Source organism: Spea bombifrons, chromosome 3 (genome assembly GCF_027358695.1).
Source record: "Spea bombifrons isolate aSpeBom1 chromosome 3, aSpeBom1.2.pri, whole genome shotgun sequence".
In the NCBI taxonomy this organism is placed as follows: domain Eukaryota; kingdom Metazoa; phylum Chordata; class Amphibia; order Anura; family Pelobatidae; genus Spea; species Spea bombifrons.
The window spans coordinates 120856769-120974892 of record NC_071089.1 but is presented as its reverse complement, the minus strand read 5'-3'; the positions used below and the strand labels follow the sequence as shown (position 1 = coordinate 120974892).

Below are 118124 nucleotides of genomic sequence, written 5' to 3'. Positions count from 1 at the left end.
GTAATACACCCTAACTCCCTCTAGACTGTAAGCTCCTGTGTGCCGGGCCCTCCTCACCTGTTGTCTCTGTTAGTCAGTTTGTTATGTTACACACTACTTGTTATGTGCTGTCCACCCATCGTACAGCTCTACGGAATATGATGCCGCTGTATAAAACAATAAATAATAACTACTGAGGTGTAAGCTTGTGCTAAGTAAAACTTTGGACTCCCAACATCCTTTAAATTTTGGTGTACCGGGGGGAGGGGCTTGCGGTCTGCCCCGGTTGCTACACCGGCATAAACCTCCAGCCTTGAGATGGTGGCATCCAGTCCTGCTGCTGTGTCGCAGACTCGCAGGTCTCTGTGCCGACGCTACGGAGTGGAGTGAGCTAAGACCCCTGGGTAACACTCCGAGCGCTTAGCGTGGCCTTCAGGTGAACTTCTAGCTTACTGGGGAACAAGTAACCAGGGAGAAGAAATACTGGGAAAAAGCGGGAAAAACACATTTTTTGGTGGGTGTTTTTACATTAGTGGCTCTTATTCCCCGGAGTCTAACGCCTGACCAAGTAACCGTGCACAGCCTGAGCACTGAGTGTTGGAAGTTACCTTTTCTGGTGGCAAGACAGGTCCTTCCACAGCTGGAGCAGCAGCATCTCGTTCCTTTGGGGCACTGGCTGTCGGATTTACACTTATCGGATACGCCCGTGGGGCAATAAGAAGATGTAAGCGCGGGGCAGATGTCTTGGGCGTTTAAATCTACAGACAAAATTTTATGTGATAAGTGACAGCAGTCAGAACGTCTCAGCTCACAAACTAAACAAGGGAAGGGGCTTTTTACGACTTGGAGAAACTACAATATAGTTTAGAATTTCGGACAATTTTGACGTATTCAACAAAATAAAGTGTTAGGCGGATTAGGAGTTCATCCAATTAAACTCGTACCTGAAGAAGGCCTCACGCATTCCTGAACCTCCTGGTTGGAGCAGCACATTTGGTTAGGTGGACACTCCTCATCACTGTTGCACCTCACTGAAGGACACTCCAGGTTTCCAATTCTTATGATTGTACTTTTGGGGCAAACTCCTTGGACCTCTGCGGAGACAGGGATGCCAAGCACAGCTGTCACTCTCCCCAATCCCCTCCCCCCTATACATTATACGATGTTCCTATTTTGATATAATGCTAAAAGGTATCTTTAGGTAGGACCTGGTACAGGATCGGCGCACTTCTTTCCGCAGGAATCACAACACTTCTGACTCATCGGACAGTCGTTGTCGCTCGGACATCTCGGCGGTGCCGGGAACAGTAACTGGCATTTTGTTAATGGCGGGCATCGTCCAGGTTTTACTGGGAAAAAAAACCCAATAAATTCATGTTTAGCCAATGGTGATGGCTGAAACTTTGGTTGCCACAAGGGTCATGAATAGTTAAGCCCCATAAGCAGCTTCTTGCTGATCCTTGAGACTCTCGTGGGATGCAGTCACACCTATAATAACATTACAATTCTTCTTTAAATTTATTCCAAAAAAACATTTTTGGATTATTGTTAGAGATGGACCTTCCTAAAGCTTCCCACCGGGAGCCAGTGATGGACATGCTTGGTCACCATCGCTGTTACCATGAAAAGTTGTGTGAGTAGATGGTGGCTCTTCGCACTTCATCTCCATGGTCGTATAGGTTATGTGTTGTGGCTTCATGAATATGGTGGCTTATAAACAGAGAAACACAGAACTCGGCCCCATTCGGCCCCCCTCTATTCTGTCTGTTTTTTTCCTGCTGTAAAGACTCAGAACCTTAATCGGTCCTTGGTCTTGTCTTAGGAACCCCATAACTTAGAGATACGCGCGAGGTCTGGGCATTGTCCATTACCTTTCAAGGGAAAGACGCATTTCCTCCCGCATTTGGTGCAGCAGCACTTCTTGATGCTCGGACAGGAGACGTCATTCAGGCACTGATCGCGCATGGGCTCGTATGTTAGACATGTTGTACTATTGATGTCAGGGCAGACTAGTCTTGTAGCTAAAATGAAATAAATAACAGCATTTTAGAAGGAAATTGGCTGCTTCGTTTCACCTGTACAAATGCAATACGGTTGCGTCACCATCCAATCCAGGTTTGGTGACATTAGTCCTCCAGCAAACACGTCCATTGTTTTTTAGATCATATTTTATTTTTTTGTGGCACTGGGTTTTGTTTTTCGGTTGCTTGCGGTGGCTCCTTTCCATGGGCTGAAGATAAAAGATCGATTAGGTTGCCAGACAGCTCCAGGAGAATATTGTGCTGCATGTAAGGCCTTTTGTTTATAGGTTACTTGGACCTTGTTGAGGTTCTACCAAGACTTTTTTGGTAACTTTGTGACCTATTGATGTGCCCTGTAGTGTGGCTGCAGGCAGGAGAGATGGGGCAGAGGGGAAGAGCCAGTGCCAGGGAGGAGACCACTCACTCACCTTACCTGAAGAGGTTCTTCAAGGTGCGTCACAAGGAGGGCAAGTGGGACCTGTGATGGAGGTCTGCGCTGCAGACCTTCATTGATTCTACAGCTCCCTGGAACCATCAGATGGGATAAGAGGATCAGCACATGACAACTATGAGGGACAGAGCCCAAAAATCAGGACTGTACTGCAGATCACTTTGGAAGTATTTTATTCTGGGAACCACTAAACGTGCTTCTCAGTTCCATCATGTGAAAAACTTTGGTTGGGTGCTCCAAGGTCATAGGGCCACAGAGGAAACCAGGTCCCCAGTCTTCCCCGAGGGATGATATTCAGCCCTTTTCTCGTAGGCTGTAGACTCCTGTGATACCCTCAAACCAAGCATTCTGAGCTCCCAGAAAGGAGGGACAACAGGGGGAGGAGAGAGAGGCATTGGGAGAGAGGAAGAGGAGAAAAGAAGTGCATGGGGATTTAGGAACCAAAGAATGACTGCCCAAATATAACAGGGACACATGGGAGGTATATAACAAACACCCCTCTCACTAACCTGCCATTGTGACCTGTCCATTGGCCACTCTGTGCAGGACAATCCCCAGCAGCAGGCTGATGGTGACTGGATTCATACTGGTCTCCTGAGCCGGGTCTGAACGGCAGATCGCTCACAGACTGGGATTTATATGAAAGGGACGGACAGGGAGGGACAACAACCCAAAAACAATGCGAAAAAAACTACAGAAACCTGCGCAGCATCTACAAGCCATCTGTATTAACCCTGTAACTGCCAGAAACCTGTGCGGCACCCATAAGCCATCAATATTAACCCCACAACTGCCAGCAACCTGTGCGTCACCTATAAGCCATCAGTTTCAACCCCATAACTGCCAGCAACCTGTGCAGCAGCCATAAGCCATCAATATTAACCCCATAACTGCCAGCAACCTGTGCAGCAGCCATAAGCCATCAATATTAACCCCATAACTGCCAGCAACCTGTGCAGCAGCCAGAAGCCATCAATATTAACCCCATAACTGCCAGCAACCTGTGCGGCAGCCATAAGCCAACAGGTTTAACCCCATAACTGCCAGCAACCTGTGTGGCATTCATTAGCAATCAGTATTAACCCCATAACTACCAGAAACCTATGCCGTACCCATAAGCCATCAGTATTAACCCCATAACTACCAGAAACCTATGCCGCACCCATAAGCCATAAGTATTAACCCAATAACTACCAGAAACCTGTGCAATATCTACAAGACATCCGTATTAACTACATAACTTCCAGAAAGCTCCAATGCATCCACAAGCTATCAGTATTAACCTCATAATTTCTTAAAACCTGTGAGGTGGGGGCATCTTTAAGCTCCCAATACTACCAAAAACCAAAAGCATTAATTCCATTGCTGCCATATAATGATTAATAGGATCTCCAAGTTATTAACATTAACCCCATAACTACAAAATGTAGAATTTGACAGCAGATAAGAACAGTTTGGCCCAGCTGGTCTGATCGTTCTTTCCACAAACCTCAAGCCTTACTCAAGTGACGTTACATTTTCCAGCTAAAGGACAGGCATTAAAATTATATATATATCACTATAGTTGTTTTTTGGCTCTTGGCCAATGGTAGGTGGTGGGAGGGGATCGTAGCCCCTGTGCTAAATGAGTTGGGTCACTCTGCCTACTGGACAGGGAGCCACCCTGGGATACCCATGCTACAAGTTCTCTTTCAGTTCATCGAGGAGTTACACCAGAGAGGTCTCTGCCTAGTGGTTGCAAGGCCCTGTAGAACTCCTTCCCCCAGAGCACTGGGATATGGTATGACATCATACTGTCACACTCAGCACTGACAATGTGTGTGGCAAAGCAGAGAAGCCCCTGCTAGAGGTAGCAGGGTTCAGCCCTAGGACAGATCCACAAAAGACCGAGAATCTTTTTGTTCCCTAGACAAGCCACGAATTTCTCCTCTCCACCAATAAGTGTAAATTGGATGATATCCAGGTTAAACACTGGTTGGGCAGCTTGAATGGGCTTCTCTCCAGTGACCCGTTATCAGCAGGTCAGGGTCACCCTTCAGAGTAAGCAAAAAATATTTATTTAATATTGTAAATCTTTGGAACTACAGGATGTTGTCTAGCCAGCATCTCCTGTTTTGCACAGCGCAGTCCCGCTTTTCAAGCCAAGTCGGAAGGAAGGGCCGGCAGGAGAGAGCCTTTGGTATCCCCAAGATGGGCCCAGAAGGTGAAATGTTAATGGACATCTGTGCACACACTAACATGACAAGGTGGCTATTTGAGTAAGGTGGGTAGGTGGCCACACCTCCCATCCTGCCCTCTTCTGGGTCAGCCACACCCTTCCCCACCTCTAACCACACCCCAAATACAAGTGTCCCTATTCGCCCATGTGAAATGTTGGTAAATAGTGAGGTACTTGGTTATAGGTTCTAGAGTTTGTGAAATTCACACAAATAACTCATCACAGCCATGCATCAAGTGGATTTGATCTGTAAGGTGATGCTGGGTTTTGAGATGAGATGAGGCCAAGGGATGCACAGGTTATCTTTCAACCCGCCCTAATGCCATTTGCATAAAATGACCTGTAATTATTTGGTAGGTACAGACGGGGCAGTCTTTAATTGTTTTGGGCTTCCCTGCTTTCCTTCTCAGAAACAATTGCTGCCAAATCACTCTCTTCTGACAGCACCGGTCTCCCAAAGCTACCATTGGATTTTTATATCCCAAGTGCATTATTTTACATTTATCAACATTAAACTGCAGCCGCCGCACTCTGGACCATTCTTCATTGGCTTATTCAACCGGGAATGTCTACCTTGCTGTGGACCTTCGTATCATCTGAGATACCTTACAGTATTGAATTTTTTTGGATGGCCCTTTTCCCTAAACCAAGAATGAGGAGTTAAGGACATTGCAGATTAGAGGACTGCATTGGGAGGCGGGTCCCACGGGTCCCACGGGACCCGCCAAAAAACTTGCGGGCGCGGGCGGTCTTGCTGGGGCTGCGGACGGGAGCGGGCGGTCAGGCACTGTACCTGCGGGTCCCGGTAATCCCCCGCAGTCCCGCAAGGCTGCCTTCTCGCTGCTCCCTTACAGTGTCTCCTATCTTGCTCTGCCCAGGAACAAAACGGAGTCACGTAATGTGACGTCGCTTCCTGTGACTCCGCCTTGTTCCTGGGCGGAGCAAGAGAAGAGACGCTGTGAGGGAACAGCTCGAGGGCAGCCTTGCGGGACTGCGCGGGAAATCAGGTAAGGAGGCGGGCGTGATTGGCCACAAATGTGGCGGGAGCGGGCGGGATTGGCCACAAATGTGGCGGGAGCAGAACACCCCCATTGCGGGAGCGGGATTAAAAACAGCGGGTGCGGGATTAAAAAAAGCCATCCCGCGCAGGGCTCTATTGCAGATCATCACTCAATGGGGCCTAAAATGGTAAGGAATTACCCTCTGCGCGCCGTTGATTCCCAAGGGAGAGAGCAATGATTCTCACACAGAAACAAAACATTTTGATGGCAGATAAGCACATTATGTCTGCTGTAAAGGTTCAAACCTTAATCTTACTTGGTGTCATCTTATATTGAAAACAGCCAAATGCCTATTCCAAGCACTAAAACCGACATCCTTCAAGCCGGAACCGAACCAGCAACCTAAGGATCACTGCATCAGCACTACAGCCCTCTGCTCTGCTAGCTGAGCTATCGAAGGGCTTGCTGCACATGGCCCATCCACCCCATCCACGCCATCCACCCGCTTTAACAACATACAAGCGGGGTTAGTTTGGGGCTTTTTAATTTTTTCTGACCAATATCCATTTTATTGTAATTACTATGTGCTTTATCCCACAGGGGCAACAATGGAGTATGGGGGAGAGGCATCGGATGGAGACAGTTCTTCTCCAAAGGGCTTTTTAAAATGTCCCAATATCTAGATAGATAGATAGATAGATAGATAGATAGATAGATACCATTGAAGGAGAGTTAATTTATTTTAACCCCATCAGAAACAGAATGGGGATGAGGCGGGTATACTTATGGACCATACCCCCTCCAAACCACACATGGGACTGATGAAAAGGGGGAGGTCACTTCCTCCCGCACTGGTAAATAGGGGTCAACTTTTCGGTTTGTAAAATGTTAGTTTTTTTTTTATGTCTGTCTGGTGGACGGTGTTGGACTCTCAAGTCACCTGGATACAGAGAAAGAGGGTACTAGGATACAGGAGGCCAAGGCTATCACAGGCCTGCGCGACATCACAAAATAAAATGATCACGAAAGACAAACAGGTGTTTGTAAGTAAGTTTGTGAAAGCCTCAAATTATATTCATGTATTAATTAAAACAACCGGCTTAGACTTCAAACAATACCAAAGGAAATCCCCGATACTGACAGATAGAAGAGGGAACAAAAGATCTTCTGACCTGGACACATGGCAACCAATCGGGTTTAAAAGATATTTACTTAAAAAGAACATTCCAGCCATGCATTGATGCGCTTGGCGGAACGCATCTCCTGACACATGATATACTGACCCTTGTTAGTTGCAGCACTGTTTTGGCAAAGATCTCAGGAAGGGGGAGTTAATGAGACCCCTCATGTGCATGCACGGAAATGGCTCCTATTGATTTAAAAGAGAGCATTTTCCTGCCATTCATTGGTTTCATGCAGCCAATCGGTGACACGCATCATCGCCCCTATAGGAGGTGTTCTGCTGCAGCTTCCCCACAAGGTAAGTATTTTTACAATTCCGTCTCCTATTATTATTTGTGCCCCCTCCTCCCTGTGTAGTCTCATCCTAAGAAGGTTAATTCTATCAGTATCCTGATTTCAACATCATTTACAGCTGGACGTGGGGGGCATGCTGGGAAATGTAGATCTATTGCAGTAAGGCATGCTGGGAAATGTCTTCTAGTAGTAAATACTGTATCCAGTGATTTGTCTCAAGGCAAGCATCGCAGCGTTGGTGGTATAGTGGTGAGCATAGCTGCCTTCCAAGCAGTTGACCCGGGTTCGATTCCCGGCCAACGCATGGTTTTAAATTTTTTTTTGCCTTTTATTTAATTTAAGAAACATTTTAATATGATGATTCTTCTCACTATTTTATAACAAACAACAGAATTACAGCAATCAAAATCATAATCAAGCAATCCAATTTTTTTAAAATTACTTTTTCTTTTCTCCTTTTTTCATTTATTGGGCAACAAACTGGAAGACAAGGCTTAAGTAGATTTTTTTTTGTAGTTGTTCCTTACAGCCCTTACACCTAAAATTGATTTAACATCCTTTTCTCATACAGTTAAGAGGTCCGTCTTTGTCCTAGTGAGGCTTCCGTATTTCGGTCCCTCTGTCCTCCGCTTCCTGCTCGCTCAGTTTTGTTCCATCTCCGGATGAGAATACGCAGTTCGATGAGGAACCATTATTTTTGTTTTATATAGTCTGGGATTTTTTTTTTTAATTGTTACTATATGACCTTGGTGAAGACCTATAACAAATGATAGGTTGAAATATACATTGGTGTGTATATTAATTTATATGGCGCCAGCAGAATCCATAGCGCAATTACAATCAGAGTCAGTGAAATAATTTAAAATCACACAACAAACTGGTACATAAGGAGAAGAGGGCCTGACTCCTGGGAGCTTACAATCTAGTCGGTGGGTGAGGGGGAGGTGAGACATTGGGAGAGGATGTCTTGGATGGGGAAGAGTTGGTCGAGGCAGGATGATCTGTGGAGGTTGTTGGTTTGTTCAGATGGCTGGATTAGGATGCTTGCTGAGAGTGATACAACACTGCCCCTCTCTCCTGTAAAGGCATTGATCAGGGGCTTGGTATGTTAACCATAAGCATACCTGGGAACTTCTGGGCTCCGGCTACCCGGAGCCTTCCCTTGCGGGACGCGGCCATGATGGCACACTGATGTCGGTGGGAGGTTCCGCTGACGTCAATGGGCAGTCCCGCTCCCGCGACCCGGAGGATTTGGGTCTTGACCGGGAGAACCAGAGAAGCAGTGATCACCCGGCCATCTCCAGGTCAAACCCAGAGAGTTCCCAGGTATGATTATATGATGAGTATTCACTCAGTGTGATAAATACACATTGTCAAACAAAAGGGAGTATCATTTAAATAATTGAATTGTACTGTCCCAGATAAAAGCATATAGTGAATAACGAATTACATCAAAGTCCGGTTGTTAAATCAAATAAAAAACACACACAAAATGTAAAAAAAAAACTGTTTCTGCCCGGTTTCGAACCGGGGACCTTTCGCGTGTTAGGCGAACGTGATAACCACTACACTACAGAAACCAACACATCCCTGTGACTCGTCTCTGGTCAATGTACTGTACGGTTTCACCGCTAGGTGGAGACAAACTAACTTTAGTATCGGGTGACATTACATTTCTCTTTTAGAGAGCACCCAGAATCCTTAGCGCTAAGCAGATTCCCAATTGAATCCCTTGTTAATGCACAGACTCTGGCTAAATTAATGCACCCCCTGCCTTTTAGCTTCTCCCCTTCTATCGTTATTGACAACAACGAAGAAGGCGTCAATATCCTACGATTTCCATATCAAGTAGCGCAAGGGGTATGCTGGGAAATGTAGTTCTCAAGCAGGAAGCATGCTGGGAAATGCAGTTCTCGTAGTAGTAATTAAAAACTACTTTGCGGTTTCACCGCTAAGTGGGGAAAAACTAACTTTATTATAGGATGACATTACATTTCTCTTATAGAGAGCACCCAGAATCCTTAGCGCTAAAAAGTTTCCCAATTGAGTCCCTTTCTAATGCACCCCCTGCCTTTTAGCTTCTCACCTTCTGGACAACAACGAAGAAGGCGTCAATATTCTATGATTTGCATATCAAGTAGAGCAAGGGGGTATGCTGGGAAATGTAGTTCTCGCACGTGGAAGAATGATGGGAGATTTCATCATCATTGACTACAGTCATTCAGCAGCCGTTTGTACCCGAGCGTTGGTGGTATAGTGGTGAGCATAGCTGCCTTCCAAGCAGTTGACCCGGGTTCGATTCCCGGCCAACGCAAGAGCTTTTAATTTTCAATTGTTAAAGATTATTTTTAGTTTTAATATTTTGTAAGGAAAGAAAATTACACAAATTAAAATAGTAATCATCTATAAGGATATTTGAGCCATACTACAATATTACACATATTTAATTAAAAAAAAGCAGGAAAATTTAGATGCTGTTGACAAATCATTCTATTATTTATTTAGATTCTGTGATAATCAGAATAATGTGGTCCAGGGAATTAGTGTACACTCACTGAATGGACACTCCAGCTATTATATACACATTAGGAATACATAAGAAGGGGTTAAATCACATAAAAATTAGGGGAGGGCACCAGTGACATTTTTGTTTTCATGGTTTTTTAAAAAAAAAATTTCAGGACAGATTATTTACCTGTTAATCCAGATTAAATAGTAAAAGTAACTAAAACTAAATAATTTTCTTAAAAGAAGAAAAAAAATGATGCTTGCAGGCAGAGCTCACAAATTGCAATATATCAAAATTAGAAAAAGTACAAAACAACTTTTATTCAGGGTCCGTGGACTCCTTAAAACATCCATATAAAGCATGACAGAAAAAAACAGTGCAGAAAGCACAGAAGTCTCCTTCAGCAAGGCTAACGCTCGCCAAAAGCTGAGCACTTTCTTCAAAGTATCCAACGCTAATGCGATGTAGGGGGTTGTAGGCAGCCCATATAAGTCACAGTACGCAATACAGCCGCATATAATGAAACCAACACCTACAAATGCTACAAGTCTACAAATATATCAAACTTTTTGAACCCCTGATTCAACGGCTTTTTTGAGGTGGCCAGCTAGCTCTTTAACAGTTTGGATGGCATCGCTGGTTGCCATGTTAGCAAGCAACCACATTTGCGACCTGCTCCATGGACTCAGCTGTTGCCCTAAAGGAAGATATCAGATTCGAGGTTAAGGGTAAACATGGCGTATCTGACTTAACTGTTAGTTTCTCTCTGGGGGGAAACAAGGGGTTACACGTAAAATTATTGTGCTTTAGTGTTATCCTAAAATACGTCATCACACTTTTCTTAAATAATACTTCATCATTAATTAAGTAACAGGATGATTAATGATATTAAGAATGCAATTTAGAAAAAAAATCCTTCGATCCGGAAGCAAACAAGCGACCTAATGATTGCTGAGTCCCTGCTGCAGGCTTCCGCTCTACCAGCTGAGCGATCGAAGGATACGTAGACAAGTTCCAAATTATTTAAGAAGAAAAACATATATAGCTGTGTTATGGCGTTTTTAGCTTTCTAGAACCTTCCACAGCTCAGCTGTAGTAGACAATCAAGAATCCTTCGCCTGTTGGTTTGATTCCAGCTCAAAGAGGATATGTGTGATATCTGTAAGACACAATGTCATCTCTTTTTATTTTTGAAAAATATATATTGGGCAAGGTGGTGGGAATACAAATACCAAAGACTGGTACCAACCGCTCATGTGAGGAGTGCGCTGCAGGGAAAACGATGATGCAATAATAAAAAAAATAATCTTCTCGATGAGGTCAGCACCTTCCTACAAATAATTGAGGTAGTCTGCATGTCGTCTCTGTGGCGCAATCGGTTAGCGCGTTCGGCTGTTAACCGAAAGGTTGGTGGTTCAAGCCCACCCAGGGACGTGCCTTTTCTTTTTGCGTTTTGGTTTTTACCATAGTTCCCACGGTTTCCTTTTCTAAATGTTACTGGAAAGTTTACTGTAAACTTTCTGCTACCTTTACTAAAACAAATTCTTAAAAACAAGTGTTTTTTAAAGTTCTAGAAGATAATGTGGGTAAATTTCCTTGATGTTAAGATAAAAGTTCCATACTAAGTCATGTGGACCAATAAAAGTGATTTCTTTGGTTATGTAAATGAATTCATAAGCGTCCTTCCAGTTTAAAATAGCATTTAGAGGTGAGGGCAGTGTACTTATCCCTTTATAGAATTTTGGAATGGAGTGTTTAGGAGAATATTGCATATAGAAAGAAGTAGAACCAAATCTGATGGCTGATCTGAGATTTGAAGGGATGCTCGCTTAGACCCAGGTGTATGCCCTCCAAAATGGATGAGCATGCTTCAGGATCAGATGGAGGGGATTATGCTTCACAGCTTTCAACAGGGACTTTATGGGCACCAGGAGGGAGACAAACGCAGCTTCCTTCAAGACTAAGTCTCAACGTGATGGCGGCCCAGGGCACCTATGTCAGAGCAGAGGGTCCTTCAGGGAAGGCCAAACTAAGAGCAAGGCGGCAGTTGATTCTTGATGACTGCAGGAAAAGGAACGGGACTGAAGTGGCAGTCTGGAGAATGGTGAGAGGGAGGTAATTGGCTTCCGCATCCCCCTCTGGTAGGTGGCGCACCAGGAGCAGATGGGGACGTCCTGTTGGTTGGGGGCTTAAGTGCATGCTTAAAGCAGGATATCTGAAGCACATGGTCCCTGTTTGTCTGATGATGAAGGGGAGCCTGGAGGTCAATGAATGCATGCAGACGTAGCAGGGTTATGTCATCATCAAGGGTTAATACGTTTGTTGCAATACTTGCTTCATATTGCAATTCATAGGGCAATTATGTGACACCGACAAAAAGAAAATAGACAACAAAAAGGGTGTTCTCTGTTTAATGATGCAAATTCCTGCACAAAAAATGTAATTTTCACACTTACAATTTTGATATATAAGTGGCAGATGAGATTCGATATAGATAAGTGTAAGGTTATGCACTTTGGCACCAAAAATAAGCTCGCAGCTTACACTCTAAAGGGCATTGCATTGGGAATAGCAGAAAATGAGAAGGATTTGGGTATAATTGTAGACCAGAGACTTAACAACAAAGTGCAGATTATTATTATTATTATTATTATTTATTGTTTTATATAGCGCCATCAAATTCCATAGCGCTGCACAATGGGTAGACAGGACATAACAAGTATGATGTAACATAACAATTTGACTTACAGAGACAACAGGCGAGGAGGGCCCGGCGCGCAGGAGCTTACAATCTAGAGCATAAAGAGGAGTATTAAATCACGCGATGAAAATATAATTTTAGCTCTTTATACAGCAATGGTGAGCCCTCACCTTGAATAATCTGTTTTTAAGAAGGATGTTATAGAGCTGCAGAAAGTGCAGAGGCGGCTACAACGTTAATGAAAGGAATGGAGAATTCCTTAGTTATGAAGAAACACTAGAAAAAGTGAACTTGTTTTCACTCGAAAAGAGACGTCTAAGAGGCGATCACACTGTACAAATACATACAAGGTCAGTATAAACATCTCTCTAGTGATCTATTCACCAAAAGGTCTCTACAAAAGACACGGGGAAAGGAGATTTCAGCATCAGCAGAGGAAAGGGTTCTTCACGGTAAGAATGGAATTCTCTGGGTGTTGTATTATGTAACTCTGTGGATGTTTTAGGAAAGGTCCTGGTTAAGCATAACATAAAGGGCTACAACTGTTAAAAGGACAGTAGTATTAGCAAGTCGATCCAACAAGTAATCTGATTGCCACTATGGAATCAATCATATTTTTTCCTGTTGTGGCATAATTGGTAATTGCCCCAAGTAGGGTTTTTTTTTGCCTTCTTTTGGATCAACTTTAGAACTAAGTACGTGTGAAAGGTTAAACTCGATGGACTGAAGTATTTTTTTCAACCTACTATATACTGCCACTACACTAAAACACTTCTCTATAGGGGTTACAATACATTTTCCATTTGATTTACCGTATTTATCGGCGTATAACACGCACTGGTGTATATCACGCACCCCCATTTTAACAAGAAAATTTGAGTAAGAAAAAATAAATTTAAACTTGGAAGCTATGAACTTAATGTTGGAATAATGTTTATAACATTATAACATTTATTATAATGTAATAAAAGAAATAAAGAATAAAGAAAAAGCACAAAAAAACTTCATGAGAATCACTGCTATCTGGGAAACCACACACACTCAGACACACACACACTGAGACACACACACACTGAGACACACACACAGTAAGACAAACTCAGACACACACACACTAAGACACACACACACACACTAAGACACACACACACGAAGACACACACACACACGAAGACACACACACGAAGACACACATGCAGCCAGACACACACTTAGACACACACACACAAACACACTCAGAGACACACACACACACTCAGAGACACACAAACACACTCAGACACACACACACTCAGACACACACACACATTAAATTTATATATTACTCCATACCGTTTGGGAGATCTGGTATGGGTCCTCTTTATCTTCCAGCATTTTACTTTTTGTGCTGATGCCGGGGCTGGAGTGATGTCATCACCCGGCTCCCGGCATCAGAGAGGGTGCGCGAGAGAGCTGTGCAGGGGAAGATTGTGCAGCTCTAGGATTTATCAGCGTATAACACGCAGGTAGGGTTTCAACTTCATATTTTAGTTAAAAAAAGTGCGTGTTATACGCCGATAAATACGGTAACAGTCATGAACTGTGGGATTGCGCTCTGTGCCCTTAGGTTGGCGGTTTAAGCCCCCCGTTCATTGGGCTTGGGATGTCTTCTTTTTCAAAATTTTAGACATGTTGTGCCGTTTGTGGATAGGTTATAGCTGAAAGAAAAGCTTTCCAATCCCTGCTTTTGATTCGTGGGGTATTCATAATTAGATATCAAGACAGTCGGAACCAGGTGATCGCGTTAATTTATTAACCATGAACGGGCAGGAATCAGTGACCAGAAGCAAATCAGTTCTTGAATAAAAAGGAATAATTATAGATTAATAACCAAAAACCCCATACCTAGAAATTCCCAGATACGCCGACCCAGATGGGAGAAAGAAGAGGTTTGAGGTGGTTGGAGAGGGACGCACATCTGACTGCGGGTAGATCAATTATTTTAGAAAGGGGTTTAAAAAAGAGAAACATAATAATCACTGTATGTTTTCTGTCCCTTGTTCATGGTCAAATAAACAAACATATAAAACAATGAAATACTTTATGTAAAAGATGCAGCCCCAGCTATTCTATTTTCGTATCCCATTCCCCTCGATGACTTCCCCTCAAACACTTTATAACTTTGCTTTTTCATATTATGTTTAGTTTTAGTAAGATTGATATAATATTTTATACCTAGATTTTTCTGTTTATTATTTTATATAGGAGAATACTATATTGTATCTTGTCTATCATTTATAGAATTGTCTTTTGTCTGGCATGTACTCTGGATCCGATAATAAGAGTATTTTTAAGGGAGAGAAAACTCCATTCTGGTTACAGGATTCTTGTTAAGGCAATTAAACTGATTTAATCTCCAATATATAAATTAGTAGATTCCTGGACACTAGATGAGTTCTGTTTAATCATTGCTTAGACGAGAGCTCCCCCTAGTGGTAAATAATGGAAAAAAATTTGAAACCAAACAAATCAGTTGTAATTATAATAACGAAAACCTATTAATCCGATTGGCAAATTTTAATCAATAGGAGAGCTTAATGCTAATACATTTTATGTTAACCCCTTAAGGACAATGGCGGTCCCAAAAACCCATTGAAAACAATGCATTTTGAGCCCGTACATGTACTGGCTTTGTCATTAAGGGGTTAAGAGAAAGAGAGGGTCTTTGGCCATGAAATTATCCTTAAGTTCTCTCTCTCGCTTTCATGTTGTCGTGGTTACCCACATTATGCAGGTGTGATCTGTGTAAGGCCAGTATTGGTTTAGGCAGCACCACGATGCAACCCTTCGATAGCTCAGCTGGTAGAGCGGAGGACTGTAGGTGATTCCCAGACATCCTTAGGTCGCTGGTTCGATTCCGGCTCGAAGGACTTTTTTTTTATCATTTCATAAAAAACAAAAAATAAACCATGTGGAATGTGGGTCTCTTCAAAGACTAAAGGACAGCAGTAAAGCACCCAATAAGCTTTACAAATTTTCAGACCACAAAGGAAGAGGGCAACGGCAGGGCTACAGCTTCTAGCTCAAATACGTTTTTTACAAATTTTATTTTTTTATTTTTTTATTTAGTTTGGGCGTCAGCGACATTAAACTGTCCCTTTAAGGGCAGACTTCGCATAGCTGTTTTATATGTGCCAATTACTGTTAAGGACCTTTACTGCCTTAAAGGAGAACACCTTTTATTATTCATTAGTAAAATGGCTGGGCTCATCTCTGTCCCTCTAAAATGCAAATTACCAGACAAGGTTAAGGATCCCAACATGTATAGTATGGAGGGAAGATAAGACATTATATCTGTAGATATTATGAAAGGCGTTATATCTGTGTTATGGTATGATTACACAGTGAAGACACTGAAATACATGGACCATAATAAGGAGGGAGGATTAATAAAAAGAATAAAAGTAAATTTAAAGAGAGGACAAAGTGGGGGTAATCCAATCAAGTAGCCGAGAATGATTTCCAATCACCAACCTTTGGGTTATGGACCAAGCACGCTTCAGCTACACCGCTCTGCGGCTCAAGCCATCACATGAGTCATTTCACCATCTCCCCTGTACAGTTCTGCTTTAAGATGTCCACATTATTCACGTGTGACCCGTGTTAGATCAGTAAGCGTTGACTCTGCACTGCCTTAGCGTTAAACATCATCCTTCGGTACCTTGGCTGATAGAGCAGAGGACTGTAGATGATTCCTGGAAATCCTTAGGATGTTGGTTTGATTTGGGCGCGAAGGGCTTGTTTTTGCGTATTATCTCCCTCTGTTATTGGAGCCCAATCTACTGGAAACATTTCAATCCATGAAGAACCGGAGGGAATAGTTTTCTGTAAAGTGGCTAGCGGTACATGTGGTTGTGGCTACTTTTATTATATTATGTGTATTATATGTATTCATGTAAAATGATCAAACATTTCATGCTGAAATATTATCATATTTATCTGAAGAAAATCAGATATTACCAGAAGATGCATGCACTGATACCACTACCTCCCGCATGCTACATGAGCGCTTCACCAGGTGAGCTAACGCCCCTTTACAATGTCATGAATCTCACGTCCAACAAACACAATTTTTAACTAATAAGACACAGTACAAAAAATCTGACTTCTTGCAAAATTACTAGAACTCCTCTCAATTACTGCCTCTAAAAAGAAACTGGAGAAATGGGCTATCGATCCCGCTACCTCTCACAACAAAAACCTACTCAACGCTAAGTGAGCCTTTTGTTTTCTTTTTCAATACTCTTTGGGTTAGTGTGTTCTCGTAGCCACCTACATATTAGAAAAGAAAAGCTCTTTATAGTTGCGAATGCAATCAATGAGAAAAGACTGAAAAACATTTCTTGTCCACTAGTCCACCAATTGTTTAACTTGTGGAGAGAATGTAGTGCAAAATAGGTTCTCTCCTAAAGTTTCTAAATACACAGTTTAATAGAAATTAAAATACTGACTTGCGGAGAACGCGGGTATCGATCCCGCTACCTCTCACATGCAAAGCGAGCCCTCTACCACTTGAGCTAATGCCCCTACATGATGAGTGCCTCATCCAACAAAAACAATTTGTAACAGATAAAATTGCAAAAATATGCGCAGTACAATGAATCTGACCTTGCAAACATACGAGAACTCCTCCCAATTACAGCCTCTAAGAAGTACCTGGAGACAGTGGCGTCGGCAGGGGGGGGGCAGAGGGGGCCATGGCCCCCCCTACATTATGCTGTGCCCCCCAGTGTGCCCCCCCCAATTGACCCGGCTCACTGCCGGGAAACCGGGACATTTCCCGGTGTGCCGGCACATTCAGTTGAAATTGCAGCCGATGCGGCTGACAGTTTCAAAGCGGCTGTAAAACCGAAGCGGTTTTACAGCCGCTTTGAAACTGTCAGCCGCCGGCCGCCTAATGGCGTGCCGGCATGCCAATCATTGAGGCTCGTTGTCCCGCCCCTTTGAAGATGCTCAAGGGGACGGGCACTTACGGAACAGATGCTGTGACAGAGAGCACGCGGTAGAAGAGCAAGAGAGCAGCGGAAAAACGAAGACCTTCAAAAAAGTAATTATTTAATTAAAAAAAATATTTGATAAGCAGAAGGGTCTTCAAATGTAATGTGTTATTAGAAGTAATGCACTAGAGTAAGTACACCAGATCTCACTGGAGGAGGCACATTAACAAGGGGGGGGGCTGCCTTGGGAAAATTAAATACAAAAAGATGGTGGCTGGCAGGCTGGGGACATAATTACACATCAGGGGGGGTTAATACACATTTGTATGGGGGCCATTATAATAACCATTACAAGGGGTTGGTGCATCAATACACAAGGGAGGGGGCAGGCTGGGGGCATCAAATAAATCAATACACGAGGAAGGGGGGCTGGCTGGGGGCATCAAATAAATCAATACACAAGGGAGGGAGGCTGGCTGGGGGCATCAAATAAATCAATACACAAGGGAGGGGGGCTGGCTGGGGGCATCAAATAAATCAATACACAAGGGAGGTGGCTGGCTGGGGGCATCAAATAAATCAATACACAAGGGTGTATTGCAAAAATGCACAAAGGGGGGTGGCTGGGGGGCACAAATACACAAGGGGCAATACACACAAACAGCAAAGCAATGTGGAAGGCATTTTATATGGTTATCCCATCCTGATGTGGGGGTCCATGTGGCAGCAGAGCCTGCCCTGGGGTGTGTATTTGGGTGTCAGTGTGGCATAGCCTGTCCTGATATGTGTTTGGTCATCTGTTTCCTGGCACTTTACTTGCTGTAGAGGGTTAAACAGAACTTTGTAATTTTTATTTATCCAGATTTTGTGGTCACTTCAGAGGACAAAACTTTCTAGGCCTAGAAATCAGAGGAAAAGTAAAGGTTTTGTGTTATTTACTCTTATTTCAATCTGAATATATTATTAAAAGGAAACTTAGATGTTGGTTCAGAATTTGTGAAACTCAGTTCTTGATTTCATTATACAGGACGCTATTCCCCTTTGGTTTCACAGACCAAGTGGTACTCAGCTTAGTTATATGCAGCTGCATGCATTGTGTTATCTGTGATGAGGCGTTCATTTGGTGACGCAGCGCTAAGATGGTTGTGCATTAATGGCTAAAAGTTTTGTTGAAGTTTCCATTATGTCTAATCTCCTTAATTTATTTGGGCCTTTTAACTTTTTTGATTTCTGGGATTTTAATAATGTGATAAAAAAGAATGATTTATAGTTGTTTGGATGTCAAATAGTGTGTATAATTCTGTTGATCTGTATCTGCTATGTTTCCATACATTATTTATGTATACCTGCAAATACAGGTTTTTTTCATCTCATTCAGTTGCGTGTGCTGTTTCCATGTGTTGTTTATTTGATCTATACCTGAACTACAGGGTGTAAGTAAAAGAGCGGTATGGTTTAGTGAATGAGGGGACAAAGGGACTCTGGGGATGATTACAGGGGAGAGGACCTCTCAATGTCACGGTGCAGTCAGAAGGAGGGAACACTGCACTGACTCTCACTGTCTTCCCCTGATCTGTAGTCAGTGTGGCAAATATATTGGCAGCAGGGTTTAATATTAATATATATTGGCTGCAGGGGCTAATATTAATATATATCGGAAGCTGGGACTAATATTTATATATATCGGCAGCAGGGGCTAATATAAATATATATTGGCTGCAGGTCCTATTATCAATTATATATTATACTCTTTGAAGTAAAGACTGTGATTGAAATATGATTTCAAAATAACAGCTAAAGTGACAGTTATTTTTCATTCTTTAATATTAGCCCCTGCTGACAATATATATAAATACTAGACCCTGCTGCAGATATATAGAAATATTACACCCTGCTTCCGATATACCGTATTGGCTCGGATATAGGCCGCCCCCGTATATAGGCCGCACCCTAAAAGTTTGGTGCTTTTTTAAAGAAAAAGTTTTTTTTCTTTAAAAAAGCACCAAAAAAAACATGCTGCCACTCTGTCCTCCCTCCCCGAGATACGCTGCCGCTGTCCTCCCTCCCCGAGATACGCTGCCGCTGTCCTCCCTCCCCGAGATACGCTACCGCTGTCCTCCCTCCCCGCGATACGCTGCCGCTGTCCTCCCTCCCCGAGATACGCTGCCGCTGTCCTCCCTCCCCGCGATACGCTGCCGCTGTCCTCCCTCCCCGCGATACGCTGCCGCTGTCCTCCCTCCCCGCGATACGCTGCCGCTGTCCTCCTCTGCCCCCCCTCCTCGACTTACCGGAGCAGACTCCCGGGTGTCTTGCGGGGCCGGCGAGGGACATCTACGCAATACGCGTATGCAACTTCCGGTACCGGTACCGGAAGTTGCATACGCGTATTGCGTAGATGTCTCCCGCCGGCCCCGCAAGACACCCGGGAGTCTGCTCCGGTAAGTCGGGGGTGGGCAGAGGTAAAACGCTTAGATAACCTCCCGTGCCGGCACCCCCCCCCGTGGGAAGTGCTGGCAGGGGAGGCTGTCTGAGCGTATCGGGGAGAAGGATGCAGGTCCCCTGCACCGCTGCGGGGGATCTGTATCTTAACCCTGCTGCCTGCCCGGCGCCCGGGACTGCATGTCCCGGGCGTCGGGCGCTAGACCCCGAATATAGGCCGCACCCCCACTTTAAAAACTTAAAGTGGGGGAAAAAAGTGCGGCCTATATTCGAGCCAATACGGTATATTAATATTAACCCCTGCTGCGGATATATATTGATATTAGCCCCTGCTGCGGATACATACTTATATTATACCCTGCTGCCGATATACATAGAAATTATACCCTGCTGCCAACATATATTAATATTAGCCCATACTGCCGATATATTATTAGTCCCTGCAGCCAATATTAATATATGTTGGCAGCAGGGTATAATTTCTATGTATATCGGCAGCAGGGTATAATATAAGTATGTATCCGCAGCAGGGGCTAATATCAATATATATCCGCAGCAGGGGTTAATATTAATATATATCGGAAGCAGGGTGTAATATTTCTATATATCTGCAGCAGGGTCTAGTATTTATATATATTGTCAGCAGGGGCTAATATTAAAGAATGAAAAATAACTGTCACTTTAGCTGTTATTTTGAAATCATATTTCAATCACAGTCTTTACTTCAAAGAGATAATTACATATTATGTAGTTAAAAATGTACGTCTAACGTGTGTGTGTATATATACATAGTGTATATGTACCGTTTTATAATTGGCCCCCCATGTGCCCCCCCTAAATAGGAAAGCTGGAGACGCCACTGCCTGGAGAATGCGGGTATCGATCCCGCTGCCTCTCACATGCGAAGCGAGCGCTCTACCACTTGAGCTAATCCCCCACACACTGTTAATTGTTAGAAGTCAACTTTTTTTTTCTTTTTAAAGTCCTAAAGAAAAGAAACTAGTGAGACCATCTTCATTTCCAATAAAGGCTCTTTTTATTTTGTTCCTAGCACCCTGTCAGTTGAGAAAAAGTGTCACTAATGGAAACTTGTCTTAGAAAAAGGCTTGAAACAATGAAAGGGAGGATTAAAGCAACAAAAACCTACTCAACGCTAAGTGAGCCTTTTGTTTTCTTTTTCAATACTCTTTGTGTTAGTGTGTTTTCTTAGCCACCTACATATTAGAAAAGAAAAGCTCTTTATAGTTGCGAATGCAATCAATGAGAAAAGACTCAAAAACATTTCTTGTCCACTAGTCCACCAAAATGCTAGTATTTTAACCCTTTCCAAGCACTAATTCTACCATCAGCCTTTGTCAAACTTTATGGTAGTAATTTTTTTTGCATTTGTTTTTCCACACACATTTTACTTCAGGTATGAATTAAAATGTTCTCGTTTATGTCACCATCATAAAACACCCAAATATGTGTTCAGCAACATCTCCTCGGTACAGCGATACCTCACATGAATGATTTTGCCTGGCTGTTTGGGGGCAAAAGGGCCACATTTGGGGCATGCACATTTTTCAATGTTGAACTTTGGCATTTGGGGATCCACTGCCCGTGCCCTATTTGGTACATCTTTGAGCCGGGCCATTTCAGTGTGCCCAATAAACCCATATATTTTTAAAAACTAGACACCCCAGGGTATTTTAAATGCTGGTATTTTAACTCTTTGCATGCACATATTTTACCACCAGAATTCTTTCAAAGTTTGCAGTAGTATTTTTGTGTGTGTATTTTTCCCACACACACCTACTTTATGTATGAATTTATATATTGGTATATGCCGCTGTCACACGACACCCCATAATGTGTTCAGCAACATCTCCTGAGCGCAGTGATACCCCACATGCATGGGTGTGTCATTTTTGGGGGGAACTAAAAGGCCACATTTGGTACGTGTGCATTTTTCTAATTGGAAATTGGAATGTGGCCATCCTTCCCCCCGTGTTATTTGGGACATTGTTAAACCCAGCCACTTCAATTTACCCCATCAAATCATCCATTTTTTAAAAGTAGACACCCCATGGGCATTTAATATGCCAGTATTTTAACTCGTTCCATGCGAGAATTGTTTTAAGCTAATATGCTAATTTTAGGACTTGATCACAAAAATATATTTTTTATATATATATTTTATTTTTTTTGCCTTTTTTTACATTTTTTTTAACATTTTTTTTCAGCTTGAAGGTTCCGCTGATAGTAACATCAGTGGTAGATGATTTTTACATTTTACTGTTTTTTTTACTATTGTTTTCTAATTATTATTAATTTTATTTAATTTTTTAATTTATTTTTACTAATCACACTGTGTTTAGAAAGCTGGGCTCCAGTGACTTGCATGGTTCAATGCAGTACCTGTATTCAACCTGCAAGTGGAGCCAGAGTTCTCTAGAGGGTCTGGAGACCGTCTAGCGAACTTTTTCTTCTTTATTGTTTTTTTCCCGGGCTGCCGCCATCTCCAGAGCCTCTCCGGAGCAGTCACAGTCCATCCTGGGGTAAGTGTTTGGTGTTGCTGGATGCCTCCTGATCGAGGCATTCTATTGACACCATTTAAGTTTAGGAGGTGATCGTTGATCGCCTCCTAAACGCTTTTAAAACGGGCGTCCGCCGCCATACAATGTATGGCGGATGTTGACGCCCCGGGGAGGGGCCAGAGATGGCCCCTAGTGCCGATCGTGGCGTTGCTGAATGCCTCGAGATCGAGGCATTACAGCAACGACGTTTGGGTGCACAAAGCGAAAGTAGATCGCATTCTGCACCCGTTTAAAGACATGCTGGTCCTGGCACGTCAATTGTCGTAAACGGCTTGTTTTTCCGTGACGTGCCCGGACCGGCAATTGTCATCAAGGGGTTAAAAGCCTACCTCTCCCTATGCGTTGGTGGTATAGTGGTGAGCATAGCTGCCTTCCAAGCAGTTGACCCGGGTTCGATTCCCGGCCAACGCAGCGTTTATTTTTTTTTTTACACATCCGAGTCTATTCAGTAAGTTTCAAGCCGTTTGCAATGTTAACCCTTCAACTTGCTGTAGCTTGTAACACAATGCATACCATGTTGGTGAGGGAGGGGCTGCTCCAGGTACAGTCAGCATGGACAGCGCGCCAAATCATGACCTTCGATAGCTCAGCTGGTAGAGCGGAGGACTGTAGAAAACAATCAGACATCCTTAGGTCGCTGGTTCGATTCCGGCTCGAAGGAATGCTCTTTGTTTTTGTGAGACGGGAAAAAAAATGGTAGGTTGATCCTACAGAGTGAAGAGTGGACTTTAGGTGCGAATTCCGTGGTCAGCAAAAGGACCACTTTATCTGGGAAGATCCAAAGAAACTATAACTCTGACGCATCTCACAAAGATCATTGGAACAGGAACTCATCAACTGCAGCCGCGGACTGACAGGCATTACAACTGTATTTTAAAATAAAAAGGTTCACCTCCTATAGGATCTGTGGATGCTCCGTCACATACACAATCCCATGTGGTGTGCGCAGGGGTGTAGACATGTTTCCCATGTGGTCTAGCGGTTAGGATTCCTGGTTTTCACCCAGGCGGCCCGGGTTCGACTCCCGGTATGGGAAGCTAGTTTTTATTGGAACCCCATGTTGCTATCCATTTGCTAGTTGGTCAAATCAAATAGCATTAATCATATTCCCCAACATCTAAAGCGCTCACCTTACCTGAATATCCACCTCAAAATACTGGGCAGGATTCCTTACCTCTTTGGGCTGGTCAAGGAACATCAGAAAGGGGAGAAATAGATAAGAGAGATTATATAAAATGCAACAGGAGGAAAGATAATGAAAATGGAGAGATTAAAGAAAAGGAGGATAGATTAAAGAAAATGGGAGAGGAAGTGACAAAAGGTAGCGGTAAAGAAAAAGTGGACAAACAGGGAGAGGTAAAGAGAAAGGGTTGGGAGATAAAGAGAACAAAGATAGATGAAGAGGAAAAGGGAGACATAATGCCAATGTCTGTCTAGGGAGATGGTCGACTATGTGCTTGATTTTATACACCTGTTAGCAATGGATGTGGCTGAAATACCTAAACTCAATAATTAGGAGGGGTGTCCACATCCTTTCATAAAGTGTATATGTTTTATATGTAATATGTATAATTTATCCCTTCAGAAAATTCTATTTATGTAAAAGAAACCGTCACTGCGGGAAAAGTGAATAACACAGGACAAACTTATGGTAAAACCTGATCATACTGCTCTTGTTCTCAGGGCAGCCCCATCACCATGAGATGGGCATAAAGGGATCAAGTATTATATCTTCTATATCTGATGATTGCTGGAGGCAGGGTGGGATTCCTGAAACTGCCAGTGCTGCTTAGTTATCCCCAGTCTGGCCACCGACAACTTACAGGTAACTATCCGTACGAATCACAAAACAGCTGTAATTATAACAACATTACATTATATGTATAGATTTGATAGCACCACAATATACTGACCAGGTATTTCATTTTATAGTTAGAGTGAGTTCTGCATCAGGTTCAAACATATCATGGAAAAATCATCTCAACATCCAAATTGCAAACAAGAAAAACAAAGGAATACACTAAAGCAACAAAGCAAAAAGTATGTGAAGCACCAGTCATTTACCTGAAAGAAAGACATCAGTAGATTGACCACCATTTTCTTCACTAGGCCAAGACCTAGGGCAACAGCACCACCTTCTGGTACAAAACTGAGGAGCAGATTGCCCTCTTTGGTGATGAAGTCATCGGTTCTGTATGTTAAATGGGAATAATGAAAAGAAGCGTTTCTACCCAGTTTCGAACCGGGGACCTTTCTCACGTGAGGCAAACGCTCTAACCGCTACGCTAAAGAAGCTTAAGTGTCGAAGAAGCCAGGCCAGAGCACAGGATCTGACCAAGGCAGAAGATGACAATTTTTAACATTTCCTGAAATTCGGCCAGATTTCTAAATGTTCTGATGAAACATTCCATATTCCACATAAAAATAAATTCTGCTAAAGGCTGCAAAATGACACAATAACATCTACATATGCAGAACTCCTAAAACCACCCATGTAGCAGATCTATCGGGCTCTGTGAAAACTGGTTCCACACTTCTTTTACCTTCGTTGTATATCAGACTGGATCTAACTCACATTATCTTAAAACTCAAGGGTCTCAAAACCCAGCCTTTCCCAGGACATCATCAGCAGGGTTCATTTTTATGAAATTAAAGAAAACGTTACGCAACCTCCATAGAGAGTGAGCATCCTCTGAGTGCTGCTGAGTCTGAGCGCCGGGATATGACATCATTTCCCACAAACAAAAAATGGCTTTGGAAAAAAACGGGAGGAAAATGGTTTTTTTTCTCATGTTTTTTGGGGGGTTTTTTTTCGTTTTTTTTTTTCCGCAGACCTTCCCATCTCTGGTTTAAAGTCTATCTCTCTGTCCAGCGTTGGTGGTATAGTGGTGAGCATAGCTGCCTTTCAAGCAGTTGACTCGGGTTCGATTCCCGGCCAACGCAGCGTTTATTTTTTTTTTTACACATCCGAGTCTATTCAGTAAGTTTCAAGCCGTTTGCAATGTTAACCCTTCAACTTGCTGTAGCTTGTAACACAATGCATACCATGTTGGTGAGGGAGGGGCTGCTCCAGGTACAGTCAGCATGGACAGCGCACCAAATCATGACCTTCGATAGCTCAGCTGGTAGAGCGGAGGACTGTAGAAAACAATCAGACATCCTTAGGTCGCTGGTTCGATTCCGGCTCGAAGGAATACTCTCTATTTTTGTGAGACGGGAAAAAAAATGGTAGGTTGATCCTACAGAGTGAAGAGTGGACTTTAGGTGCGAATTCCGTGGTCAGCAAAAGGACCACTTTATCTGGGAAGATCCAAAGAAACTATAACTCTGACGCATCTCACAAAGATCATTGGAACAGGAACTCATCAACTGCAGCCGCGGACTGACAGGCATTACAACTGTATTTTAAAATAAAAAGGTTCACCTCCTATAGGATCTGTGGATGCTCCGTCACATACACAATCCCATGTGGTGTGCGCAGGGGTGTAGACATGTATCCCATATGGTCTAGCGGTTAGGATTCCTGGTTTTCACCCAGGCGGCCCGGGTTCGACTCCCGGTATGGGAAGCTAGTTTTTATTGGAACCCCATGTTGCTATCCATTTGCTAGTTGGTCAAATCAAATAGCATTAATCATATTCCCCAACATCTAAAGCGCTCACCTTACCTGAATATCCACCTCAAAATACTGGGCCAGATTCCTTACCTCTTTGGGCTGGTCAAGGAACATCAGAAAGGGGAGAAATAGATAAGAGAGATTATATAAAATGCAACAGGAGGAAAGATAATGAAAATGGAGAGATTAAAGAAAAGGAGGATAGATTAAAGAAAATGGGAGAGGAAGTGACAAAAGGTAGCGCTAAAGAAAAAGTGGACAAACAGGGAGAGGTAAAGAGAAAGGGTTGGGAGATAAAGAGAACAAAGATAGATGAAGAGGAAAAGGGAGACATAATGCCAATGTCTGTCTAGGGAGATGGTCGACTATGTGCTTGATTTTATACACCTGTTAGCAATGGATGTGGCTGAAATACCTAAACTCAATAATTAGGAGGGGTGTCCACATCCTTTCATAAAGTGTATATGTTTTATATGTAATATGTATAATTTATCCCTTCAGAAAATTCTATTTATGTAAAAGAAACCGTCACTGCGGGAAAAGTGAATAACACAGGACAAACTTATGATAAAACCTGATCATACTGCTCTTGTTCTCAGGGCAGCCCCATCACCATGAGATGGGCATAAAGGGATCAAGTATTATATCTTCTATATCTGATGATTGCTGGAGGCAGGGTGGAATTCCTGAAACTGCCAGTGCTGCTTAGTTATCCCCAGTCTGGCCACCGACAACTTACAGGTAACTATCCGTACGAATCACAAAACAGCTGTAATTATAACAACATTACATTATATGTATAGATTTGATAGCACCACAATATACTGACCAGGTATTTCATTTTATAGTTAGAGTGAGTTCTGCATCAGGTTCAAACATATCATGGAAAAATCATCTCAACATCCAAATTGCAAACAAGAAAAACAAAGGAATACACTAAAGCAACAAAGCAAAAAGTATGTGAAGCACCAGTCATTTACCTGAAAGAAAGACATCAGTAGATTGACCACCATTTTCTTGACTAGGCCAAGACCTAGGGCAACAGCACCACCTTCTGGTACAAAACTGAGGAGCAGATTGCCCTCTTTGGTGATGAAGTCATCGGTTCTGTATGTTAAATGGGAATAATGAAAAGAAGCGTTTCTACCCAGTTTCGAACCGGGGACCTTTCTCACGTGAGGCAAACGCTCTAACCGCTACGCTAAAGAAGCTTAAGTGTCGAAAGAAGCCAGGCCAGAGCACAGGATCTGACCAAGGCAGAAGATGACAATTTTTAACATTTCCTGAAATTCGGCCAGATTTCTAAATGTTCTGATGAAACATTCCATATTCCACATAAAAATAAATTCTGCTAAGGGCTGCAAACTGACACAATAACATCTACATATGCAGAACTCCTAAAACCACCCATGTAGCAGATCTATCGGGCTCTGTGAAAACTGGTTCCACACTTCTTTTACCTTCGTTGTATATCAGACTGGATCTAACTCACATTATCTTAAAACTCAAGGGTCTCAAAACCCAGCCTTTCCCAGGACATCATCAGCAGGGTTCATTTTTATGAAATTAAAGAAAACGTTACGCAACCTCCATAGAGAGTGAGCATCCTCTGAGTGCTGCTGAGTCTGAGCGCCGGGATATGACATCATTTCCCACAAACAAAAAATGGCTTTGGAAAAAAACGGGAGGAAAATGGTTTTTTTTCTCATGTTTTTTGGGGGGTTTTTTTTCGTTTTTTTTTTTCCGCAGACCTTCCCATCTCTGGTTTAAAGTCTATCTCTCTGTCCAGCGTTGGTGGTATAGTGGTGAGCATAGCTGCCTTTCAAGCAGTTGACTCGGGTTCGATTCCCGGCCAACGCAGCGTTTATTTTTTTTTTTACACATCCGAGTCTATTCAGTAAGTTTCAAGCCGTTTGCAATGTTAACCCTTCAACTTGCTGTAGCTTGTAACACAATGCATACCATGTTGGTGAGGGAGGGGCTGCTCCAGGTACAGTCAGCATGGACAGCGCACCAAATCATGACCTTCGATAGCTCAGCTGGTAGAGCGGAGGACTGTAGAAAACAATCAGACATCCTTAGGTCGCTGGTTCGATTCCGGCTCGAAGGAATGCTCTCTATTTTTGTGAGACGGGAAAAAAAATGGTAGGTTGATCCTACAGAGTGAAGAGTGGACTTTAGGTGCGAATTCCGTGGTCAGCAAAAGGACCACTTTATCTGGGAAGATCCAAAGAAACTATAACTCTGACGCATCTCACAAAGATCATTGGAACAGGAACTCATCAACTGCAGCCACGGACTGACAGGCATTACAACTGTATTTTAAAATAAAAAGGTTCACCTCCTATAGGATCTGTGGATGCTCCGTCACATACACAATCCCATGTGGTGTGCGCAGGGGTGTAGACATGTATCCCATATGGTCTAGCGGTTAGGATTCCTGGTTTTCACCCAGGCGGCCCAGGTTCGACTCCCGGTATGGGAAGCTAGTTTTTATTGGAACCCCATGTTGCTATCCATTTGCTAGTTGGTCAAATCAAATAGCATTAATCATATTCCCCAACATCTAAAGCGCTCACCTTACCTGAATATCCACCTCAAAATACTGGGCCAGATTCCTTACCTCTTTGGGCTGGTCAAGGAACATCAGAAAGGGGAGAAATAGATAAGAGAGATTATATAAAATGCAACAGGAGGAAAGATAATGAAAATGGAGAGATTAAAGAAAAGGAGGATAGATTAAAGAAAATGGGAGAGGAAGTGACAAAAGGTAGCGGTAAAGAAAAAGTGGACAAACAGGGAGAGGTAAAGAGAAAGGGTTGGGAGATAAAGAGAACAAAGATAGATGAAGAGGAAAAGGGAGACATAATGCCAATGTCTGTCTAGGGAGATGGTCGACTATGTGCTTGATTTTATACACCTGTTAGCAATGGATGTGGCTGAAATACCTAAACTCAATAATTAGGAGGGGTGTCCACATCCTTTCATAAAGTGTATATGTTTTATATGTAATATGTATAATTTATCCCTTCAGAAAATTCTATTTATGTAAAAGAAACTGTCACTGCGGGAAAAGTGAATAACACAGGACAAACTTATGATAAAACCTGATCATACTGCTCTTGTTCTCAGGGCAGCCCCATCACCATGAGATGGGCATAAAGGGATCAAGTATTATATCTTCTATATCCGATGATTGCTGGAGGCAGGGTGGAATTCCTGAAACTGCCAGTGCTGCTTAGTTATCCCCAGTCTGGCCACCGACAACTTACAGGTAACTATCCGTACGAATCACAAAACAGCTGTAATTATAACAACATTACATTATATGTATAGATTTGATAGCACCACAATATACTGACCAGGTATTTCATTTTATAGTTAGAGTGAGTTCTGCATCAGGTTCAAACATATCATGGAAAAATCATCTCAACATCCAAATTGCAAACAAGAAAAACAAAGGAATACACTAAAGCAACAAAGCAAAAAGTATGTGAAGCACCAGTCATTTACCTGAAAGAAAGACATCAGTAGATTGACCACCATTTTCTTGACTAGGCCAAGACCTAGGGCAACAGCACCACCTTCTGGTACAAAACTGAGGAGCAGATTGCCCTCTTTGGTGATGAAGTCATCGGTTCTGTATGTTAAATGGGAATAATGAAAAGAAGCGTTTCTACCCAGTTTCGAACCGGGGACCTTTCTCACGTGAGGCAAACGCTCTAACCGCTACGCTAAAGAAGCTTAAGTGTAGAAAGAAGCCAGGCCAGAGCACAGGATCTGACCAAGGCAGAAGATGACAATTTTTAACATTTCCTGAAATTCGGCCAGATTTCTAAATGTTCTGATGAAACATTCCATATTCCACATAAAAATAAATTCTGCTAAAGGCTGCAAAATGACACAATAACATCTACATATGCAGAACTCCTAAAACCACCCATGTAGCAGATCTATCGGGCTCTGTGAAAACTGGTTCCACACTTCTTTTACCTTCGTTGTATATCAGACTGGATCTAACTCACATTATCTTAAAACTCAAGGGTCTCAAAACCCAGCCTTTCCCAGGACATCATCAGCAGGGTTCATTTTTATGAAATTAAAGAAAACGTTACGCAACCTCCATAGAGAGTGAGCATCCTCTGAGTGCTGCTGAGTCTGAGCGCCGGGATATGACATCATTTCCCACAAACAAAAAATGGCTTTGGAAAAAAACGGGAGGAAAATGGTTTTTTTTCTCATGTTTTTTTGGGGGTTTTTTTTCGTTTTTTTTTTTCCGCAGACCTTCCCATCTCTGGTTTAAAGCAAATCTCTCTGTCCAGCGTTGGTGGTATAGTGGTGAGCATAGCTGCCTTCCAAGCAGTTAACCCGGGTTCGATTCCCGGCCAACGCAGCGTTTATTTTTTTTTTTACACATCCGAGTCTATTCAGTAAGTTTCAAGCCGTTTGCAATGTTAACCCTTCAACTTGCTGTAGCTTGTAACACAATGCATACCATGTTGGTGAGGGAGGGGCTGCTCCAGGTACAGTCAGCATGGACAGCGCACCAAATCATGACCTTCGATAGCTCAGCTGGTAGAGCGGAGGACTGTAGAAAACAATCAGACATCCTTAGGTCGCTGGTTCGATTCCGGCTCGAAGGAATGCTCTTTATTTTTGTGAGATGGGAAAAAAAATGGTAGGTTGATCCTACAGAGTGAAGAGTGGACTTTAGGTGCGAATTCCGTGGTCAGCAAAAGGACCACTTTATCTGGGAAGATCCAAAGAAACTATAACTCTGACGCATCTCACAAAGATCATTGGAACAGGAACTCATCAACTGCAGCCGCGGACTGACAGGCATTACAACTGTATTTTAAAATAAAAAGGTTCACCTCCTATAGGATCTGTGGATGCTCCGTCACATACACAATCCCATGTGGTGTGCGCAGGAGTGTAGACATGTATCCCGTATGGTCTAGCGGTTAGGATTCCTGGTTTTCACCCAGGCCGCCCGGGTTCGACTCCCGGTATGGGAAGCTAGTTTTTATTGGAACCCCATGTTGCTATCCATTTGCTAGTTGGTCAAATCAAATAGCATTAATCATATTCCCCAACATCTAAAGCGCTCACCTTACCTGAATATCCACCTCAAAATACTGGGCCAGATTCCTTACCTCTTTGGGCTGGTCAAGGAACATCAGAAAGGGGAGAAATAGATAAGAGAGATTATATAAAATGCAACAGGAGGAAAGATAATGAAAATGGAGAGATTAAAGAAAAGGAGGATAGATTAAAGAAAATGGGAGAGGAAGTGACAAAAAGGTAGCGGTAAAGAAAAAGTGGACAAACAGGGAGAGGTAAAGAGAAAGGGTTGGGAGATAAAGAGAACAAAGATAGATGAAGAGGAAAAGGGAGACATAATGCCAATGTCTGTCTAGGGAGATGGTCGACTATGTGCTTGATTTTATACACCTGTTAGCAATGGATGTGGCTGAAATACCTAAACTCAATAATTAGGAGGGGTGTCCACATCCTTTCATAAAGTGTATATGTTTTATATGTAATATGTATAATTTATCCCTTCAGAAAATTCTATTTATGTAAAAGAAACTGTCACTGCGGGAAAAGTGAATAACACAGGACAAACTTATGATAAAACCTGATCATACTGCTCTTGTTCTCAGGGCAGCCCCATCACCATGAGATGGGCATAAAGGGATCAAGTATTATATCTTCTATATCTGATGATTGCTGGAGGCAGGGTGGAATTCCTGAAACTGCCAGTGCTGCTTAGTTATCCCCAGTCTGGCCACCGACAACTTACAGGTAACTATCCGTACGAATCACAAAACAGCTGTAATTATAACAACATTACATTATATGTATAGATTTGATAGCACCACAATATACTGACCAGGTATTTCATTTTATAGTTAGAGTGAGTTCTGCATCAGGTTCAAACATATCATGGAAAAATCATCTCAACATCCAAATTGCAAACAAGAAAAACAAAGGAATACACTAAAGCAACAAAGCAAAAAGTATGTGAAGCACCAGTCATTTACCTGAAAGAAAGACATCAGTAGATTGACCACCATTTTCTTGACTAGGCCAAGACCTAGGGCAACAGCACCACCTTCTGGTACAAAACTGAGAAGCAGATTGCCCTCTTTGGTGATGAAGTCATCGGTTCTGTATGTTAAATGGGAATAATGAAAAGAAGCGTTTCTACCCAGTTTCAAACCGGGGACCTTTCTCACGTGAGGCAAACGCTCTAACCACTACGCTAAAGAAGCTTAAGTGTAGAAAGAAGCCAGGCCAGAGCACAGGATCTGACCAAGGCAGAAGATGACAATTTTTAACATTTCCTGAAATTCGGCCAGATTTCTAAATGTTCTGATGAAACATTCCATATTCCACATAAAAATAAATTCTGCTAAAGGCTGCAAAATGACACAATAACATCTACATATGCAGAACTCCTAAAACCACCCATGTAGCAGATCTATCGGGCTCTGTGAAAACTGGTTCCACACTTCTTTTACCTTCGTTGTATATCAGACTGGATCTAACTCACATTATCTTAAAACTCAAGGGTCTCAAAACCCAGCCTTTCCCAGGACATCATCAGCAGGGTTCATTTTTATGAAATTAAAGAAAACGTTACGCAACCTCCATAGAGAGTGAGCATCCTCTGAGTGCTGCTGAGTCTGAGCGCCGGGATATGACATCATTTCCCACAAACAAAAAATGGCTTTGGAAAAAAACGGGAGGAAAATGGTTTTTTTTCTCATGTTTTTTTGGGGGTTTTTTTTCGTTTTTTTTTTTCCGCAGACCTTCCCATCTCTGGTTTAAAGCCTATCTCTCTGTCCAGCGTTGGTGGTATAGTGGTGAGCATAGCTGCCTTCCAAGCAGTTGACCCGGGTTCGATTCCCGGCCAACGCAGCGTTTAATTTTTTTTTTACACATCCGAGTCTATTCAGTAAGTTTCAAGCCGTTTGCAATGTTAACCCTTCAACTTGCTGTAGCTTGTAACACAATGCATACCATGTTGGTGAGGGAGGGGCTGCTCCAGGTACAGTCAGCATGGACAGCGCACCAAATCATGACCTTCGATAGCTCAGCTGGTAGAGCGGAGGACTGTAGAAAACAATCAGACATCCTTAGGTCGCTGGTTCGATTCCGGCTCGAAGGAATGCTCTTTACTTTTGTGAGACGGGAAAAAAAATGGTAGGTTGATCCTACAGAGTGAAGAGTGGACTTTAGGTGCGAATTCCGTGGTCAGCAAAAGGACCACTTTATCTGGGAAGATCCAAAGAAACTATAACTCTGACGCATCTCACAAAGATCATTGGAACAGGAACTCATCAACTGCAGCCGCGGACTGACAGGCATTACAACTGTATTTTAAAATAAAAAGGTTCACCTCCTATAGGATCTGTGGATGCTCCGTCACATACACAATCCCATGTGGTGTGCGCAGGGGTGTAGACATGTATCCCATATGGTCTAGCGGTTAGGATTCCTGGTTTTCACCCAGGCGGCCCGGGTTCGACTCCCGGTATGGGAAGCTAGTTTTTATTGGAACCCCATGTTGCTATCCATTTGCTAGTTGGTCAAATCAAATAGCATTAATCATATTCCCCAACATCTAAAGCGCTCACCTTACCTGAATATCCACCTCAAAATACTGGGCCAGATTCCTTACCTCTTTGGGCTGGTCAAGGAACATCAGAAAGGGGAGAAATAGATAAGAGAGATTATATAAAATGCAACAGGAGGAAAGATAATGAAAATGGAGAGATTAAAGAAAAGGAGGATAGATTAAAGAAAATGGGAGAGGAAGTGACAAAAGGTAGCGGTAAAGAAAAAGTGGACAAACAGGGAGAGGTAAAGAGAAAGGGTTGGGAGATAAAGAGAACAAAGATAGATGAAGAGGAAAAGGGAGACATAATGCCAATGTCTGTCTAGGGAGATGGTCGACTATGTGCTTGATTTTATACACCTGTTAGCAATGGATGTGGCTGAAATACCTAAACTCAATAATTAGGAGGGGTGTCCACATCCTTTCATAAAGTGTATATGTTTTATATGTAATATGTATAATTTATCCCTTCAGAAAATTCTATTTATGTAAAAGAAACCGTCACTGCGGGAAAAGTGAATAACACAGGACAAACTTATGATAAAACCTGATCATACTGCTCTTGTTCTCAGGGCAGCCCCATCACCATGAGATGGGCATAAAGGGATCAAGTATTATATCTTCTATATCTGATGATTGCTGGAGGCAGGGTGGAATTCCTGAAACTGCCAGTGCTGCTTAGTTATCCCCAGTCTGGCCACCGACAACTTACAGGTAACTATCCGTACGAATCACAAAACAGCTGTAATTATAACAACATTACATTATATGTATAGATTTGATAGCACCACAATATACTGACCATGTATTTCATTTTATAGTTAGAGTGAGTTCTGCATCAGGTTCAAACATATCATGGAAAAATCATCTCAACATCCAAATTGCAAACAAGAAAAACAAAGGAATACACTAAAGCAACAAAGCAAAAAGTATGTGAAGCACCAGTCATTTACCTGAAAGAAAGACATCAGTAGATTGACCACCATTTTCTTGACTAGGCCAAGACCTAGGGCAACAGCACCACCTTCTGGTACAAAACTGAGGAGCAGATTGCCCTCTTTGGTGATGAAGTCATCGGTTCTGTATGTTAAATGGGAATAATGAAATGAAGCGTTTCTACCCAGTTTCGAACCGGGGACCTTTCTCACGTGAGGCAAACGCTCTAACCGCTACGCTAAAGAAGCTTAAGTGTAGAAAGAAGCCAGGCCAGAGCACACGATCTGACCAAGGCAGAAGATGACAATTTTTAACATTTCCTGAAATTCGGCCAGATTTCTAAATGTTCTGATGAAACATTCCATATTCCACATAAAAATAAATTCTGCTAAAGGCTGCAAAATGACACAATAACATCTACATATGCAGAACTCCTAAAACCACCCATGTAGCAGATCTATTGGGCTCTGTGAAAACTGGTTCCACACTTCTTTTACCTTCGTTGTATATCAGACTGGATCTAACTCACATTATCTTAAAACTCAAGGGTCTCAAAACCCAGCCTTTCCCAGGACATCATCAGCAGGGTTCATTTTTATGAAATTAAAGAAAACGTTACGCAACCTCCATAGAGAGTGAGCATCCTCTGAGTGCTGCTGAGTCTGAGCGCCGGGATATGACATCATTTCCCACAAACAAAAAATGGCTTTGGAAAAAAACGGGAGGAAAATGGTTTTTTTTCTCATGTTTTTTTGGGGTTTTTTTTTCGGTTTTTTTTTCCGCAGACCTTCCCATCTCTGGTTTAAAGCCTATCTCTCTGTCCAGCGTTGGTGGTATAGTGGTGAGCATAGCTGCCTTCCAAGCAGTTGACCTGGGTTCGATTCCCGGCCAACGCAGCGTTTATTTTTTTTTTTACACATCCGAGTCTATTCAGTAAGTTTCAAGCCGTTTGCAATGTTAACCGTTCAACTTGCTGTAGCTTGTAACACAATGCATACCATGTTGGTGAGGGAGGGGCTGCTCCAGGTACAGTCAGCATGGACAGCACACCAAATCATGACCTTCGATAGCTCAGCTGGTAGAGCGGAGGACTGTAGAAAACAATCAGACATCCTTAGGTCGCTGGTTCGATTCCGGCTCGAAGGAATGCTCTTTATTTTTGTGAGACGGGAAAAAAAATGGTAGGTTGATCCTACAGAGTGAAGAGTGGACTTTGGGTGCGAATTCCGTGGTCAGCAAAAGGACCACTTTATCTGGGAAGATCCAAAGAAACTATAACTCTGACGCATCTCACAAAGATCATTGGAACAGGAACTCATCAACTGCAGCCGCGGACTGACAGGCATTACAACTGTATTTTAAAATAAAAAGGTTCACCTCCTATAGGATCTGTGGATGCTCCGTCACATACACAATCCCATGTGGTGTGCGCAGGGGTGTAGACATGTATCCCATATGGTCTAGCGGTTAGGATTCCTGGTTTTCACCCAGGTGGCCCGGGGTCGACTCCCGGTATGGGAAGCTAGTTTTTATTGGAACCCCATGTTGCTATCCATTTGCTAGTTGGTCAAATCAAATAGCATTAATCATATTCCCCAACATCTAAAGCGCTCACCTTACCTGAATATCCACCTCAAAATACTGGGCCAGATTCCTTACCTCTTTGGGCTGGTCAAGGAACATCAGAAAGGGGAGAAATAGATAAGAGAGATTATATAAAATGCAACAGGAGGAAAGATAATGAAAATGGAGAGATTAAAGAAAAGGAGGATAGATTAAAGAAAATGGGAGAGGAAGTGACAAAAGGTAGCGGTAAAGAAAAAGTGGACAAACAGGGAGAGGTAAAGAGAAAGGGTTGGGAGATAAAGAGAACAAAGATAGATGAAGAGGAAAAGGGAGACATAATGCCAATGTCTGTCTAGGGAGATGGTCGACTATGTGCTTGATTTTATACACCTGTTAGCAATGGATGTGGCTGAAATACCTAAACTCAATAATTAGGAGGGGTGTCCACATCCTTTCATAAAGTGAATATGTTTTATATGTAATATGTATAATTTATCCCTTCAGAAAATTCTATTTATGTAAAAGAAACTGTCACTGCGGGAAAAGTGAATAACACAGGACAAACTTATGATAAAACCTGATCATACTGCTCTTGTTCTCAGGGCAGCCCCATCACCATGAGATGGGCATAAAGGGATCAAGTATTATATATTCTATATCTGATGATTGCTGGAGGCAGGGTGGAATTCCTGAAACTGCCAGTGCTGCTTAGTTATCCCCAGTCTGGCCACCGACAACTTACAGGTAACTATCCGTACGAATCACAAAACAGCTGTAATTATAACAACATTACATTATATGTATAGATTTGATAGCACCACAATATACTGACCAGGTATTTCATTTTATAGTTAGAGTGAGTTCTGCATCAGGTTCAAACATATCATGGAAAAATCATCTCAACATCCAAATTGCAAACAAGAAAAACAAAGGAATACACTAAAGCAACAAAGCAAAAAGTATGTGAAGCACCAGTCATTTAACTGAAAGAAAGACATCAGTAGATTGACCACCATTTTCTTGACTAGGCCAAGACCTAGGGCAACAGCACCACCTTCTGGTACAAAACTGAGGAGCAGACTGCCCTCTTTGGTGATGAAGTCATCGGTTCTGTATGTTAAATGGGAATAATGAAAAGGAGCGTTTCTACCCAGTTTCGAACCGGGGACCTTTCTCACGTGAGGCAAACGCTCTAACCGCTACGCTAAAGAAGCTTAAGTGTAGAAAGAAGCCAGGCCAGAGCACAGGATCTGACCAAGGCAGAAGATGACAATTTTTAACATTTCCTGAAATTCGGCCAGATTTCTAAATGTTCTGATGAAACATTCCATATTCCACATAAAAATAAATTCTGCTAAAGGCTGCAAAATGACACAATAACATCTACATATGCAGAACTCCTAAAACCACCCATGTAGCAGATCTATCGGGCTCTGTGAAAACTGGTTCCACACTTCTTTTACCTTCGTTGTATATCAGACTGGATCTAACTCACATTATCTTAAAACTCAAGGGTCTCAAAACCCAGCCTTTCCCAGGACATCATCAGCAGGGTTCATTTTTATGAAATTAAAGAAAACGTTACGCAACCTCCATAGAGAGTGAGCATCCTCTGAGTGCTGCTGAGTCTGAGCGCCGGGATATGACATCATTTCCCACAAACAAAAAATGGCTTTGGAAAAAAACGGGAGGAAAATGGTTTTTTTTCTCATGTTTTTTTGGGGGTTTTTTTCATTTTTTTTTTTCCGCAGACCTTCCCATCTCTGGTTTAAAGCCTATCTCTCTGTCCAGCGTTGGTGGTATAGTGGTGAGCATAGCTGCCTTCCAAGCAGTTGACCCGGGTTCGATTCCCGGCCAACGCAGCGTTTATTTTTTTTTTTACACATCCGAGTCTATTCAGTAAGTTTCAAGCCGTTTGCAATGTTAACCCTTCAACTTGCTGTAGCTTGTAACACAATGCATACCATGTTGGTGAGGGAGGGGCTGCTCCAGGTACAGTCAGCATGGACAGCGCACCAAATCATGACCTTCGATAGCTCAGCTGGTAGAGCGGAGGACTGTAGAAAACAATCAGACATCCTTAGGTCGCTGGTTCGATTCCGGCTCGAAGGAATGCTCTTTATTTTTGTGAGACGGGAAAAAAAATGGTAGGTTGATCCTACAGAGTGAAGAGTGGACTTTAGGTGCGAATTCCGTGGTCAGCAAAAGGACCACTTTATCTGGGAAGATCCAAAGAAACTATAACTCTGACGCATCTCACAAAGATCATTGGAACAGGAACTCATCAACTGCAGCCGCGGACTGACAGGCATTACAACTGTATTTTAAAATAAAAAGGTTCACCTCCTATAGGATCTGTGGATGCTCCGTCACATACACAATCCCATGTGGTGTGCGCAGGGGTGTAGACATGTATCCCATATGGTCTAGCGGTTAGGATTCCTGGTTTTCACCCAGGCGGCCCGGGTTCGACTCCCGGTATGGGAAGCTAGTTTTTATTGGAACCCCATGTTGCTATCCATTTGCTAGTTGGTCAAATCAAATAGCATTAATCATATTCCCCAACATCTAAAGCGCTCACCTTACCTGAATATCCACCTCAAAATACTGGGCCAGATTCCTTACCTCTTTGGGCTGGTCAAGGAACATCAGAAAGGGGAGAAATAGATAAGAGAGATTATATAAAATGCAACAGGAGGAAAGATAATGAAAATGGAGAGATTAAAGAAAAGGAGGATAGATTAAAGAAAATGGGAGAGGAAGTGACAAAAGGTAGCGGTAAAGAAAAAGTGGACAAACAGGGAGAGGTAAAGAGAAAGGGTTGGGAGATAAAGAGAACAAAGATAGATGAAGAGGAAAAGGGAGACATAATGCCAATGTCTGTCTAGGGAGATGGTCGACTATGTGCTTGATTTTATACACCTGTTAGCAATGGATGTGGCTGAAATACCTAAACTCAATAATTAGGAGGGGTGTCCACATCCTTTCATAAAGTGTATATGTTTTATATGTAATATGTATAATTTATCCCTTCAGAAAATTCTATTTATGTAAAAGAAACTGTCACTGCGGGAAAAGTGAATAACACAGGACAAACTTATGATAAAACCTGATCATACTGCTCTTGTTCTCAGGGCAGCCCCATCACCATGAGATGGGCATAAAGGGATCAAGTATTATATCTTCTATATCTGATGATTGCTGGAGGCAGGGTGGAATTCCTGAAACTGCCAGTGCTGCTTAGTTATCCCCAGTCTGGCCACCGACAACTTACAGGTAACTATCCGTACGAATCACAAAACAGCTGTAATTATAACAACATTACATTATATGTATAGATTTGATAGCACCACAATATACTGACCAGGTATTTCATTTTATAGTTAGAGTGAGTTCTGCATCAGGTTCAAACATATCATGGAAAAATCATCTCAACATCCAAATTGCAAACAAGAAAAACAAAGGAATACACTAAAGCAACAAAGCAAAAAGTATGTGAAGCACCAGTCATTTACCTGAAAGAAAGACATCAGTAGATTGACCTCCATTTTCTTGACTAGGCCAAGACCTAGGGCAACAGCACCACCTTCTGGTACAAAACTGAGGAGCAGATTGCCCTCTTTGGTGATGAAGTCATCGGTTCTGTAGGTTAAATGGGAATAATGAAAAGAAGCGTTTCTACCCAGTGTCGAACCGGGGACCGTTCTCACATGAGGCAAACGCTCTAACCGCTACGCTAAAGAAGCTTAAGTGTAGAAAGAAGCCAGGCCAGAGCACAGGATCTGACCAAGGCAGAAGATGACAATTTTTAATATTTCCTGAAATTCGGCCAGATTTCTAAATGTTCTGATGAAACATTCCATATTCCACATAAAAATAAATTCTGCTAAAGGCTGCAAAATGACACAATAACATCTACATATGCAGAACTCCTAAAACCACCCATGTAGCAGATCTATCGGGCTCTGTGAAAACTGGTTCCACACTTCTTTTACCTTCGTTGTATATCAGACTGGATCTAACTCACATTATCTTAAAACTCAAGGGTCTCAAAACCCAGCCTTTCCCAGGACATCATCAGCAGGGTTCATTTTTATGAAATTAAAGAAAACGTTACGCAACCTCCATAGAGAGTGAGCATCCTCTGAGTGCTGCTGAGTCTGAGCGCTGGGATATGACATCATTTCCCACAAACAAAAAATGGCTTTGGAAAAAAACGGGAGGAAAATGGTTTTTTTTCTCATGTTTTTTTGGGGGTTTTTTTTCGTTTTTTTTTTTCCGCAGACCTTCCCATCTCTGGTTTAAAGCCTATCTCTCCGTCCAGCGTTGGTGGTATAGTGGTGAGCATAGCTGCCTTCCAAGCAGTTGACCCGGGTTCGATTCCCGGCCAACGCAGCGTTTATTTTTTTTTTTACACATCCGAGTCTATTCAGTAAGTTTCAAGCCGTTTGCAATGTTAACCCTTCAACTTGCTGTAGCTTGTAACACAATGCATACCATGTTGGTGAGGGAGGGGCTGCTCCAGGTACAGTCAGCATGGACAGCGCACCAAATCATGACCTTCGATAGCTCAGCTGGTAGAGCGGAGGACTGTAGAAAACAATCAGACATCCTTAGGTCGCTGGTTCGATTCCGGCTCGAAGGAATGCTCTTTATTTTTGTGAGACGGGAAAAAAAATGGTAGGTTGATCCTACAGAGTGAAGAGTGGACTTTAGGTGCGAATTCCGTGGTCAGCAAAAGGACCACTTTATCTGGGAAGATCCAAAGAAACTATAACTCTGACGCATCTCACAAAGATCATTGGAACAGGAACTCATCAACTGCAGCCGCGGACTGACAGGCATTACAACTGTATTTTAAAATAAAAAGGTTCACCTCCTATAGGATCTGTGGATGCTCCGTCACATACACCATCCCATGTGGTGTGCGCAGGGGTGTAGACATGTATCCCATATGGTCTAGCGGTTAGGATTCCTGTTTTTCACCCAGGCGGCCCGGGTTCGACTCCCGGTATGGGAAGCTAGTTTTTATTGGAACCCCATGTTGCTATCCATTTGCTAGTTGGTCAAATCAAATAGCATTCATCATAATCCCCAACATCTAAAGCGCTCACCTTACCTGAATATCAACCTCAAAATACTGGGCCAGATTCCTTACCTCTTTGGGCTGGTCAAGGAACATCAGAAAGGGGAGAAATAGATAAGAGAGATTATATAAAATGCAACAGGAGGAAAGATAATGAAAATGGAGAGATTAAAGAAAAGGAGGATAGATTAAAGAAAATGGGAGAGGAAGTGACAAAAGGTAGCGGTAAAGAAAAAGTGGACAAACAGGGAGAGGTAAAGAGAAAGGGTTGGGAGATAAAGAGAACAAAGATAGATGAAGAGGAAAAGGGAGACATAATGCCAATGTCTGTCTAGGGAGATGGTCGACTATGTGCTTGATTTTATACACCTGTTAGCAATGGATGTGGCTGAAATACCTAAACTCAATAATTAGGAGGGGTGTCCACATCCTTTCATAAAGTGTATATGTTTTATATGTAATATGTATAATTTATCCCTTCAGAAAATTCTATTTATGTAAAAGAAACTGTCACTGCGGGAAAAGTGAATAACACAGGACAAACTTATGATAAAACCTGATCATACTGCTCTTGTTCTCAGGGCAGCCCCATCACCATGAGATGGGCATAAAGGGATCAAGTATTATATCTTCTATATCTGATGATTGCTGGAGGCAGGGTGGAATTCCTGAAACTGCCAGTGCTGCTTAGTTATCCCCAGTCTGGCCACCGACAACTTACAGGTAACTATCCGTACGAATCACAAAACAGCTGTAATTATAACAACATTACATTATATGTATAGATTTGATAGCACCACAATATACTGACCAGGTATTTCATTTTATAGTTAGAGTGAGTTCTGCATCAGGTTCAAACATATCATGGAAAAATCATCTCAACATCCAAATTGCAAACAAGAAAAACACACTAAAGCAACAAAGCAAAAAGTATGTGAAGCACCAGTCATTTACCTGAAAGAAAGACATCAGTAGATTGACCACCATTTTCTTGACTAGGCCAAGACCTAGGGCAACAGCACCACCTTCTGGTACAAAACTGAGGAGCAGATTGCCCTCTTTGGTGATGAAGTCATCGGTTCTGTATGTTAAATGGGAATAATGAAAAGAAACGTTTCTACCCAGTTTCGAACCGGGGACCTTTCTCACGTGAGGCAAACGCTCTAACCGCTACGCTAAAGAAGCTTAAGTGTAGAAAGAAGCCAGGCCAGAGCACAGGATCTGACCAAGGCAGAAGATGACAATTTTTAACATTTCCTGAAATTCGGCCAGATTTCTAAATGTTCTGATGAAACATTCCATATTCCACATAAAAATAAATTCTGCTAAAGGCTGCAAAATGACACAATAACATCTACATATGCAGAACTCCTAAAACCACCCATGTAGCAGATCTATCGGGCTCTGTGAAAACTGGTTCCACACTTCTTTTACCTTCGTTGTATATCAGACTGGATCTAACTCACATTATCTTAAAACTCAAGGGTCTCAAAACCCAGCCTTTCCCAGGACATCATCAGCAGGGTTCATTTTTATGAAATTAAAGAAAACGTTACGCAACCTCCATAGAGAGTGAGCATCCTCTGAGTGCTGCTGAGTCTGAGCGCCGGGATATGACATCATTTCCCACAAACAAAAAATGGCTTTGGAAAAAAACGGGAGGAAAATGGTTTTTTTTCTCATGTTTTTTGGGGGTTTTTTTCGTTTTTTTTTTTCCACAGACCTTCCCATCTCTGGTTTAAAGCCTATCTCTCTGTCCAGCGTTGGTGGTATAGTGGTGAGCATAGCTGCCTTCCAAGCAGTTGACCCGAGTTCGTTTCCCGGCCAACGCAGCGTTTATTTTTTTTTTTTACACATCCGAGTCTATTCAGTAAGTTTCAAGCCGTTTGCAATGTTAACCCTTCAACTTGCTGTAGCTTGTAACACAATGCATACCATGTTGGTGAGGGAGGGGCTGCTCCAGGTACAGTCAGCATGGACAGCGCACCAAATCATGACCTTCGATAGCTCAGCTGGTAGAGCGGAGGACTGTAGAAAACAATCAGACATCCTTAGGTCGCTGGTTCGATTCCGGCTCGAAGGAATGCTCTTTACTTTTGTGAGACGGGAAAAAAAAATGGTAGGTTGATCCTACAGAGTGAAGAGTGGACTTTAGGTGCGAATTCCGTGGTCAGCAAAAGGACCACTTTATCTGGGAAGATCCAAAGAAACTATAACTCTGACGCATCTCACAAAGATCATTGGAACAGGAACTCATCAACTGCAGCCGCGGACTGACAGGCATTACAACTGTATTTTAAAATAAAAAGGTTCACCTCCTATAGGATCTGTGGATGCTCCGTCACATACACAATCCCATGTGGTGTGCGCAGGGGTGTAGACATGTATCCCATATGGTCTAGCGGTTAGGATTCCTGGTTTTCACCCAGGCGGCCCGGGTTCGACTCCCGGTATGGGAAGCTAGTTTTTATTGGAACCCCATGTTGCTATCCATTTGCTAGTTGGTCAAATCAAATAGCATTAATCATATTCCCCAACATCTAAAGCGCTCACCTTACCTGAATATCCACCTCAAAATACTGGGCCAGATTCCTTACCTCTTTGGGCTGGTCAAGGAACATCAGAAAGGGGAGAAATAGATAAGAGAGATTATATAAAATGCAACAGGAGGAAAGATAATGAAAATGGAGAGATTAAAGAAAAGGAGGATAGATTAAAGAAAATGGGAGAGGAAGTGACAAAAGGTAGCGGTAAAGAAAAAGTGGACAAACAGGGAGAGGTAAAGAGAAAGGGTTGGGAGATAAAGAGAACAAAGATAGATGAAGAGGAAAAGGGAGACATAATGCCAATGTCTGTCTAGGGAGATGGTCGACTATGTGCTTGATTTTATACACCTGTTAGCAATGGATGTGGCTGAAATACCTAAACTCAATAATTAGGAGGGGTGTCCACATCCTTTCATAAAGTGTATATGTTTTATATGTAATATGTATAATTTATCCCTTCAGAAAATTCTATTTATGTAAAAGAAACTGTCACTGCGGGAAAAGTGAATAACACAGGACAAACTTATGATAAAACCTGATCATACTGCTCTTGTTCTCAGGGGAGCCCCATCACCATGAGATGGGCATAAAGGGATCAAGTATTATATCTTCTATATCTGATGATTGCTGGAGGCAGGGTGGAATTCCTGAAACTGCCAGTGCTGCTTAGTTATCCCCAGTCTGGCCACCGACAACTTACAGGTAACTATCCGTACGAATCACAAAACAGCTGTAATTATAACAACATTACATTATATGTATAGATTTGATAGCACCACAATATACTGACCAGGTATTTCATTTTATAGTTAGAGTGAGTTCTGCATCAGGTTCAAACATATCATGGAAAAATCATCTCAACATCCAAATTGCAAACAAGAAAAACAAAGGAATACACTAAAGCAACAAAGCAAAAAGTATGTGAAGCACCAGTCATTTACCTGAAAGAAAGACATCAGTAGATTGACCACCATTTTCTTGACTAGGCCAAGACCTAGGGCAACAGCACCACCTTCTGGTACAAAACTGAGGAGCAGATTGCCCTCTTTGGTGATGAAGTCATCGGTTCTGTATGTTAAATGGGAATAATGAAAAGAAGCGTTTCTACCCAGTTTCGAACCGGGGACCTTTCTCACGTGAGGCAAACGCTCTAACCGCTACGCTAAAGAAGCTTAAGTGTAGAAAGAAGCCAGGCCAGAGCACAGGATCTGACCAAGGCAGAAGATGACAATTTTTAACATTTCCTGAAATTCGGCCAGATTTCTAAATGTTCTGATGAAACATTCCATATTCCACATAAAAATAAATTCTGCTAAAGGCTGCAAAATGACACAATAACATCTACATATGCAGAACTCCTAAAACCACCCATGTAGCAGATCTATCGGGCTCTGTGAAAACTGGTTCCACACTTCTTTTACCTTCGTTGTATATCAGACTGGATCTAACTCACATTATCTTAAAACTCAAGGGTCTCAAAACCCAGCCTTTCCCAGGACATCATCAGCAGGGTTCATTTTTATGAAATTAAAGAAAACGTTACGCAACCTCCATAGAGAGTGAGCATCCTCTGAGTGCTGCTGAGTCTGAGCGCCGGGATATGACATCATTTCCCACAAACAAAAAATGGCTTTGGAAAAAAACGGGAGGAAAATGGTTTTTTTTCTCATGTTTTTTTGGGGGTTTTTTTTCGTTTTTTTTTTTCCGCAGACCTTCCCATCTCTGGTTTAAAACCTATCTCTCTGTCCAGCGTTGGTGGTATAGTGGTGAGCATAGCTGCCTTCCAAGCAGTTGACCCGGGTTCGATTCCCGGCCAACGCAGCGTTTATTTATTTTTTTACACATCCGAGTCTATTCAGTAAGTTTCAAGCCGTTTGCAATGTTAACCTTTCAACTTGCTGTAGCTTGTAACACAATGCATACCATGTTGGTGAGGGAGGGGCTGCTACAGGTACAGTCAGCATGGACAGCGCACCAAATCATGACCTTCGATAGCTCAGCTGGTAGAGCGGAGGACTGTAGAAAACAATCAGACATCCTTAGGTCGCTGGTTCGATTCCGGCTCGAAGGAATGCTCTTTATTTTTGTGAGACGGGAAAAAAAATGGTAGGTTGATCCTACAGAGTGAAGAGTGGACTTTAGGTGCGAATTCCGTGGTCAGCAAAAGGACCACTTTATCTGGGAAGATCCAAAGAAACTATAACTCTGACGCATCTCACAAAGATCATTGGAACAGGAACTCATCAACTGCAGCCGCGGACTGACAGGCATTACAACTGTATTTTAAAATAAAAAGGTTCACCTCCTATAGGATCTGTGGATGCTCCGTCACATACACAATCCCATGTGGTGTGCGCAGGGGTGTAGACATGTATCCCATATGGTCTAGCGGTTAGGATTCCTGGTTTTCACCCAGGCGGCCCAGGTTCGACTCCCGGTATGGGAAGCTAGTTTTTATTGGAACCCCATGTTGCTATCCATTTGCTAGTTGGTCAAATCAAATAGCATTAATCATATTCCCCAACATCTAAAGCGCTCACCTTACCTGAATATCCACCTCAAAATACTGGGCCAGATTCCTTACCTCTTTGGGCTGGTCAAGGAACATCAGAAAGGGGAGAAATAGATAAGAGAGATTATATAAAATGCAACAGGAGGAAAGATAATGAAAATGGAGAGATTAAAGAAAAGGAGGATAGATTAAAGAAAATGGGAGAGGAAGTGACAAAAGGTAGCGGTAAAGAAAAAGTGGACAAACAGGGAGAGGTAAAGAGAAAGGGTTGGGAGATAAAGAGAACAAAGATAGATGAAGAGGAAAAGGGAGACATAATGCCAATGTCTGTCTAGGGAGATGGTCGACTATGTGCTTGATTTTATACACCTGTTAGCAATGGATGTGGCTGAAATACCTAAACTCAATAATTAGGAGGGGTGTCCACATCCTTTCATAAAGTGTATATGTTTTATATGTAATATGTATAATTTATCCCTTCAGAAAATTCTATTTATGTAAAAGAAACTGTCACTGCGGGAAAAGTGAATAACACAGGACAAACTTATGATAAAACCTGATCATACTGCTCTTGTTCTCAGGGCAGCCCCATCACCATGAGATGGGCATAAAGGGATCAAGTATTATATCTTCTATATCTGATGATTGCTGGAGGCAGGGTGGAATTCCTGAAACTGCCAGTGCTGCTTAGTTATCCCCAGTCTGGCCACCGACAACTTACAGGTAACTATCCGTACGAATCACAAAACAGCTGTAATTATAACAACATTACATTATATGTATAGATTTGATAGCACCACAATATACTGACCAGGTATTTCATTTTATAGTTAGAGTGAGTTCTGCATCAGGTTCAAACATATCATGGAAAAATCATCTCAACATCCAAATTGCAAACAAGAAAAACAAAGGAATACACTAAAGCAACAAAGCAAAAAGTATGTGAAGCACCAGTCATTTACCTGAAAGAAAGACATCAGTAGATTGACCACCATTTTCTTGACTAGGCCAAGACCTAGGGCAACAGCACCACCTTCTGGTACAAAACTGAGGAGCAGATTGCCCTCTTTGGTGATGAAGTCATCGGTTCTGTATGTTAAATGGGAATAATGAAAAGAAGCGTTTCTACCCAGTTTCGAACCGGGGACCTTTCTCACGTGAGGCAAACGCTCTAACCGCTACGCTAAAGAAGCTTAAGTGTAGAAAGAAGCCAGGCCAGAGCACAGGATCTGACCAAGGCAGAAGATGACAATTTTTAACATTTCCTGAAATTCGGCCAGATTTCTAAATGTTCTGATGAAACATTCCATATTCCACATAAAAATAAATTCTGCTAAAGGCTGCAAAATGACACAATAACATCTACATATGCAGAACTCCTAAAACCACCCATGTAGCAGATCTATCGGGCTCTGTGAAAACTGGTTCCACACTTCTTTTACCTTCGTTGTATATCAGACTGGATCTAACTCACATTATCTTAAAACTCAAGGGTCTCAAAACCCAGCCTTTCCCAGGACATCATCAGCAGGGTTCATTTTTATGAAATTAAAGAAAACGTTACGCAACCTCCATAGAGAGTGAGCATCCTCTGAGTGCTGCTGAGTCTGAGCGCCGGGATATGACATCATTTCCCACAAACAAAAAATGGCTTTGGAAAAAAACGGGAGGAAAATGGTTTTTTTTCTCATGTTTTTTTGGGGGTTTTTTTTCGTTTTTTTTTTTCCGCAGACCTTCCCATCTCTGGTTTAAAGCCTTTCTCTCTGTCCAGCGTTGGTGGTATAGTGGTGAGCATAGCTGCCTTCCAAGCAGTTGACCCGGGTTCGATTCCCGGCCAACGCAGCGTTTATTTTTTTTTTTACACATCCGAGTCTATTCAGTAAGTTTCAAGCCGTTTGCAATGTTAACCCTTCAACTTGCTGTAGCTTGTAACACAATGCATACCATGTTGGTGAGGGAGGGGCTGCTCCAGGTACAGTCAGCATGGACAGCGCACCAAATCATGACCTTCGATAGCTCAGCTGGTAGAGCGGAGGACTGTAGAAAACAATCAGACATCCTTAGGTCGCTGGTTCAATTCCGGCTCGAAGGAATGCTCTTTATTTTTGTGAGACGGGAAAAAAAATGGTAGGTTGATCCTACAGAGTGAAGAGTGGACTTTAGGTGCGAATTCCGTGGTCAGCAAAAGGACCACTTTATCTGGGAAGATCCAAAGAAACTATAACTCTGACGCATCTCACAAAGATCATTGGAACAGGAACTCATCAACTGCAGCCGCGGACTGACAGGCATTACAACTGTATTTTAAAATAAAAAGGTTCACCTCCTATAGGATCTGTGGATGCTCCGTCACATACACAATCCCATGTGGTGTGCGCAGGGGTGTAGACATGTATCCCATATGGTCTAGCGGTTAGGATTCCTGGTTTTCACCCAGGCGGCCCGGGTTCGACTCCCGGTATGGGAAGCTAGTTTTTATTGGAACCCCATGTTGCTATCCATTTGCTAGTTGGTCAAATCAAATAGCATTAATCATATTCCCCAACATCTAAAGCGCTCACCTTACCTGAATATCCACCTCAAAATACTGGGCCAGATTCCTTACCTCTTTGGGCTGGTCAAGGAACATCAGAAAGGGGAGAAATAGATAAGAGAGATTATATAAAATGCAACAGGAGGAAAGATAATGAAAATGGAGAGATTAAAGAAAAGGAGGATAGATTAAAGAAAATGGGAGAGGAAGTGACAAAAGGTAGCGGTAAAGAAAAAGTGGACAAACAGGGAGAGGTAAAGAGAAAGGGTTGGGAGATAAAGAGAACAAAGATAGATGAAGAGGAAAAGGGAGACATAATGCCAATGTCTGTCTAGGGAGATGGTCGACTATGTGCTTGATTTTATACACCTGTTAGCAATGGATGTGGCTGAAATACCTAAACTCAATAATTAGGAGGGGTGTCCACATCCTTTCATAAAGTGTATATGTTTTATATGTAATATGTATAATTTATCCCTTCAGAAAATTCTATTTATGTAAAAGAAACTGTCACTGCGGGAAAAGTGAATAACACAGGACAAACTTATGGTAAAACCTGATCATACTGCTCTTGTTCTCAGGGCAGCCCCATCACCATGAGATGGGCATAAAGGGATCAAGTATTATATCTTCTATATCTGATGATTGCTGGAGGCAGGGTGGAATTCCTGAAACTGCCAGTGCTGCTTAGTTATCCCCAGTCTGGCCACCGACAACTTACAGGTAACTATCCGTACGAATCACAAAACAGCTGTAATTATAACAACATTACATTATATGTATAGATTTGATAGCACCACAATATACTGACCAGGTATTTCATTTTATAGCTAGAGTGAGTTCTGAATCAGGTTCAAACATATCATGGAAAAATCATCTCAACATCCAAATTGCAAACAAGAAAAACAAATGAATACACTAAAGCAACAAAGCAAAAAGTATGTGAAGCACCAGTCATTTACCTGAAAGAAAGACATCAGTAGATTCACCACCATTTTCTTGACTAGGCCAAGACCTAGGGCAACAGCACCACCTTCTGGTACAAAACTGAGGAGCAGATTGCCCTCTTTGGTGATGAAGTCATCGGTTCTGTATGTTAAATGGGAATAATGAAAAGAAACGTTTCTACCCAGTTTCGAACCGGGGACTTTTCTCACGTGAGGCAAACGCTCTAACCGCTACGCTAAAGAAGCTTAAGTGTAGAAAGAAGCCAGGCCAGAGCACAGGATCTGACCAAGGCAGAAGATGACAATTTTTAACATTTCCTGAAATTCGGCCAGATTTCTAAATGTTCTGATGAAACATTCCATATTCCACATAAAAATAAATTCTGCTAAAGGCTGCAAAATGACACAATAACATCTACATATGCAGAACTCCTAAAACCACCCATGTAGCAGATCTATCGGGCTCTGTGAAAACTGGTTCCACACTTCTTTTACCTTCGTTGTATATCAGACTGGATCTAACTCACATTATCCGAAAACTCAAGGGTCTCAAAACCCAGCCTTTCCCAGGACATCATCAGCAGGGTTCATTTTTATGAAATTAAAGAAAACGTTACGCAACCTCCATAGAGAGTGAGCATCCTCTGAGTGCTGCTGAGTCTGAGCGCCGGGATATGACATCATTTCCCACAAACAAAAAATGGCTTTGGAAAAAAACGGGAGGAAAATGGGTTTTTTTCTCATGTTTTTTGGGGGTTTTTTTTTCGTTTTTTTTTCCGCAGACCTTCCCATCTCTGGTTTAAAGCCTATCTCTCTGTCCAGCGTTGGTGGTATAGTGGTGAGCATAGCTGCCTTCCAAGCAGTTGACCCGGGTTCGATTCCCGGCCAACGCAGCGTTTATTTTTTTTTTACACATCCGAGTCTATTCAGTAAGTTTCAAGCCGTTTGCAATGTTAACCCTTCAACTTGCTGTAGCTTGTAACACAATGCATACCATGTTGGTGAGGGAGGGGCTGCTCCAGGTACAGTCAGCATGGACAGCGCACCAAATCATGACCTTTGATAGCTCAGCTGGTAGAGCGGAGGACTGTAGAAAACAATCAGACATCCTTAGGTCGCTGGTTCGATTCCGGCTCCAAGGAAAGCTCTTTACTTTTGTGAGACGGGAAAAAAAATGGTAGGTTCATCCTACAGAGTGAAGAGTGGACTTTAGGTGCGAATTCCGTGGTCAGCAAAAGGACCACTTTATCTGGGAAGATCCAAAGAAACTATAACTCTGACGCATCTCACAAAGATCATTGGAACAGGAACTCATCAACTGCAGCCGCGGACTGACAGGCATTACAACTGTATTTTAAAATAAAAAGGTTCACCTCCTATAGGATCTGTGGATGCTCCGTCACATACACAATCCCATGTGGTGTGCGCAGGAGTGTAGACATGTATCCCATATGGTCTAGCGGTTAGGATTCCTGGTTTTCACCCAGGCGGCCCGGGTTCGACTCCCGGTATGGGAAGCTAGTTTTTATTGGAACCCCATGTTGCTATCCATTTGCTAGTTGGTCAAATCAAATAGCATTAATCATATTCCCCAACATCTAAAGCGCTCACCTTACCTGAATATCCACCTCAAAATACTGGGCCAGATTCCTTACCTCTTTGGGCTGGTCAAGGAACATCAGAAAGGGGAGAAATAGATAAGAGAGATTATATAAAATGCAACAGGAGGAAAGATAATGAAAATGGAGAGATTAAAGAAAAGGAGGATAGATTAAAGAAAATGGGAGAGGAAGTGACAAAAGGTAGCGGTAAAGAAAAAGTGGACAAACAGGGAGAGGTAAAGAGAAAGGGTTGGGAGATAAAGAGAACAAAGATAGATGAAGAGGAAAAGGGAGACATAATGCCAATGTCTGTCTAGGGAGATGGTCGACTATGTGCTTGATTTTATACACCTGTTAGCAATGGATGTGGCTGAAATACCTAAACTCAATAATTAGGAGGGGTGTCCACATCCTTTCATAAAGTGTATATGTTTTATATGTAATATGTATAATTTATCCCTTCAGAAAATTCTATTTATGTAAAAGAAACTGTCACTGCGGGAAAAGTGAATAACACAGGACAAACTTATGATAAAACCTGATCATACTGCTCTTGTTCTCAGGGCAGCCCCATCACCATGAGATGGGCATAAAGGGATCAAGTATTATATCTTCTATATCTGATGATTGCTGGAGGCAGGGTGGAATTCCTGAAACTGCCAGTGCTGCTTAGTTATCCCCAGTCTGGCCACCGACAACTTACAGGTAACTATCCGTACGAATCACAAAACAGCTGTAATTATAACAACATTACATTATATGTATAGATTTGATAGCACCACAATATACTGACCAGGTATTTCATTTTATAGTTAGAGTGAGTTCTGCATCAGGTTCAAACATATCATGGAAAAATCATCTCAACATCCAAATTGCAAACAAGAAAAACAAAGGAATACACTAAAGCAACAAAGCAAAAAGTATGTGAAGCACCAGTCATTTACCTGAAAGAAAGACATCAGTAGATTGACCACCATTTTCTTGACTAGGCCAAGACCTAGGGCAACAGCACCACCTTCTGGTACAAAACTGAGGAGCAGATTGCCCTCTTTGGTGATGAAGTCATCGGTTCTGTATGTTAAATGGGAATAATGAAAAGAACCGTTTCTACCCAGTTTCGAACCGGGGACCTTTCTCACGTGAGGCAAACGCTCTAACCGCTACGCTAAAGAAGCTTAAGTGTAGAAAGAAGCCAGGCCAGAGCACAGGATCTGACCAAGGCAGAAGATGACAATTTTTAACATTTCCTGAAATTCGGCCAGATTTCTAAATGTTCTGATGAAACATTCCATATTCCACATAAAAATAAATTCTGCTAAAGGCTGCAAAATGACACAATAACATCTACATATGCAGAACTCCTAAAACCACCCATGTAGCAGATCTATCGGGCTCTGTGAAAACTGGTTCCACACTTCTTTTACCTTCGTTGTATATCAGACTGGATCTAACTCACATTATCTTAAAACTCAAGGGTCTCAAAACCCAGCCTTTCCCAGGACATCATCAGCAGGGTTCATTTTTATGAAATTAAAGAAAACGTTACGCAACCTCCATAGAGAGTGAGCATCCTCTGAGTGCTGCTGAGTCTGAGCGCCGGGATATGACATCATTTCCCACAAACAAAAAATGGCTTTGGAAAAAAACGGGAGGAAAATGGTTTTTTTTCTCCTGTTTTTTTGGGGGGTTTTTTTCGTTTTTTTTTTCCGCAGACCTTCCCATCTCTGGTTTAAAGCCTATCTCTCTGTCCAGCGTTGGTGGTATAGTGGTGAGCATAGCTGCCTTCCAAGCAGTTGACCTGGGTTCGATTCCCGGCCAACGCAGCGTTTATTTTTTTTTTTACACATCCGAGTCTATTCAGTAAGTTTCAAGCCGTTTGCAATGTTAACCCTTCAACTTGCTGTAGCTTGTAACACAATGCATACCATGTTGGTGAGGGAGGGGCTGCTCCAGGTACAGTCAGCATGGACAGCACACCAAATCATGACCTTCGATAGCTCAGCTGGTAGAGCGGAGGACTGTAGAAAACAATCAGACATCCTTAGGTCGCTGGTTCGATTCCGGCTCGAAGGAATGCTCTTTATTTTTGTGAGACGGGAAAAAAAATGGTAGGTTGATCCTACAGAGTGAAGAGTGGACTTTAGGTGCGAATTCCGTGGTCAGCAAAAGGACCACTTTATCTGGGAAGATCCAAAGAAACTATAACTCTGACGCATCTCACAAAGATCATTGGAACAGGAACTCATCAACTGCAGCCGCGGACTGACAGGCATTACAACTGTATTTTAAAATAAAAAGGTTCACCTCCTATAGGATCTGTGGATGCTCCGTCACATACACAATCCCATGTGGTGTGCGCAGGGGTGTAGACATGTATCCCATATGGTCTAGCGGTTAGGATTCCTGGTTTTCACCCAGGCGGCCCGGGTTCGACTCCCGGTATGGGAAGCTAGTTTTTATTGGAACCCCATGTTGCTATCCATTTGCTAGTTGGTCAAATCAAATAGCATTAATCATATTCCCCAACATCTAAAGCGCTCACCTTACCTGAATATCCACCTCAAAATACTGGGCCAGATTCCTTACCTCTTTGGGCTGGTTAAGGAACATCAGAAAGGGGAGAAATAGATAAGAGAGATTATATAAAATGCAACAGGAGGAAAGATAATGAAAATGGAGAGATTAAAGAAAAGGAGGATAGATTAAAGAAAATGGGAGAGGAAGTGACAAAAGGTAGCGGTAAAGAAAAAGTGGACAAACAGGGAGAGGTAAAGAGAAAGGGTTGGGAGATAAAGAGAACAAAGATAGATGAAGAGGAAAAGGGAGACATAATGCCAATGTCTGTCTAGGGAGATGGTCGACTATGTGCTTGATTTTATACACCTGTTAGCAATGGATGTGGCTGAAATACCTAAACTCAATAATTAGGAGGGGTGTCCACATCCTTTCATAAAGTGTATATGTTTTAGATGTAATATGTATAATTTATCCCTTCAGAAAATTCTATTTATGTAAAAGAAACTGTCACTGCGGGAAAAGTGAATAACACAGGACAAACTTATGATAAAACCTGATCATACTGCTCTTGTTCTCAGGGCAGCCCCATCACCATGAGATGGGCATAAAGGGATCAAGTATTATATCTTCTATATCTGATGATTGCTGGAGGCAGGGTGGAATTCCTGAAACTGCCAGTGCTGCTTAGTTATCCCCAGTCTGGCCACCGACAACTTACAGGTAACTATCCGTACGAATCACAAAACAGCTGTAATTATAACAACATTACATTATATGTATAGATTTGATAGCACCACAATATACTGACCAGGTATTTCATTTTATAGTTAGAGTGAGTTCTGCATCAGGTTCAAACATATCATGGAAAAATCATCTCAACATCCAAATTGCAAACAAGAAAAACAAAGGAATACACTAAAGCAACAAAGCAAAAAGTATGTGAAGCACCAGTCATTTACCTGAAAGAAAGACATCAGTAGATTGACCACCATTTTCTTGACTAGGCCAAGACCTAGGGCAACAGCACCACCTTCTGGTACAAAACTGAGGAGCAGATTGCCCTCTTTGGTGATGAAGTCATCGGTTCTGTATGTTAAATGGGAATAATGAAAAGAAGCGTTTCTACCCAGTTTCGAACCGGGGACCTTTCTCACGTGAGGCAAACGCTCTAACCGCTACGCTAAAGAAGCTTAAGTGTAGAAAGAAGCCAGGCCAGAGCACAGGATCTGACCAAGGCAGAAGATGACAATTTTTAACATTTCCTGAAATTCGGCCAGATTTCTAAATGTTCTGATGAAACATTCCATATTCCACATAAAAATAAATTCTGCTAAAGGCTGCAAAATGACACAATAACATCTACATATGCAGAACTCCTAAAACCACCCATGTAGCAGATCTATCGGGCTCTGTGAAAACTGGTTCCACACTTCTTTTACCTTCGTTGTATATCAGACTGGATCTAACTCACATTATCTTAAAACTCAAGGGTCTCAAAACCCAGCCTTTCCCAGGACATCATCAGCAGGGTTCATTTTTATGAAATTAAAGAAAACGTTACGCAACCTCCATAGAGAGTGAGCATCCTCTGAGTGCTGCTGAGTCTGAGCGCCGGGATATGACATCATTTCCCACAAACAAAAAATGGCTTTGGAAAAAAACGGGAGGAAAATGGTTTTTTTTCTCCTGTTTTTTTGGGGGGTTTTTTTCGTTTTTTTTTTCCGCAGACCTTCCCATCTCTGGTTTAAAGCCTATCTCTCTGTCCAGCGTTGGTGGTATAGTGGTGAGCATAGCTGCCTTCCAAGCAGTTGACCTGGGTTCGATTCCCGGCCAACGCAGCGTTTATTTTTTTTTTTACACATCCGAGTCTATTCAGTAAGTTTCAAGCCGTTTGCAATGTTAACCCTTCAACTTGCTGTAGCTTGTAACACAATGCATACCATGTTGGTGAGGGAGGGGCTGCTCCAGGTACAGTCAGCATGGACAGCGCACCAAATCATGACCTTCGATAGCTCAGCTGGTAGAGCGGAGGACTGTAGAAAACAATCAGACATCCTTAGGTCGCTGGTTCGATTCCGGCTCGAAGGAATGCTCTTTATTTTTGTGAGACGGGAAAAAAAATGGTAGGTTGATCCTACAGAGTGAAGAGTGGACTTTAGGTGCGAATTCCGTGGTCAGCAAAAGGACCACTTTATCTGGGAAGATCCAAAGAAACTATAACTCTGACGCATCTCACAAAGATCATTGGAACAGGAACTCATCAACTGCAGCCGCGGACTGACAGGCATTACAACTGTATTTTAAAATAAAAAGGTTCACCTCCTATAGGATCTGTGGATGCTCCGTCACATACACAATCCCATGTGGTGTGCGCAGGGGTGTAGACATGTATCCCATATGGTCTAGCGGTTAGGATTCCTGGTTTTCACCCAGGCGGCCCGGGTTCGACTCCCGGTATGGGAAGCTAGTTTTTATTGGAACCCCATGTTGCTATCCATTTGCTAGTTGGTCAAATCAAATAGCATTAATCATATTCCCCAACATCTAAAGCGCTCACCTTACCTGAATATCCACCTCAAAATACTGGGCCAGATTCCTTACCTCTTTGGGCTGGTCAAGGAACATCAGAAAGGGGAGAAATAGATAAGAGAGATTATATAAAATGCAACAGGAGGAAAGATAATGAAAATGGAGAGATTAAAGAAAAGGAGGATAGATTAAAGAAAATGGGAGAGGAAGTGACAAAAGGTAGTGGTAAAGAAAAAGTGGACAAACAGGGAGAGGTAAAGAGAAAGGGTTGGGAGATAAAGAGAACAAAGATAGATGAAGAGGAAAAGGGAGACATAATGCCAATGTCTGTCTAGGGAGATGGTCGACTATGTGCTTGATTTTATACACCTGTTAGCAATGGATGTGGCTGAAATACCTAAACTCAATAATTAGGAGGGGTGTCCACATCCTTTCATAAAGTGTATATGTTTTATATGTAATATGTATAATTTATCCCTTCAGAAAATTCTATTTATGTAAAAGAAACTGTCACTGCGGGAAAAGTGAATAACACAGGACAAACTTATGATAAAACCTGATCATACTGCTCTTGTTCTCAGGGCAGCCCCATCACCATGAGATGGGCATAAAGGGATCAAGTATTATATCTTCTATATCTGATGATTGCTGGAGGCAGGGTGGAATTCCTGAAACTGCCAGTGCTGCTTAGTTATCCCCAGTCTGGCCACCGACAACTTACAGGTAACTATCCGTACGAATCACAAAACAGCTGTAATTATAACAACATTACATTATATGTATAGTTTTGATAGCACCACAATATACTGACCAGGTATTTCATTTTATAGTTAGAGTGAGTTCTGCATCAGGTTCAAACATATCATGGAAAAATCATCTCAACATCCAAATTGCAAACAAGAAAAACAAAGGAATACACTAAAGCAACAAAGCAAAAAGTATGTGAAGCACCAGTCATTTACCTGAAAGAAAGACATCAGTAGATTGACCACCATTTTCTTGACTAGGCCAAGACCTAGGGCAACAGCACCACCTTCTGGTACAAAACTGAGGAGCAGATTGCCCTCTTTGGTGATGAAGTCATCGGTTCTGTATGTTAAATGGGAATAATGAAAAGAAGCGTTTCTACCCAGTTTCAAACCGGGGGCCTTCCTCACGTGAGGCAAACGCTCTAACCGCTACGCTAAAGAAGCTTAAGTGTAGAAAGAAGCCAGGCCAGAGCACAGGATCTGACCAAGGCAGAAGATGACAATTTTTAACATTTCCTGAAATTCGGCCAGATTTCTAAATGTTCTGATGAAACATTCCATATTCCACATAAAAATAAATTCTGCTAAAGGCTGCAAAATGACACAATAACATCTACATATGCAGAACTCCTAAAACCACCCATGTAGCAGATCTATCGGGCTCTGTGAAAACTGGTTCCACACTTCTTTTACCTTCGTTGTATATCAGACTGGATCTAACTCACATTATCTTAAAACTCAAGGGTCTCAAAACCCAGCCTTTCCCAGGACATCATCAGCAGGGTTCATTTTTATGAAATTAAAGAAAACGTTACGCAACCTCCATAGAGAGTGAGCATCCTCTGAGTGCTGCTGAGTCTGAGCGCCGGGATATGACATCATTTCCCACAAACAAAAAATGGCTTTGGAAAAAAACGGGAGGAAAATGGTTTTTTTTCTCATGTTTTTTTGGGGGTTTTTTTTCGTTTTTTTTTTCCGCAGACCTTCCCATCTCTGGTTTAAAGCCTATCTCTCTGTCCAGCGTTGGTGGTATAGTGGTGAGCATAGCTGCCTTCCAAGCAGTTGACCCGGGTTCGATTCCCGGCCAACGCAGCGTTTATTTTTTTTTTTTACACATCCGAGTCTATTCAGTAAGTTTCAAGCCGTTTGCAATGTTAACCCTTCAACTTGCTGTAGCTTGTAACACAATGCATACCATGTTGGTGAGGGAGGGGCTGCTCCAGGTACAGTCAGCATGGACAGCGCACCAAATCATGACCTTCGATAGCTCAGCTGGTAGAGCGGAGGACTGTAGAAAACAATCAGACATCCTTAGGTCGCTGGTTCGATTCCGGCTCGAAGGAATGCTCTTTATTTTTGTGAGACGGGAAAAAAAATGGTAGGTTGATCCTACAGAGTGAAGAGTGGACTTTAGGTGCGAATTCCGTGGTCAGCAAAAGGACCACTTTATCTGGGAAGATCCAAAGAAACTATAACTCTGACGCATCTCACAAAGATCATTGGAACAGGAACTCATCAACTGCAGCCGCGGACTGACAGGCATTACAACTGTATTTTAAAATAAAAAGGTTCACCTCCTATAGGATCTGTGGATGCTCCGTCACATACACAATCCCATGTGGTGTGCGCAGGGGTGTAGACATGTATCCCATATGGTCTAGCAGTTAGGATTCCTGGTTTTCACCCAGGCGGCCTGGGTTCGACTCCCGGTATGGGAAGCTAGTTTTTATTGGAACCCCATGTTGCTATCCATTTGCTAGTTGGTCAAATCAAATAGCATTAATCATATTCCCCAACATCTAAAGCGCTCACCTTACCTGAATATCCACCTCAAAATACTGGGCCAGATTCCTTACCTCTTTGGGCTGGTCAAGGAACATCAGAAAGGGGAGAAATAGATAAGAGAGATTATATAAAATGCAACAGGAGGAAAGATAATGAAAATGGAGAGATTAAAGAAAAGGAGGATAGATTAAAGAAAATGGGAGAGGAAGTGACAAAAGGTAGCGGTAAAGAAAAAGTGGACAAACAGGGAGAGGTAAAGAGAAAGGGTTGGGAGATAAAGAGAACAAAGATAGATGAAGAGGAAAAGGGAGACATAATGCCAATGTCTGTCTAGGGAGATGGTCGACTATGTGCTTGATTTTATACACCTGTTAGCAATGGATGTGGCTGAAATACCTAAACTCAATAATTAGGAGGGGTGTCCACATCCTTTCATAAAGTGTATATGTTTTATATGTAATATGTATAATTTATCCCTTCAGAAAATTCTATTTATGTAAAAGAAACTGTCACTGCGGGAAAAGTGAATAACACAGGACAAACTTATGATAAAACCTGATCATACTGCTCTTGTTCTCAGGGCAGCCCCATCACCATGAGATGGGCATAAAGGGATCAAGTATTATATCTTCTATATCTGATGATTGCTGGAGGCAGGGTGGAATTCCTGAAACTGCCAGTGCTGCTTAGTTATCCCCAGTCTGGCCACCGACAACTTACAGGTAACTATCCGTACGAATCACAAAACAGCTGTAATTATAACAACATTACATTATATGTATAGATTTGATAGCACCACAATATACTGACCAGGTATTTCATTTTATAGTTAGAGTGAGTTCTGCATCAGGTTCAAACATATCATGGAAAAATCATCTCAACATCCAAATTGCAAACAAGAAAAACAAAGGAATACACTAAAGCAACAAAGCAAAAAGTATGTGAAGCACCAGTCATTTACCTGAAAGAAAGACATCAGTAGATTGACCACCATTTTCTTGACTAGGCCAAGACCTAGGGCAACAGCACCACCTTCTGGTACAAAACTGAGGAGCAGATTGCCCTCTTTGGTGATGAAGTCATCGGTTCTGTATGTTAAATGGGAATAATGAAAAGAAGCGTTTCTACCCAGTTTCGAACCGGGGACCTTTCTCACGTGAGGCAAACGCTCTAACCGCTACGCTAAAGAAGCTTAAGTGTAGAAAGAAGCCAGGCCAGAGCACAGGATCTGACCAAGGCAGAAGATGACAATTTTTAACATTTCCTGAAATTCGGCCAGATTTCTAAATGTTCTGATGAAACATTCCATATTCCACATAAAAATAAATTCTGCTAAAGGCTGCAAAATGACACAATAACATCTACATATGCAGAACTCCTAAAACCACCCATGTAGCAGATCTATCGGGCTCTGTGAAAACTGGTTCCACACTTCTTTTACCTTCGTTGTATATCAGACTGGATCTAACTCACATTATCTTAAAACTCAAGGGTCTCAAAACCCAGCCTTTCCCAGGACATCATCAGCAGGGTTCATTTTTATGAAATTAAAGAAAACGTTACGCAACCTCCATAGAGAGTGAGCATCCTCTGAGTGCTGCTGAGTCTGAGCGCCGGGATATGACATCATTTCCCACAAACAAAAAATGGCTTTGGAAAAAAACGGGAGGAAAATGGTTTTTTTTCTCATGTTTTTTTGGGGGTTTTTTTTCGTTTTTTTTTTTCCGCAGACCTTCCCATCTCTGGTTTAAAGCCTATCTCTCTGTCCAGCGTTGGTGGTATAGTGGTGAGCATAGCTGCCTTCCAAGCAGTTGACCCGGGTTCGATTCCCGGCCAACACAGCGATTATTTTTTTTTTTTACACATCCGAGTCTATTCAGTAAGTTTCAAGCCGTTTGCAATGTTAACCCTTCAACTTGCTGTAGCTTGTAACACAATGCATACCATGTTGGTGAGGGAGGGGCTGCTCCAGGTACAGTCAGCATGGACAGCGCACCAAATCATGACCTTCGATAGCTCAGCTGGTAGAGCGGAGGACTGTAGAAAACAATCAGACATCCTTAGGTCACTGGTTCGATTCCGGCTCGAAGGAATGCTCTTTATTTTTGTGAGACGGGAAAAAAAATGGTAGGTTGATCCTACAGAGTGAAGAGTGGACTTTAGGTGCGAATTCCGTGGTCAGCAAAAGGACCACTTTATCTGGGAAGATCCAAAGAAACTATAACTCTGACGCATCTCACAAAGATCATTGGAACAGGAACTCATCAACTGCAGCCGCGGACTGACAGGCATTACAACTGTATTTTAAAATAAAAAGGTTCACCTCCTATAGGATCTGTGGATGCTCCGTCACATACACAATCCCATGTGGTGTGCGCAGGGGTGTAGATATGTATCCCATATGGTCTAGCGGTTAGGATTCTTGGTTTTCACCCAGGCGGCCCGGGTTCGACTCCCGGTATGGGAAGCTAGTTTTTATTGGAACCCCATGTTGCTATCCATTTGCTAGTTGGTCAAATCAAATAGCATTAATCATATTCCCCAACATCTAAAGCGCTCACCTTACCTGAATATCCACCTCAAAATACTGGGCCAGATTCCTTACCTCTTTGGGCTGGTCAAGGAACATCAGAAAGGGGAGAAATAGATAAGAGAGATTATATAAAATGCAACAGGAGGAAAGATAATGAAAATGGAGAGATTAAAGAAAAGGAGGATAGATTAAAGAAAATGGGAGAGGAAGTGACAAAAGGTAGCGGTAAAGAAAAAGTGGACAAACAGGGAGAGGTAAAGAGAAAGGGTTGGGAGATAAAGAGAACAAAGATAGATGAAGAGGAAAAGGGAGACATAATGCCAATGTCTGTCTAGGGAGATGGTCGACTATGTGCTTGATTTTATACACCTGTTAGCAATGGATGTGGCTGAAATACCTAAACTCAATAATTAGGAGGGGTGTCCACATCCTTTCATAAAGTGTATATGTTTTATATGTAATATGCATAATTTATCCCTTCAGAAAATTCTATTTATGTGAAAGAAACTGTCACTGCGGGAAAAGTGAATAACACAGGACAAACTTATGATAAAACCTGATCATACTGCTCTTGTTCTCAGGGCAGCCCCATCACCATGAGATGGGCATAAAGGGATCAAGTATTATATCTTCTATATCTGATGATTGCTGGAGGCAGGGTGGAATTCCTGAAACTGCCAGTGCTGCTTACTTATCCCCAGTCTGGCCACCGACAACTTACAGGTAACTATCCGTACGAATCACAAAACAGCTGTAATTATAACAACATTACATTATATGTATAGTTTTGATAGCACCACAATATACTGACCAGGTATTTCATTTTATAGTTAGAGTGAGTTCTGCATCAGGTTCAAACATATCATGGAAAAATCATCTCAACATCCAAATTGCAAACAAGAAAAACAAAGGAATACACTAAAGCAACAAAGCAAAAAGTATGTGAAGCACCAGTCATTTACCTGAAAGAAAGACATCAGTAGATTGACCACCATTTTCTTGACTAGGCCAAGACCTAGGGCAACAGCACCACCTTCTGGTACAAAACTGAGGAGCAGATTGCCCTCTTTGGTGATGAAGTCATCGGTTCTGTATGTTAAATGGGAATAATGAAAAGAAGCGTTTCTACCCAGTTTCAAACCGGGGGCCTTCCTCACGTGAGGCAAACGCTCTAACCGCTACGCTAAAGAAGCTTAAGTGTAGAAAGAAGCCAGGCCAGAGCACAGGATCTGACCAAGGCAGAAGATGACAATTTTTAACATTTCCTGAAATTCGGCCAGATTTCTAAATGTTCTGATGAAACATTCCATATTCCACATAAAAATAAATTCTGCTAAAGGCTGCAAAATGACACAATAACATCTACATATGCAGAACTCCTAAAACCACCCATGTAGCAGATCTATCGGGCTCTGTGAAAACTGGTTCCACACTTCTTTTACCTTCGTTGTATATCAGACTGGATCTAACTCACATTATCTTAAAACTCAAGGGTCTCAAAACCCAGCCTTTCCCAGGACATCATCAGCAGGGTTCATTTTTATGAAATTAAAGAAAACGTTACGCAACCTCCATAGAGAGTGAGCATCCTCTGAGTGCTGCTGAGTCTGAGCGCCGGGATATGACATCATTTCCCACAAACAAAAAATGGCTTTGGAAAAAAACGGGAGGAAAATGGTTTTTTTTCTCATGTTTTTTTGGGGGTTTTTTTTCGTTTTTTTTTTCCGCAGACCTTCCCATCTCTGGTTTAAAGCCTATCTCTCTGTCCAGCGTTGGTGGTATAGTGGTGAGCATAGCTGCCTTCCAAGCAGTTGACCCGGGTTCGATTCCCGGCCAACGCAGCGTTTATTTTTTTTTTTTACACATCCGAGTCTATTCAGTAAGTTTCAAGCCGTTTGCAATGTTAACCCTTCAACTTGCTGTAGCTTGTAACACAATGCATACCATGTTGGTGAGGGAGGGGCTGCTCCAGGTACAGTCAGCATGGACAGCGCACCAAATCATGACCTTCGATAGCTCAGCTGGTAGAGCGGAGGACTGTAGAAAACAATCAGACATCCTTAGGTCGCTGGTTCGATTCCGGCTCGAAGGAATGCTCTTTATTTTTGTGAGACGGGAAAAAAAATGGTAGGTTGATCCTACAGAGTGAAGAGTGGACTTTAGGTGCGAATTCCGTGGTCAGCAAAAGGACCACTTTATCTGGGAAGATCCAAAGAAACTATAACTCTGACGCATCTCACAAAGATCATTGGAACAGGAACTCATCAACTGCAGCCGCGGACTGACAGGCATTACAACTGTATTTTAAAATAAAAAGGTTCACCTCCTATAGGATCTGTGGATGCTCCGTCACATACACAATCCCATGTGGTGTGCGCAGGGGTGTAGACATGTATCCCATATGGTCTAGCGGTTAGGATTCCTGGTTTTCACCCAGGCGGCCTGGGTTCGACTCCCGGTATGGGAAGCTAGTTTTTATTGGAACCCCATGTTGCTATCCATTTGCTAGTTGGTCAAATCAAATAGCATTAATCATATTCCCCAACATCTAAAGCGCTCACCTTACCTGAATATCCACCTCAAAATACTGGGCCAGATTCCTTACCTCTTTGGGCTGGTCAAGGAACATCAGAAAGGGGAGAAATAGATAAGAGAGATTATATAAAATGCAACAGGAGGAAAGATAATGAAAATGGAGAGATTAAAGAAAAGGAGGATAGATTAAAGAAAATGGGAGAGGAAGTGACAAAAGGTAGCGGTAAAGAAAAAGTGGACAAACAGGGAGAGGTAAAGAGAAAGGGTTGGGAGATAAAGAGAACAAAGATAGATGAAGAGGAAAAGGGAGACATAATGCCAATGTCTGTCTAGGGAGATGGTCGACTATGTGCTTGATTTTATACACCTGTTAGCAATGGATGTGGCTGAAATACCTAAACTCAATAATTAGGAGGGGTGTCCACATCCTTTCATAAAGTGTATATGTTTTATATGTAATATGTATAATTTATCCCTTCAGAAAATTCTATTTATGTAAAAGAAACTGTCACTGCGGGAAAAGTGAATAACACAGGACAAACTTATGATAAAACCTGATCATACTGCTCTTGTTCTCAGGGCAGCCCCATCACCATGAGATGGGCATAAAGGGATCAAGTATTATATCTTCTATATCTGATGATTGCTGGAGGCAGGGTGGAATTCCTGAAACTGCCAGTGCTGCTTAGTTATCCCCAGTCTGGCCACCGACAACTTACAGGTAACTATCCGTACGAATCACAAAACAGCTGTAATTATAACAACATTACATTATATGTATAGATTTGATAGCACCACAATATACTGACCAGGTATTTCATTTTATAGTTAGAGTGAGTTCTGCATCAGGTTCAAACATATCATGGAAAAATCATCTCAACATCCAAATTGCAAACAAGAAAAACAAAGGAATACACTAAAGCAACAAAGCAAAAAGTATGTGAAGCACCAGTCATTTACCTGAAAGAAAGACATCAGTAGATTGACCACCATTTTCTTGACTAGGCCAAGACCTAGGGCAACAGCACCACCTTCTGGTACAAAACTGAGGAGCAGATTGCCCTCTTTGGTGATGAAGTCATCGGTTCTGTATGTTAAATGGGAATAATGAAAAGAAGCGTTTCTACCCAGTTTCGAACCGGGGACCTTTCTCACGTGAGGCAAACGCTCTAACCGCTACGCTAAAGAAGCTTAAGTGTAGAAAGAAGCCAGGCCAGAGCACAGGATCTGACCAAGGCAGAAGATGACAATTTTTAACATTTCCTGAAATTCGGCCAGATTTCTAAATGTTCTGATGAAACATTCCATATTCCACATAAAAATAAATTCTGCTAAAGGCTGCAAAATGACACAATAACATCTACATATGCAGAACTCCTAAAACCACCCATGTAGCAGATCTATCGGGCTCTGTGAAAACTGGTTCCACACTTCTTTTACCTTCGTTGTATATCAGACTGGATCTAACTCACATTATCTTAAAACTCAAGGGTCTCAAAACCCAGCCTTTCCCAGGACATCATCAGCAGGGTTCATTTTTATGAAATTAAAGAAAACGTTACGCAACCTCCATAGAGAGTGAGCATCCTCTGAGTGCTGCTGAGTCTGAGCGCCGGGATATGACATCATTTCCCACAAACAAAAAATGGCTTTGGAAAAAAACGGGAGGAAAATGTTTTTTTTTCTCATGTTTTTTTGGGGGTTTTTTTTCGTTTTTTTTTTTCCGCAGACCTTCCCATCTCTGGTTTAAAGCCTATCTCTCTGTCCAGCGTTGGTGGTATAGTGGTGAGCATAGCTGCCTTCCAAGCAGTTGACCAGGGTTCGATTCCCGGCCAACACAGCGATTATTTTTTTTTTTTACACATCCGAGTCTATTCAGTAAGTTTCAAGCCGTTTGCAATGTTAACCCTTCAACTTGCTGTAGCTTGTAACACAATGCATACCATGTTGGTGAGGGAGGGGCTGCTCCAGGTACAGTCAGCATGGACAGCGCACCAAATCATGACCTTCGATAGCTCAGCTGGTAGAGCGGAGGACTGTAGAAAACAATCAGACATCCTTAGGTCGCTGGTTCGATTCCGGCTCGAAGGAATGCTCTTTATTTTTGTGAGACGGGAAAAAAAATGGTAGGTTGATCCTACAGAGTGAAGAGTGGACTTTAGGTGCGAATTCCGTGGTCAGCAAAAGGACCACTTTATCTGGGAAGATCCAAAGAAACTATAACTCTGACGCATCTCACAAAGATCATTGGAACAGGAACTCATCAACTGCAGCCGCGGACTGACAGGCATTACAACTGTATTTTAAAATAAAAAGGTTCACCTCCTATAGGATCTGTGGATGCTCCGTCACATACACAATCCCATGTGGTGTGCGCAGGGGTGTAGATATGTATCCCATATGGTCTAGCGGTTAGGATTCTTGGTTTTCACCCAGGCGGCCCGGGTTCGACTCCCGGTATGGGAAGCTAGTTTTTATTGGAACCCCATGTTGCTATCAATTTGCTAGTTGGTCAAATCAAATAGCATTAATCATATTCCCCAACATCTAAAGCGCTCACCTTACCTGAATATCCACCTCAAAATACTGGGCCAGATTCCTTACCTCTTTGGGCTGGTCAAGGAACATCAGAAAGGGGAGAAATAGATAAGAGAGATTATATAAAATGCAACAGGAGGAAAGATAATGAAAATGGAGAGATTAAAGAAAAGGAGGATAGATTAAAGAAAATGGGAGAGGAAGTGACAAAAGGTAGCGGTAAAGAAAAAGTGGACAAACAGGGAGAGGTAAAGAGAAAGGGTTGGGAGATAAAGAGAACAAAGATAGATGAAGAGGAAAAGGGAGACATAATGCCAATGTCTGTCTAGGGAGATGGTCGACTATGTGCTTGATTTTATACACCTGTTAGCAATGGATGTGGCTGAAATACCTAAACTCAATAATTAGGAGGGGTGTCCACATCCTTTCATAAAGTGTATATGTTTTATATGTAATATGCATAATTTATCCCTTCAGAAAATTCTATTTATGTGAAAGAAACTGTCACTGCGGGAAAAGTGAATAACACAGGACAAACTTATGATAAAACCTGATCATACTGCTCTTGTTCTCAGGGCAGCCCCATCACCATGAGATGGGCATAAAGGGATCAAGTATTATATCTTCTATATCTGATGATTGCTGGAGGCAGGGTGGAATTCCTGAAACTGCCAGTGCTGCTTACTTATCCCCAGTCTGGCCACCGACAACTTACAGGTAACTATCCGTACGAATCACAAAACAGCTGTAATTATAACAACATTACATTATATGTATAGATTTGATAGCACCACAATATACTGACCAGGTATTTCATTTTATAGTTAGAGTGAGTTCTGCATCAGGTTCAAACATATCATGGAAAAATCATCTCAACATCCAAATTGCAAACAAGAAAAACAAAGGAATACACTAAAGCAACAAAGCAAAAAGTATGTGAAGCACCAGTCATTTACCTGAAAGAAAGACATCAGTAGATTGACCACCATTTTCTTGACTAGGCCAAGACCTAGGGCAACAGCACCACCTTCTGGTACAAAACTGAGGAGCAGATTGCCCTCTTTGGTGATGAAGTCATCGGTTCTGTATGTTAAATGGGAATAATGAAAAGAAGCGTTTCTACCCAGTTTCGAACCGGGGACCTTTCTCACGTGAGGCAAACGCTCTAACCGCTACGCTAAAGAAGCTTAAGTGTAGAAAGAAGCCAGGCCAGAGCACAGGATCTGACCAAGGCAGAAGATGACAATTTTTAACATTTCCTGAAATTCGGCCAGATTTCTAAATGTTCTGATGAAACATTCCATATTCCACATAAAAATAAATTCTGCTAAAGGCTGCAAAATGACACAATAACATCTACATATGCAGAACTCCTAAAACCACCCATGTAGCAGATCTATCGGGCTCTGTGAAAACTGCTTCCACACTTCTTTTACCTTCGTTGTATATCAGACTGGATCTAACTCACATTATCTTAAAACTCAAGGGTCTCAAAACCCAGCCTTTCCCAGGACATCATCAGCAGGGTTCATTTTTATGAAATTAAAGAAAACGTTACGCAACCTCCATAGAGAGTGAGCATCCTCTGAGTGCTGCTGAGTCTGAGCGCCGGGATATGACATCATTTCCCACAAACAAAAAATGGCTTTGGAAAAAAACGGGAGGAAAATGTTTTTTTTTCTCATGTTTTTTTGGGGGTTTTTTTTCGTTTTTTTTTTTCCGCAGACCTTCCCACCTCTGGTTTAAAGCCTATCTCTCTGTCCGGCGTTGGTGGTATAGTGGTGAGCATAGCTGCCTTCCAAGCAGTTGACCCGGGTTCGATTCCCGGCCAACGCAGCGTTTATTTTTTTTTTTTACACATCCGAGTCTATTCAGTAAGTTTCAAGCCGTTTGCAATGTTAACCCTTCAACTTGCTGTAGCTTGTAACACAATGCATACCATGTTGGTGAGGGAGGGGCTGCTCCAGGTACAGTCAGCATGGACAGCGCACCAAATCATGACCTTCGATAGCTCAGCTGGTAGAGCGGAGGACTGTAGAAAACAATCAGACATCCTTAGGTCGCTGGTTCGATTCCGGCTCGAAGGAATGCTCTTTATTTTTGTGAGACGGGAAAAAAAATGGTAGGTTGATCCTACAGAGTGAAGAGTGGACTTTAGGTGCGAATTCCGTGGTCAGCAAAAGGACCACTTTATCTGGGAAGATCCAAAGAAACTATAACTCTGACGCATCTCACAAAGATCATTGGAACAGGAACTCATCAACTGCAGCCGCGGACTGACAGGCATTACAACTGTATTTTAAAATAAAAAGGTTCACCTCCTATAGGATCTGTGGATGCTCCGTCACATACACAATCCCATGTGGTGTGCGCAGGGGTGTAGACATGTATCCCATATGGTCTAGCGGTTAGGATTCCTGGTTTTCACCCAGGCGGCCCGGGTTCGACTCCCGGTATGGGAAGCTAGTTTTTATTGGAACCCCATGTTGCTATCAATTTGCTAGTTGGTCAAATCAAATAGCATTAATCATATTCCCCAACATCTAAAGCGCTCACCTTACCTGAATATCCACCTCAAAATACTGGGCCAGATTCCTTACCTCTTTGGGCTGGTCAAGGAACATCAGAAAGGGGAGAAATAGATAAGAGAGATTATATAAAATGCAACAGGAGGAAAGATAATGAAAATGGAGAGATTAAAGAAAAGGAGGATAGATTAAAGAAAATGGGAGAGGAAGTGACAAAAGGTAGCGTTAAAGAAAAAGGGGACAAACAGGGAGAGGTAAAGAGAAAGGGTTGGGAGATAAAGAGAACAAAGATAGATGAAGAGGAAAAGGGAGACATAATGCCAATGTCTGTCTAGGGAGATGGTCGACTATGTGCTTGATTTTATACACCTGTTAGCAATGGATGTGGCTGAAATACCTAAACTCAATAATTAGGAGGGGTGTCCACATCCTTTCATAAAGTGTATATGTTTTATATGTAATATGTATAATTTATCCCTTCAGAAAATTCTATTTATGTAAAAGAAACTGTCACTGCGGGAAAAGTGAATAACACAGGACAAACTTATGGTAAAACCTGATCATACTGCTCTTGTTCTCAGGGCAGCCCCATCACCATGAGATGGGCATAAAGGGATCAAGTATTATATCGTCTATATCTGATGATTGCTGGAGGCAGGGTGGAATTCCTGAAACTGCCAGTGCTGCTTAGTTATCCCCAGTCTGGCCACCGACAACTTACAGGTAACTATCCGTACGAATCACAAAACAGCTGTAATTATAACAACATTACATTATATGTATAGATTTGATAGCACCACAATATACTGACCAGGTATTTCATTTTATAGTTAGAGTGAGTTCTGCATCAGGTTCAAACATATCATGGAAAAATCATCTCAACATCCAAATTGCAAACAAGAAAAACAAAGGAATACACTAAAGCAACAAAGCAAAAAGTATGTGAAGCACCAGTCATTTACCTGAAAGAAAGACATCAGTAGATTGACCACCATTTTCTTGACTAGGCCAAGACCTAGGGCAACAGCACCACCTTCTGGTACAAAACTGAGGAGCAGATTGCCCTCTTTGGTGATGAAGTCATCGGTTCTGTATTTTAAATGGGAATAATGAAAAGAAGCGTTTCTACCCAGTTTCGAACAGGTGACCTTTCTCACGTCAGGAAAACGCTCTAACCGCTACGCTAAAGAAGCTTAAGTGTAGAAAGAAGCCAGGCCAGAGCACAGGATCTGACCAAGGCAGAAGATGACAATTTTTAACATTTCCTGAAATTCGGCCAGATTTCTAAATGTTCTGATGAAACATTCCATATTCCACATAAAAATAAATTCTGCTAAAGGCTGCAAAATGACACAATAACATCTACATATGCAGAACTCCTAAAACCACCCATGTAGCAGATCTATCGGGCTCTGTGAAAACTGGTTCCACACTTCTTTTACCTTCGTTGTATATCAGACTGGATCTAACTCACATTATCTTAAAACTCAAGGGTCTCAAAACCCAGCCTTTCCCAGGACATCATCAACAGGGTTCATTTTTATGAAATTAAAGAAAACGTTACGCAACCCCCATAGAGAGTGAGCATCCTCTGAGTGCTGCTGAGTCTGAGCGCCGGGATATGACATCATTTCCCACAAACAAAAAATGGCTTTGGAAAAAAACGGGAGGAAAATGTTTTTTTTTCTCATGTTTTTGGGGTTTTTTTTTCGTTTTTTTTTTCCGCAGACCTTCCCATCTCTGGTTTAAAGCCTATCTCACTGTCCAGCGTTGGTGGTATAGTGGTGAGCATAGCTGCCTTCCACGCAGTTGACCCGGGTTCGATTCCCGGCCAACGCAGCGTTTATTTTTTTTTTTACACATCCGAGTCTATTCAGTAAGTTTCAAGCCGTTTGCAATGTTAACCCTTCAACTTGCTGTAGCTTGTAACACAATGCATACCATGTTGGTGAGGGAGGGGCTGCTCCAGGTACAGTCAGCATGGACAGCGCACCAAATCATGACCTTCGATAGCTCAGCTGGTAGAGCGAAGGACTGTAGAAAACAATCAGACATCCTTAGGTCGCTGGTTCGATTCCGGCTCGAAGGAATGCTCTTTATTTTTGTGAGACGGGAAAAAAAATGGTAGGTTGATCCTACAGAGTGAAGAGTGGACTTTAGGTGCGAATTCCGTGGTCAGCAAAAGGACCACTTTATCTGGGAAGATCCAAAGAAACTATAACTCTGACGCATCTCACAAAGATCATTGGAACAGGAACTCATCAACTGCAGCCGCGGACTGACAGGCATTACAACTGTATTTTAAAATAAAAAGGTTCACCTCCTATAGGATCTGTGGATGCTCCGTCACATACACAATCCCATGTGGTGTGCGCAGGGGTGTAGACATGTATCCCATATGGTCTAGCGGTTAGGATTCCTGGTTTTCACCCAGGCGGCCCGGGTTCGACTCCCGGTATGGGAAGCTGGTTTTTATTGGAACCCCATGTTGCTATCCATTTGCTAGTTGGTCAAATCAAATAGCATTAATCATATTCCCCAACATCTAAAGCGCTCACCTTACCTGAATATCCACCTCAAAATACTGGGCCAGATTCCTTACCTCTTTGGGCTGGTCAAGGAACATCAGAAAGGGGAGAAATAGATAAGAGAGATTATATAAAATGCAACAGGAGGAAAGATAATGAAAATGGAGAGATTAAAGAAAAGGAGGATAGATTAAAGAAAATGGGAGAGGAAGTGACAAAAGGTAGCAGTAAAGAAAAAGTGGACAAACAGGGAGAGGTAAAGAGAAAGGGTTGGGAGATAAAGAGAACAAAGATAGATGAAGAGGAAAAGGGAGACATAATGCCAATGTCTGTCTAGGGAGATGGTCGACTATGTGCTTGATTTTATACACCTGTTAGCAATGGATGTGGCTGAAATACCTAAACTCAATAATTAGGAGGGCTGTCCACATCCTTTCATAAAGTGTATATGTTTTATATGTAATATGTATAATTTATCCCTTCAGAAAATTCTATTTATGTAAAAGAAACTGTCACTGCGGGAAAAGTGAATAACACAGGACAAACTTATGATAAAACCTGATCATACTGCTCTTGTTCTCAGGGCAGCCCCATCACCATGAGATGGGCATAAAGGGATCAAGTATTATACCTTCTATATCTGATGATTGCTGGAGGCAGGGTGGAATTCCTGAAACTGCCAGTGCTGCTTAGTTATCCCCAGTCTGGCCACCGACAACTTACAGGTAACTATCCGTACGAATCACAAAACAGCTGTAATTATAACAACATTACATTATATGTATAGATTTGATAGCACCACAATATACTGACCAGGTATTTCATTTTATAGTTAGAGTGAGTTCTGCATCAGGTTCAAACATATCATGGAAAAATCATCTCAACATCCAAATTGCAAACAAGAAAAACAAAGGAATACACTAAAGCAACAAAGCAAAAAGTATGTGAAGCACCAGTCATTTACCTGAAAGAAAGACATCAGTAGATTGACCACCATTTTCTTGACTAGGCCAAGACCTAGGGCAACAGCACCACCTTCTGGTACAAAACTGAGGAGCAGATTGCCCTCTTTGGTGATGAAGTCATCGGTTCTGTATGTTAAATGGGAATAATGAAATGAAGTGTCTCTACCCAGTTTCGAACCGGGGACCTTTCTCACGTGAGGCAAACGCTTTTACCGCTACGCTAAAGAAGCTTAAGTGTAGAAAGAAGCCAGGCCAGAGCACAGGATCTGACCAAGGCAGAAGATGACAATTTTTAACATTTCCTGAAATTCGGCCAGATTTCTAAATGTTCTGATGAAACATTCCATATTCCACATAAAAATAAATTCTGCTAAAGGCTGCAAAATGACACAATAACATCTACATATGCAGAACTCCTAAAACCACCCATGTAGCAGATCTATCGGGCTCTGTGAAAACTGCTTCCACACTTCTTTTACCTTCGTTGTATATCAGACTGGATCTAACTCACATTATCTTAAAACTCAAGGGTCTCAAAACCCAGCCTTTCCCAGGACATCATCAGCAGGGTTCATTTTTATGAAATTAAAGAAAACGTTACGCAACCTCCATAGAGAGTGAGCATCCTCTGAGTGCTGCTGAGTCTGAGCGCCGGGATATGACATCATTTCCCACAAACAAAAAATGGCTTTGGAAAAAAACGGGAGGAAAATGGTTTTTTTTCTCATGTTTTTTTGGGGGTTTTTTTCGTTTTTTTTTTCCGCAGACCTTCCCATCTCTGGTTTAAAGCCTACCTCTCTGTCCAGCGTTGGTGGTATAGTGGTGAGCATAGCTGCCTTCCAAGTAGTTGACCCGGGATCGATTCCCGGCCAACGCAGCGTTTTTGTTTTTTTTTTACACATCCGAGTCTATTCAGTAAGTTTCAAGCCGTATATAACTCTGACGCATCTCACAAAGATCATTGGAATAGGAACTCATCAACTGCAGCCGCGGACTGACAGGCATTACAACTGTATTTTAAAATAAAAAGGTTCACCTCCTATAGGATCCGTGGATGCTCCGTCACATACACAATCCCATGTGGTGTGCAGGGGTGCAGACATGTATCCCATATGGTCTAGCGGTTAGGATTCCTGGTTTTCACCCAGGCGGCCCGGGTTCGACTCCCGGTATGGGAAGCTAGTTTTTATTGGAACCCCATGTTGCTATCCATTTGCTAGTTGGTCAAATCAAATAGCATTAATCATATTCCCCAACATCTAAAGCGCTCACCTTACCTGAATATCCACCTCAAAATACTGGGCCAGATTCCTTACCTCTTTGGGCTGGTCAAGGAACATCAGAAAGGGGAGAAATAGATAAGAGAGATTATATAAAATGCAACAGGAGGAAAGATAATGAAAATGGAGAGATTAAAGAAAAGGAGGATAGATTAAAGAAAATGGGAGAGGAAGTGACAAAAGGTAGCGGTAAAGAAAAAGTGGACAAACAGGGAGAGGTAAAGAGAAAGGGTTGGGAGATAAAGAGAACAAAGATAGATGAAGAGGAAAAGGGAGACATAATGCCAATGTCTGTCTAGGGAGATGGTCGACTATGTGCTTGATTTTATACACCTGTTAGCAATGGATGTGGCTGAAATACCTAAACTCAATAATTAGGAGGGGTGTCCACATCCTTTCATAAAGTGTATATGTTTTATATGTAATATGTATAATTTATCCCTTCAGAAAATTCTATTTATGTAAAAGAAACTGTCACTGCGGGAAAAGTGAATAACACAGGACAAACTTATGATAAAACCTGATCATACTGCTCTTGTTCTCAGGGCAGCCCCATCACCATGAGATGGGCATAAAGGGATCAAGTATTATATCTTCTATATCTGATGATTGCTGGAGGCAGGGTGGAATTCCTGAAACTGCCAGTGCTGCTTAGTTATCCCCAGTCTGGCCACCGACAACTTACAGGTAACTATCCGTACGAATCACAAAACAGCTGTAATTATAACAACATTACATTATATGTATAGATTTGATAGCACCACAATATACTGACCAGGTATTTCATTTTATAGTTAGAGTGAGTTCTGCATCAGGTTCAAACATATCATGGAAAAATCATCTCAACATCCAAATTGCAAACAAGAAAAACAAAGGAATACACTAAAGCAACAAAGCAAAAAGTATGTGAAGCACCAGTCATTTACCTGAAAGAAAGACATCAGTAGATTGACCACCATTTTCTTGACTAGGCCAAGACCTAGGGCAACAGCACCACCTTCTGGTACAAAACTGAGGAGCAGATTGCCCTCTTTGGTGATGAAGTCATCGGTTCTGTATGTTAAATGGGAATAATGAAAAGAAGCGTTTCTACCCAGTTTCGAACCGGGGACCTTTCTCACGTGAGGCAAACGCTCTAACCGCTACGCTAAAGAAGCTTAAGTGTAGAAAGAAGCCAGGCCAGAGCACAGGATCTGACCAAGGCAGAAGATGACAATTTTTAACATTTCCTGAAATTCGGCCAGATTTCTAAATGTTCTGATGAAACATTCCATATTCCACATAAAAATAAATTCTGCTAAAGGCTGCAAAATGACACAATAACATCTACATATGCAGAACTCCTAAAACCACCCATGTAGCAGATCTATTGGGCTCTGTGAAAACTGGTTCCACACTTCTTTTACCTTCGTTGTATATCAGACTGGATCTAACTCACATTATCTTAAAACTCAAGGGTCTCAAAACCCAGCCTTTCCCAGGACATCATCAGCAGGGTTCATTTTTATGAAATTAAAGAAAACGTTACGCAACCTCCATAGAGAGTGAGCATCCTCTGAGTGCTGCTGAGTCTGAGCGCCGGGATATGACATCATTTCCCACAAACAAAAAATGGCTTTGGAAAAAAACGGGAGGAAAATGGTTTTTTTTCTCATGTTTTTTTGGGGGTTTTTTTTCGTTTTTTTTTTTTCCGCAGACCTTCCCATCTCTGGTTTAAAACCTGTCTCTCTGTCCAGCGTTGGTGGTATAGTGGTGAGCATAGCTGCCTTCCAAGCAGTTGACCCGGGTTCGATTCCCGGATAACGCAGCGTTTATTTTTTTTTTTACACATCCGAGTCTATTCAGTAAGTTTCAAGCCGTTTGCAATGTTAACCCTTCAACTTGCTGTAGCTTGTAACACAATGCATACCATGTTGGTGAGGGAGGGGCTGCTCCAGGTACAGTCAGCATGGACAGCGCACCAAATCATGACCTTCGATAGCTCAGCTGGTAGAGTGGAGGACTGTAGAAAACAATCAGACATCCTTAGGTCGCTGGTTCGATTCCGGCTCGAAGGAATGCTCTTTATTTTTGTGAGACGGGAAAAAAAATGGTAGGTTGATCCTACAGAGTGAAGAGTGGACTTTAGGTGCGAATTCCGTGGTCAGCAAAAGGACCACTTTATCTGGGAAGATCCAAAGAAACTATAACTCTGACGCATCTCACAAAGATCATTGGAACAGGAACTCATCAACTGCAGCCGCGGACTGACAGGCATTACAACTGTATTTTAAAATAAAAAGGTTCACCTCCTATAGGATCTGTGGATGCTCCGTCACATACACAATCCCATGTGGTGTGCGCAGGGGTGTAGACATGTATCCCATATGGTCTAGCGGTTAGGATTCCTGGTTTTCACCCAGGCGGCCCGGGTTCGACTCCCGGTATGGGAAGCTAGTTTTTATTGGAACCCCATGTTGCTATCCATTTGCTAGTTGGTCAAATCAAATAGCATTAATCATATTCCCCAACATCTAAAGCGCTCACCTTACCTGAATATCCACCTCAAAATACTGGGCCAGATTCCTTACCTCTTTGGGCTGGTCAAGGAACATCAGAAAGGGGAGAAATAGATAAGAGAGATTATATAAAATGCAACAGGAGGAAAGATAATGAAAATGGAGAGATTAAAGAAAAGGAGGACAGATTAAAGAAAATGGGAGAGGAAGTGACAAAAGGTAGCGGTAAAGAAAAAGTGGACAAACAGGGAGAGGTAAAGAGAAAGGGTTGGGAGATAAAGAGAACAAAGATAGATGAAGAGGAAAAGGGAGACATAATGCCAATGTCTGTCTAGGGAGATGGTCGACTATGTGCTTGATTTTATACACCTGTTAGCAATGGATGTGGCTGAAATACCTAAACTCAATAATTAGGAGGGGTGTCCACATCCTTTCATAAAGTGTATATGTTTTATATGTAATATGTATAATTTATCCCTTCAGAAAATTCTATTTATGTAAAAGAAACTGTCACTGCGGGAAAAGTGAATAACACAGGACAAACTTATGATAAAACCTGATCATACTGCTCTTGTTCTCAGGGCAGCCCCATCACCATGAGATGGGCATAAAGGGATCAAGTATTATATCTTCTATATCTGATGATTGCTGGAGGCAGGGTGGAATTCCTGAAACTGCCAGTGCTGCTTAGTTATCCCCAGTCTGGCCACCGACAACTTACAGGTAACTATCCGTACGAATCACAAAACAGCTGTAATTATAACAACATTACATTATATGTATAGATTTGATAGCACCACAATATACTGACCAGGTATTTCATTTTATAGTTAGAGTGAGTTCTGCATCAGGTTCAAACATATCATGGAAAAATCATCTCAACATCCAAATTGCAAACAAGAAAAACAAAGGAATACACTAAAGCAACAAAGCAAAAAGTATGTGAAGCACCAGTCATTTACCTGAAAGAAAGACATCAGTAGATTGACCACCATTTTCTTGACTAGGCCAAGACCTAGGGCAACAGCACCACCTTCTGGTACAAAACTGAGGAGCAGATTGCCCTCTTTGGTGATGAAGTCATCGGTTCTGTATGTTAAATGGGAATAATGAAAAGAAGCGTTTCTACCCAGTTTCGAACCGGGGACCTTTCTCACGTGAGGCAAACGCTCTAACCGCTACGCTAAAGAAGCTTAAGTGTAGAAAGAAGCCAGGCCAGAGCACAGGATCTGACCAAGGCAGAAGATGACAATTTTTAACATTTCCTGAAATTCGGCCAGATTTCTAAATGTTCTGATGAAACATTCCATATTCCACATAAAAATAAATTCTGCTAAAGGCTGCAAAATGACACAATAACATCTACATATGCAGAACTCCTAAAACCACCCATGTAGCAGATCTATCGGGCTCTGTGAAAACTGGTTCCACACTTCTTTTACCTTCGTTGTATATCAGACTGGATCTAACTCACATTATCTTAAAACTCAAGGGTCTCAAAACCCAGCCTTTCCCAGGACATCATCAGCAGGGTTCATTTTTATGAAATTAAAGAAAACGTTACGCAACCTCCATAGAGAGTGAGCATCCTCTGAGTGCTGCTGAGTCTGAGCGCCGGGATATGACATCATTTCCCACAAACAAAAAATGGCTTTGGAAAAAAACGGGAGGAAAATGGTTTTTTTTCTCATGTTTTTTGGGGGGTTTTTTTTTGTTTTTTTTTTTCCGCAGACCTTCCCATCTCTGGTTTAAAGCCTATCTCTCTGTCCAGCGTTGGTGGTATAGTGGTGAGCATAGCTGCCTTCCAAGCAGTTGACCCGGGTTCGATTCCCGGCCAATGCAGCGTTTTTTTTTTTTTTTACACATCCGAGTCTATTCAGTAAGTTTCAAGCCGTTTGCAATGTTAACCCTTCAACTTGCTGTAGCTTGTAACACAATGCATACCATGTTGGTGAGGGAGGGGCTGCTCCAGGTACAGTCAGCATGGACAGCGCACCAAATCATGACCTTCGATAGCTCAGCTGGTAGAGCGGAGGACTGTAGAAAACAATCAGACATCCTTAGGTCGCTGGTTCGATTCCGGCTCGAAGGAATGCTCTTTATTTTTGTGAGACGGGAAAAAAAATGGTAGGTTGATCCTACAGAGTGAAGAGTGGACTTTAGGTGCGAATTCCGTGGTCAGCAAAAGGACCACTTTATCTGGGAAGATCCAAAGAAACTATAACTCTGACGCATCTCACAAAGATCATTGGAACAGGAACTCATCAACTGCAGCCGCGGACTGACAGGCATTACAACTGTATTTTAAAATAAAAAGGTTCACCTCCTATAGGATCTGTGGATGCTCCGTCACATACACAATCCCATGTGGTGTGCGCAGGGGTGTAGACATGTATCCCATATGGTCTAGCGGTTAGGATTCCTGGTTTTCACCCAGGCGGCCCGGGTTCGACTCCCGGTATGGGAAGCTGGTTTTTATTGGAACCCCATGTTGCTATCCATTTGCTAGTTGGTCAAATCAAATAGCATTAATCATATTCCCCAACATCTAAAGCGCTCACCTTACCTGAATATCCACCTCAAAATACTGGGCCAGATTCCTTACCTCTTTGGGCTGGTCAAGGAACATCAGAAAGGGGAGAAATAGATAAGAGAGATTATATAAAATGCAACAGGAGGAAAGATAATGAAAATGGAGAGATTAAAGAAAAGGAGGATAGATTAAAGAAAATGGGAGAGGAAGTGACAAAAGGTAGCGGTAAAGAAAAAGTGGACAAACAGGGAGAGGTAAAGAGAAAGGGTTGGGAGATAAAGAGAACAAAGATAGATGAAGAGGAAAAGGGAGACATAATGCCAATGTCTGTCTAGGGAGATGGTCGACTATGTGCTTGATTTTATACACCTGTTAGCAATGGATGTGGCTGAAATACCTAAACTCAATAATTAGGAGGGGTGTCCACATCCTTTCATAAAGTGTATATGTTTTATATGTAATATGTATAATTTATCCCTTCAGAAAATTCTATTTATGTAAAAGAAACTGTCACTGCGGGAAAAGTGAATTACACAGGACAAACTTATGATAAAACCTGATCATACTGCTCTTGATCACCATGAGATGGGCATAAAGGGATTAAGTATTATATCTTCTATATCTGATGATTGCTGGAGGCAGGGTGGAATTCCTGAAACTGCCAGTGCTGCTTAGTTATCCCCAGTCTGGCCACCGACAACTTACAGGTAACTATCCGTACGAATCACAAAACAGCTGTAATTATAACAACATTACATTATATGTATAGATTTGATAGCACCACAATATACTGACCAGGTATTTCATTTTATAGTTAGAGTGAGTTCTGCATCAGGTTCAAACATATCATGGAAAAATCATCTCAACATCCAAATTGCAAACAAGAAAAACAAAGGAATACACTAAAGCAACAAAGCAAAAAGTATGTGAAGCACCAGTCATTTACCTGAAAGAAAGACATCAGTAGATTGACCACCATTTTCTTGACTAGGCCAAGACCTAGGGCAACAGCACCACCTTCTGGTACAAAACTGAGGAGCAGATTGCCCTCTTTGGTGATGAAGTCATCGGTTCTGTATGTTAAATGGGAATAATGAAAAGAAGCGTTTCTACCCAGTTTCGAACCGGGGACCTTTCTCACGTGAGGAAAACGCTCTAACCGCTACGCTAAAGAAGCTTAAGTGTAGAAAGAAGCAAGGCCAGAGCACAGGATCTGACCAAGGAAGAAGAAGCGTTTCTACCCAGTTTCGAACCGGGGACCTTTCTCACGTGAGGCAAACGCTCTAACCGCTACGCTAAAGAAGCTTAAGTGAAGAAAGAAGCCAGGCCAGAGCACAGGATCTGACCAAGGCAGAAGATGACAATTTTTAACATTTCCTGAAATTCGGCCAGATTTCTAAATGTTCTGATGAAACATTCCATATTCCACATAAAAATAAATTCTGCTAAAGGCTGCAAAATGACACAATAACATCTACATATGCAGAACTCCTAAAACCACCCATGTAGCAGATCTATCGGGCTCTGTGAAAACTGGTTCCACAATTCTTTTACCTTCGTTGTATATCAGACTGGATCTAACTCACATTATCTTAAAACTCAAGGGTCTCAAAACCCAGCCTTTCCCAGGACATCATCAGCAGGGTTCATTTTTATGAAATTAAAGAAAACGTTACGCAACCTCCATAGAGAGTGAGCATCCTCTGAGTGCTGCTGAGTCTGAGCGCCGGGATATGACATCATTTCCCACAAACAAAAAATGGCTTTGGAAAAAAACGGGAGGAAAATGGTTTTTTTTCTCATGTTTTTTTGGGGGTTTTTTTTCGTTTTTTTTTTTCCACAGACCTTCCCATCTCTGGTTTAAAGCCTATCTCTCTGTCCAGCGTTGGTGGTATAGTGGTGAGCATAGCTGTCTTCCAAGCAGTTGACCCGGGTTCGATTCCTGGCCAACGCAGCGTTTATTTTTTTTTTTTACACATCCGAGTCTATTCAGTAAGTTTCAAGCCGTTTGCAATGTTAACCCTTCAACTTGCTGTAGCTTGTAACACAATGCATACCATGTTGGTGAGGGAGGGGCTGCTCCAGGTACAGTCAGCATGGACAGCGCACCAAATCATGACCTTCGATAGCTCAGCTGGTAGAGTGGAGGACTGTAGAAAACAATCAGACATCCTTAGGTCGCTGGTTCGATTCCGGCTCGAAGGAATGCTCTTTATTTTTGTGAGACGGGAAAAAAAATGGTAGGTTGATCCCACAGAGTGAAGAGTGGACTTTAGGTACGAATTCCGTGGTCAGCAAAAGGACCACTTTATCTGGGAAGATCCAAAGAAACTATAACTCTGACGCATCTCACAAAGATCATTGGAACAGGAACTCATCAACTGCAGCCGCGGACTGACAGGCATTACAACTGTATTTTAAAATAAAAAGGTTCACCTCCTATAGGATCTGTGGATGCTCCGTCACATACACAATCCCATGTGGTGTGCGCAGGGGTGTAGACATGTATCCCATATGGTCTAGCGGTTAGGATTCCTGGTTTTCACCCAGGCGGCCCGGGTTCGACTCCCGGTATGGGAAGCTAGTTTTTATTGGAACCCCATGTTGCTATCCATTTGCTAGTTGGTCAAATCAAATAGCATTAATCATATTCCCCAACATCTAAAGCGCTCACCTTACCTGAATATCCACCTCAAAATACTGGGCCAGATTCCTTACCTCTTTGGGCTGGTCAAGGAACATCAGAAAGGGGAGAAATAGATAAGAGAGATTATATAAAATGCAACAGGAGGAAAGATAATGAAAATGGAGAGATTAAAGAAAAGGAGGATAGATTAAAGAAAATGGGAGAGGAAGTGACAAAAGGTAGCAGTAAAGAAAAAGTGGACAAACAGGGAGAGGTAAAGAGAAAGGGTTGGGAGATAAAGAGAACAAAGATAGATGAAGAGGAAAAGGGAGACATAATGCCAATGTCTGTCTAGGGAGATGGTCGACTATGTGCTTGATTTTATACACCTGTTAGCAATGGATGTGGCTGAAATACCTAAACTCAATAATTAGGAGGGGTGTCCACATCCTTTCATAAAGTGTATATGTTTTATATGTAATATGTATAATTTATCCCTTCAGAAAATTCTATTTATGTAAAAGAAACTGTCACTGCGGGAAAAGTGAATAACACAGGACAAACTTATGATAAAACCTGATCATACTGCTCTTGTTCTCAGGGCAGCCCCATCACCATGAGATGGGCATAAAGGGATCAAGTATTATATCTTCTATATCTGATGATTGCTGGAGGCAGGGTGGAATTCCTGAAACTGCCAGTGCTGCTTAGTTATCCCCAGTCTGGCCACCGACAACTTACAGGTAACTATCCGTACGAATCACAAAACAGCTGTAATTATAACAACATTACATTATATGTATAGATTTGATAGCACCACAATATACTGACCAGGTATTTCATTTTATAGTTAGAGTGAGTTCTGCATCAGGTTCAAACATATCATGGAAAAATCATCTCAACATCCAAATTGCAAACAAGAAAAACAAAGGAATACACTAAAGCAACAAAGCAAAAAGTATGTGAAGCACCAGTCATTTACCTGAAAGAAAGACATCAGTAGATTGACCACCATTTTCTTGACTAGGCCAAGACCTAGGGCAACAGCACCACCTTCTGGTACAAAACTGAGGAGCAGATTGCCCTCTTTGGTGATGAAGTCATCGGTTCTGTATGTTAAATGGGAATAATGAAAAGAAGCGTTTCTACCCAGTTTCGAACCGGGGACCTTTCTCACGTGAGGCAAACGCTCTAACCGCTACGCTAAAAAAGCTTAAGTGTAGAAAGAAGCCAGGCCAGAGCACAGGATCTGACCAAGGCAGAAGATGACAATTTTTAACATTTCCTGAAACTCGGCCAGATTTCTAAATGTTCTGATGAAACATTCCATATTCCACATAAAAATAAATTCTGCTAAAGGCTGCAAAATGACACAATAACATCTACATATGCAGAACTCCTAAAACCACCCATGTAGCAGATCTATCGGGCTCTGTGAAAACTGGTTCCACACTTCTTTTACCTTCGTTGTATATCAGACTGGATCTAACTCACATTATCTTAAAACTCAAGGGTCTCAAAACCCAGCCTTTCCCAGGACATCATCAGCAGGGTTCATTTTTATGAAATTAAAGAAAACGTTACGCAACCTCCATAGAGAGTGAGCATCCTCTGAGTGCTGCTGAGTCTGAGCGCCGGGATATGACATCATTTCCCACAAACAAAAAATGGCTTTGGAAAAAAACGGGAGGAAAATGGTTTTTTTTCTCATGTTTTTTTGGGGGTTTTTTTTCGTTTTTTTTTTTCCGCAGACCTTCCCATCTCTGGTTTAAAGCCTATCTCTCTGTCCAGCGTTGGTGGTATAGTGGTGAGCATAGCTGCCTTCCAAGCAGTTGACCCGGGTTCGATTCCCGGCCAACGCAGCGTTTATTTTTTTTTTTACACATCCGAGTCTATTCAGTAAGTTTCAAGCCGTTTGCAATGTTAACCCTTCAACTTGCTGTAGCTTGTAACACAATGCATACCATGTTGGTGAGGGAGGGGCTGCTCCAGGTACAGTCAGCATGGACAGCGCACCAAATCATGACCTTCGATAGCTCAGCTGGTAGAGCGGAGGACTGTAAAAAACAATCAGACATCCTTAGGTCGCTGGTTCGATTCCGGCTCGAAGGAATGCTCTTTATTTTTGTGAGACGGGAAAAAAAATGGTAGGTTGATCCTACAGAGTGAAGAGTGGACTTTAGGTGCGAATTCCGTGGTCAGCAAAAGGACCACTTTATCTGGGAAGATCCAAAGAAACTATAACTCTGACGCATCTCACAAAGATCATTGGAACAGGAACTCATCAACTGCAGCCGCGGACTGACAGGCATTACAACTGTATTTTAAAATAAAAAGGTTCACCTCCTATAGGATCTGTGGATGCTCCGTCACATACACAATCCCATGTGGTGTGCGCAGGGGTGTAGACATGTATCCCATATGGTCTAGCGGTTAGGATTCCTGGTCTTCACCCAGGCGGCCCGGGTTCGACTCCCGGTATGGGAAGCCAGTTTTTATTGGAACCCCATGTTGCTATCCATTTGCTAGTTGGTCAAATCAAATAGCATTAATCATATTCCCCAACATCTAAAGCGCTCACCTTACCTGAATATCCACCTCAAAATACTGGGCCAGATTCCTTACCTCTTTGGGCTGGTCAAGGAACATCAGAAAGGGGAGAAATAGATAAGAGAGATTATATAAAATGCAACAGGAGGAAAGATAATGAAAATGGAGAGATTAAAGAAAAGGAGGATAGATTAAAGAAAATGGGAGAGGAAGTGACAAAAGGTAGCGGTAAAGAAAAAGTGGACAAACAGGGAGAGGTAAAGAGAAAGGGTTGGGAGATAAAGAGAACAAAGATAGATGAAGAGGAAAAGGGAGACATAATGCCAATGTCTGTCTAGGGAGATGGTCGACTATGTGCTTGATTTTATACACCTGTTAGCAATGGATGTGGCTGAAATACCTAAACTCAATAATTAGGAGGGGTGTCCACATCCTTTCATAAAGTGTATATGTTTTATATGTAATATGTATAATTTATCCCTTCAGAAAATTCTATTTATGTAAAAGAAACTGTCACTGCGGGAAAAGTGAATAACACAGGACAAACTTATGATAAAACCTGATCATACTGCTCTTGTTCTCAGGGCAGCCCCATCACCATGAGATGGGCATAAAGGGATCAAGTATTATATCTTCTATATCTGATGATTGCTGGAGGCAGGGTGGAATTCCTGAAACTGCCAGTGCTGCTTAGTTATCCCCAGTCTGGCCACCGACAACTTACAGGTAACTATCCGTACGAATCACAAAACAGCTGTAATTATAACAACATTACATTATATGTATAGATTTGATAGCACCACAATATACTGACCAGGTATTTCATTTTATAGTTAGAGTGAGTTCTGCATCAGGTTCAAACATATCATGGAAAAATCATCTCAACATCCAAATTGCAAACAAGAAAAACAAAGGAATACACTAAAGCAACAAAGCAAAAAGTATGTGAAGCACCAGTCATTTACCTGAAAGAAAGACATCAGTAGATTGACCACCATTTTCTTGACTAGGCCAAGACCTAGGGCAACAGCACCACCTTCTGGTACAAAACTGAGGAGCAGATTGCCCTCTTTGGTGATGAAGTCATCGGTTCTGTATGTTAAATGGGAATAATGAAAAGAAGCGTTTCTACCCAGTTTCGAACCGGGGACCTTTCTCACGTGAGGCAAACGCTCTAACCGCTACGCTAAAGAAGCTTAAGTGTAGAAAGAAGCCAGGCCAGAGCACAGGATCTGACCAAGGCAGAAGATGACAATTTTTAACATTTCCTGAAATTCGGCCAGATTTCTAAATGTTCTGATGAAACATTCCATATTCCACATAAAAATAAATTCTGCTAAAGGCTGCAAAATGACACAATAACATCTACATATGCAGAACTCCTAAAACCACCCATGTAGCAGATCTATCGGGCTCTGTGAAAACTGGTTCCACACTTCTTTTACCTTCGTTGTATATCAGACTGGATCTAACTCACATTATCTTAAAACTCAAGGGTCTCAAAACCCAGCCTTTCCCAGGACATCATCAGCAGGGTTCATTTTTATGAAATTAAAGAAAACGTTACGCAACCTCCATAGAGAGTGAGCATCCTCTGAGTGCTGCTGAGTCTGAGCGCCGGGATATGACATCATTTCCCACAAACAAAAAATGGCTTTGGAAAAAAACGGGAGGAAAATGGTTTTTTTTCTCATGTTTTTTTGGGGTTTTTTTTTCGTTTTTTTTTTTCCGCAGACCTTCCCATCTCTGGTTTAAAGGCTATCTCTCTGTCCAGCGTTGGTGGTATAGTGGTGAGCATAGCTGCTTTCCAAGCAGTTGACCCGGGTTCGATTCCCGGCCAACGCAGCGTTTATTTTTTTTTTTACACATCCGAGTCTATTCAGTAAGTTTCAAGCCGTTTGCAATGTTAACCCTTCAACTTGCTGTAGCTTGTAACACAATGCATACCATGTTGGTGAGGGAGGGGCTGCTCCAGGTACAGTCAGCATGGACAGCGCACCAAATCATGACCTTCGATAGCTCAGCTGGTAGAGCGGAGGACTGTAGAAAACAATCAGACATCCTTAGGTCGCTGGTTCGATTCCGGCTCGAAGGAATGCTCTTTATTTTTGTGAGACGGGAAAAAAAATGGTAGGTTGATCCTACAGAGTGAAGAGTGGACTTTAGGTGCGAATTCCGTGGTCAGCAAAAGGACCACTTTATCTGGGAAGATCCAAAGAAACTATAACTCTGACGCATCTCACAAAGATCATTGGAACAGGAACTCATCAACTGCAGCCGCGGACTGACAGGCATTACAACTGTATTTTAAAATAAAAAGGTTCACCTCCTATAGGATCTGTGGATGCTCCGTCACATACACAATCCCATGTGGTGTGCGCAGGGGTGTAGACATGTATCCCATATGGTCTAGCGGTTAGGATTCCTGGTCTTCACCCAGGCGGCCCGGGTTCGACTCCCGGTATGGGAAGCCAGTTTTTATTGGAACCCCATGTTGCTATCCATTTGCTAGTTGGTCAAATCAAATAGCATTAATCATATTCCCCAACATCTAAAGCGCTCACCTTACCTGAATATCCACCTCAAAATACTGGGCCAGATTCCTTACCTCTTTGGGCTGGTCAAGGAACATCAGAAAGGGGAGAAATAGATAAGAGAGATTATATAAAATGCAACAGGAGGAAAGATAATGAAAATGGAGAGATTAAAGAAAAGGAGGATAGATTAAAGAAAATGGGAGAGGAAGTGACAAAAGGTAGCGGTAAAGAAAAAGTGGACAAACAGGGAGAGGTAAAGAGAAAGGGTTGGGAGATAAAGAGAACAAAGATAGATGAAGAGGAAAAGGGAGACATAATGCCAATGTCTGTCTAGGGAGATGGTCGACTATGTGCTTGATTTTATACACCTGTTAGCAATGGATGTGGCTGAAATACCTAAACTCAATAATTAGGAGGGGTGTCCACATCCTTTCATAAAGTGTATATGTTTTATATGTAATATGTATAATTTATCCCTTCAGAAAATTCTATTTATGTAAAAGAAACTGTCACTGCGGGAAAAGTGAATAACACAGGACAAACTTATGATAAAACCTGATCATACTGCTCTTGTTCTCAGGGCAGCCCCATCACCATGAGATGGGCATAAAGGGATCAAGTATTATATCTTCTATATCTGATGATTGCTGGAGGCAGGGTGGAATTCCTGAAACTGCCAGTGCTGCTTAGTTATCCCCAGTCTGGCCACCGACAACTTACAGGTAACTATCCGTACGAATCACAAAACAGCTGTAATTATAACAACATTACATTATATGTATAGATTTGATAGCACCACAATATACTGACCAGGTATTTCATTTTATAGTTAGAGTGAGTTCTGCATCAGGTTCAAACATATCATGGAAAAATCATCTCAACATCCAAATTGCAAACAAGAAAAACAAAGGAATACACTAAAGCAACAAAGCAAAAAGTATGTGAAGCACCAGTCATTTACCTGAAAGAAAGACATCAGTAGATTGACCACCATTTTCTTGACTAGGCCAAGACCTAGGGCAACAGCACCACCTTCTGGTACAAAACTGAGGAGCAGATTGCCCTCTTTGGTGATGAAGTCATCGGTTCTGTATGTTAAATGGGAATAATGAAAAGAAGCGTTTCTACCCAGTTTCGAACCGGGGACCTTTCTCACGTGAGGCAAACGCTCTAACCGCTACGCTAAAGAAGCTTAAGTGTAGAAAGAAGCCAGGCCAGAGCACAGGATCTGACCAAGGCAGAAGATGACAATTTTTAACATTTCCTGAAATTCGGCCAGATTTCTAAATGTTCTGATGAAACATTCCATATTCCACATAAAAATAAATTCTGCTAAAGGCTGCAAAATGACACAATAACATCTACATATGCAGAACTCCTAAAACCACCCATGTAGCAGATCTATCGGGCTCTGTGAAAACTGGTTCCACACTTCTTTTACCTTCGTTGTATATCAGACTGGATCTAACTCACATTATCTTAAAACTCAAGGGTCTCAAAACCCAGCCTTTCCCAGGACATCATCAGCAGGGTTCATTTTTATGAAATTAAAGAAAACGTTACGCAACCTCCATAGAGAGTGAGCATCCTCTGAGTGCTGCTGAGTCTGAGCGCCGGGATATGACATCATTTACCACAAACAAAAAATGGCTTTGGAAAAAAACGGGAGGAAAATGGTTTTTTTTCTCATGTTTTTTTGGGGGTTTTTTTCGTTTTTTTTTTTCCGCAGACCTTCCCATCTCTGGTTTAAAGGCTATCTCTCTGTCCAGCGTTGGTGGTATAGTGGTGAGCATAGCTGCTTTCCAAGCAGTTGACCCGGGTTCGATTCCCGGCCAACGCAGCGTTTATTTTTTTTTTTACACATCCGAGTCTATTCAGTAAGTTTCAAGCCGTTTGCAATGTTAACCCTTCAACTTGCTGTAGCTTGTAACACAATGCATACCATGTTGGTGAGGGAGGGGCTGCTCCAGGTACAGTCAGCATGGACAGCGCACCAAATCATGACCTTCGATAGCTCAGCTGGTAGAGCGGAGGACTGTAGAAAACAATCAGACATCCTTAGGTCGCTGGTTCGATTCCGGCTCGAAGGAATGCTCTTTATTTTTGTGAGACGGGAAAAAAAATGGTAGGTTGATCCTACAGAGTGAAGAGTGGACTTTAGGTGCGAATTCCGTGGTCAGCAAAAGGACCACTTTATCTGGGAAGATCCAAAGAAACTATAACTCTGACGCATCTCACAAAGATCATTGGAACAGGAACTCATCAACTGCAGCCGCGGACTGACAGGCATTACAACTGTATTTTAAAATAAAAAGGTTCACCTCCTATAGGATCTGTGGATGCTCCGTCACATACACAATCCCATGTGGTGTGCGCAGGGGTGTAGACATGTATCCCATATGGTCTAGCGGTTAGGATTCCTGGTTTTCACCCAGGCGGCCCGGGTTCGACTCCCGGTATGGGAAGCTAGTTTTTATTGGAACCCCATGTTGCTATCCATTTGCTAGTTGGTCAAATCAAATAGCATTAATCATATTCCCCAACATCTAAAGCGCTCACCTTACCTGAATATCCACCTCAAAATACTGGGCCAGATTCCTTACCTCTTTGGGCTGGTCAAGGAACATCAGAAAGGGGAGAAATAGATAAGAGAGATTATATAAAATGCAACAGGAGGAAAGATAATGAAAATGGAGAGATTAAAGAAAAGGAGGATAGATTAAAGAAAATGGGAGAGGAAGTGACAAAAGGTAGCGGTAAAGAAAAAGTGGACAAACAGGGAGAGGTAAAGAGAAAGGGTTGGGAGATAAAGAGAACAAAGATAGATGAAGAGGAAAAGGGAGACATAATGCCAATGTCTGTCTAGGGAGATGGTCGACTATGTGCTTGATTTTATACACCTGTTAGCAATGGATGTGGCTGAAATACCTAAACTCAATAATTAGGAGGGGTGTCCACATCCTTTCATAAAGTGTATATGTTTTATATGTAATATGTATAATTTATCCCTTCAGAAAATTCTATTTTTGTAAAAGAAACTGTCACTGCGGGAAAAGTGAATAACACAGGACAAACTTATGATAAAACCTGATCATACTGCTCTTGTTCTCAGGGCAGCCCCATCACCATGAGATGGGCATAAAGGGATCAAGTATTATATCTTCTATATCTGATGATTGCTGGAGGCAGGGTGGAATTCCTGAAACTGCCAGTGCTGCTTAGTTATCCCCAGTCTGGCCACCGACAACTTACAGGTAACTATCCGTACGAATCACAAAACAGCTGTAATTATAACAACATTACATTATATGTATAGATTTGATAGCACCACAATATACTGACCAGGTATTTCATTTTATAGTTAGAGTGAGTTCTGCATCAGGTTCAAACATATCATGGAAAAATCATCTCAACATCCAAATTGCAAACAAGAAAAACAAAGGAATACACTAAAGCAACAAAGCAAAAAGTATGTGAAGCACCAGTCATTTACCTGAAAGAAAGACATCAGTAGATTGACCACCATTTTCTTGACTAGGCCAAGACCTAGGGCAACAGCACCACCTTCTGGTACAAAACTGAGGAGCAGATTGCCCTCTTTGGTGATGAAGTCATCGGTTCTGTATGTTAAATGGGAATAATGAAAAGAAACGTTTCTACCCAGTTTCGAACCGGGGACCTTTCTCACGTGAGGCAAACGCTCTAACCGCTACGCTAAAGAAGCTTAAGTGTAGAAAGAAGCCAGGCCAGAGCACAGGATCTGACCAAGGCAGAAGATGACAATTTTTAACATTTCCTGAAATTCGGCCAGATTTCTAAATGTTCTGATGAAACATTCCATATTCCACATAAAAATAAATTCTGCTAAAGGCTGCAAAATGACACAATAACATCTACATATGCAGAACTCCTAAAACCACCCATGTAGCAGATCTATCGGGCTCTGTGAAAACTGGTTCCACACTTCTTTTACCTTCGTTGTATATCAGACTGGATCTAACTCACATTATCCGAAAACTCAAGGGTCTCAAAACCCAGCCTTTCCCAGGACATCATCAGCAGGGTTCATTTTTATGAAATTAAAGAAAACGTTACGCAACCTCCATAGAGAGTGAGCATCCTCTGAGTGCTGCTGAGTCTGAGCGCCGGGATATGACATCATTTCCCACAAACAAAAAATGGCTTTGGAAAAAAGCGGGAGGAAAATGGTTTTTTTTCTCATGTTTTTTTGGGGTTTTTTTTTCGTTTTTTTTTCCGCAGACCTTCCCATCTCTGGTTTAAAGCCTATCTCTTTGTCCAGCGTTGGTGGTATAGTGGTGAGCATAGCTGCCTTCCAAGCAGTTGACCTGGGTTCGATTCCCGGCCAACGCAGCGTTTATTTTTTTTTTTACACATCCGAGTCTATTCAGTAAGTTTCAAGCCGTTTGCAATGTTAACCCTTCAACTTGCTGTAACTTGTAACACAATGCATACCATGTTGGTGAGGGAGGGGCTGCTCCAGGTACAGTCAGCATGGACAGCGCACCAAATCATGACCTTCGATAGCTCAGCTGGTAGAGCGGAGGACTGTAAAAAACAATCAGACATCCTTAGGTCGCTGGTTCGATTCCGGCTCGAAGGTATGCCCTTTGTTTTTGTGAGACGGGAAAAAAAATGGTAGGTTGATCCTACGGAGTGAAGAGTGGACTTTAGGTGCGAATTCCGTGGTCAGCAAAAGGACCACTTTATCTGGGAAGATCCAAAGAAACTATAACTCTGACGCATCTCACAAAGATCATTGGAACAGGAACTCATCAACTGCAGCCGCGGACTGACAGGCATTACAACTGTATTTTAAAATAAAAAGGTTCACCTCCTATAGGATCTGTGGATGCTCCGTCACATACACAATCCCAAGTGGTGTGCGCAGGGGTGTAGACATGTATCCCATATGGTCTAGCGGTTAGGATTCCTGGTTTTCACCCAGGCGGCCTGGGTTCGACTCCCGGTATGGGAAGCTAGTTTTTATTGGAACCCCATGTTGCTATCCATTTGCTAGTTGGTCAAATCAAATAGCATTAATCATATTCCCCAACATCTAAAGCGCTCACCTTACCTGAATATCCACCTCAAAATACTGGGCCAGATTCCTTACCTCTTTGGGCTGGTCAAGGAACATCAGAAAGGGGAGAAATAGATAAGAGAGATTATATAAAATGCAACAGGAGGAAAGATAATGAAAATGGAGAGATTAAAGAAAAGGAGGATAGATTAAAGAAAATGGGAGAGGAAGTGACAAAAGGTAGCGGTAAAGAAAAAGTGGACAAACAGGGAGAGGTAAAGAGAAAGGGTTGGGAGATAAAGAGAACAAAGATAGATGAAGAGGAAAAGGGAGACATAATGCCAATGTCTGTCTAGGGAGATGGTCGACTATGTGCTTGATTTTATACACCTGTTAGCAATGGATGTGGCTGAAATACCTAAACTCAATAATTAGGAGGGGTGTCCACATCCTTTCATAAAGTGTATATGTTTTATATGTAATATGTATAATTTATCCCTTCAGAAAATTCTATTTATGTAAAAGAAACTGTCACTGCGGGAAAAGTGAATAACACAGGACAAACTTATGATAAAACCTGATCATACTGCTCTTGTTCTCAGGGCAGCCCCATCACCATGAGATGGGCATAAAGGGATCAAGTATTATATCTTCTATATCTGATGATTGCTGGAGGCAGGGTGGAATTCCTGAAACTGCCAGTGCTGCTTAGTTATCCCCAGTCTGGCCACCGACAACTTACAGGTAACTATCCGTACGAATCACAAAACAGCTGTAATTATAACAACATTACATTATATGTATAGATTTGATAGCACCACAATATACTGACCAGGTATTTCATGTTATAGTTAGAGTGAGTTCTGCATCAGGTTCAAACATATCATGGAAAAATCATCTCAACATCCAAATTGCAAACAAGAAAAACAAAGGAATACACTAAAGCAACAAAGCAAAAAGTATGTGAAGCACCAGTCATTTACCTGAAAGAAAGACATCAGTAGATTGACCACCATTTTCTTGACTAGGCCAAGACCTAGGGCAACAGCACCACCTTCTGGTACAAAACTGAGGAGCAGATTGCCCTCTTTGGTGATGAAGTCATCGGTTCTGTATGTTAAATGGGAATAATGAAAAGAAGCGTTTCTACCCAGTTTCGAACCGGGGACCTTTCTCACGTGAGGCAAACGCTCTAACCGCTACGCTAAAGAAGCTTAAGTGTAGAAAGAAGCCAGGCCAGAGCACAGGATCTGACCAAGGCAGAAGATGACAATTTTTAACATTTCCTGAAATTCGGCCAGATTTCTAAATGTTCTGATGAAACATTCCATATTCCACATAAAAATAAATTCTGCTAAAGGCTGCAAAATGACACAATAACATCTACATATGCAGAACTCCTAAAACCACCCATGTAGCAGATCTATCGGGCTCTGTGAAAACTGGTTCCACACTTCTTTTACCTTCGTTGTATATCAGACTGGATCTAACTCACATTATCTTAAAACTCAAGGGTCTCAAAACCCAGCCTTTCCCAGGACATCATCAGCAGGGTTCATTTTTATGAAATTAAAGAAAACGTTACGCAACCTCCATAGAGAGTGAGCATCCTCTGAGTGCTGCTGAGTCTGAGCGCCGGGATATGACATCATTTCCCACAAACAAAAAATGGCTTTGGAAAAAAACGGGAGGAAAATGGTTTTTTTTCTCATGTTTTTTTGGGGGTTTTTTTCGTTTTTTTTTCCGCAGACCTTCCCATCTCTGGTTTAAAGCCTATCTCTCTGTCCAGCGTTGGTGGTATAGTGGTGAGCATAGCTGCCTTCCAAGCAGTTGACCCGGGTTCGATTCCCGGCCAACGCAGCGTTTATTTTTTTTTTTACACATCCGAGTCTATTCAGTAAGTTTCAAGCCGTTTGCAATGTTAACCCTTCAACTTGCTGTAGCTTGTAACACAATGCATACCATGTTGGTGAGGGAGGGGCTGCTCCAGGTACAGTCAGCATGGACAGCGCACCAAATCATGACCTTCGATAGCTCAGCTGGTAGAGCGGAGGACTGTAGAAAACAATCAGACATCCTTAGGTTGCTGGTTCGATTCCGGCTCGAAGGAATGCTCTTTATTTTTGTGAGACGGGGAAAAAAAATGGTAGGTTGATCCTACAGAGTGAAGAGTGGACTTTAGGTGCGAATTCCGTGGTCAGCAAAAGGACCACTTTATCTGGGAAGATCCAAAGAAACTATAACTCTGACGCATCTCACAAAGATCATTGGAACAGGAACTCATCAACTGCAGCCGCGGACTGACAGGCATTACAACTGTATTTTAAAATAAAAAGGTTCACCTCCTATAGGATCTGTGGATGCTCCGTCACATACACAATCCCATGTGGTGTGCGCAGGGGTGTAGACATGTATCCCATATGGTCTAGCGGTTAGGATTCCTGGTTTTCACCCAGGCGGCCCGGGTTCGACTCCCGGTATGGGAAGCTAGTTTTTATTGGAACCCCATGTTGCTATCCATTTGCTAGTTGGTCAAATCAAATAGCATTAATCATATTCCCCAACATCTAAAGCGCTCACCTTACCTGAATATCCACCTCAAAATACTGGGCCAGATTCCTTACCTCTTTGGGCTGGTCAAGGAACATCAGAAAGGGGAGAAATAGATAAGAGAGATTATATAAAATGCAACAGGAGGAAAGATAATGAAAATGGAGAGATTAAAGAAAAGGAGGATAGATTAAAGAAAATGGGAGAGGAAGTGACAAAAGGTGATGAACTTTCATGATGGTGAGAACTTGTACTCCTAAATTGTCTTTACGAATCTTGAAGAAGAGATTTGGAAAAAAAAGTCAGATATTCATGGTTTTTTATCATTTGGGAAGAAAGTGGCAAAAAGTTGGCACTTTCGAAGCTTGAAGAAGAGATTTGGAGAAAAAAAAGTGAGGAATTAATGTGTTTTATCATTTGTGAGGAAAGTTCCACGAAAAGCAGAGTGGCGCAGCGGAAGCGTGCTGGGCCCATAACCCAGAGGTCGATGGATTGAAACCATCCTCTGCTAGATGTAATTTTTACATAGGGTTAATAACTTCTGTCATTGATGATATTGCATTAAAACAGCATTCTCCCCTCGGACAAACCGCTATATGAAAAGCAGAGTGGCGCAGCGGAAGCGTGCTGGGTCCATAACCCAGAGGTCGATGGATCGAAACCATCCTCTGCTAATTTTGTTTTCATTATATCACTTTTCTGTTTAAGCACAACTGGCGTTGCATAAGATTATTTGGCACGTAGGGTTAACAACTTGTGTCATTTATGATATTGTATGAAAACGGCATTCTCCCCTTGCCAGCCACTATTTTGGTAACGGCTGCCCGAATTATTAACAACATGTAGTATTGTAGACGTGGCCTAAGTTAAAAAACAAAAAATTAATAATAATAATCTAAGCATTCCAAAATTGGCACTATGCCAAGAAGTTTTTCCTGTGTTTTTTCATGGAAGGATTGGCATGCTTTGTCTGGAAAATAACTTTCCACAAGTGGAATAAGAAGATTTAGCTTAATGTTGGAAAGCTTTAAAGATTTTGCATTTCTGTCTTTCAATGTAATCACTAGCTCAATGGTGTTGCAAAGACAGGAATGAAAGTTTTCAGGAAAACATCCCACTCGTCCCTGGGTGGGCTTGAACCACCAACCTTTCGGTTAACAGCCGAACGCGCTAACCGATTGCGCCACAGAGACAACCACATGTGACTGTTTTCAGAGAAGCAGTGAGGATTATGACTTTAAACCTTCAGCATTCCAGAGGGCTTAGTGACCATAGCAGAAGAATTGACAGTTGTATCTCAACTGTTTATACATTATTTCATGATGGTGAGAACTTGTACTCCTAAATTGTCTTTACGAATCTTGAAGAAGAGATTTGGGAAAAAAAGTCAGATATTCATGGTTTTTTATCATTTGGGAAGAAAGTGGCAAAAAGTTGGCACTTTCGAAGCTTGAAGAAGAGATTTGGAGAAAAAAAAGTCAGGAATTAATGTGTTTTTATCATTTGTGAAGAAAGTGCAATGAAAAGCAGAGTGGCGCAGCGGAAGCGTGCTGGGCCCATAACCCAGAGGTCGATGGATCGAAACCATCTTCTGCTAGATGTCGTTTTCACATAGGGTTAATAACTTCTGTCATTGATGATATTGCATAAAAACAGCATTCTCCCCTCCGACAAACAGCTGTACAGAAAGCAGAGTGGCGCAGCGGAAGCGTGCTGGGCCCAGAGGTCGATGGATCGAAACCATCCTCTGCTAGATGTCATTTTTACATAGGGTTAATAACTTCTGTCATTGATGATATTGCATGAAAACAGCATTCTCCCCTCGGACAAACAGCTGTACAGAAAGCTGAGTGGTGCAGCGGAAGCGTGCTGGGCCCATAACCCAGAGGTCGATGGATCGAAACCATCCTCTGCTAGATGTCATTTTTACATAGGGTTAATAACTTCTGTCATTGATGATATTGCATTAAAACAGCATTCTCCCCTCGGACAAACAGCTATATGAAAAGCAGAGTGGCCCAGCGGAAGCGTGCTGGGCCCATGACCCAGAGGTCGATGGATCGAAACCATCCTCTGCTAATTTTGTTTTCATTATGTCACTTTTCTGTTTAAGCACAACTGGCGTTGCATAAGATTAATTGGTACGTAGGGTTAACAACTTGTGTCATTTATGATATTGTATGAAAACGGCATTCTCCCCTTGCCAGCCACTATTTTGGTAACGGCTGCCCGAATTATTAACAACATGTAGTATTGTAGACGTGGCCTAAGTTAAAAAACGAAAAATTAATAATAATAATCTAAGCATTCCAAAATTGGCACTATGCCAAGAAGTTTTTCCTGTGTTTTTCCATGGAAGGATTGGCATGCTTTGTCTGGAAAATAACTTTCCACAAGTGGAATAAGAAGATTTAGGCTAGGTTTCCACTTGGGTTTTTTTTGCTAAAAACGCCCATAAAAACGCCAATAGCGCCACCTGGCGTTTTTTTAGTGAAAAACGGCTGCAGCCAGATGTTAGCTGTTCTTCAATAGGAAATCGCAAAATGCCATTTCCACTTGGCCTTTTTCTGTTTGGCGTTTTTTCAGTCCTCTTTGGCGTTTGTCTGCTTTTTTGGGCTCTGTGGCAGTTTTTCAAAATCGCAGCATGTTGACACTCTGGCGTTTTTTGCAAGGAAATCTTGGCGTTTTTCTCCAATAGAAGTCTATGGGAGAGAAAAAACGCCATGAAAAAGCCATGTGGGTTTATTGCCTTGGCGTTTTTTATGACGTTTTTTCCACAGTTACAATGCAGAGGATGGACCCAGTATCTGTGTGTCCTACGAGAAATAGGCTGAAAACAAACAGTTTCACACAAAACAAAGTCCTGGACTGGTTCATATTGAATTTTACACCATTTGGAACAAACATGCCATTACAAACAAACATACCCGACGCATCAACTGGATCCTGCGTGCCAAAAGCAACAGCAAACAATTTGCACCATCATTTGGGGCCAATCTTCCCAGAGGAGCAGACATTCGGAATAAAGCATGCCTTACAACCCACAGAAAAGAGACAAAAGGGTCTACCAAGTAAATGACATCAGGAGGGGGCAGATACTTGCCATTTATCCTAATCCCTTTTAGCTGGGTGAAACTTCTAACTTGTAAAGGCTGGAAAAACTGCCTAAGGTCAAAAAAAGCAATTTCCACAGAAAGGCTAAAACGCCAGAAAAAACGCCAAAACGCAGGTAAATGCAGTGGCAGTTTTCTTGGCGTTTTAACTGGCGTTTTTCATCAAGAAAAAAACGCAGGACAAAAACCCAAGTGGAAACCTAGCCTTAGCTTAATGTTGGAAAGCTTTAAGGATTTTGCATTTCTGTCTTTCAATGTAATCATTAGCTCATTGGTGTTGCAAAGACAGGAATGAAAGTTTTCAGGAAAACATCCCACTCGTCCCTGGGTGGGCTTGAACCACCAACCTTTCGGTTAACAGCCGAACGCGCTAACCGATTGCGCCACAGAGACAACCACATGTGACTGTTTTCAGAGAAGCAGTGAGGATTATGACTTTAAACCTTCAGCATTCCAGAGGGCTTAGTGACCATAGCAGAAGAATTGACAGTTGTATCTCAACTGTTTATACATTATATCATGATGGTGAGAACTTGTACTCCTAAATTGTCTTTACGAATCTTGAAGAAGAGATTTGGGAAAAAAAAGTCAGATATTCATGGTTTTTTATCATTTGGGAAGAAAGTGGCAAAAAGTTGGCACTTTCGAAGCTTGAAGAAGAGATTTGGAGAAAAAAAGTCAGGAATTAATGTGTTTTTATCATTTGTGAAGAAAGTGCCACGAAAAGCAGAGTGGCGCAGCGGAAGCGTGCTGGGCCCATAACCCAGAGGTCAATGGATCGAAACCATCCTCTGCTAGATGTCATTTTTACATAGGGTTAATAACTTCTGTCATTGATGATATTGCATGAAAACAGCATTCTCCCCTCGGACAAACAGCTGTACAGAAAGCAGAGTGGCGCAGCGGAAGCGTGCTGGGCCCATAACCCAGAGGTCGATGGATCGAAACCATCCTCTGCTAGATGTCATTTTTACATAGGGTTAATAACTTCTGTCATTGATGATATTGCATTAAAACAGCATTCTCCCCTCGGACAAACCACTATATGAAAAGCAGAGTGGCGCAGCGGAAGCGTGCTGGGCCCATAACCCAGAGGTCGATGGATCGAAACCATCCTCTGCTAATTTTGTTTTTATAATGTCACTTTTCTGTTTAAGCACAACTGGCGTTGCATAAGATTATTTGGCACGTAGGGTTAACAACTTGTGTCATTTATGATATTGTATGAAAACGGCATTCTCCCCTTGCCAGCCACTATTTTGGTAACGGCTGCCCGAATTATTAACAACATGTAGTATTGTAGACGTGGCCTAAGTTAAAAAACAAAAAATTAATAATAATAATCTAAGCATTCCAAAATTGGCACTATGCCAAGAAGTTTTTCCTGTGTTTTTTCATGGAAGGATTGGCATGCTTTGTCTGGAAAATAACTTTCCACAAGTGGAATAAGAAGATTTAGCTTAATGTTGGAAAGCTTTAAGGATTTTGCATTTCTGTCTTTCAATGTAATCATTAGCTCATTGGTGTTGCAAAGACAGGAATGAAAGTTTTCAGGAAAACATCCCACTCGTCCCTGGGTGGGCTTGAACCACCAACCTTTCGGTTAACAGCCGAACGCGCTAAACGATTGCGCCACAGAGACAACCACATGTGACTGTTTTCAGAGAAGCAGTGAGGATTATGACTTTAAACCTTCAGCATTCCAGAGGGCTTAGTGACCATAGCAGAAGAATTGACAGTTGTATCTCAACTGTTTATACATTATTTCATGATGGTGAGAACTTGTACTCCTAAATTGTCTTTACGAATCTTGAAGAAGAGATTTGGGAAAAAAAGTCAGATATTCATGGTTTTTTATCATTTGGGAAGAAAGTGGCAAAAAGTTGGCACTTTCGAAGCTTGAAGAAGAGATTTGGAGAAAAAAAGTCAGGAATTAATGTGTTTTTATCATTTGTGAAGAAAGTGCAACGAAAAGCAGAGTGGCGCAGCGGAAGCGTGCTGGGCCCATAACCCAGAGGTAGATGGATCGAAACCATCCTCTGCTAGATGTCATTTTTACATAGGGTTAATAACTTCTGTCATTGATGATATTGCATGAAAACAGCATTCTCCCCTCGGACAAACAGCTGTACAGAAAGCAGAGTGGCGCAGCGGAAGCGTGCTGGGCCCATAACCCAGAGGTCGATGGATCGAAACCATCCTCTGCTAGATGTCATTTTTACATAGGGTTAATAACTTCTGTCATTGATGATATTGCATTAAAACAGCATTCTCCCCTCGGACAAACCACTATACGAAAAGCAGAGTGGCGCAGCGGAAGCGTGCTGGGCCCATAACCCAGAGGTCGATGGATCGAAACCATCCTCTGCTAATTTTGTTTTCATTATATCACTTTTCTGTTTAAGCACAACTGGCGTTGCATAAGATTATTTGGCACGTAGGGTTAACAACTTGTGTCATTTATGATATTGTATGAAAACGGCATTCTCCCCTTGCCAGCCACTATTTTGGTAACGGCTGCCCGAATTATTAACAACATGTAGTATTGTAGACGTGGCCTAATTTAAAAAACAAAAAATTAATAATAATAATCTAAGCATTCCAAAATTGGCACTATGCCAAGAAGTTTTTCCTGTGTTTTTTCATGGAAGGATTGGCATGCTTTGTCTGGAAAATAACTTTCCACAAGTGGAATAAGAAGATTTAGCTTAATGTTGGAAAGCTTTAAAGATTTTGCATTTCTGTCTTTCAATGTAATCACTAGCTCATTGGTGTTGCAAAGACAGGAATGAAAGTTTTCAGGAAAACATCTCACTCGTCCCTGGGTGGGCTTGAACCACCAACCTTTCGGTTAACAGCCGAACGCGCTAACCGATTGCGCCACAGAGACAACCACATGTGACTGTTTTCAGAGAAGCAGTGAGGATTATGACTTTAAACCTTCAGCATTCCAGAGGGCTTAGTGACCATAGCAGAAGAATTGACAGTTGTATCTCAACTGTTTATACATTATATCATGATGGTGAGAACTTGTACTCCTAAATTGTCTTTACGAATCTTGAAGAAGAGATTTGGGGAAAAAAAGTCAGATATTCATGGTTTTTTATCATTTGGGAAGAAAGTGGCAAAAAGTTGGCACTTTCGAAGCTTGAAGAAGAGATTTGGAGAAAAAAAGTCAGGAATTAATGTGTTTTTATCATTTGTGAAGAAAGTGCCACGAAAAGCAGAGTGGCGCAGCGGAAGCGTGCTGGGCCCATAACCCAGAGGTCGATGGATCGAAACCATCCTCTGCTAGATGTCATTTTTACATAGGGTTAATAACTTCTGTCATTGATGATATTGCATGAAAACAGCATTCTCCCCTCGGACAAACAGCTGTACAGAAAGCAGAGTGGCGCAGCGGAAGCGTGCTGGGCCCATAACCCAGAGGTCGATGGATCGAAACCATCCTCTGCTAGATGTCATTTTTGCATAGGGTTAATAACTTCTGTCATTGATGATATTGCATTAAAACAGCATTCTCCCCTCGGACAAACCACTATATGAAAAGCAGAGTGGCGCAGCGGAAGCGTGCTGGGCCCATAACCCAGAGGTCGATGGATTGAAACCATCCTCTGCTAGTTTTGTTTTTATAATGTCACTTTTCTGTTTAAGCACAACTGGCGTTGCATAAGATTATTTGGCACGTAGGGTTAACAACTTGTGTCATTTATGATATTGTATGAAAACGGCATTCTCCCCTTGCCAGCCACTATTTTGGTAACGGCTGCCCGAATTATTAACAACATGTAGTATTGTAGACGTGGCCTAAGTTAAAAAACAAAAAATTAATAATAATAATCTAAGCATTCCAAAATTGGCACTATGCCAAGAAGTTTTTCCTGTGTTTTTTCATGGAAGGATTGGCATGCTTTGTCTGGAAAATAACTTTCCACAAGTGGAATAAGAAGATTTAGCTTAATGTTGGAAAGCTTTAAGGATTTTGCATTTCTGTCTTTCAATGTAATCATTAGGTCATTGGTGTTGCAAAGACAGGAATGAAAGTTTTCAGGAAAACATCCCACTCGTCCCTGGGTGGGCTTGAACCACCAACCTTTCGGTTAACAGCCGAACGCGCTAACCGATTGCGCCACAGAGACAACCACATGTGACTGTTTTCAGAGAAGCAGTGAGGATTATGACTTTAAACCTTCAGCATTCCAGAGGGCTTAGTGACCATAGCAGAAGAATTGACAGTTGTATCTCAACTGTTTATACATTATTTCATGATGGTGAGAACTTGTACTCCTAAATTGTCTTTACGAATCTTGAAGAAGAGATTTGGGAAAAAAAGTCAGATATTCATGGTTTTTTATCATTTGGGAAGAAAGTGGCAAAAAGTTGGCACTTTCGAAGCTTGAAGAAGAGATTTGGAGAAAAAAAAGTCAGGAATTAATGTGTTTTTATCATTTGTGAAGAAAGTGCCATGAAAAGCAGAGTGGCGCAGCGGAAGCGTGCTGGGCCCATAACCCAGAGGTCGATGGATCGAAACCATCTTCTGCTAGATGTCGTTTTCACATAGGGTTAATAACTTCTGTCATTGATGATATTGCATAAAAACAGCATTCTCCCCTCGGACAAACAGCTGTACAGAAAGCAGAGTGGCGCAGCGGAAGCGTGCTGGGCCCAGAGGTCGATGGATCGAAACCATCCTCTGCTAGATGTCATTTTTACATAGGGTTAATAACTTCTGTCATTGATGATATTGCATGAAAACAGCATTCTCCCCTCGGACAAACAGCTGTACAGAAAGCTGAGTGGTGCAGCGGAAGCGTGCTGGGCCCATAACCCAGAGGTCGATGGATCGAAACCATCCTCTGCTAGATGTCATTTTTACATAGGGTTAATAACTTCTGTCATTGATGATATTGCATTAAAACAGCATTCTCCCCTCGGACAAACAGCTACATGAAAAGCAGAGTGGCCCAGCGGAAGCGTGCTGGGCCCATGACCCAGAGGTCGATGGATCGAAACCATCCTCTGCTAATTTTGTTTTCATTATGTCACTTTTCTGTTTAAGCACAACTGGCGTTGCATAAGATTAATTGGTACGTAGGGTTAACAACTTGTGTCATTTATGATATTGTATGAAAACGGCATTCTCCCCTTGCCAGCCACTATTTTGGTAACGGCTGCCCGAATTATTAACAACATGTAGTATTGTAGACGTGGCCTAAGTTAAAAAACGAAAAATTAATAATAATAATCTAAGCATTCCAAAATTGGCACTATGCCAAGAAGTTTTTCCTGTGTTTTTCCATGGAAGGATTGGCATGCTTTGTCTGGAAAATAACTTTCCACAAGTGGAATAAGAAGATTTAGGCTAGGTTTCCACTTGGGTTTTTTTTGCTAAAAACGCCCATAAAAATGCCAATAGCGCCACCTGGCGTTTTTTTAGTGAAAAACGGCTGCAGCCAGATGTTAGCTGTTCTTCAATAGGAAATCGCAAAATGCCATTTCCACTTGGCCTTTTTCTGTTTGGCGTTTTTTCAGTCCTCTTTGGCGTTTGTCTGCTTTTTTGGGCTCTGTGGCAGTTTTTCAAAATCGCAGCATGTTGACACTCTGGCGTTTTTTGCAAGGAAATCTTGGCGTTTTTCTCCAATAGAAGTCTATGGGAGAGAAAAAACGCCATGAAAAAGCCATGTGGGTTTATTGCCTTGGCGTTTTTTATGACGTTTTTTCCACAGTTACAATGCAGAGGATGGACCCAGTATCTGTGTGTCCTACGAGAAATAGGCTGAAAACAAACAGTTTCACACAAAACAAAGTCCTGGACTGGTTCATATTGAATTTTACACCATTTGGAACAAACATGCCATTACAAACAAACATACCCGACGCATCAACTGGATCCTGCGTGCCAAAAGCAACAGCAAACAATTTGCACCATCATTTGGGGCCAATCTTCCCAGAGGAGCAGACATTCGGAATAAAGCATGCCTTACAACCCACAGAAAAGAGACAAAAGGGTCTACCAAGTAAATGACATCAGGAGGGGGCAGATACTTGCCATTTATCCTAATCCCTTTTAGCTGGGTGAAACTTCTAACTTGTAAAGGCTGGAAAAACTGCCTAAGGTCAAAAAAAGCAATTTCCACAGAAAGGCTAAAACGCCAGAAAAAACGCCAAAACGCAGGTAAATGCAGTGGCAGTTTTCTTGGCGTTTTAACTGGCGTTTTTCATCAAGAAAAAAACGCAGGACAAAAACCCAAGTGGAAACCTAGCCTTAGCTTAATGTTGGAAAGCTTTAAGGATTTTGCATTTCTGTCTTTCAATGTAATCATCAGCTCATTGGTGTTGCAAAGACAGGAATGAAAGTTTTCAGGAAAACATCCCACTCGTCCCTGGGTGGGCTTGAACCACCAACCTTTCGGTTAACAGCCGAACGCGCTAACCGATTGCGCCACAGAGACAACCACATGTGACTGTTTTCAGAGAAGCAGTGAGGATTATGACTTTAAACCTTCAGCATTCCAGAGGGCTTAGTGACCATAGCAGAAGAATTGACAGTTGTATCTCAACTGTTTATACATTATATCATGATGGTGAGAACTTGTACTCCTAAATTGTCTTTACGAATCTTGAAGAAGAGATTTGGGGGAAAAAAGTCAGATATTCATGGTTTTTTATCATTTGGGAAGAAAGTGGCAAAAAGTTGGCACTTTCGAAGCTTGAAGAAGAGATTTGGAGAAAAAAAGTCAGGAATTAATGTGTTTTTATCATTTGTGAAGAAAGTGCCACGAAAAGCAGAGTGGCGCAGCGGAAGCGTGCTGGGCCCATAACCCAGAGGTCGATGGATCGAAACCATCCTCTGCTAGATGTCATTTTTACATAGGGTTAATAACTTCTGTCATTGATGATATTGCATGAAAACAGCATTCTCCCCTCGGACAAACAGCTGTACAGAAAGCAGAGTGGCGCAGCGGAAGCGTGCTGGGCCCATAACCCAGAGGTCGATGGATCGAAACCATCCTCTGCTAGATGTCATTTTTACATAGGGTTAATAACTTCTGTCATTGATGATATTGCATTAAAACAGCATTCTCCCCTCGGACAAACTACTATATGAAAAGCAGAGTGGCGCAGCGGAAGCGTGCTGGGCCCATAACCCAGAGGTCGATGGATCGAAACCATCCTCTGCTAATTTTGTTTTTATAATGTCACTTTTCTGTTTAAGCACAACTGGCGTTGCATAAGATTATTTGGCACGTAGGGTTAACAACTTGTGTCATTTATGATATTGTATGAAAACGGCATTCTCCCCTTGCCAGCCACTATTTTGGTAACGGCTGCCCGAATTATTAACAACATGTAGTATTGTAGACGTGGCCTAAGTTAAAAAACAAAAAATTAATAATAATAATCTAAGCATTCCAAAATTGGCACTATGCCAAGAAGTTTTTCCTGTGTTTTTTCATGGAAGGATTGGCATGCTTTGTCTGGAAAATAACTTTCCACAAGTGGAATAAGAAGATTTAGCTTAATGTTGGAAAGCTTTAAGGATTTTGCATTTCTGTCTTTCAATGTAATCACTAGCTCATTGGTGTTGCAAAGACAGGAATGAAAGTTTTCAGGAAAACATCCCACTCGTCCCTGGGTGGGCTTAAACCACCAACCTTTCGGTTAACAGCCGAACGCGCTAACCGATTGCGCCACAGAGACAACCACATGTGACTGTTTTCAGAGAAGCAGTGAGGATTATGACTTTAAACCTTCAGCATTCCAGAGGGCTTAGTGACCATAGCAGAAGAATTGACAGTTGTATCTCAACTGTTTATACATTATTTCATGATGGTGAGAACTTGTACTCCTAAATTGTCTTTACGAATCTTGAAGAAGAGATTTGGGAAAAAAAGTCAGATATTCATGGTTTTTTATCATTTGGGAAGAAAGTGGCAAAAAGTTGGCACTTTCGAAGCTTGAAGAAGAGATTTGGAGAAAAAAAAGTCAGGAATTAATGTGTTTTTATCATTTGTGAAGAAAGTGCCATGAAAAGCAGAGTGGCGCAGCGGAAGCGTGCTGGGCCCATAACCCAGAGGTCGATGGATCAAAACCATCTTCTGCTAGATGTCGTTTTCACATAGGGTTAATAACTTCTGTCATTGATGATATTGCATAAAAACAGCATTCTCCCCTCGGACAAACAGCTGTACAGGAAGCAGAGTGGCGCAGCGGAAGCGTGCTGGGCCCAGAGGTCGATGGATCGAAACCATCCTCTGCTAGATGTCATTTTTACATAGGGTTAATAACTTCTGTCATTGATGATATTGCATGAAAACAGCATTCTCCCCTCGGACAAACAGCTGTACAGAAAGCTGAGTGGTGCAGCGGAAGCGTGCTGGGCCCATAACCCAGAGGTCGATGGATCGAAACCATCCTCTGCTAGATGTCATTTTTACATAGGGTTAATAACTTCTGTCATTGATGATATTGCATTAAAACAGCATTCTCCCCTCGGACAAACAGCTATATGAAAAGCAGAGTGGCCCAGCGGAAGCGTGCTGGGCCCATGACCCAGAGGTCGATGGATCGAAACCATCCTCTGCTAATTTTGTTTTCATTATGTCACTTTTCTGTTTAAGCACAACTGGCGTTGCATAAGATTAATTGGTACGTAGGGTTAACAACTTGTGTCATTTATGATATTGTATGAAAACGGCATTCTCCCCTTGCCAGCCACTATTTTGGTAACGGCTGCCCGAATTATTAACAACATGTAGTATTGTAGACGTGGCCTAAGTTAAAAATCGAAAAATTAATAATAATAATCTAAGCATTCCAAAATTGGCACTATGCCAAGAAGTTTTTCCTGTGTTTTTCCATGGAAGGATTGGCATGCTTTGTCTGGAAAATAACTTTCCACAAGTGGAATAAGAAGATTTAGGCTAGGTTTCCACTTGGGTTTTTTTTGCTAAAAACGCCCATAAAAACGCCAATAGCGCCACCTGGCGTTTTTTTAGTGAAAAACGGCTGCAGCCAGATGTTAGCTGTTCTTCAATAGGAAATCGCAAAATGCCATTTCCACTTGGCCTTTTTCTGTTTGGCGTTTTTTCAGTCCTCTTTGGCGTTTGTCTGCTTTTTTGGGCTCTGTGGCAGTTTTTCAAAATCGCAGCATGTTGACACTCTGGCGTTTTTTGCAAGGAAATCTTGGCGTTTTTCTCCAATAGAAGTCTATGGGAGAGAAAAAACGCCATGAAAAAGCCATGTGGGTTTATTGCCTTGGCGTTTTTTATGACGTTTTTTCCACAGTTACAATGCAGAGGATGGACCCAGTATCTGTGTGTCCTACGAGAAATAGGCTGAAAACAAACAGTTTCACACAAAACAAAGTCCTGGACTGGTTCATATTGAATTTTACACCATTTGGAACAAACATGCCATTACAAACAAACATACCCGACGCATCAACTGGATCCTGCGTGCCAAAAGCAACAGCAAACAATTTGCACCATCATTTGGGGCCAATCTTCCCAGAGGAGCAGACATTCGGAATAAAGCATGCCTTACAACCCACAGAAAAGAGACAAAAGGGTCTACCAAGTAAATGACATCAGGAGGGGGCAGATACTTGCCATTTATCCTAATCCCTTTTAGCTGGGTGAAACTTCTAACTTGTAAAGGCTGGAAAAACTGCCTAAGGTCAAAAAAAGCAATTTCCACAGAAAGGCTAAAACGCCAGAAAAAACGCCAAAACGCAGGTAAATGCAGTGGCAGTTTTCTTGGCGTTTTAACTGGCGTTTTTCATCAAGAAAAAAACGCAGGACAAAAACCCAAGTGGAAACCTAGCCTTAGCTTAATGTTGGAAAGCTTTAAGGATTTTGCATTTCTGTCTTTCAATGTAATCATCAGCTCATTGGTGTTGCAAAGACAGGAATGAAAGTTTTCAGGAAAACATCCCACTCGTCCCTGGGTGGGCTTGAACCACCAACCTTTCGGTTAACAGCCGAACGCGCTAACCGATTGCGCCACAGAGACAACCACATGTGACTGTTTTCAGAGAAGCAGTGAGGATTATGACTTTAAACCTTCAGCATTCCAGAGGGCTTAGTGACCATAGCAGAAGAATTGACAGTTGTATCTCAACTGTTTATACATTATATCATGATGGTGAGAACTTGTACTCCTAAATTGTCTTTACGAATCTTGAAGAAGAGATTTGGGGAAAAAAAGTCAGATATTCATGGTTTTTTATCATTTGGGAAGAAAGTGGCAAAAAGTTGGCACTTTCGAAGCTTGAAGAAGAGATTTGGAGAAAAAAAGTCAGGAATTAATGTGTTTTTATCATTTGTGAAGAAAGTGCCACGAAAAGCAGAGTGGCGCAGCGGAAGCGTGCTGGGCCCATAACCCAGAGGTCGATGGATCGAAACCATCCTCTGCTAGATGTCATTTTTACATAGGGTTAATAACTTCTGTCATTGATGATATTGCATGAAAACAGCATTCTCCCCTCGGACAAACAGCTGTACAGAAAGCAGAGTGGCGCAGCGGAAGCGTGCTGGGCCCATAACCCAGAGGTCGATGGATCGAAACCATCCTCTGCTAGATGTCATTTTTACATAGGGTTAATAACTTCTGTCATTGATGATATTGCATTAAAACAGCATTCTCCCCTCGGACAAACTACTATATGAAAAGCAGAGTGGCGCAGCGGAAGCGTGCTGGGCCCATAACCCAGAGGTCGATGGATCGAAACCATCCTCTGCTAATTTTGTTTTTATAATGTCACTTTTCTGTTTAAGCACAACTGGCGTTGCATAAGATTATTTGGCACGTAGGGTTAACAACTTGTGTCATTTATGATATTGTATGAAAACGGCATTCTCCCCTTGCCAGCCACTATTTTGGTAACGGCTGCCCGAATTATTAACAACATGTAGTATTGTAGACGTGGCCTAAGTTAAAAAACAAAAAATTAATAATAATAATCTAAGCATTCCAAAATTGGCACTATGCCAAGAAGTTTTTCCTGTGTTTTTTCATGGAAGGATTGGCATGCTTTGTCTGGAAAATAACTTTCCACAAGTGGAATAAGAAGATTTAGCTTAATGTTGGAAAGCTTTAAGGATTTTGCATTTCTGTCTTTCAATGTAATCACTAGCTCATTGGTGTTGCAAAGACAGGAATGAAAGTTTTCAGGAAAACATCCCACTCGTCCCTGGGTGGGCTTAAACCACCAACCTTTCGGTTAACAGCCGAACGCGCTAACCGATTGCGCCACAGAGACAACCACATGTGACTGTTTTCAGAGAAGCAGTGAGGATTATGACTTTAAACCTTCAGCATTCCAGAGGGCTTAGTGACCATAGCAGAAGAATTGACAGTTGTATCTCAACTGTTTATACATTATTTCATGATGGTGAGAACTTGTACTCCTAAATTGTCTTTACGAATCTTGAAGAAGAGATTTGGGAAAAAAAGTCAGATATTCATGGTTTTTTATCATTTGGGAAGAAAGTGGCAAAAAGTTGGCACTTTCGAAGCTTGAAGAAGAGATTTGGAGAAAAAAAAGTCAGGAATTAATGTGTTTTTATCATTTGTGAAGAAAGTGCCATGAAAAGCAGAGTGGCGCAGCGGAAGCGTGCTGGGCCCATAACCCAGAGGTCGATGGATCAAAACCATCTTCTGCTAGATGTCGTTTTCACATAGGGTTAATAACTTCTGTCATTGATGATATTGCATAAAAACAGCATTCTCCCCTCGGACAAACAGCTGTACAGGAAGCAGAGTGGCGCAGCGGAAGCGTGCTGGGCCCAGAGGTCGATGGATCGAAACCATCCTCTGCTAGATGTCATTTTTACATAGGGTTAATAACTTCTGTCATTGATGATATTGCATGAAAACAGCATTCTCCCCTCGGACAAACAGCTGTACAGAAAGCTGAGTGGTGCAGCGGAAGCGTGCTGGGCCCATAACCCAGAGGTCGATGGATCGAAACCATCCTCTGCTAGATGTCATTTTTACATAGGGTTAATAACTTCTGTCATTGATGATATTGCATTAAAACAGCATTCTCCCCTCGGACAAACAGCTATATGAAAAGCAGAGTGGCCCAGCGGAAGCGTGCTGGGCCCATGACCCAGAGGTCGATGGATCGAAACCATCCTCTGCTAATTTTGTTTTCATTATGTCACTTTTCTGTTTAAGCACAACTGGCGTTGCATAAGATTAATTGGTACGTAGGGTTAACAACTTGTGTCATTTATGATATTGTATGAAAACGGCATTCTCCCCTTGCCAGCCACTATTTTGGTAACGGCTGCCCGAATTATTAACAACATGTAGTATTGTAGACGTGGCCTAAGTTAAAAATCGAAAAATTAATAATAATAATCTAAGCATTCCAAAATTGGCACTATGCCAAGAAGTTTTTCCTGTGTTTTTCCATGGAAGGATTGGCATGCTTTGTCTGGAAAATAACTTTCCACAAGTGGAATAAGAAGATTTAGGCTAGGTTTCCACTTGGGTTTTTTTTGCTAAAAACGCCCATAAAAACGCCAATAGCGCCACCTGGCGTTTTTTTAGTGAAAAACGGCTGCAGCCAGATGTTAGCTGTTCTTCAATAGGAAATCGCAAAATGCCATTTCCACTTGGCCTTTTTCTGTTTGGCGTTTTTTCAGTCCTCTTTGGCGTTTGTCTGCTTTTTTGGGCTCTGTGGCAGTTTTTCAAAATCGCAGCATGTTGACACTCTGGCGTTTTTTGCAAGGAAATCTTGGCGTTTTTCTCCAATAGAAGTCTATGGGAGAGAAAAAACGCCATGAAAAAGCCATGTGGGTTTATTGCCTTGGCGTTTTTTATGACGTTTTTTCCACAGTTACAATGCAGAGGATGGACCCAGTATCTGTGTGTCCTACGAGAAATAGGCTGAAAACAAACAGTTTCACACAAAACAAAGTCCTGGACTGGTTCATATTGAATTTTACACCATTTGGAACAAACATGCCATTACAAACAAACATACCCGACGCATCAACTGGATCCTGCGTGCCAAAAGCAACAGCAAACAATTTGCACCATCATTTGGGGCCAATCTTCCCAGAGGAGCAGACATTCGGAATAAAGCATGCCTTACAACCCACAGAAAAGAGACAAAAGGGTCTACCAAGTAAATGACATCAGGAGGGGGCAGATACTTGCCATTTATCCTAATCCCTTTTAGCTGGGTGAAACTTCTAACTTGTAAAGGCTGGAAAAACTGCCTAAGGTCAAAAAAAGCAATTTCCACAGAAAGGCTAAAACGCCAGAAAAAACGCCAAAACGCAGGTAAATGCAGTGGCAGTTTTCTTGGCGTTTTAACTGGCGTTTTTCATCAAGAAAAAAACGCAGGACAAAAACCCAAGTGGAAACCTAGCCTTAGCTTAATGTTGGAAAGCTTTAAGGATTTTGCATTTCTGTCTTTCAATGTAATCATTAGTTCATTGGTGTTGCAAAGACAGGAATGAAAGTTTTCAGGAAAACATCCCACTCGTCCCTGGGTGGGCTTGAACCACCAACCTTTCGGTTAACAGCCGAACGCGCTAACCGATTGCGCCACAGAGACAACCACATGTGACTGTTTTCAGAGAAGCAGTGAGGATTATGACTTTAAACCTTCAGCATTCCAGAGGGCTTAGTGACCATAGCAGAAGAATTGACAGTTGTATCTCAACTGTTTATACATTATATCATGATGGTGAGAACTTGTACTCCTAAATTGTCTTTACGAATCTTGAAGAAGAGATTTGGGGAAAAAAAGTCAGATATTCATGGTTTTTTATCATTTGGGAAGAAAGTGGCAAAAAGTTGGCACTTTCGAAGCTTGAAGAAGAGATTTGGAGAAAAAAAGTCAGGAATTAATGTGTTTTTATCATTTGTGAAGAAAGTGCCACGAAAAGCAGAGTGGCGCAGCGGAAGCGTGCTGGGCCCATAACCCAGAGGTCGATGGATCGAAACCATCCTCTGCTAGATGTCATTTTTACATAGGGTTAATAACTTCTGTCATTGATGATATTGCATGAAAACAGCATTCTCCCCTCGGACAAACAGCTGTACAGAAAGCAGAGTGGCGCAGCGGAAGCGTGCTGGGCCCATAACCCAGAGGTCGATGGATCGAAACCATCCTCTGCTAGATGTCATTTTTACATAGGGTTAATAACTTCTGTCATTGATGATATTGCATTAAAACAGCATTCTCCCCTCGGACAAACCACTATATGAAAAGCAGAGTGGCGCAGCGGAAGCGTGCTGGGCCCATAACCCAGAGGTCGACGGATCGAAACCATCCTCTGCTAATTTTGTTTTTATAATGTCACTTTTCTGTTTAAGCACAACTGGCGTTGCATAAGATTATTTGGCACGTAGGGTTAACAACTTGTGTCATTTATGATATTGTATGAAAACGGCATTCTCCCCTTGCCAGCCACTATTTTGGTAACGGCTGCCCGAATTATTAACAACATGTAGTATTGTAGACGTGGCCTAAGTTAAAAAACAAAAAATTAATAATAATAATCTAAGCATTCCAAAATTGGCACTATGCCAAGAAGTTTTTCCTGTGTTTTTTCATGGAAGGATTGGCATGCTTTGTCTGGAAAATAACTTTCCACAAGTGGAATAAGAAGATTTAGCTTAATGTTGGAAAGCTTTAAGGATTTTGCATTTCTGTCTTTCAATGTAATCACTAGCTCATTGGTGTTGCAAAGACAGGAATGAAAGTTTTCAGGAAAACATCCCACTCGTCCCTGGGTGGGCTTGAACCACCAACCTTTCGGTTAACAGCCGAACGCGCTAACCGATTGCGCCACAGAGACAACCACATGTGACTGTTTTCAGAGAAGCAGTGAGGATTATGACTTTAAACCTTCAGCATTCCAGAGGGCTTAGTGACCATAGCAGAAGAATTGACAGTTGTATCTCAACTGTTTATACATTATTTCATGATGGTGAGAACTTGTACTCCTAAATTGTCTTTACGAATCTTGAAGAAGAGATTTGGGAAAAAAAGTCAGATATTCATGGTTTTTTATCATTTGGGAAGAAAGTGGCAAAAAGTTGGCCCTTTCCAAGCTTGAAGAAGAGATTTGGAGAAAAAAAAGTCAGGAATTAATGTGTTTTTATCATTTGTGAAGAAAGTGCCATGAAAAGAAGAGTGGCGCAGCGGAAGTGTGCTGGGCCCATAACCCAGAGGTCGATGGATCGAAACCATCTTCTGCTAGATGTCGTTTTCACATAGGGTTAATAACTTCTGTCATTGATGATATTGCATAAAAACAGCATTCTCCCCTCGGACAAACAGCTGTACAGAAAGCAGAGTGGTGCAGCGGAAGCGTGCTGGGCCCAGAGGTCGATGGATCGAAACCATCCTCTGCTAGATGTCATTTTTACATAGGGTTAATAACTTCTGTCATTGATGATATTGCATGAAAACAGCATTCTCCCCTCGGACAAACAGCTGTACAGAAAGCTGAGTGGTGCAGCGGAAGCGTGCTGGGCCCATAACCCAGAGGTCGATGGATCGAAACCATCCTCTGCTAGATGTCATTTTTACATAGGGTTAATAACTTCTGTCATTGATGATATTGCATTAAAACAGCATTCTCCCCTCGGACAAACAGCTATATGAAAAGCAGAGTGGCCCAGCGGAAGCGTGCTGGGCCCATGACCCAGAGGTCGATGGATCGAAGCCATCCTCTGCTAATTTTGTTTTCATTATGTCACTTTTCTGTTTAAGCACAACTGGCGTTGCATAAGATTAATTGGTACGTAGGGTTAACAACTTGTGTCATTTATGATATTGTATGAAAACGGCATTCTCCCCTTGCCAGCCACTATTTTGGTAACGGCTGCCCGAATTATTAACAACATGTAGTATTGTAGACGTGGCCTAAGTTAAAAAACGAAAAATTAATAATAATAATCTAAGCATTCCAAAATTGGCACTATGCCAAGAAGTTTTTCCTGTGTTTTTCCATGGAAGGATTGGCATGCTTTGTCTGGAAAATAACTTTCCACAAGTGGAATAAGAAGATTTAGCTTAATGTTGGAAAGCTTTAAGGATTTTGCATTTCTGTCTTTCAATGTAATCACTAGCTCATTGGTGTTGCAAAGACAGGAATGAAAGTTTTCAGGAAAACATCCCACTCGTCCCTGGGTGGGCTTGAACCACCAACCTTTCGGTTAACAGCCGAACGCGCTAAACGATTGCGCCACAGAGACAACCACATGTGACTGTTTTCAGAGAAGCAGTGAGGATTATGACTTTAAACCTTCAGCATTCCAGAGGGCTTAGTGACCATAGCAGAAGAATTGACAGTTGTATCTCAACTGTTTATACATTATTTCATGATGGTGAGAACTTGTACTCCTAAATTGTCTTTACGAATCTTGAAGAAGAGATTTGGGAAAAAAAGTCAGATATTCATGGTTTTTTATCATTTGGGAAGAAAGTGGCAAAAAGTTGGCACTTTCGAAGCTTGAAGAAGAGATTTGGAGAAAAAAAGTCAGGAATTAATGTGTTTTTATCATTTGTGAAGAAAGTGCCACGAAAAGCAGAGTGGCGCAGCGGAAGCGTGCTGGGCCCATAACCCAGAGGTAGATGGATCGAAACCATCCTCTGCTAGATGTCATTTTTACATAGGGTTAATAACTTCTGTCATTGATGATATTGCATGAAAACAGCATTCTCCCCTCGGACAAACAGCTGTACAGAAAGCAGAGTGGCGCAGCGGAAGCGTGCTGGGCCCATAACCCAGAGGTCGATGGATCGAAACCATCCTCTGCTAGATGTCATTTTTACATAGGGTTAATAACTTCTGTCATTGATGATATTGCATTAAAACAGCATTCTCCCCTCGGACAAACCACTATACGAAAAGCAGAGTGGCGCAGCGGAAGCGTGCTGGGCCCATAACCCAGAGGTCGATGGATCGAAACCATCCTCTGCTAATTTTGTTTTCATTATATCACTTTTCTGTTTAAGCACAACTGGCGTTGCATAAGATTATTTGGCACGTAGGGTTAACAACTTGTGTCATTTATGATATTGTATGAAAACGGCATTCTCCCCTTGCCAGCCACTATTTTGGTAACGGCTGCCCGAATTATTAACAACATGTAGTATTGTAGACGTGGCCTAATTTAAAAAACAAAAAATTAATAATAATAATCTAAGCATTCCAAAATTGGCACTATGCCAAGAAGTTTTTCCTGTGTTTTTTCATGGAAGGATTGGCATGCTTTGTCTGGAAAATAACTTTCCACAAGTGGAATAAGAAGATTTAGCTTAATGTTGGAAAGCTTTAAAGATTTTGCATTTCTGTCTTTCAATGTAATCACTAGCTCATTGGTGTTGCAAAGACAGGAATGAAAGTTTTCAGGAAAACATCCCACTCGTCCCTGGGTGGGCTTGAACCACCAACCTTTCGGTTAACAGCCGAACGCGCTAACCGATTGCGCCACAGAGACAACCACATGTGACTGTTTTCAGAGAAGCAGTGAGGATTATGACTTTAAACCTTCAGCATTCCAGAGGGCTTAGTGACCATAGCAGAAGAATTGACAGTTGTATCTCAACTGTTTATACATTATATCATGATGGTGAGAACTTGTACTCCTAAATTGTCTTTACGAATCTTGAAGAAGAGATTTGGGGAAAAAAAGTCCGATATTCATGGTTTTTTATCATTTGGGAAGAAAGTGGCAAAAAGTTGGCACTTTCGAAGCTTGAAGAAGAGATTTGGAGAAAAAAAAGTCAGGAATTAATGTGTTTTTATCATTTGTGAAGAAAGTGCCATGCAAAGCAGAGTGGCGCAGCGGAAGCGTGCTGGGCCCATAACCCAGAGGTCGATGTATCGAAACCATCTTCTGCTAGATGTCGTTTTCACATAGGGTTAATAACTTCTGTCATTGATGATATTGCATAAAAACAGCATTCTCCCCTCGGACAAACAGCTGTACAGAAAGCAGAGTGGCGCAGCGGAAGCGTGCTGGGCCCAGAGGTCGATGGATCGAAACCATCCTCTGCTAGATGTCATTTTTACATAGGGTTAATAACTTCTGTCATTGATGATATTGCATGAAAACAGCATTCTCCCCTCGGACAAACAGCTGTACAGAAAGCTGAGTGGTGCAGCGGAAGCGTGCTGGGCCCATAACCCAGAGGTCGATGGATCGAAACCATCATCTGCTAGATGTCATTTTTACATAGGGTTAATAACTTCTGTCATTGATGATATTGCATTAAAACAGCATTCTCCCCTCGGACAAACAGCTATATGAAAAGCAGAGTGGCCCAGCGGAAGCGTGCTGGGCCCATGACCCAGAGGTCGATGGATCGAAGCCATCCTCTGCTAATTTTGTTTTCATTATGTCACTTTTCTGTTTAAGCACAACTGGCGTTGCATAAGATTAATTGGTACGTAGGGTTAACAACTTGTGTCATTTATGATATTGTATGAAAACGGCATTCTCCCCTTGCCAGCCACTATTTTGGTAACGGCTGCCCGAATTATTAACAACATGTAGTATTGTAGACGTGGCCTAAGTTAAAAAACGAAAAATTAATAATAATAATCTAAGCATTCCAAAATTGGCACTATGCCAAGAAGTTTTTCCTGTGTTTTTCCATGGAAGGATTGGCATGCTTTGTCTGGAAAATAACTTTCCACAAGTGGAATAAGAAGATTTAGGCTAGGTTTCCACTTGGGTTTTTTTTGCTAAAAACGCCCATAAAAACGCCAATAGCGCCACCTGGCGTTTTTTTAGTGAAAAACGGCTGCAGCCAGATGTTAGCTGTTCTTCAATAGGAAATCGCAAAATGCCATTTCCACTTGGCCTTTTTCTGTTTGGCGTTTTTTCAGTCCTCTTTGGCGTTTGTCTGCTTTTTTGGGCTCTGTGGCAGTTTTTCAAAATCGCAGCATGTTGACACTCTGGCGTTTTTTGCAAGGAAATCTTGGCGTTTTTCTCCAATAGAAGTCTATGGGAGAGAAAAAACGCCATGAAAAAGCCATGTGGGTTTATTGCCTTGGCGTTTTTTATGACGTTTCTTCCACAGTTACAATGCAGAGGATGGACCCAGTATCTGTGTGTCCTACGAGAAATAGGCTGAAAACAAACAGTTTCACACAAAACAAAGTCCTGGACTGGTTCATATTGAATTTTACACCATTTGGAACAAACATGCCATTACAAACAAACATACCCGACGCATCAACTGGATCCTGCGTGCCAAAAGCAACAGCAAACAATTTGCACCATCATTTGGGGCCAATCTTCCCAGAGGAGCAGACATTCGGAATAAAGCATGCCTTACAACCCACAGAAAAGAGACAAAAGGGTCTACCAAGTAAATGACATCAGGAGGGGGCAGATACTTGCCATTTATCCTAATCCCTTTTAGCTGGGTGAAACTTCTAACTTGTAAAGGCTGGAAAAACTGCCTAAGGTCAAAAAAAGCAATTTCCACAGAAAGGCTAAAACGCCAGAAAAAAACGCCAAAACGCAGGTAAATGCAGTGGCAGTTTTCTTGGCGTTTTAACTGGCGTTTTTCATCAAGAAAAAAACGCAGGACAAAAACCCAAGTGGAAACCTAGCCTTAGCTTAATGTTGGAAAGCTTTAAGGATTTTGCATTTCTGTCTTTCAATGTAATCATTAGCTCATTGGTGTTGCAAAGACAGGAATGAAAGTTTTCAGGAAAACATCCCACTCGTCCCTGGGTGGGCTTGAACCACCAACCTTTCGGTTAACAGCCGAACGCGCTAACCGATTGCGCCACAGAGACAACCACATGTGACTGTTTTCAGAGAAGCAGTGAGGATTATGACTTTAAACCTTCAGCATTCCAGAGGGCTTAGTGACCATAGCAGAAGAATTGACAGTTGTATCTCAACTGTTTATACATTATATCATGATGGTGAGAACTTGTACTCCTAAATTGTCTTTACGAATCTTGAAGAAGAGATTTGGGAAAAAAAAGTCAGATATTCATGGTTTTTTATCATTTGGGAGGAAAGTGGCAAAAAGTTGGCACTTTCGAAGCTTGAAGAAGAGATTTGGAGAAAAAAAGTCAGGAATTAATGTGTTTTTATCATTTGTGAAGAAAGTGCCACGAAAAGCAGAGTGGCGCAGCGGAAGCGTGCTGGGCCCATAACCCAGAGGTCGATGGATCGAAACCATCCTCTGCTAGATGTCATTTTTACATAGGGTTAATAACTTCTGTCATTGATGATATTGCATGAAAACAGCATTCTCCCCTCGGACAAACAGCTGTACAGAAAGCAGAGTGGCGCAGCGGAAGCGTGCTGGGCCCATAACCCAGAGGTCGATGGATCGAAACCATCCTCTGCTAGATGTCATTTTTACATAGGGTTAATAACTTCTGTCATTGATGATATTGCATTAAAACAGCATTCTCCCCTCGGACAAACCACTATACGAAAAGCAGAGTGGCGCAGCGGAAGCGTGCTGGGCCCATAACCCAGAGGTCGATGGATCGAAACCATCCTCTGCTAATTTTGTTTTCATTATATCACTTTTCTGTTTAAGCACAACTGGCGTTGCATAAGATTATTTGGCACGTAGGGTTAACAACTTGTGTCATTTATGATATTGTATGAAAACGGCATTCTCCCCTTGCCAGCCACTATTTTGGTAACGGCTGCCCGAATTATTAACAACATGTAGTATTGTAGACGTGGCCTAAGTTAAAAAACAAAAAATTAATAATAATAATCTAAGCATTCCAAAATTGGCACTATGCCAAGAAGTTTTTCCTGTGTTTTTTCATGGAAGGATTGGCATGCTTTGTCTGGAAAATAACTTTCCACAAGTGGAATAAGAAGATTTAGCTTAATGTTG

The 118124-nt window shown here is 41.9% G+C and overlaps 92 non-coding genes across 92 annotated transcripts; 90 read left to right on the top strand and 2 right to left on the bottom strand.

The window, feature by feature from the left end:
* The first annotated feature begins 7378 nt into the window (after nucleotides 1-7378).
* TRNAG-UCC (transfer RNA glycine (anticodon UCC)) lies at nucleotides 7379-7450 on the top strand. The gene has a single exon. It is a non-coding gene; the product is annotated as a tRNA-Gly (tRNA).
* A 1203-nt stretch (nucleotides 7451-8653) lies between these two features.
* On the bottom strand, nucleotides 8654-8726 carry TRNAV-AAC (transfer RNA valine (anticodon AAC)). The gene has a single exon. It is a non-coding gene; the product is annotated as a tRNA-Val (tRNA).
* A 662-nt stretch (nucleotides 8727-9388) lies between these two features.
* On the top strand, nucleotides 9389-9460 carry TRNAG-UCC (transfer RNA glycine (anticodon UCC)). The gene has a single exon. It is a non-coding gene; the product is annotated as a tRNA-Gly (tRNA).
* A 1555-nt stretch (nucleotides 9461-11015) lies between these two features.
* Nucleotides 11016-11089, top strand: TRNAN-GUU (transfer RNA asparagine (anticodon GUU)). The gene has a single exon. It is a non-coding gene; the product is annotated as a tRNA-Asn (tRNA).
* A 4090-nt stretch (nucleotides 11090-15179) lies between these two features.
* On the top strand, nucleotides 15180-15265 carry TRNAY-GUA (transfer RNA tyrosine (anticodon GUA)). Its single transcript is given in 2 exon segments — nucleotides 15180-15216; nucleotides 15230-15265. It is a non-coding gene; the product is annotated as a tRNA-Tyr (tRNA).
* Nucleotides 15266-20635: 5370 nt separating this feature from the next.
* Nucleotides 20636-20708, bottom strand: TRNAA-CGC (transfer RNA alanine (anticodon CGC)). The gene has a single exon. It is a non-coding gene; the product is annotated as a tRNA-Ala (tRNA).
* A 1981-nt stretch (nucleotides 20709-22689) lies between these two features.
* Nucleotides 22690-22761, top strand: TRNAG-UCC (transfer RNA glycine (anticodon UCC)). The gene has a single exon. It is a non-coding gene; the product is annotated as a tRNA-Gly (tRNA).
* Nucleotides 22762-22925: 164 nt separating this feature from the next.
* TRNAY-GUA (transfer RNA tyrosine (anticodon GUA)) lies at nucleotides 22926-23011 on the top strand. Its single transcript is given in 2 exon segments — nucleotides 22926-22962; nucleotides 22976-23011. It is a non-coding gene; the product is annotated as a tRNA-Tyr (tRNA).
* A 303-nt stretch (nucleotides 23012-23314) lies between these two features.
* On the top strand, nucleotides 23315-23386 carry TRNAE-UUC (transfer RNA glutamic acid (anticodon UUC)). The gene has a single exon. It is a non-coding gene; the product is annotated as a tRNA-Glu (tRNA).
* A 1835-nt stretch (nucleotides 23387-25221) lies between these two features.
* TRNAE-UUC (transfer RNA glutamic acid (anticodon UUC)) lies at nucleotides 25222-25293 on the top strand. The gene has a single exon. It is a non-coding gene; the product is annotated as a tRNA-Glu (tRNA).
* Nucleotides 25294-25457: 164 nt separating this feature from the next.
* On the top strand, nucleotides 25458-25543 carry TRNAY-GUA (transfer RNA tyrosine (anticodon GUA)). Its single transcript is given in 2 exon segments — nucleotides 25458-25494; nucleotides 25508-25543. It is a non-coding gene; the product is annotated as a tRNA-Tyr (tRNA).
* A 303-nt stretch (nucleotides 25544-25846) lies between these two features.
* TRNAE-UUC (transfer RNA glutamic acid (anticodon UUC)) lies at nucleotides 25847-25918 on the top strand. The gene has a single exon. It is a non-coding gene; the product is annotated as a tRNA-Glu (tRNA).
* Nucleotides 25919-27754: 1836 nt separating this feature from the next.
* TRNAE-UUC (transfer RNA glutamic acid (anticodon UUC)) lies at nucleotides 27755-27826 on the top strand. The gene has a single exon. It is a non-coding gene; the product is annotated as a tRNA-Glu (tRNA).
* A 164-nt stretch (nucleotides 27827-27990) lies between these two features.
* On the top strand, nucleotides 27991-28076 carry TRNAY-GUA (transfer RNA tyrosine (anticodon GUA)). The gene is given in 2 exon segments: nucleotides 27991-28027; nucleotides 28041-28076. It is a non-coding gene; the product is annotated as a tRNA-Tyr (tRNA).
* Nucleotides 28077-28379: 303 nt separating this feature from the next.
* TRNAE-UUC (transfer RNA glutamic acid (anticodon UUC)) lies at nucleotides 28380-28451 on the top strand. Its single transcript has one exon. It is a non-coding gene; the product is annotated as a tRNA-Glu (tRNA).
* Nucleotides 28452-30287: 1836 nt separating this feature from the next.
* TRNAG-UCC (transfer RNA glycine (anticodon UCC)) lies at nucleotides 30288-30359 on the top strand. The gene has a single exon. It is a non-coding gene; the product is annotated as a tRNA-Gly (tRNA).
* Nucleotides 30360-30523: 164 nt separating this feature from the next.
* TRNAY-GUA (transfer RNA tyrosine (anticodon GUA)) lies at nucleotides 30524-30609 on the top strand. Its single transcript is given in 2 exon segments — nucleotides 30524-30560; nucleotides 30574-30609. It is a non-coding gene; the product is annotated as a tRNA-Tyr (tRNA).
* A 303-nt stretch (nucleotides 30610-30912) lies between these two features.
* Nucleotides 30913-30984, top strand: TRNAE-UUC (transfer RNA glutamic acid (anticodon UUC)). The gene has a single exon. It is a non-coding gene; the product is annotated as a tRNA-Glu (tRNA).
* Nucleotides 30985-32821: 1837 nt separating this feature from the next.
* On the top strand, nucleotides 32822-32893 carry TRNAG-UCC (transfer RNA glycine (anticodon UCC)). Its single transcript has one exon. It is a non-coding gene; the product is annotated as a tRNA-Gly (tRNA).
* A 164-nt stretch (nucleotides 32894-33057) lies between these two features.
* TRNAY-GUA (transfer RNA tyrosine (anticodon GUA)) lies at nucleotides 33058-33143 on the top strand. Its single transcript is given in 2 exon segments — nucleotides 33058-33094; nucleotides 33108-33143. It is a non-coding gene; the product is annotated as a tRNA-Tyr (tRNA).
* Nucleotides 33144-33446: 303 nt separating this feature from the next.
* TRNAE-UUC (transfer RNA glutamic acid (anticodon UUC)) lies at nucleotides 33447-33518 on the top strand. Its single transcript has one exon. It is a non-coding gene; the product is annotated as a tRNA-Glu (tRNA).
* A 1835-nt stretch (nucleotides 33519-35353) lies between these two features.
* Nucleotides 35354-35425, top strand: TRNAG-UCC (transfer RNA glycine (anticodon UCC)). Its single transcript has one exon. It is a non-coding gene; the product is annotated as a tRNA-Gly (tRNA).
* Nucleotides 35426-35589: 164 nt separating this feature from the next.
* Nucleotides 35590-35675, top strand: TRNAY-GUA (transfer RNA tyrosine (anticodon GUA)). Its single transcript is given in 2 exon segments — nucleotides 35590-35626; nucleotides 35640-35675. It is a non-coding gene; the product is annotated as a tRNA-Tyr (tRNA).
* A 303-nt stretch (nucleotides 35676-35978) lies between these two features.
* TRNAE-UUC (transfer RNA glutamic acid (anticodon UUC)) lies at nucleotides 35979-36050 on the top strand. Its single transcript has one exon. It is a non-coding gene; the product is annotated as a tRNA-Glu (tRNA).
* Nucleotides 36051-37885: 1835 nt separating this feature from the next.
* On the top strand, nucleotides 37886-37957 carry TRNAG-UCC (transfer RNA glycine (anticodon UCC)). The gene has a single exon. It is a non-coding gene; the product is annotated as a tRNA-Gly (tRNA).
* Nucleotides 37958-38121: 164 nt separating this feature from the next.
* TRNAY-GUA (transfer RNA tyrosine (anticodon GUA)) lies at nucleotides 38122-38207 on the top strand. Its single transcript is given in 2 exon segments — nucleotides 38122-38158; nucleotides 38172-38207. It is a non-coding gene; the product is annotated as a tRNA-Tyr (tRNA).
* Nucleotides 38208-38510: 303 nt separating this feature from the next.
* TRNAE-UUC (transfer RNA glutamic acid (anticodon UUC)) lies at nucleotides 38511-38582 on the top strand. Its single transcript has one exon. It is a non-coding gene; the product is annotated as a tRNA-Glu (tRNA).
* Nucleotides 38583-40418: 1836 nt separating this feature from the next.
* Nucleotides 40419-40490, top strand: TRNAG-UCC (transfer RNA glycine (anticodon UCC)). Its single transcript has one exon. It is a non-coding gene; the product is annotated as a tRNA-Gly (tRNA).
* Nucleotides 40491-40654: 164 nt separating this feature from the next.
* Nucleotides 40655-40740, top strand: TRNAY-GUA (transfer RNA tyrosine (anticodon GUA)). Its single transcript is given in 2 exon segments — nucleotides 40655-40691; nucleotides 40705-40740. It is a non-coding gene; the product is annotated as a tRNA-Tyr (tRNA).
* Nucleotides 40741-41043: 303 nt separating this feature from the next.
* Nucleotides 41044-41115, top strand: TRNAE-UUC (transfer RNA glutamic acid (anticodon UUC)). Its single transcript has one exon. It is a non-coding gene; the product is annotated as a tRNA-Glu (tRNA).
* Nucleotides 41116-42941: 1826 nt separating this feature from the next.
* Nucleotides 42942-43013, top strand: TRNAG-UCC (transfer RNA glycine (anticodon UCC)). Its single transcript has one exon. It is a non-coding gene; the product is annotated as a tRNA-Gly (tRNA).
* Nucleotides 43014-43178: 165 nt separating this feature from the next.
* On the top strand, nucleotides 43179-43264 carry TRNAY-GUA (transfer RNA tyrosine (anticodon GUA)). Its single transcript is given in 2 exon segments — nucleotides 43179-43215; nucleotides 43229-43264. It is a non-coding gene; the product is annotated as a tRNA-Tyr (tRNA).
* A 304-nt stretch (nucleotides 43265-43568) lies between these two features.
* On the top strand, nucleotides 43569-43640 carry TRNAE-UUC (transfer RNA glutamic acid (anticodon UUC)). Its single transcript has one exon. It is a non-coding gene; the product is annotated as a tRNA-Glu (tRNA).
* Nucleotides 43641-45476: 1836 nt separating this feature from the next.
* On the top strand, nucleotides 45477-45548 carry TRNAG-UCC (transfer RNA glycine (anticodon UCC)). The gene has a single exon. It is a non-coding gene; the product is annotated as a tRNA-Gly (tRNA).
* Nucleotides 45549-45712: 164 nt separating this feature from the next.
* On the top strand, nucleotides 45713-45798 carry TRNAY-GUA (transfer RNA tyrosine (anticodon GUA)). The gene is given in 2 exon segments: nucleotides 45713-45749; nucleotides 45763-45798. It is a non-coding gene; the product is annotated as a tRNA-Tyr (tRNA).
* A 303-nt stretch (nucleotides 45799-46101) lies between these two features.
* On the top strand, nucleotides 46102-46173 carry TRNAE-UUC (transfer RNA glutamic acid (anticodon UUC)). Its single transcript has one exon. It is a non-coding gene; the product is annotated as a tRNA-Glu (tRNA).
* A 1836-nt stretch (nucleotides 46174-48009) lies between these two features.
* Nucleotides 48010-48081, top strand: TRNAG-UCC (transfer RNA glycine (anticodon UCC)). Its single transcript has one exon. It is a non-coding gene; the product is annotated as a tRNA-Gly (tRNA).
* A 164-nt stretch (nucleotides 48082-48245) lies between these two features.
* On the top strand, nucleotides 48246-48331 carry TRNAY-GUA (transfer RNA tyrosine (anticodon GUA)). The gene is given in 2 exon segments: nucleotides 48246-48282; nucleotides 48296-48331. It is a non-coding gene; the product is annotated as a tRNA-Tyr (tRNA).
* Nucleotides 48332-48634: 303 nt separating this feature from the next.
* TRNAE-UUC (transfer RNA glutamic acid (anticodon UUC)) lies at nucleotides 48635-48706 on the top strand. Its single transcript has one exon. It is a non-coding gene; the product is annotated as a tRNA-Glu (tRNA).
* A 1834-nt stretch (nucleotides 48707-50540) lies between these two features.
* Nucleotides 50541-50612, top strand: TRNAG-UCC (transfer RNA glycine (anticodon UCC)). Its single transcript has one exon. It is a non-coding gene; the product is annotated as a tRNA-Gly (tRNA).
* Nucleotides 50613-50775: 163 nt separating this feature from the next.
* On the top strand, nucleotides 50776-50861 carry TRNAY-GUA (transfer RNA tyrosine (anticodon GUA)). Its single transcript is given in 2 exon segments — nucleotides 50776-50812; nucleotides 50826-50861. It is a non-coding gene; the product is annotated as a tRNA-Tyr (tRNA).
* Nucleotides 50862-51164: 303 nt separating this feature from the next.
* TRNAE-UUC (transfer RNA glutamic acid (anticodon UUC)) lies at nucleotides 51165-51236 on the top strand. The gene has a single exon. It is a non-coding gene; the product is annotated as a tRNA-Glu (tRNA).
* Nucleotides 51237-53071: 1835 nt separating this feature from the next.
* Nucleotides 53072-53143, top strand: TRNAG-UCC (transfer RNA glycine (anticodon UCC)). Its single transcript has one exon. It is a non-coding gene; the product is annotated as a tRNA-Gly (tRNA).
* A 164-nt stretch (nucleotides 53144-53307) lies between these two features.
* Nucleotides 53308-53393, top strand: TRNAY-GUA (transfer RNA tyrosine (anticodon GUA)). Its single transcript is given in 2 exon segments — nucleotides 53308-53344; nucleotides 53358-53393. It is a non-coding gene; the product is annotated as a tRNA-Tyr (tRNA).
* Nucleotides 53394-53696: 303 nt separating this feature from the next.
* Nucleotides 53697-53768, top strand: TRNAE-UUC (transfer RNA glutamic acid (anticodon UUC)). Its single transcript has one exon. It is a non-coding gene; the product is annotated as a tRNA-Glu (tRNA).
* Nucleotides 53769-55603: 1835 nt separating this feature from the next.
* Nucleotides 55604-55675, top strand: TRNAG-UCC (transfer RNA glycine (anticodon UCC)). The gene has a single exon. It is a non-coding gene; the product is annotated as a tRNA-Gly (tRNA).
* A 164-nt stretch (nucleotides 55676-55839) lies between these two features.
* TRNAY-GUA (transfer RNA tyrosine (anticodon GUA)) lies at nucleotides 55840-55925 on the top strand. The gene is given in 2 exon segments: nucleotides 55840-55876; nucleotides 55890-55925. It is a non-coding gene; the product is annotated as a tRNA-Tyr (tRNA).
* Nucleotides 55926-56228: 303 nt separating this feature from the next.
* Nucleotides 56229-56300, top strand: TRNAE-UUC (transfer RNA glutamic acid (anticodon UUC)). Its single transcript has one exon. It is a non-coding gene; the product is annotated as a tRNA-Glu (tRNA).
* A 1835-nt stretch (nucleotides 56301-58135) lies between these two features.
* Nucleotides 58136-58207, top strand: TRNAG-UCC (transfer RNA glycine (anticodon UCC)). The gene has a single exon. It is a non-coding gene; the product is annotated as a tRNA-Gly (tRNA).
* A 165-nt stretch (nucleotides 58208-58372) lies between these two features.
* On the top strand, nucleotides 58373-58458 carry TRNAY-GUA (transfer RNA tyrosine (anticodon GUA)). Its single transcript is given in 2 exon segments — nucleotides 58373-58409; nucleotides 58423-58458. It is a non-coding gene; the product is annotated as a tRNA-Tyr (tRNA).
* A 303-nt stretch (nucleotides 58459-58761) lies between these two features.
* On the top strand, nucleotides 58762-58833 carry TRNAE-UUC (transfer RNA glutamic acid (anticodon UUC)). Its single transcript has one exon. It is a non-coding gene; the product is annotated as a tRNA-Glu (tRNA).
* A 1836-nt stretch (nucleotides 58834-60669) lies between these two features.
* TRNAG-UCC (transfer RNA glycine (anticodon UCC)) lies at nucleotides 60670-60741 on the top strand. The gene has a single exon. It is a non-coding gene; the product is annotated as a tRNA-Gly (tRNA).
* A 165-nt stretch (nucleotides 60742-60906) lies between these two features.
* On the top strand, nucleotides 60907-60992 carry TRNAY-GUA (transfer RNA tyrosine (anticodon GUA)). Its single transcript is given in 2 exon segments — nucleotides 60907-60943; nucleotides 60957-60992. It is a non-coding gene; the product is annotated as a tRNA-Tyr (tRNA).
* A 303-nt stretch (nucleotides 60993-61295) lies between these two features.
* TRNAE-UUC (transfer RNA glutamic acid (anticodon UUC)) lies at nucleotides 61296-61367 on the top strand. The gene has a single exon. It is a non-coding gene; the product is annotated as a tRNA-Glu (tRNA).
* A 1835-nt stretch (nucleotides 61368-63202) lies between these two features.
* On the top strand, nucleotides 63203-63274 carry TRNAG-UCC (transfer RNA glycine (anticodon UCC)). Its single transcript has one exon. It is a non-coding gene; the product is annotated as a tRNA-Gly (tRNA).
* A 165-nt stretch (nucleotides 63275-63439) lies between these two features.
* TRNAY-GUA (transfer RNA tyrosine (anticodon GUA)) lies at nucleotides 63440-63525 on the top strand. The gene is given in 2 exon segments: nucleotides 63440-63476; nucleotides 63490-63525. It is a non-coding gene; the product is annotated as a tRNA-Tyr (tRNA).
* Nucleotides 63526-63828: 303 nt separating this feature from the next.
* Nucleotides 63829-63900, top strand: TRNAE-UUC (transfer RNA glutamic acid (anticodon UUC)). Its single transcript has one exon. It is a non-coding gene; the product is annotated as a tRNA-Glu (tRNA).
* Nucleotides 63901-65736: 1836 nt separating this feature from the next.
* On the top strand, nucleotides 65737-65808 carry TRNAG-UCC (transfer RNA glycine (anticodon UCC)). Its single transcript has one exon. It is a non-coding gene; the product is annotated as a tRNA-Gly (tRNA).
* A 165-nt stretch (nucleotides 65809-65973) lies between these two features.
* TRNAY-GUA (transfer RNA tyrosine (anticodon GUA)) lies at nucleotides 65974-66059 on the top strand. The gene is given in 2 exon segments: nucleotides 65974-66010; nucleotides 66024-66059. It is a non-coding gene; the product is annotated as a tRNA-Tyr (tRNA).
* Nucleotides 66060-66362: 303 nt separating this feature from the next.
* TRNAE-UUC (transfer RNA glutamic acid (anticodon UUC)) lies at nucleotides 66363-66434 on the top strand. Its single transcript has one exon. It is a non-coding gene; the product is annotated as a tRNA-Glu (tRNA).
* Nucleotides 66435-68270: 1836 nt separating this feature from the next.
* TRNAG-UCC (transfer RNA glycine (anticodon UCC)) lies at nucleotides 68271-68342 on the top strand. The gene has a single exon. It is a non-coding gene; the product is annotated as a tRNA-Gly (tRNA).
* Nucleotides 68343-68507: 165 nt separating this feature from the next.
* TRNAY-GUA (transfer RNA tyrosine (anticodon GUA)) lies at nucleotides 68508-68593 on the top strand. The gene is given in 2 exon segments: nucleotides 68508-68544; nucleotides 68558-68593. It is a non-coding gene; the product is annotated as a tRNA-Tyr (tRNA).
* Nucleotides 68594-68896: 303 nt separating this feature from the next.
* On the top strand, nucleotides 68897-68968 carry TRNAE-UUC (transfer RNA glutamic acid (anticodon UUC)). Its single transcript has one exon. It is a non-coding gene; the product is annotated as a tRNA-Glu (tRNA).
* Nucleotides 68969-70801: 1833 nt separating this feature from the next.
* Nucleotides 70802-70873, top strand: TRNAG-UCC (transfer RNA glycine (anticodon UCC)). Its single transcript has one exon. It is a non-coding gene; the product is annotated as a tRNA-Gly (tRNA).
* A 164-nt stretch (nucleotides 70874-71037) lies between these two features.
* On the top strand, nucleotides 71038-71123 carry TRNAY-GUA (transfer RNA tyrosine (anticodon GUA)). Its single transcript is given in 2 exon segments — nucleotides 71038-71074; nucleotides 71088-71123. It is a non-coding gene; the product is annotated as a tRNA-Tyr (tRNA).
* A 303-nt stretch (nucleotides 71124-71426) lies between these two features.
* TRNAE-UUC (transfer RNA glutamic acid (anticodon UUC)) lies at nucleotides 71427-71498 on the top strand. The gene has a single exon. It is a non-coding gene; the product is annotated as a tRNA-Glu (tRNA).
* A 1834-nt stretch (nucleotides 71499-73332) lies between these two features.
* Nucleotides 73333-73404, top strand: TRNAG-UCC (transfer RNA glycine (anticodon UCC)). Its single transcript has one exon. It is a non-coding gene; the product is annotated as a tRNA-Gly (tRNA).
* A 229-nt stretch (nucleotides 73405-73633) lies between these two features.
* TRNAE-UUC (transfer RNA glutamic acid (anticodon UUC)) lies at nucleotides 73634-73705 on the top strand. The gene has a single exon. It is a non-coding gene; the product is annotated as a tRNA-Glu (tRNA).
* A 1837-nt stretch (nucleotides 73706-75542) lies between these two features.
* TRNAG-UCC (transfer RNA glycine (anticodon UCC)) lies at nucleotides 75543-75614 on the top strand. Its single transcript has one exon. It is a non-coding gene; the product is annotated as a tRNA-Gly (tRNA).
* A 164-nt stretch (nucleotides 75615-75778) lies between these two features.
* TRNAY-GUA (transfer RNA tyrosine (anticodon GUA)) lies at nucleotides 75779-75864 on the top strand. Its single transcript is given in 2 exon segments — nucleotides 75779-75815; nucleotides 75829-75864. It is a non-coding gene; the product is annotated as a tRNA-Tyr (tRNA).
* Nucleotides 75865-76167: 303 nt separating this feature from the next.
* Nucleotides 76168-76239, top strand: TRNAE-UUC (transfer RNA glutamic acid (anticodon UUC)). The gene has a single exon. It is a non-coding gene; the product is annotated as a tRNA-Glu (tRNA).
* A 1836-nt stretch (nucleotides 76240-78075) lies between these two features.
* Nucleotides 78076-78147, top strand: TRNAG-UCC (transfer RNA glycine (anticodon UCC)). Its single transcript has one exon. It is a non-coding gene; the product is annotated as a tRNA-Gly (tRNA).
* A 164-nt stretch (nucleotides 78148-78311) lies between these two features.
* On the top strand, nucleotides 78312-78397 carry TRNAY-GUA (transfer RNA tyrosine (anticodon GUA)). The gene is given in 2 exon segments: nucleotides 78312-78348; nucleotides 78362-78397. It is a non-coding gene; the product is annotated as a tRNA-Tyr (tRNA).
* A 303-nt stretch (nucleotides 78398-78700) lies between these two features.
* TRNAE-UUC (transfer RNA glutamic acid (anticodon UUC)) lies at nucleotides 78701-78772 on the top strand. The gene has a single exon. It is a non-coding gene; the product is annotated as a tRNA-Glu (tRNA).
* A 1948-nt stretch (nucleotides 78773-80720) lies between these two features.
* TRNAG-UCC (transfer RNA glycine (anticodon UCC)) lies at nucleotides 80721-80792 on the top strand. The gene has a single exon. It is a non-coding gene; the product is annotated as a tRNA-Gly (tRNA).
* Nucleotides 80793-80957: 165 nt separating this feature from the next.
* On the top strand, nucleotides 80958-81043 carry TRNAY-GUA (transfer RNA tyrosine (anticodon GUA)). Its single transcript is given in 2 exon segments — nucleotides 80958-80994; nucleotides 81008-81043. It is a non-coding gene; the product is annotated as a tRNA-Tyr (tRNA).
* A 303-nt stretch (nucleotides 81044-81346) lies between these two features.
* TRNAE-UUC (transfer RNA glutamic acid (anticodon UUC)) lies at nucleotides 81347-81418 on the top strand. Its single transcript has one exon. It is a non-coding gene; the product is annotated as a tRNA-Glu (tRNA).
* Nucleotides 81419-83254: 1836 nt separating this feature from the next.
* On the top strand, nucleotides 83255-83326 carry TRNAG-UCC (transfer RNA glycine (anticodon UCC)). Its single transcript has one exon. It is a non-coding gene; the product is annotated as a tRNA-Gly (tRNA).
* Nucleotides 83327-83490: 164 nt separating this feature from the next.
* TRNAY-GUA (transfer RNA tyrosine (anticodon GUA)) lies at nucleotides 83491-83576 on the top strand. Its single transcript is given in 2 exon segments — nucleotides 83491-83527; nucleotides 83541-83576. It is a non-coding gene; the product is annotated as a tRNA-Tyr (tRNA).
* A 303-nt stretch (nucleotides 83577-83879) lies between these two features.
* Nucleotides 83880-83951, top strand: TRNAE-UUC (transfer RNA glutamic acid (anticodon UUC)). The gene has a single exon. It is a non-coding gene; the product is annotated as a tRNA-Glu (tRNA).
* A 1836-nt stretch (nucleotides 83952-85787) lies between these two features.
* Nucleotides 85788-85859, top strand: TRNAG-UCC (transfer RNA glycine (anticodon UCC)). Its single transcript has one exon. It is a non-coding gene; the product is annotated as a tRNA-Gly (tRNA).
* Nucleotides 85860-86023: 164 nt separating this feature from the next.
* On the top strand, nucleotides 86024-86109 carry TRNAY-GUA (transfer RNA tyrosine (anticodon GUA)). The gene is given in 2 exon segments: nucleotides 86024-86060; nucleotides 86074-86109. It is a non-coding gene; the product is annotated as a tRNA-Tyr (tRNA).
* A 303-nt stretch (nucleotides 86110-86412) lies between these two features.
* On the top strand, nucleotides 86413-86484 carry TRNAE-UUC (transfer RNA glutamic acid (anticodon UUC)). Its single transcript has one exon. It is a non-coding gene; the product is annotated as a tRNA-Glu (tRNA).
* A 1835-nt stretch (nucleotides 86485-88319) lies between these two features.
* Nucleotides 88320-88391, top strand: TRNAG-UCC (transfer RNA glycine (anticodon UCC)). Its single transcript has one exon. It is a non-coding gene; the product is annotated as a tRNA-Gly (tRNA).
* Nucleotides 88392-88555: 164 nt separating this feature from the next.
* TRNAY-GUA (transfer RNA tyrosine (anticodon GUA)) lies at nucleotides 88556-88641 on the top strand. Its single transcript is given in 2 exon segments — nucleotides 88556-88592; nucleotides 88606-88641. It is a non-coding gene; the product is annotated as a tRNA-Tyr (tRNA).
* A 303-nt stretch (nucleotides 88642-88944) lies between these two features.
* TRNAE-UUC (transfer RNA glutamic acid (anticodon UUC)) lies at nucleotides 88945-89016 on the top strand. Its single transcript has one exon. It is a non-coding gene; the product is annotated as a tRNA-Glu (tRNA).
* Nucleotides 89017-90850: 1834 nt separating this feature from the next.
* TRNAG-UCC (transfer RNA glycine (anticodon UCC)) lies at nucleotides 90851-90922 on the top strand. Its single transcript has one exon. It is a non-coding gene; the product is annotated as a tRNA-Gly (tRNA).
* A 164-nt stretch (nucleotides 90923-91086) lies between these two features.
* On the top strand, nucleotides 91087-91172 carry TRNAY-GUA (transfer RNA tyrosine (anticodon GUA)). The gene is given in 2 exon segments: nucleotides 91087-91123; nucleotides 91137-91172. It is a non-coding gene; the product is annotated as a tRNA-Tyr (tRNA).
* Nucleotides 91173-91475: 303 nt separating this feature from the next.
* On the top strand, nucleotides 91476-91547 carry TRNAE-UUC (transfer RNA glutamic acid (anticodon UUC)). Its single transcript has one exon. It is a non-coding gene; the product is annotated as a tRNA-Glu (tRNA).
* Nucleotides 91548-93380: 1833 nt separating this feature from the next.
* TRNAG-UCC (transfer RNA glycine (anticodon UCC)) lies at nucleotides 93381-93452 on the top strand. The gene has a single exon. It is a non-coding gene; the product is annotated as a tRNA-Gly (tRNA).
* A 164-nt stretch (nucleotides 93453-93616) lies between these two features.
* TRNAY-GUA (transfer RNA tyrosine (anticodon GUA)) lies at nucleotides 93617-93702 on the top strand. The gene is given in 2 exon segments: nucleotides 93617-93653; nucleotides 93667-93702. It is a non-coding gene; the product is annotated as a tRNA-Tyr (tRNA).
* A 304-nt stretch (nucleotides 93703-94006) lies between these two features.
* On the top strand, nucleotides 94007-94078 carry TRNAE-UUC (transfer RNA glutamic acid (anticodon UUC)). The gene has a single exon. It is a non-coding gene; the product is annotated as a tRNA-Glu (tRNA).
* The last annotated feature ends 24046 nt before the right edge of the window (nucleotides 94079-118124 follow it).